This window comes from Physcomitrium patens, chromosome 26 (genome assembly GCF_059467195.1).
Source record: "Physcomitrium patens ecotype Gransden chromosome 26, ASM5946719v1, whole genome shotgun sequence".
Classification (NCBI taxonomy): Eukaryota; Viridiplantae; Streptophyta; class Bryopsida; order Funariales; family Funariaceae; genus Physcomitrium; species Physcomitrium patens.
The window spans coordinates 2239660-2381864 of record NC_143435.1 but is presented as its reverse complement, the minus strand read 5'-3'; the positions used below and the strand labels follow the sequence as shown (position 1 = coordinate 2381864).

Genomic DNA, 142205 nt, shown 5'->3' with positions numbered 1-142205 from the left:
TGCAACCTTCTAAGGAAGTCATGGAAAGGACTATCAATGATTGTAAGTCTTGCTACCAATTTTTAGTGGCGAGCAATTGAAAAAGAGAGTTGATCTTTTGGCAATGTGGGTAACATTGCAAGGAATCCCAAGAGCTAGTAACCAATTTGGCAAGGAAACAATGGCCTTGATATTATTAAGTCATTCTCTCATTTTTCATAATGTGAGCTGAGAAGAAGTATTTGCAAAGATTGTTCAAGCTTTGCTTGGCAACTACTACTAAGATTGCCATTGCACTTGATCTCTATTGAAAGCTTAGGTGAAATTTCTAATAAACTTGGAGGAATTATATGATGAATTTGCAATGTAGGCCAAGGAGTCATAACATCTTAGATTGGAATGTGAAAATGGAACCAATCAATATATTATAATGCATGGGATTAAGAAGAGTCAAATACAAAGTGTATTAGTTTATGCTAATTACATGTAAAGAACATTTGGAGACAAGAAACAAGAAACAAAAATGGGAATAGGAGATGAATTTAGAATGGGAGGTACTGAACATGGGAAGAGAATAGGAAATAGGAATAGAAAACTGAGACAATAACAATGAACATGGGACATGGAACAACGGAGGAGAACAAAGATAAGAGATTGGAAACAAGAGAAGGCGATGAAGAATGGACAAAATCAATCATGAAATAGAAAAGAAAGATATGACTTTAACAACATTAGAATATAGCTTTAACAACTCTCTATTTATATTATTAAGTATTTTTATATTAAAGACTATATATATATATATAATTAAGATATTTTTTTAATATTTATAGAAACCAATCATCCATCTTTCTCTCTTTATATATATATATATATATATATATATTAATAAGAAGATTATAATTATTTTAATATATATATATATATATATTTAAAAAATCTAATCATATAATTAATTTAATTTTTAGATATTTTAGATTCTTATTTGTTATATATTTATTTATTTGTTAATTTCTTTCTCTTGTCAATCTAAAATTCAATGGCTTCAATATAATTTTAATTCTTTTTGAAGTTACCATTAAGTTTTAAAATTTATTATGAATTGGTAATTTTTTCTTCCAAAATTATTATCCAAACAACATTCTTAGAAAATAGTCTATAAAATTGGTATCTAATTGTTATTTTTAATATAATCTTTAAGTTTAATATCCAAACAATATTCAGATATTATTTCTTGTAACCTTATATAACATAAGCTATTAATTTTCTAATAGTACTTGTTATTTCCTATAAAAATCAATACAATGATTTGAGATGTATTCAAATCCTTACAGTGATACATATTCAATTGCAAGCTTAGTCATAATTAGTAGTATTACAATATAATAATCATCTATTATAATTTTACAACTTCTTGAAATCATCTTATTATCATTAATTATTAAACAATACTTAAATTACTTGTGTTCATGTATAACCATCCTATCAATTTGTTATTATATAAAATTTCCTAGCAATAAAATTCTAACAAAAGTCAAACTATCTTGTAGTTTCCAAAATACTTCCATAGATGACTCATGCATGCAAAGAAGTAAATTCAACCATTCCATGACTTTGTTTTATTTTAATTTATTTTATAAATATATTAATTTATTTGTTTGATTTTTTTATTTTAATATCATCTAATATTATCCTAAAAGTCTCCAAATGTTCCTAGAGCCATTTTTATTGTATCACATCACACAATACAAGTTGTTAATTAATTATCATTGAATTATTGCATGGTTGTCAATGTAAGAAATACCTTTCTATTATAAATTAATATAAAATATCACCTATTTAAATGTCTTATCTTCCAATAGAAATCATATATTATAATTTTTTTTATTATTATTTTCTTTGATAGTTTAAAACCCTTTCTTTAAAAACTACTATATAAATCATTATAGAAGAAAAAATTGTATGCAATAAGATTCTTTATGCTTCATTATTTTAAAAATGATGAACTTTTAAAGAAACACAATCTTCTTAAATTTTATTGTAATACATAATATAACTCAAGCTATAAGCACATTCCAAATTGTCATACATACATCAATTATGTTTGTACATACACCCAATCTCTCTAATTGGTTGTTCTAGATTCCATCTTTTTTATTCCAATCTAGCTCTTAGACCTCCTCTCTCTCCTTTCTTTCTTTATTGTCCTAGTGCAGGTCTTAAACTTCCTTCTCAACTTCATAGTCTTACAATCAAGACAAGGAAGAAGATGAAGAAGATGTCCAAAATAGAGAAGAAGAGACTGGAACTTGCACTAGAATAAGGAAGAGATGGAAGAGGTCAAGGATCAATATTAAGACAAAAAAACAAGTGATGAAATCTAAGATCAACAATGAGGCAAGAGAGAGAGAAGGTCCATGACTTGCAATGGGACAAGAAAAAAGAGGTCTAGAGCAACCAATCAAAAGCCTTGGGTGTGTGTATAGCAATTTGAGGTGTGCTTGTAGCTTGAACCCATAATATTTGTAACTCACAATCAACTATGTGATGTTTGAACATCTATAAAATATTTATTTGTTATATACAAAATGTCAAAGTAAAAAGAAAAAGGTCCAACTAATTTCAATACATATCATAAATTAAAATATTAAAAAAATATTAATATAGTTTCTTTTTTAAAAAAATAAATGATGAATGCCAAGAAATTGGAGAAGAATGAGGACCCACCAAAGTTTACAAAACTGTAGATTAGGAAGAAGTGACAATCTTTTCCACTTCCACTAAATGTTTTTTTAAAAATGTTAAGAAATTCTTGTACAGTTGACCTACATTTGAGGCACATTCTCAAAGACTTTAAGACAATGAGGGAAATGGTGGACAATTCCAGCTTGTTTATCATTTCCCTTGAACCAACTGAGTCACAATAGTCTTCGCCTGACACAGTTCTACTGAGTCAGGTAGTGATCATGCATAATGACAATGCTCTTTGAAGTAACACGTTCTAGAATGGCAACATTCTTATAGATGGCCAAGTCAGCAATGAGGCAATGATACATTGCATCTGCAAGTTTGTTTCAAATGATCTATTTAATTATTAAAAGTATGTTCTGTTTGTGTGTGTGTATATATATATATATATACACCTATATACATTGCTGAAATTTTTCACTTGTATTCTTTTAGATGTTGTAAGCACACTTTTAGATAATATGCACAACAAACAGACATACAATTTGATTAAATCTTTGAATTTTGATAAAATTAAATATTATTTGTATGTTAACATGTAAGGAATGTAATAGTAGATAAGTTGATTACAATCTTTGTTCATTCTTTTATTTTAATTGTGTTTCTGTCTTCAGTTGCACCTTCAACCACAACAATGTCTGAAAACAACGTTATCATAGTTTTACTTTGTTTTATAACATAGTATTATAGTATGTTAAATGAAAAAAAAAAAAACAAAACAAAACAAAACAAAACAAAATCAGTCCCAGAAAATCATTCTGTTTCACCATAAATATAAAATTATGTATTTACAAAAATTTCAATAATTTCAAATTAAATTAAAAATTTCTGGATTTTTATTAATAACAATAATAATTGAACAGATATTACTCATTGACCGTTGAATGTAAAATGCAGCTTATAATTTTGCATTAGAAAAAATATATGCTGTTTAATTATTTGGTGAGTAAGGGTTTAGTTGTATGTGAAGTAATGAGTCCAACTTATCACATTCAATCCTATTTGAGACCTATTGCATCATTTTCATAAACATTATGAATTTTAATGTATTTATCATTAATAACCACATCCAGTGGAACATATACCCTAATACAAAACAAAAATTTGTTGGACGTGATCTAAATTTCATGACATATTATGCATTCAACTGATAAAATTGGAACTTAAAACAATAAACAACCCTGTTAAAACAAGTCTGTATAAATTATCATTTCAACTTTATTTGAACACAAGTGTTTGTATTAGATGTAACAAAGAATTTGATCATCCTGCAGCATTTTATTATTATTTACTTTATAAATAAAATATATTTTGTGGCATGACATGTAATGTTTCTTTTTCTAGAGAAAATACATTTTAATTCGTATTTTTATATACATATTATTATTATTATTATTATTATCAGCATCACATGTGTTGAGGTATCCTTATTAGCGTAGTGAACATATCAAGAACCATTTATTTAACACTTATTTATAAATGGGTATTCAGATACAAACTCTTCACATTAAATTATTCATGATATCAGTTCTTATCATTGGTACCCTATTAAAACATTAGTATAAAATTTCACCTGACATACATACATACAAACGTATACCAGTGCTACTGGTTTTTATTTATACTGATATATACGTATTTATTTTGGTAATATTTATACTGATTTTATGCTCACGTCCATTTTTTATTATTAAAAAATCGCATTAAACATTTTATCAAAACTTGTTTTGTAGCTGTATCACAGTGAATCGAAATTATTTTCTGATAAACTTGTAAATCTATTGATAGAGTTTGTGACTAAAACCCCATCACACCAATCCATACCAGTTCAGTTTTTTTTATAACACATACAATATTTTAATTATATATATATATATATATATATATATATATACGTGTGTGTGTGTGTGTATGTTTTTACACATACTATTAAATATGAACTTCTTGTTTAACTATTTTTGTAAATTTAATATTAGAAATAACAATGTTGTGTGGTACAGACATTTGACAAATTGTACCTAACTCAAGTTTGATGGAGTACCATATGGTCTTAATATAGGACACTAAAGTTTTCACTTGCCCTAAAAGTCAAAAGGTAGGTGAACACAAGTGGTATTAGGTGGCTGTTTAGCTATCAATATTGATGTGCTATATTAACAAATGTGTTTCACTAGACTATGAAATTTCACCACAAGGGTTAAAATCCAAGGTTTACTTTAAAGTCATGAAAACTTTTTTTTTTAAATCTCATTGACTTGATGGAGTATTTTTCAGCATTTACATAATCAAACTCCACATTCAGAAATATACTTTTTAAGGCTTGTTTATTTGATTGGTTTTTCAGTTTTTTTATTATGTATTTAGGTGTTGATATTGATTAATCAATTATGTTGATCATCCAACTTACTGAGCACTGTGACAAGTACTTAAAATATATGTTTGTATTTATTCATTTTTATTTTTATTTTCATTGGTTCGCTCGTTCGTTCCTCCGCTCGTTCGTCGACCATTCGTCCGTCCAACGCCCACAATTCAAGCCTGAGAGGTTTTATTTTTATTTTGTAAGCTTCAAGAGTAAAAATGTTGAATTGGAAAATACATGTGATTTATTTTTAAAAAAATTAAAATGTTATACAATATTATGTAGACTTTCATAATATATGCTTTGATTTTAAAAAAATCAAAATAAACGTTTTATTTCTCAAATGTTAAATAAATTTTAATTTAAATAAACAATCATTTGTAAACATGGATAGATAATAGAGATTTCTTTAAAAAATTTAAAGAAATAAATAAATGGAATTTTTTTTATACACCAAAATATATTCAATTGCATTGGACTGCTTAAAAAGTTAAATTTGAACCTATTTATGAGCTTCACATTGTGGAGGATAAAATATGAATTAAAAAGGTCTTAAGTGTCTTTGTACTGGTAAAAGTAGATTTAGAAGAACCTAAAAGATAGTCTTAAAGGAATTTCCATACTACTTAAGAAATTTTCCAAATTATTTTTAGAAAGATACAGAAAAATATTTTATATATACTTTTATAATAATTTTGAGATTGTTTAAACATCAAAGGGATGTAGACTGTAAGTTTGATAACAATAATACTATTATCTTTGAGAAAGCCAAAACAAAAACCATATTATATATAGTTAAAGAATATTATGGCAGTGCATTTGTGTATTCTAAGACAAATGTTGAGTTTCCCTATTACTATGTAAATTTGTTAATTTTTTGATATAAACTAAATAAATATAAAACAAAAGTACAAAGCTAGAATAAACTTTATTTAATATATTAGTGTTCTTTTTTTTTATAAGGTATTTTCATTAAAATTTAAAGATAAGAAATTAATGATTGAAGTGTCTAATAATTTTGTATGTTGTAGAAAAATATAGACAAGAAAAAAAAGGCACAAAAGAAAGCAACAATCAACTTTTAATTAAATATGTAGATTATAAATATAACTCTTTCCAATAACATCTTGTCAACAAAATTGTATTAGCTTGTGCTAAAGACACACATAAAATTTATTATATATATATACTTAAATTAGATCACTTTATGGAAAAATGCACCTAATAAGATGTTTATGTCTAATATTTAATTAATAAATAAATAAATACTAAAAATAAAAATAAATATAGATTATTTATTTTAGTACAAGTATAAGAATTATAGAATATGATACCAATAATAGTAATTATTATCCAAACAAGTATTGGAATAGTTTAAATCTATTTGGATTGCAACTATTTAGCTTAGAGCTAAAAGTTGGATGTCTTGTTATGTTGTTGCAAAATATTGCTCTATATCAAAGATTTTGCAATAGATCACACTTAATCAATTTGCAACTTACTAATCAAGTTATAGAAGCAAGGTGTTAATTTAGAGACTACAAGGGACATTTGGCTTTTCTTTGACGGATCACATTATGTCCATTATTTGCATAGATTCCATTCATGTTGCAATAAAAGATAGTTTCCAATAAAAGTGGTATTTGCAATGACCATTACCAAATCTTAAAAGACAATTATTGAAGAATCTAGAAGTATATCCATTGAATAAATACAGCCTTATCACAATGCACTCTCGAAATATGATCAAGATACCATATCCTAAAAATAAAAATAAAAAACAAAAATACCATCAACAATATTGTAATAAATAAGAATTATGTTTGCCAATTACAATGAAGAAACACAAATGGTTCTATTGTTATGTATGTATGTATGTATATATATATATATATATATATTATTTTTCTTGGTGAACATTTCTTTAGGAGTGGTCAATTTTTGACTTAGCAATCACAAATAAAACTTTTATTCCTTTTTTGTCACCAATGGCATGGTTTTTATTAATATTTAATAAACAAATAAATAAATATCTAAATTGATTCTGATTTATGATTCTTGTGAAAAAAATGAAAAAAAAATAGTCAAAAATAATAACACTAAGAGAAATTTTAAAAATATATATTTTAAAAAGTCTAAAAAAGACCAATCAAGTAAAATAGTAACATATACTCTTTCCATCAAAATAACACTACAAAACTTAGAATATTACATGTTTCTAAGAATACCAAGAAATAACACTGTTCACAACAAGAAACCACTTGGCTACAAAACGTCCAAAGAAAACCAGAGGGTTCAAACTAGGATGACATTTCTAAAACAACATCACTAAATTAACCAAAGAAGCCAAAAGTAGTAAAATATTCACATTAAAGCACAAAAATAAGAACCAACATTCACACTCAACAATGATTTATTGTAAATTTAATTAAACTCAAAAAATTAAAACCACAAACTCAAAAGAAATAAGAAGTGGTGGATGGCAATTATATATCAGCGGCGTATAATGACGTGTACACTGATGTTCAAAGGATGAAACACGAGCGGATGATACTCGGGTACAGAGGAATGAATCATAGATGAATGATATTCGGACATGGATGAATGCGTATGGATGGATGATTAGTTCGAGCGCCAAGGCTTGCAGCGATGGCGGCAGCGCGCATAGACGATGCTGTGCGAGGCGGCGATGGAATCATTGCAGGAGTAGGCGGGGGAGGAAGCATCGTGAGAGTTTGGAGATGGCAAGAGGGCGGAAAGCAGAGTTGCTCTCGGACGCACAATCTCGGAAAAAAATTAGGTCGAGTGCGAGCTCAACGACGCAGACGACCACCACCACCTTCACTGCCAACCCTTTCCTTCGCTCCTGGGCGTGGAAGCGCGAGCACAGGTGACAGGATTGTGAGCTTTGTTGATTGTGTGTGTTTGAATGTGGGTCGTGTTTGGATTGCTAAGAGTGTACTTGCTTCGGAGATGCAATGACGGATTGGTGTAAGTCTTTTCGATGGAGGAAATTGCATCCGGAGTGTGATTGCTTACAGCGGGGTTTTACCAATTGGATTCTGTGATGAAGAAACGAACGGGTGACTTTGGTTTGAGTTGCGTGTGGAGTTAAAGTGTCGTGGCATCCTTTGAAGAGGATAATCTCAGAATTGGAATGGGTGTTTTTCTTCGTTCATTGTCTCCGAGGGAATCACATTCTTCGTCAGGTGTTGGAAATTAGGATTTAAGTGGAGGTTCGTCATTTTTGACTAGTGCAGGGCTGCTGTATGCTTGCAATAGTGGTGTTTCTATTATTAGGGAATCTTACTCGTTCGGTTGCACAAAGTGAGACATAGAGCATCTGCTGTTTGAACTTATTGACGTTTCTTGTTTAGCGCTTTGGTTTGTCACTGTTGAAAATTGTGCTTTGCATGTGGTGCATCCTCATCTTGTCAATTATTGATCAATCATTTGCACGCAGTACAGTTGAGGAAGTCGAATGAAAACATGTACAGCTCTAGTTTTGTTCGTGAACGTTCTAGCCACGTTCCAATTTTGGTCAAATGCTGTGCTCTTGAGCAGACTTTCGTTGGTAGAGCCCGAGGGCTACAGTAAGTCTATGCTAATAAGGTCGTATAGATCTTTCGTGACTAATTTTAAGCAGCTCCTCATTTTTTTTGACTCGTAACACCTCTCGAAGTTTCTGTAGCATGCTTAACAGTGGTATTGCAATCTTCCGTTTCGATTTTTAAGTGAAGTTTCCAGATGCCATGGATAAACACATTGTGAACAGTCTGGACTTCAGAGTCCGTAGTGGTCTGTTTTTCCGTATGCCACCTAGAAAAGCATTACTAGGATCATGTGCTTTTTCGAAGTGAGAATAAGCTTAATCATATTCTGGAAAAAATGATATATGTTTTATATTTGATTCTACATCATTCACTTGGAACTTGCAATCCTCGTCTGTCTCAACCTTCCGATTCACGTCACATATCTTTATTTGTGGGGACAAGAGGGGATTTTCAAGCGGTTTGAGGGGGTATGCATAGGCATAAGGAGTTTGGACATTCACGAATAAAATAGTTTCGAGTGGTAATTTGGAAAACATGTGGTATCCCTTTCATGTTAAAGTGATGAGAATATGATTTCAGTTGAAAGGTTCTCTCGTATGAAAAATTACGTTCTTTTGACCTTCGTGCTTTTGATGCAGGCCAGACAAGGATCGCTTTAAAAATCCATATCATCACAATGTTTCAGTAGCTGGTGAGGCCCGCGTTCTTGTGCTTCACCAGGCCCCATTCTCTTCAAAGGGCTTTGCTTCAACAGGCAGGTATCCAATTCAATTTTAGATACCGGACGATGTTTTTTTTTTTTTTTTTTTTTTTTTTTTTTTTTTCCCACCGAGCTGCTGCATCCAGCATGAAAATTGTTCTTGGAACTAAGTGCATTTGTTTTTCTCTCTGTTTCTTTTTTTATTTAAATATTGAAACGGATGTGTTCCCTGAGGAAATATTAGAAGTGTCTATGTTTATGGATAATAGTCCGAGTTTATGATGAATTATGTCGCGATTATGATCAGGGGTTTGCTAACTGCGGCCTAAGAGCTTTTTGTATTGAGTCTCCTTTGTGGACATCAGAACTATGCACTGAGTTCGGGTGTTTTGTTTTCCAGTGTGGGATAGTGCAATTGTGTTAGCGAAATACTTAGAGAAGTGCCCAGAAACAGTGCTCGGAAAGAAATGTATCGAGTTGGGGGCAGGCTGCGGATTAGCAGGTATGTAATTTACCAGCTGCACCTCTGTTTTGGGACCATTTATTCTGTGGTCGTTGAAGCTCTACATTGATGCAGAAGCATCCGTAAAGAGGCAGTCTCTTGTGAAGACCGTCAACTACCTATGTATTATCTCTCAACTGGACTTTCTATTTCTCGAAGAGCAGATTAAACAGCTACATTTTTTTGCATAGAATGATTATCTTGTTTTCACTTTTCAGTTGTCATGATTTTTATGTTACACATTCCAAGCACGGCTTTGGTCTTGCACCACAGAGCATTTGGTTTTCAAATCAATCAAGCCTGCATGGTAAAACTACTGGCTCGTTAGAGGACAGTATAGACTAGGGGCGAGAGAAGTGGAAGAGGGGGATTCCCAATCATGTCGAGGTGCCGCAGAGCAGGTGTTTTTCTTCCAGCACTAATCACATCTCATCAACACAGGTATTTCAGCAGCTGTTTTAGGAGCCAAGAAAACGGTTCTCACCGATTTTCCAGAGAACCTCTCTTTACTGGAACGCAACATTGTTGCGAATAAGTTGACCGATGTCGCATCGACAGCTCCGCTAACGTGGGGCAACAAACTTGCCCTCGAAGAATCCGATTTTGATGTGGTACTAGCTACAGATCTAATGTACTATGATGATGCTGTTCAGCCATTAATATTGACTTTACAAGCTCTTTCAGGGAATCATACTAGGATATTCATGGCTTATGGGAGGAACCGGCAAGCTGAGGAGACCTTCATGAAGGCAATGGAGAAATCTAACCTGTTTATGAGAAAACTTAAGAATGTGGAACTTGACGATGTGTACCAGTGTGTGGATGTTGATGTTTATGAGCTCAACACACGAGGAAGCGAAAATGGCATTTCAATATGAAATCGTTGCTCTATTGCAGGAGTTCCATGGGAACTTTCATGGTCTGCTGTGCCACATATTATGCATTTTCCTAGACACATAGGTCTTATTGACGAGAGTGAGGTCGTAACGTTCTACCATGAAATTGTCATGCAGTCTTAACAGTTGAGCACCGTCACCTGAAGCTTTTACCTTAATGAGATTATGGACTCAGAATTCTCGGACGTCGATTTTTGCTATGATATTATTGAACAAGTTGAAATAGTGATCAAGGATCAGTACATGGAACTTTTGAACACCTGAAGGGTTGTAAAACAAAAAGAGGGACGGAGAGATATGATGAGAAGAGAGCAGTATACTTTTCAATGAATGGCACCTTATTCCATAACCAACTTCTTAAGTTGCCATTCATGAAATCTTTCAAAGAAAATGAAATAATTTTGGTTGCAATGTCTCATTTTCAGCCAGTCCTCTTCTTTTCTTATTACAGTGTACAATTCTAGAAATGTAACCCTCTACTGACGGCCAATAGCTAAATGATGTAAAAACGATTATAAATTACAGAGTCAAATAATACGTAATGTGCAATTTGGAAAAAAACTGCCTTTTTACAAGAAGAATGCATGCTCTATTGCAATAATTTGTGTAGGAACAAGTTGTCTTTCTTTCTTATTTAGGAAGATGGGTCAAGAAAAAAGCAGAAAAGTCCTTGAATTTGAATAAGAATTTAATAAGTAATTAAAATAATTAAATAAGAAAGAAATAAAAGAAAGAAAGAGAAAAGGTAAGAGAGAGAAATATACATACATATATATATATATATATATATATATATATTTTATATTTTTCTCCTCTTACGAAAATAATAATTACTAATTTTTTATAGTATTCATATTAAAATATAAATATGATTGAGTAAACCAGTTATAATTATTATTTTTTTGTGAAATTTGATTTGTTTCAATAACAAGATAAATGCACAAGCAGTGCATACTAGACTTGTAAAATGGAGAAAATCAGTAAACACATCCAAATCTTGTAAAATCTGGATGTCTGTATCAAACTTTGCATTTACAGCAATATTCAAGTTTAAACATTACATCTCCTAAGGGTTTGCACACACTAATTTTATCTACACTAATATTTGAACTAAAGTAGAATCTTTCAAATTCTATACTTAAGGATAACAAAATTCTCCTAAAAATCAACCATTGAAACTACATTGTTGAATATCATATTGTATTTTGCATCTCTCATGTACTAAGACATTTTTATTATTTTTATTCTTATACAATACAATAGAAGTTAAGAAGATCAAGAAATATATTGATGTCCATCAATAATTATGGTATGAATTTAGATGAATGAAGAATAGGAAGTATCAGTAACTAGAAAAATATAACTAAAAGAATGATGCAGATCAACAAAAATTAATGGCTAAACAGCTAAAATCATAACAGAAGATAATATACAAATTTGGGAAATAAAAGATGATAATGCAAGTTTTATTTATTTATTCATTTAGGCACTTATAGAAATAATTAAAGAATAAAAAAAAAATATTTGAACAAAATTCAAAAATATTGGTTTAGTTCTTATTAATTTTTTTTGGCATAAATAAATAAATAAATATATATAGACATAAATAAAATGTTTTATCTAAATTCTTCTTATTTTCATTAATATATGTATATATATATATGTATATATATATATATATATATATAGAGAGAGAGAGAGAGAGAGAGAGAGAGAGAGATTAACATGCTTATTAAAATTTTATGGTACATATTATTTCCAAATAATTGTGTTCATGTATACATTTAATTTTGTTGTTGCATATGTATAATAATTTTGATAGATTTATTACAATATATTCATTATTATGTATATTTTACAATCATTTTATTCTTGATCTGATTTTTTTATTACGTAATATTTTTTTGTTATTAAAGAACAATAAAATATGCCAAAGTATAGTTTTTATAATGATAAAAATACATGTAAGTTTGTTTTTATAATAAAAGAAATTTCTACAATTGCAATGATGTAATATTCTATATTTTCATAATTCTAGTTTTATGTATTTATAGTTATTTTATCATTAAAAAATATCTAAAAATTATTATAATCAGAAGAATCCTCATTCAAATGATGTAAACGAATTGTTTACATCATTCCAATTGTTAAAAAATGGAACTCATTTATTACTATGCTATAAAAAAAATGCAATGTATGTGTATCTAGATTATAGTGTATTATTTATTTATTTATTTTTTGTTACACTTGGACTTGTTAACAAACTGGGCTTTGAAATCATCTCTTAAACATTCTAATGCAATTTTTAATTTTTAATTTTATGAATATTAATACAAGATGTATATTAAACATGTATTGTCTAACTTAGCTATTTTGGAATGTTTTCAAAGACAAATTGATATATAAGATATTAAAACTATATTTTCTTTAAATAAGTATTGGTTATATGTAAAATATTTTTATTTATTATTCTAAAATATTAAATTAATAAAAATATGATTATCGTGAGATATTAAGAGAACAACTATGTTTCATAGATTAATTTTTCTTATATATTTATATTCATTTAGAATATTAAATGCACAATGTCTTCGTATGTGTATGTATATGTATATATATAAATTTACTTTATATATTTAGAATATATTAAAGCTTATAATCATTTAGCTTGTGGTACTTGTGAGTACCAAAAGTTGTTCTACATAAGAAATAAATAAATAAAAAAAAAAAAAAAAAAAGAATAAATTGATACTACTATAGGGATTTTTAGCATGTTCAAGAATCATAACAAATGATTAGTTGTGAAAAATTAATCTTAATGGTTCAATCATATAATATCAAGCCAATCTAGGAATACATTTGTCCATTTATAGTGTAAAAATAGTCCTTATATTGGTGCATGTTAGCATATTAGATGTGATTCATTGCAAGTATAATAACCATACAAATGCCAAAATCAAGTATAAAGAGAATAAATATAATGGAAAAGCCATATGAAAGGTAAAAATTAAAGAAAACAACAACAACAACAACAAAAAATTAACAATAAGGCCTAAAAATGTAGAATGTAACTAAAAATGTTTCAATTGGTAAGAGACTTAAATGGAAAATCTATGACGCATAGCTAATTCCATCACTTGACGCAAGGCTTGATAATAGAGATGTCATTTACAAAGATTTTATCAATGAGATGTGATTAATATATAATTAATTCTAACCCTTCATAATCTTCATTGATAATTAATTCTAATCCTTACTTGATTTTTCGTAAGATATATTTAAATGAGCAAAGACCAAGTCATTGATAGTTTTCTAATGACAAATGATTATAATAAAAATAAAATCAAATAAAAAAATGGTTAGTACACATTATTAATGCAGAAATAAGACATGAAGACACCAACCATTAAACCAAATGAAAAAAGTTGCATGAAGAAATATCATTTCTAATTGTAATAAACTTCAAATCAAGTAAAGATAATAAGAATAATTAAAACAACCATAGGATAGTTGCACCTTAAATACATGTAGTTTACAAGGATATTCGTAGATTTGGTAATAAAAATGAAAGAAAGTTCTTTGGATGTGAAGGTGTCCACAAGAATCAAAGCAATGAAAGAAACCAGCATAGAGACACATTGAGAGGATTAATATAATTTAAAACCTAAAAGTGTAGACTATTTCAGTTGTTGTATTTTGGTTTCTTAGTTTGATTTCTTTAATGGTAGATTTGATTCAAATATTTGGTTTAAGATTTTGGAATAGACTAGCTTTGAGGATGTTGAAGAAAAATCTCATTCTTTGTTTGAGACAAGTATTGTTTCTATTTCTATTGATGTTGAATCACTTGGTGTTTTTAATAATCTTGACATGGAACTGGAATTTTTAGTGAATGGATTTTGGAGATGTAAGTAAGCAAATAAACAAACAAACTAATAGAATGAAGTTCTAACAATTGAGAACTTCTTTTATCTTTGGATATGATATTTGCCAAAAAGAAATAATATATATATATATATATATTAGTAGTCAATTAATAGAGGTTATTATCACAATTCATTTGATTAGTGATATCTCTTCATCATTCTTTATAGCTTCTATTGTAAGAGAAAAATCAATATATATATATATATATATATATACACATATATATATATATATATATATACACATATATATATATATATATATATATACAAGGGAATATTAAATAGACCCACCTATTTAGACCATCATTCTACCTTCCCGTTTCCACCTCCCAATTTTCCAATTCCTAGCTCTATTCTCATTGCATGTCCCTAGTCTTGATCCCTCCAACTCCATCCTCTGTCCATATTCCTATCTCCCATCTCAGTCCTTTTCCTTTGTTTTAATCTCCATCCTTCATTCCAATCCCCCATCCCTAGTTTCAAATAATTTTTTGTAGATTATTTCTCAACTAAGAAGAGGTTTTATGAGAGCTTCAAAATAGATTTTAATTAAGTGTTGGAAACTATTCATTAAGTATTTACATGGTGGATGAGTCATACCAATTAGCAATTGTGGATGAGTCAATCAAGTTTATTTAAACCTCAATTGTGTATTTACATGGAGGGATGTTGAAAGGTGGAAGTTGGGAATTGGAAAGCCAAAGAAGAGCAAGCCATGAGGCAATGCAAGCAAATACTGATATTCACCATTGGGTGGCTATTGTGTATGTTTAGTACTTTCTTTGGAAGATTTCAATTAGGCAACCGACTATAGTCGGAGAAAATGTCTAAGATTCGGCAAATGATTTGCTACCATTTTGGAAAGGTTTTTCTCCAAAGGTTCAGTTCTTACTCGTTTGACTAAGTGCTGCAGAAGTACGAATTGATTCAAAAGCCTCACCTCAACCAACTGCTTGATCTTGCTAAGCTAAGTTGAATGGTGCAGCTGCCTTTTCAGTGTCATTGTTCACTTGTATTTTCCTATGTTGTAGGAAAATCAGTCAACTTATGCTTAACAGATTCAAGCTCAGTGAGTAGAGACGCCAAAACTAGAGAGAGGTGGGGGGGGGGGGATAATCTGCACAGGAAATGCAGACAGAGGAGCTGCATGAATGAGATCTTAGAAAGAAAGATGAGCCCTTACCTGAATCCACAACCATGGGGCACTCCTGTTGTACGCAGGATGCCTCGTGGCCAGCGTCTTATTGACGACGTCTGGAATGAATTGAAGGACATGCATTGGCCTACCAGTGCAGCTTACGACGCACTGTATGCAGTTCTGCAAAAGGATTTCACGCGGAAGAGTTTCCAGTGGCTTGATTTCAGTGTCGAAGTTGGTGATGTGGGGTGTGAGCTGGAGAGCATGCCTCTTGAGGAATTAGTGGAGGAGCTTGTGCAAGATATTGTCTCCATCGAATTAAAACCTGTGAAGGAAATCTGTCAAGCACTACCATTGTGTCCCTCCTCTCTGCTTCCAGTGCATCTCTCGCATCTTTCTTTGTAATATTCTTCCCATTTCAGTCAGCCTCCTTGTATCAGGGTTCAAAACTTCATTCAAGTTGACTCATTATCAACAACTAAAACCTTTCAGTTCTCAGTTAACTTACTATTCTTTCGTTGGACTCAAAGGAAGCTCGACAGGCGATGTTTTTCTATTTTTGATTGTGTACATCAATCCGTGTCTCAAATTGTCGCAACACTATCATTGAATGTGTTTCGTGTTTTGATCTGTCTGATGGTTATGTTCAACCTACCAATTGCTCGAGATGCAATTGATGTGTCGTAGTTTGTCAATCTTCTAAAACATCAGCTTTATTTTAGTTTATTCACGAGTAGGGTCTTCCTGCTCCTCTACCCAGCGTAGTTTGGTCCTTCCATAATAAGCGCCTCCATTCAAGTTTCTGTCCATCAAGGTTTCACTGTGGTTCAATGTCAGCGTCCACTGCAGTCCCACTGTGATCACAAGTTCATCGCATCATTGTTTTTGAGGACGAGTCCAGACCAGCAGATGCAAGGATCTGATCAGGAAGCGTGATACTGAGAAACAATCCACTAACGATTACTCAAGAATGGGAACTGGGGGTCGGAATGGGGGATGGAACTGGGACGGAAGTCGAGATGGGAGACGAGAACATGGACAAGGACATGGGGATAAGGGAGGAGGAACATGGACAAGGGACGAGACTGGGGACGAGCAATGAAAATGGAGCTAGGAATTGGAAGAACAGGAGCTGAGAATGGAGAGGTGCAATGATGGTCTAGATAGGTGGGTCTATTTAATATTTCTATATATATATATATATATATATATATAAGAAATCGTTAAATTGACTTACCCATCCTAACCATCATCAAAAAATTCTTCATTGTTGGATTTGCATTTGTCAAAAATTAATGAAAAATGGTTGGATCTTCAACCAATGATGATAGGTGGGTTGATTTAATAAATTCATAGATCAATTTAATTATATATATATATATATATATATATCATCATCATTAAATCCACATCTCACATTACCATCTCATAATCGATTTTGTCCATCTTCATTTCCACCCCTTGTTCCATGTCCCTTGTCCTCCATTCCCAATACATGTCCTCTATTTTCTATCCTTGTCCCTCATTCCATGTCTCCCAAAATTTAACAACTACTTATATATATATATATATATTTTTTTTTACTTCAATATAGTTTTTAAAATTATTATTAAATGCATGATCAAATCTAAAAATGTTTTTGGCACAAGAATGTGACTTCAGGTCCCTTGAAATTTCTATAAAATAAACTAGTCTAAGTTGCAAAATAAGTCAAATAAAATAATCACATAGACAATGGTTAATTGCAATAAGACTTCTTTAAAAATTCAGCAGTATCAATTTCAATGTTACTACAAATTCATTGTTGAATGTATAATTGTCTGTTTGGACTCTATGTGAGATAGACTTGGATTCTGGTTTGATTTTTTCACAAGGGTATGACAAAAGCAGCAAGATTACCTCAGAAAAGTATTCAGGTGACAATCTTGTGTCCAAAATTAGATTTAAAACCTTGAATGTTTGTTTAACTTAAGTATTACAGATAGTTGACAACAATTTTTAAAAATTTCATGTGATAATGACACATATTTCTATCAGAATACATTTATATATAAATATACACATACACATACATACTAGCAAATACTTGTGGTGTTGGGGATAGAGCCCCACAAAGCCAAGTATTCCTTCTGTTCTCACGTTCCCTTTTTCACAACCAATGAGAAAACTTCTTTGTCTCATATCCAAGTTGTTATATATATATATATATATATAAATAAAGAAGTTACTATATATATTATTATTATTAAAAAAATTGTTTTAAGAATCAAGAACCACAAGATTAATCGTAAAGTAAAATATAATAAAATAACATACACACTCTTGGAAAACAATCAAATCAACGAACCACACATCAATAATGCTTTTTTTCAAAGCAAATTTGTCTTCACAGTCATGTTAAGATTTCACCAGCACAACTATTATTCAACACCCAACCCAACAACAACAAAAAAAAAAAAGGTTATCAAAAAAAGAACCCAAATAACGAGAAGAAATTATAATAATAAGAAGAATAATCATCATCATCATCACATCCCGCCAGTTCTAAAATTGCTCTCCAACTGATCCATGTTCCCTTTTTTCACACTTTTCTACTTTAATTTTAATTTTGCTCTGTCTTATCTTTACTCCGTGGCCACCCCCATTCGAGACACCCCGTCTCAGACAAGGGACCGCAGACGAATGATAAACATCCACATAAAGATGAATGAATAAATGGATGAGAAGGGCGAGGCCGCCTCTCGCCACTCTTCTCTTTGCAGCGAAGCGAGCGCGCCCACGTCATCGCCGCCCTTCGACGGAGCGGAAAATCTACGAGCCCATGCGACGCCGCCACAGAATAATAAAGTGCCGGTCTAGATTCTACGCCGCGGGAATAAAAAGAACAGAAAGACCCGAATGATCAGATCGACCCATCGAACCGAATCGGACCGTTCAGTGAGGAAGGATTTGTGAAGAGGAGGGGAGGCGACGCTGAGAGGGAGGATTCAATCAATCGTAAGTTAGTAACTGCAGGTTATGGAGGCTTTTTCTTCGCCCCTGAGGCAGAGCCCTACGTAGCAGACGCTGTAGGCTTGGCCAGGGCGGATTTGGAAATTGGGTTGCCGGAATTGGAAAGGGGGATTTGGAGATTCCCTAAAAAGGGGCAGCGGAATGCGCTGCAGTTGTAGAGAGCGGACGAGATCTGAGGGGCTGGTACGTGGTGAGGAGGTTTGGTGGGTATATTCCCCAGCGCTGGTAGCGGCCGGGAGTATTTGGTGGGCCTGTCGTGGTGGTCTTCCGTGCACCAATTTTGAGTGAATGCTGTAGAGATTCGAAAGCAAGCGCAGCTGGAGGGGAAAGAATCTGTCCTGCGAGATTTCGTTGTTTGTAGCGTGAGGGGACGGGGATCCTAGTTCGGAATCCAGATGCTTGAGCGTCGTCGTCTTTTTTTCTACTCATTTTATTTAGTTTTGGTTTTCTTTCTGTTTCCCCTTTTTGTAAATATGGAAATTGAAGTTGGTGGAGGGCTTTTCCCTGTCGAGTGAAATAAAACCGTCTTGGACATTCGTGCCTGCATCAGGAAAGAGCAGGCGAGAGCGAGGCGGGTTTCGATTACAGGCCCCTTTGTGGGGGTGGTGGTGGTGGTGCACTTTTTGGGGGTTTTTGGAGCGGATCGCGTGTAGTGGGAGAAGCGGAAGCGTGTGGTGGTGAAGGATTCTGCAAGGTTTTAGGTTGTTGTCAGGATGGGGTCTGAAAATGGAGCTTGAGGTCGTTGCACCTGGAGATGACTCAGATGGCAGCGAGTTATTTGAGCTACAAGCCGGTCACTCGCGCCAGGAGCTTTGCGTTAAAACCTTCCGTGGAAGTGGAAAGGCTGGGATCCTTGTCGCGATATCGGGCATCAAATTTGGGTGCTCCTCTTTTTGTACGCAATGTTGGGAAGGGGCGATTGTACAGCCTCAGTCGCAGTATGCGGGCAGAGTGTTCAAGCGGTGTGAGAAAGACGCATGGCGGAGCCGCACGGGAACCTATCAGAACATTAATACTGGACAATTATGATAGTTACACCTACAATCTTTTTCAGCTTCTATCCGTCATCAACGGAGGTTAGTCTCACAATTCTCGCAGTTCTTGCCGTTTCAAAACTGCAATTGGGCAATAGACTTGCGGCGAAGGGCTCCCTTTTGGGTTTACTTGATCATTTTAATTTCCCTCTGTTTTAAGGATTCTAGGCAGATTTGAGCCTCGTCGCTCGTAAGAGTTCCTGCCCTTCGGTTCTTGGTATGACTGAGAGCCAATGATCACATAAGAGTAAACAATGCACTGGCACGTAGCGTTCTGTCCATGACAGTCGAGGCTTTAAGATTCTCGAGTTAGGGTTTAGAGTTACAACCAGCCGAGTTTCGAAACTCGGATTCTTTGAGGTTTTGTTACTTGGGGTGCACTCATCTTTGGTTCTGGAATTTAGTCAGTGCTCGTCATATTAAAATTTACGGATATGGTTGGAATCAAAGATTTGGTAGCTATTCACAGGACCATTCTACCGTGTTTAGGATAGCGAGTATTTTTTATTTTTTATTTTTTATTTTTTTGATGAAGTTAGAGGATGGGTCTACTGATCTTGACTAGAGTTATTTTTGTACACTAACTTCCTTCAGAAATAGTGTGTTATCCGAGCTTTGTCTACCACCTTTTATTTGTGCTGCGTTGGGAGCTGAATTATTGGTGGAAGTTATTATGAAAAAGAGAATGGAGTTCTTATACTAATACGACTTATCTGAACGTCAAACGAAAAACAGCTGCTCCCGTGGTGGTGAAGAATGATGAAATTACATTTGAGCAATTGCGTAAGCTGTTATACGAGGAGCGGGCATTTCATAATGTCGTTATTTCACCGGGTCCAGGATCTCCCACACGACCGGAAGACATTGGTACAAATCACTCTTTTAATTTCCGTTGAATCAACCACATCACTGAATGATTCGAGCGTCGACTAGTAGAGAGTCAAGGTTTTAGTGTGTCCATCTTTAACGAAGACTAGTGAATATGGTGCTGATCGGCTAGCATTTAGGCTTTTAGAATGGAGATCGGAATTGGCAGACCTGGAAATCTGCTCTAGCGTTAATTTTATTGATTTATGCTTTTTATACAGGAATAAGTATGCGGCTGCTTCAGGAGTGCTCGGATATACCGATATTAGGAGTTTGTTTGGGCCATCAGGTTTTAATTCCTTCCGCTAAATTTTAGAGTTCCTGGTGTGTTCGTTGTGAAGGTTGAGTTTGTGTCTATCTGGAAAGAAGATGCACCATTCAATACTCTAGTTTCATAGACTTTCTTTCAACCACCGGGTTGAGTTTTGCTTGAACAGCAAGTTAATGAAGTGCTGCAATCCTTCTGAAAGTGAATTCTTAACTTCTGACACACTGGTTGGTTCTACCGGAATTTAGGCTCTGGGAAGCTGTCATGGTGGTAAGGTTGTGCATGCTCCTGAACCTGTTCACGGTCGTTTAAGGTATAATTTCTCCACTAGTTTGATGATTATCCATGATAATCTGCTTTGCTCCTTCTTCTCCTTCTTCTTTTACTTTTCTGCATTCTTTTATTTTCTTTTCCTTTCACACTTTTTTCTTGCTATGTAAATATTTGGGAAGTGATCGATTAAGGCAAGTATGGTAATGTTAGTATTCTCCGGGAAACCATTACAGTCTGTTCAGATAATTGAAATCCTCTTTCACTTGCTGATATCTTCTGATTTGTTGGACATTGGCAGCGAAATTGAACACAATGGGCATCCACTTTTTAACCAGATTCCGTCTGGTTCTGGCTCTGGATTTAAGGTTGTGCTATACAACATCGCAATTTGGTCTTCTTGCTTGGTCTTATTGCATTGACACGCTTTTTTCCTGTCCCCTTTGTTCAATGAAAAGGGGGACCAATACAATCTGCACCTGCATATCAAAAAAAGTCCTTGAAGCTTCCTATCTCTAACTGATTTGAATGTTATTATTGTCAAAAATTGCAACCTGCATTCACATTCCAAGGGTATCCTGCAATTATATATATACTGAAGAAGCTGAGTCCTTCACATTTATCACATGAATGACAGCTTGTTACAGCATGCTAGACTTTCCCTTCTGCTGGTCGTCGTAGGTTCTGGTGTATCTACCGCAATGATGCCTGATGTTGATCTTGTAGTAGTTTAAACTTTCAGAGGAGTGGACTTCTAAAACGTTACCCCTCCCCATGCAGGTTGTGCGCTACCACTCACTGGTGATTGACCCAGCTTCGTTGCCGGAGGATCTGGTTCCAACAGCTTGGACAATGCTTGCAGATGCTCCTGGGGTTGATTGCTCAAACGGATCCTCGTCTGACCTTCCGGAGGGTGAATATTGGATGGCAGGGCGCCCAACTGTTGATGTTCGTAGAAGTCAAGAGATTGTGCTCATGGGTATGTCTCATAAGTATCGACCACATCACGGAGTCCAGGTGCCCTTTTACCTCACTTTTGGGAGGTTTTTAGTGCTGAGAATGTATTCAACTGTAGACATATTACAATGTAGCTCTCGTCTGGTACCTCTTATTGCTCCACGATGTGTTCAAGGATCTACATATGTACCCTACCTTTGTTCTTAATGTTTGGTGCGAATTTACGCTGCAGTTTCATCCAGAAAGTATTGCTACAGCTTACGGAAAGCAAATTCTGGAGAACTTTCGCACTATTACCCAGGAATATTGGCGAAATCAGATCTGGCAACCTACTAATACAGTAAATTTTCTTTCCCTGCATTTAATTCTGTGCTGTTTGATAGTAAACTTATCCTTGATTTGCTTTGATTATTAAATCTCCAGAATTCACCGTGGCTCTTAGTCCAAAAATTATCTGTTGGTCAGTTATCAATCTGACCTACGAAGCTTTTCGTGAAGTGGAGCTTGGGACTTGGCCATCATATTACGAGATGTGTATGTTTATGGATGACCATGTTTCTTTCTTGACAGAGCGCTCAAGCACCGTGGAGATCTGTGTTACCCACTAATCAAGTGGATCTTACGAAGTGCCTGCATGACTCACGAATTTCGGATTCAGCAGTACAGTCCAGTGACGATTCAAGCCATGTTCTGATGAGGGTCTGCTGGGAGAAGCTTCCAGGCAACGCTGGAATAGCTGGAGGATCTGAAAATATCTTTTGTGATTTATTTGGAAAGGAAGCCGCTCAAGATACATTCTGGCTTGACAGTTCTACAATGGACCAGGTTTGTCCATGATACTCGTGATACTCGTGATGCTCATGAGGTCTTTCGGACATGTCTGCAGTTACTAGTTGCTGTGAATGTTGCAACTATGGTGAAAAACAGTTTTACAGTCTTATCACCTCCTGATGGAAAAGAGTGAACTCCTTTTGTGAACCAGGGTGGAGCGCGGTTTTCTTACATGGGAGGTAGAGGAGGTGTTCTGTGGAGGCGCTTGACATACTCTTTGTAAGAATTCTACGATGAAAATATTGAAAGTTTTGATGGACCCGTCTGAGCCAACACACTTTTCCGGGCAGATGCAGCTTCTTCTTATACATTACTTTTGCAATTCAGCTTTGTCTCTTACACCCCAGGAAAATGCAACAGGTCGGGGGCAGGTGCAAGTGGAGTTGTTAAAATCGAAGATGCTTTTGGCAATAAAAAGGAGCATTTTCTTGAAGACGGAATTCTTAATTACTTAGATAAGGTACATGAGATATCGCTGGATCAAAGATTGATGTTGCAACGTTTGTCACGACTGGTTTTAATAGAAATACCTCTTCGATAACTATACAAATAATTGCTTCTGTTCATAATCATGGACGCGGGGTAACATGTTTTTGTTATGTCAGCAGCTTTCAAGATATTACTAATTATAATATCTGAGTAAAGTATCGAAAATGATGGGACGCAAATTTTAGTCACTAATTTCTAACTAAGGGGCATGCAGGAAATGGAGTTGCGTTCCTGCGCAGAGGCTGATTACGAGGGCCTGCCCTTCCACTTTTGTGGGGGCTTTGTTGGATATTTAGGGTGGGTTTTCTTTACATTCAAAGTCTGAAGATCTTTGGGAGGGTTAATGAGTCCTCGTATATTAGATCAATGTTATTTTTTCGGCGAACTCCTTTGCGTCTTTATTCATTTTTCTACTTGATTTTTAAATTGTCATCGAAAACAGAGGCACATGTTACCTTTTTCGTGACTAAATCATCCTCCACGTCTTCTCTCCTTAGTTTATGATGTGCTTCAGTGTTGAATCAACACCTTTGCTTTTACATATTCAGATTGGTTCAAAAAAAGTTTATGACTATTGAACTTGCATTCTTTGCAGATATGAGTTGAAAGTGGAATGCGGAGTTCGATCGAATCGACACAAGTCTAGATTACCGGATGCTGCGCTTTTCTTGGCCGACAGAGCAGTGGTGATTGATCACAGTAACAATGATGTTTATGTGTTGGCCTTGTTCCAGCGCAGGACATGCACATACAATGAAAGTGCTACTGCAGGCAACGGAAGCACCAGAAATAGTAATTCGTTTAATCACGGCCAGAACGGGCACCCTTCCCCGGTGGCGGAACCCAGCAATGGTTCAGCAACACATAGTGGTGTTTCCAAGTCGAATGGCTCTCTAAATGGCCACGGCAGTTCAGAAAAGATGGGAATGTGGTCTACTCCATTCGATCGTGAGAAAAATGCTGCAGAAGAGTGGGTTGCAACGACCGTAAAGCGAATCTCGAGCTTGGGAAAGAATGGTCTAGATCTAGCAACTGAGAGGAGGCAATCATCTCAATTCTTTTCTAGTATTAGTACTGGACAGGAGAAGTTTACTCCTCCTTTTACGTTGGAGAAATCTAGGAATACTTACATCAATGACGTTAACGAGTGTAAGCGTTATATCAAGGATGGAGAGAGCTACGAAGTTTGCTTAACGACACAGCTTCGGAGAGAAATGCGAGATCTTGACACTTTGGGGCTCTACCTTACTCTTCGTAAGACTAATCCTGCCCCATACGCGGCCTGGCTTCATTTTGGTGAACATGGTCCTCAAGTGTGCTGTTCTTCTCCTGAGCGTTTCTTGCGGCTTGATCGCGAGGGAACATTGGAAGCTAAACCCATTAAGGGAACTCTCCCTCGTGGAAGCTCACCAGCTGAAGATGAAAGACTCCGTTATGAGCTGCAACACAGGTATGATTACTTTGGTTGCATGGTTTCCACTTTGCTTTGTTCTCACGAGGCCTAATTCTTGCTCGTAGATAGCTGGCTTTAGTTTACCTGGGCTTGCTTGTTAATAAACTTATTGAAGGTCTGTTTTTGGTGTGATTCCAGTGAGAAGGACTTTGCAGAGAATCTGATGATTGTAGATCTTCTGAGGAATGACCTTGGACGAGTTTCGGAACCAGGTTCTGTGCATGTGCCCAGCCTCATGGCTGTAGAATCGTACACCACCGTGCATACTCTTGTGAGTACAGTGAGGGGCAAGAAGAGGGATGATGTGACTCCCATCCAATGTATCAAGGCTGCTTTTCCGGGAGGTTCAATGACTGGGGCACCGAAGTTGAGGACTATGGAAATTTTAGATGGAATAGAAAGTGGACCGAGAGGGATATACTCGGGCACGGTAGGTTTCCTTTCATTTAACTCTGCTTTTGATTTAAATATAGTTATTAGGACATTGGTCTTCTCTGAAGGAGAAATTTGCATTGGTGCTGGAGGAGCAGTCACTGCACTCTCGGACCCTGAAGCAGAGTACGAGGAAATGCTGTTGAAAACCAGAGCCCCTATTCGGGCCATTGCAAAATTTGAAGGTAATTACACCACCTCCAGCAGTCAAGGGAATAGGGGTGCACCTGCTGCCTTACCCAACTGACGTTGGTTGGTTCCAGACGAATTTAGTGTGGCTTTACCTTAGTCTCCTCTTGAGATTGTTGAGCAATTAACAAATTCTTTCGCACAAAACATTTCTTTCGGTGCCTTCACGTAGTTCCATCAGGGGATGCCCTCGCATCTGTCTTGTTCTGATCTATACATGTGGACTTATTTTACCAATTTTCTCAACTGGTTACAATTTTTTTTCGAAGGAGTCGTCCTTCGACAATAGAAAAGGTTGCTCTGTGAATCATCCTGCTTCGATTTTTAAGCTCTTGCCGGGATCAAGACAGGACAGATCCTGGTCATAAGCACTTCATCTCTTCCAACATCCGATTTCCAGGTCCTTTGTCGTCACCTAGGGCATCTGTCGGTCGAGGTAATTGCATGAGCGATCTTGACTGATCCATTTCTTAAGCACAATCCTTTCTTTGTTCCACATCTCTTAACAGTCATGTTATTCAGTTTCTGACAAGCGCCAGTATAAATCATTTTTTAATGGGCACTATTTTGATATTTTGATTTTGATATTTTGAAATTATATATTTAGCACTGCCCGTTTAAAGAGAATTAGATGCAGATAAGTGTGATGTAGCTTATTTCCTTACGTGGAAGCACAAATTAGCATTGATTTTAAGAAGCTATTTTAAACCAATGAATTTTCCCTTCAAACTGATATCATATTGTATCAAAAAATTTAAAAAATCCGTTTAAATCGAAGCCTTAAATAGCACATCATCTCTTTATTATAAAATTAAAAACACTGAAAAATATTGAAAATCCTATATTCTAAACATGAAAATTCTTTGATGTAAAAACAGAATTAGATTGCAAGAATGTATCTGAATGCTAAATTCATTCTGTAAGATAGAATTTTATTGATTAGAAGTTAGGAAAGAATATATCTGCAATGAGATAATTTAAAAAGAATCCAACTATAAGAGAATATACATTGAAATTACCACCCTCAACCATATTAAAATTTGAAAATATCATGAGTGTCAAACTGAAATCATCTAAGTTTTCTCCTAGAGTTGTATATAAATATACATATGATTCTAATAGCTAGTACACAAAATCATTAGTATAAATGTATTTCATTTCTTGCATAATAGTTAAACTACTCAAGTAGCAAGATGGTTCAGTTTTAACATTTTGATCTTGCACCATTGTATATTGTCCTTTGCATACTTTGGATGGTATGATGTGGTATTAGCCTCGTCAAATTCTTAAGTGTTTGTTGCTATGTACTAATCTCTATTAGTTGCCATGATTGAGATTATATTGTAAAGATAAAAAAATGATTGAGTTTAAGAAATTTGCCGCTTATAGAGACAAAATGTGGCTTAGAACTAGGAAATGGTGTTTGATATATTGAGGTTAGAAGAGATAGAAGTATGTACATGGTTGATTTTGACTTTTGAAATAGGGAAAGAAAACAAATGCAACAACTGAATGTTGTTTGATTATTGTTGTTTGAAGGTGGTGTAGATAGGAAGCAGTGCTTTTTTGGGATATAAGAGGAATAGAAATGATTATGGCTAGTGCAATTTATTTATTTATTTATTTAAATATAATAATATTTTGAATTCTAAGTATTATGAGGAAATTATCAAAGAAGTAATAAAACTTGAGTTTATTAATATTGACAATGGAGGCATATAAGTGAAGGTGTTTGACAACTATCTATAAGGCGTTTATTTGGTAGGACTTATTGGATGTGATATGGCTCAAATTATTGGAATTAAAACTTTTTGTTGTAAATAATTTCATAAGACATACTTACTTATAACATAGTAGTGTAGACCTTTAAGATGTTAGATTGGTATTAAGTATTAAGCCGTTTTTTTATCAAATAACTCTAATATATTAACTAAGATTGTATTAACCTTGGATTTTACAGTGATTAGATTTTATTTTGATTATTAAAAATATCAAAGTTATCAATGTATATTGCTAGAAAAAGAAGATAAATCTTAATGTTTAAAAGTCTTAAAAGTCCAAATTCTAATAATTTGGATGTAAGGCAGTCTAAAATCTTGTGAATTAGAAACTTTTCTTTAAACTTATCTTTGATTTGGAAAAAAAATATTGTTGTGTTAAATCAAAACTAAATAATAATTTTTCTTATTGTATATTTTTTGGCTTGTTTATATTTAAAAATGGATATTTTTTATATAATATTTTAGAAGTTGTAGACAAAATTCTTGTTAAGAATAGTTCTACACCTATTAGTAGTTAAATGGATAGTATTGTGTTATAACACAATTATTGAGTGAAAAAATTGATAAAGACCAATATTTATAATTAAACTTAATAGATTAAGGATAGTAAAATATTTAATGTATTAAATATATGTCACAACACACTTAGTTTAAGTTGTGACACTTAGATTCACAATTAAGAAGGAATAGTTTTAAGCAGCAAAGACTAAGATGTATATAAAAAAGAAGGAATATCTAAGAAGACAATAATTAATGGTTAATATTAAAAACAAGAAGGCTTGAAGACCACAAGATGAATTAACTTAAGATATGAGTTGATTAGATGAAGGATGACTTTAATCTTGTTTTTACTTATATTAATTGTAAGACCTAAAGCTTGGAATCTCATCTCTTATTATACAAGCTAGTAGATGACTTGTTGGTCAAGTCTCAAGAAATGTTAATAGTGAAATGTTATATTTTTAAATTCATTAACATTTCACTATTAGTCTTTTATTGAAGGAATAATGGATGTCATATAACAAAATAATAATAAAAAAATGAAATCAGGACTAAATTGATTATCTTATTATTTGAAAAAAACACTACTCAAATTGTAATATAATTGTAAATCAAATAAAATAATAAATTTGATTGTTAATACAACTTATAGATGATTTTAAATTTTGCTATTTCTTTTAATTCATCTTCTTAGTGTTGGAACCTCTAAATCTGTAAATTATTTGGAGTTGCCATCTTTTGCTCCCAATTTGTCATGGATTCCAATACAAATTCCTTATTAGCAAGTTCATTATAACATAGTGCTCTAAAAATACTGCATTGATGTGTAAAGATCCATTTGTGATGTTCAAACATCTGGAACCTATGTTGTAAAGTTATAATATCTAGATTGTAGAGCTATAATATCAAAGATACCATTGATATTAATTTTTGCGTAGGTTGGATGTATTATTATTCTTCAACGAGACTATCTTTGTTGGATGAAATTCTAAGGTTGTGTTATAATGTTGCCTCTTTGCATACATGTTATGATGGTGGTCTCTTTGGTGTAAGTGGTATGATTGCTGGAGTAATTGATAAAGATTGCTTTGCTTTATTTCTTTCTTTAGAAAATAGATTGTTGTCTAATCCAACTTAGATGGGAGAGTGATTTGCTGTGGATGGTGGTGGATTGGATAAATTGTAGCATGATGCAAGTATTTGAGAGTAGCATTCTTAGTTATTTTTTAAGTAAATCCAATTTTATTTGTATAAAATGAGTTTACTTGGACCGTTTAGAGCAAAACTAGCTTGGTTTGCATAAATTTGTTGGTAAAGGTTTGCACTTTGGCTTGAATTGCAAAGTCACATGTTTTGTTGAGTTTTTGGATAGTTATTGTACTAAGTGCACCTTCTCTTGTTATAAATTTCAAGAGTTTTATGAAGGCTTGATGTTTGTTATAAGAAATGTGAAAAACTCTCTTACATATTGCATTTATTAGATAATTCAAAATAAAAGAATATAGTCTATAAAGTTGGAAGAAAATAGGTTGAAGCTAAGTTTTATATACCTTTTGATAAGTATCATAAAAAATATTAATTTGACTATATATATATATATATATATATATATATATATAAAAATTATAAATATGAATTTATATTATTTTATATTTTTCTTTAAATCATACACAAATATTTTTTCTAATATATTCAATAAGATTTTTATTTATATAGATTAATAACAAAATAAGTGAAATTAATGCATTGTATTTATTTTGGAATTGAAGTATAAGATTTAAATATTTTGTAAAGAATACATCATAATCAAGATTATAGAACTATTTGTAAAATATTCATCAATAGTTTTGGATTTTTTAAATTGATTTCATGAAATAATTTGTTTATTTAAAAGCATTGGATTTTTGAAGATGTGTTTATGTGTTTTTTACTTATTAGTACTTTGTAGAAGAAATAATTGAAACATAAACATAAAAAGAGTTTAAATCAATAAAAAGATTAATAATTCTATTATGATTTCTCTTTTTATATTTTCTTAGTGTGAGTTGGAAATTACAAGAATGTGGTGATGAGTTACTATGATTAATACTATTAGGTCTGTTATTTGTAAATATTGTCGTCTAAATAAGTAAATGTAGCACATGTAATTTTTAAGTTTAAATCTGAAATTGAAGAATTTTTTAAGAATATAAATAAAATTGGATTTACTTAAAAAATTAGTCTCATTTATATTATTGGATAGAACCAAAAAGGTGGTGCAAAATAAAAGTAATTAATAATTATTCTTATTAGAATTTAAGACAAGAATTTATACTATATTTAATTAATATTAATATAAGATATAATTAACTAGGTATTATTTAAAACTGAAGACAATTTATTTTAATTGACTTCAAAACAACATATTAATTTTTATCTTGAAAAAAATAGATTATTCTTATTGTAAAAATTTGTATTTTATATTAGAAGTAGCAAATTACCCCTTAATTTGACAAGTGGACTTTTAGGATTGTATTTTCCAAATCTAGATTAATTTGAGTGGAAAAAAAATAAACTTTAGATATTTCATCTTAAGAACCTTAAAATAAATTTGCAACTATTACAAATCTTCACAATCTCTTCAATACTCTTTTTAATTCCTTTCAAGCATAATTCTATCTTTAACAATCTTGGCCATGATAATACTTCTACTAATCCTACAAAAGAAGTCAAGAATGAAATTCAATGTTTTCTTCAAAAAACATTGTTTTCAAAGTCTCATTTCTTTATTTTCATACATCTAAAATCTAATTTATAAAAATACCTGTACACAATTCTAATGTTAATTTTCAACTGAAATAGCTTCAATTATCATGTCACGATACTGGCTCATTTTGCATAGCCCACCTAGATAACCAACAGTTGCAAAATCACCTACACTATCAAGTGTTTGTGAAATGCAGATTACAAAATTTCTTCAATGTTTCTATAAGCATGAGTTCAACCGAACCGCAGCCCAGAGGTGCCCCTACTCATACTTTATCTCTAGATCCTTTCACATCTTTAATCTTCAAACAACCAAGAAGAGACACACGGGGCAATCGATTTTATACCTATCGCTAACGACATGACGGATAGAAAGAAGGATGTGTAATGTATCATAAGTAAAAGTCACCCTCCGCACCATTATATCAAATAACGCAGAAAAACCCCGAATGCCCATAATCTTCAAAATATTGGCACACACATTGCAGGGACGTAAAGGTTGGAAAAGCCACTTCAACCTCAAGTGTGATACATTACTACCGGAATCATTTTCATTCCGAGGGGTCACTTGGCGTATGCACTTCTCTCGGACTGCAAAGGTTGGGTGATGTCCGTGCCACCGTTGTACAACCAGATGTACCAGTTAAGCGAGGTCGCAACGGTTACCCTGCTCAGCATTACACATACTTAGTGGGTTAGTGTTAGCATTTCCAGTATTCGCAATGTAAGTTTCATATCAGCACCTCATTCACACATAATCTCATTACGAAAAATCGTGCGACACTTACTTCAGCTCCACACAAACACGAAAACCATGAACTTACCACAACAAATAGCATCTGTGAAATACTTTGCAGAAAAATGAACGGAATCATTCAAATCGTTTTTGAAAAATGAGAAGGACCTTGCATATGAGAAACTGAGGAAAACCACCCAAAGGGGTAACATTTTCCGTTGTCCAGGCAAAGGTTCCTAGCAGTTTCTTATCAAATAATGCTTTTGTGGTGGGTTTAACGGGATAAAAAGTATAATGTTGGAATACATACCAGGCAATGTAGGGGATCAACAAGTAGGCAGCGATGGGGTTGACCGGGTAAAAGAGAAATATCGTCACAGTGATAGCCAACCATAGTATCACTATCTCTACGAGTGCGTAACCCTGAAAAAGATAAATGACGAATGCACGGCAAAGGTCATTGATGCGAACTTGTAATCCTGGTTTCAAAGAGGACTCCATGTTCATTCATGTTTTTCCACACACATCATTATAATCACTGACGTCAAATGAAAAGATCAGATTAAAACGATAATATAGAAAATTGTAACAAAGCAGAGATTTTCTTTTGGTTAAGCTCGTGAGACTTACAGGACGGTGCATGCCGAAGAATATTGGAGTCCATAGAAAGTTAAGAGCCAGCTGCGTAGTCCAGCAGTATCCAAGTAAGTCCAGAGGTCGAACTCTTACTTTGTATGTACAGGGCGAGTTAAAATCATCATCTACACTGGCATTTGCTTAAGCGCAAGGACAAGTAAAACCTCTATTCCATCAGGAAAGCAAGAAGCATACCTGGAATATGTAGGCCCCAAGAGGGTACCCTTGTGCAGCAAAGCCTGCAAAAGCAGAGGTATCGTTATTTAACCTGAGAGGGATTAAGCAAGAGGCATGTCTTCGAAAGCAACGTAGAATACTCTATCTCAAAACTACTTTCTACCCGCTTCATCTGCAACTCCACCTCCAAGTAGAAAAAGTAGATCCAAGTTGAGGTAATCTCCTTACCTCCTTCTTTCCACACCAGCCACGAGGAAATCCCCATTAAAATGTAGAGAGTTGTCCACATAACGGGAAAGACCCAATCCTGCATGTCACCAACCACGGTCATATAACTTCAGAAGCATTGCAGACACATGATAATGTGGCAAACGTACGCAATGTCAAAAAAAATTCAATATCCAACAGAAAACTGGAAGAGCCTTCTACTTCATTGCAGCAGCACAACGGAAAAGAATCCTTGGAATACGTTTCAACTAATTTCAAAAAGATAACAGAAAGTTTGCACAAAACAGAGCCAGAGAAGTAGTAGTCAGTGATGATTCAAACAGCATACGGGAGGAGTCCATGACGGCTTGTTCAGCTCCTTGTACCACTCTGCACGGCGAAAATGTGACAATTCATAAGAATTCCTCTCCGACTGCCGAAAACTCCACATATTGACAAAATCCTGATCAACTAAAGGGAAGGTACTTTCGAAGGCTTCAGCACAAGGATGATGGGAAGAGCTAGAAAAGCGACCAGGCACATTGCAAGCGAACCAAACGCATCATACTAGATAGCTGTATGTGCAAACTTTAAGTTCGTACCCTCAAGCATTTACATCTCGCATGCAATGTGCGATACCATCTTCTTCCACACCACGTAACATGTAAAAGAATCGCTAAAGCCCAACTTACCAGTGTCTCCGCCCCCGCCAAAGGCAGTCCCGGAAAACCCAGCCGCCACTGGTACAAACACAGCCACGACCAAGCAGCCAATGCTCCACAGGCTCCACATCTGCGAGGAATCCAAACCCAAAGCCTAAAGCATGAGCCAAATCAACGACTGTCACCCAATTTCACTGCTGCCACTACACGCAACAGAAAATCGGCATGATATGTGACAAAACGAAGGAAAGAAGGCCCACTTTACAACAGCCCACCATCAATCAAGCATTTCGAACATGGACAATGTCACCGTGACCGGCCATAGCGAAACGAACACAAAGCTCAAACTCGTGCATGATTTTAAATTCGTTTTTTTTAAAAAAAACGAGCAATTGGGTCCGAAGTGAGGCAAACAGATTGCATACCTTTCTCGCTGGTCTGACCTCGCAATGCAATCGACGGAATCGGGGACGCAACAAGGCGGCGATGGAGGGAGGACCAGATAAGATGAGCAGTCGACTTGGATCAGCTCCACGCGCCGGACACTGACGGAGATTACGAGACGTGGCGACCTTTTTAGTCGGTCGATTAGTACGGCACCTCTCTAATTACTCGCGGGATTAGGGATGCCTTCCACAGGGGAAGCCCCCGCTGGCCCGGTCACAGGAGTGCCGTCGGGCAGAAGGGCATTGGTGGTGGAAACCGTGTTTTGCCAATACACTTCGAAAGCTATGCAGAATATTAATGATAGTCATGGTAATAACAAATGCATTAATTGATTGAACTTCCGTAGGGAAGGATTTTTACTATAGTGCATTATATTGTTCTTGATTGTTCCATGGCTTTAAATTATTCAGTTTTGTGTTTTATATATACATGTATATATTTATATTTACGAGAAAATATTAAAATAATCCACCCATTTATTAAATTGACCTACCTTATTGTAACCATCATTAGAAAAATGGATCATCTCCCAAAAACATAATTACAATTATGGCTCTCATTTCCATTTCCTCATTTTTATCTTCTCATTCCTACCTCCTTATTTCCACCTCCTCATTTCTACTTCTTTATTCTTAGCCTGTGTTCCCTCCATTCTCAACCTTCTTCATCCCAAACATTCCCATTGCCAACTTTTATCTCGATCCCTCTTGTCCCTCTAAATCTTCCCTTTGTTCTTACAATGTGTCTATTCACTACATAATTAAAGCAAACAACAAAACAAGAGAAGGTTTTGTTTGTATTGAAGGGACATGAATCTTATTTAGTAATTGCATAACAATAATGTATGCACTGTTTTCAATGGCCAAATTGTCCAAAGAATCTCTCCTTGATAGGATTGTAGTAATGCTTAACTACAAAGTAGAATATCAAATCATGCAACAATTGTACATCCATCAAAGATCTTTAAGCAAAGTATGAATCTTCTTTTATTTTGTTGATATACACAATAGAAAAAAATCCTATTATTACACCCAATTACAACGTTCTTGTATTAAGTCATTTTTTCACTAGAAGAAATGCAAGTTTTAAAGCATGAAAGATGGATGTTCTAAGGTTTGAATGTAAGGCTATAGATTTAAGGAGAAGTATGACAATTCAATAATAATGATGTTTAGTTGCTCTCTTGTCTTGTCTATCTATCACATGACACTTCATAAAGCTTCCTAGTAGCCTTACCATAGAATATGTATAACTTATGAGCCTTTATATGCCATCAACAATAGTATGAGCCTTAAACTTTGATCAACTTCCACTACAAGTAATGCTATTCTTTTATTTAGTTATAGTTTAATGTAGGGAACCTCTAATGTTCTCCTTTTCACTTCATTACTTTTTGCAATTGGCCACTTGCAATTTGAGCTCTTAATATACTAGATTGTATTCTTTATAACTAATTTTATAGGTCTAGTTATAATTGTAGCAATCTAATATATCAAGACTTGATACTCTCAAATTGGTCTAATTGAAAACATATAATAAATAAATAAAAAAATTAAAATTTAAAAAATTTAAAATCAAAGAATAAAAATCTAAGATATAATATAATATCTACTTGTACAAAAAAAAAATTAATTGACACCAATGTAACAAAAGATGTATAATTATTTTAAAGCAATACATACAATATGTATATAAACTTGTACATATATAATTATAATTAGTAGAAGATCTTGTATCTTAAAATATCCCATTTTTTATTTTATTATTTGATTTTTTGATTTTTTTATTGCTTAGCTTTTGGGATTAAATTTTGTTTTGAAAATTGGACAAATACAATTGCACAACTAGGCTTATTTTTTGTAGCATCAAGTAACACTAATGTGAGAATGGAATTATTTGTATGCAAGAGGTTGTGGCAGTAATCCATCTCTCTAACAACTCAAATTTTAAGCTCATACTTACTTATATTATGATATTTGTCAACTTGAAGTGATATAAAGTAATTTGCCTAAGATAATAGCCTTTTGATGAAGAATGTAAAAACTTATTGCCATCTTCACTTAACTTCTTCAGTAACATGTATAGAATCAAATGATATAATTCAAAGTACCATTTCTTTGCATCCATTGATTTTTTCACAATATACTTCTATTTATGAAGTTCAAAGCAATCACCATAATGAACATATATGTTGTAGTTTTGTGTTAAAGAGTCAATCAGTACATAACCATATTTTTTCATGCAATTGAATTAGTTGTGATCAAGTACAAGATGTTGGTTGGTTGAAGGCCTTTGTTGCTTCTTACAAAATATGGAAGATGCATACAAATTTTTATGCATAAGGATAGATTTTGAATTATGGCAAGGCTTTGGGTGAAAAAAAATAATAATATTTATACAAATCTAAATTAATGTTCTACTTTATAGTATAAGAACTTTAATAAAGACAATAATTTATGAGACTTTTAAATCTAGATTAGGAAGAGGGCTTCATTCCTCTCTCTCTCTCTCTCTCTCTCGGAGTTATGTGATGATGTTCTATAGAACATCTAATATGTGTTGACTTTACACGACATATGCCTTAGCTTACAAGGAAGTTTTTTACGTGTGGGCTATATAGTTAGCTTGTTCTTCAAGCTACCAACATGCGTAGCACATGGCCAACTTACTGAGCACGTTTTTAACCTAAAAAGTTAATTATAGACACCTATAAAATAAAAGTAGCATCTATAGAGCTTCTTGAAAGCTTGAATAGAAGATATTATGGAATTAACCTACTTTTACCTATTTTTACCTAATCATATAGATAATTATTGGTTTATATGTGTATGTCTATGACAGATGCTTTATTAGAAGTTGTTGGATTACAATTGAAAATGTCAATACCAATCTCAAAACTCAACTTAGATTTTTTATTCTTGCTTGATCACAATGCATCTCTATATTGTAAATTAGGCAATTCATATTATCTTGAGCTTTGCAATTGCCCATATTTACAAATGAATATTGGAACAATCAAAAGTTAATAAATTTGAATGAAAGTGAAGATAAGAAAAAAAAAAAAAAAAAAAAAATGATAAAATCGTATTCACTAAATGGACTGATTTTTATCCATGGTTGTGCAAGCTACAAAATGATATTGCTTACTTGGATAAAAACGTATGGATAATATGCAAGACCTTCTTAACACTAGCACATTACCAAATCTTCACATATTTATATGCATATCTATAACAATTTTTTTTTTGTGCTTTGATTGCTTGCTTCTTTAACCTACCACCATATTTATGGCAATTCTAATGCAACATCTTGAGTTGCATTTCTTTGCCATTTGTTGTTATGTAACTATTAAATAGGATTCTTGTTCCTTCACTACAAATAAAGCCTTCTCTTATATTATTATTTTTTTTCTTTGATCACATAGTTAACAGACGAGTTTTAGCCTTGTGTAGGACAATCAATTGACATATAACTATACTTTCTCACGTCCTTCCCTTTCAAGAACAAAAAAAAAGAAATTTACATGAGGAGACAAGGGGGATTAAAATAAGAGTTGAAAATAGAGGGTTTGGAATGAAAAAGGCTAAGAACTACAAAAATAGAGGTTATGAATGAGGATGTGGGAATGATAGTCATGATTGTAATTATGGTTTTTGGAGATAATCCATTTTTCTAATGATAGTTACAATAAGATGGGTTGATTTAATAAATAGGTTAATCACTTTAATATTTTTCTATTTACATAGTATAATAGAATTGTGTCTATTCAATAAAATCAATAAAATATAAGTATTTATAATGTAAAAATATATGTTTTCTTGTTATGTATTGTTTTAAATATAATTAAGATTTTTTTTATTTTTTTATTTTTTTTTAATCTTTATAATAATGAAGCCAAAAACATCACAATAAATATAATATTTCTTAATTTTTTTTCAAGCTAAGTGCTTTAGTTGTCAAGGTGGCTGGAATTCCTTTAAAAAATATTTAGTAAAAAAAATACAAAAAAAATTTTACTCTTTTGTTGGTTCACTGGATGAATATATTAATCAATAAGTATATATATATATTTATATTTTATTGTACCTATTTTTATTTTGAATTGATGATGATGATGATGATGACGATTTTTATGTAGATGTGAAGACTTAATACAATTCTATCAACATCAAAGCATTTTTAAACATTTAGAAAATATATTTTTATAATGGATGGTTACATAATTGCATTTTTTATTTTTTATTTTTTAATAAAATGATATCTTGTTTCTAATAATTATTTGACTATAATCTACCAATAAAACCATTATTGTAAAAATACTTTAAAAACAAGGTGTTGAAAATTTTGAAGTTTTAAATAAATAGACATGATAATGGAAGACAAGATTTTGTAAGTTTAGAAATTTCATAAATATAATAGATCATTCTAATAAGTTCAAATCTGAAGTCATAAACTTCAAACACAACAATCACACAAAAATCAGATTGAAGCTTTTGAAATAAAAAATAGAAATAAGATTAGGGTAGAGAAAAAAACGTATATATTTGAAGTCATATTCACTTAAAACTATTTCTTCAAATTTCATAGTTGGATAAACAAAAAAAGCTTTTGAATTTTCCCAAGGAATAAACTTGTAAAGAATGGGTTTAAATTTTGGATTTATTGGCTAGTCATATTCCAAGAGTGAATTAGGGTTTCACGTGACGTAGCCTTGAATTCTGATCTTGTCAATTAGTGGCACTGACTAAGATTTTCCAATTATTTACAAAATCGTCTACATTCGTCGGCGGGAGAAGAAAGCACGAGTCAATTTGAAACCCAACGGTAAAAGGGGTGGGTAGCGCGGGAATGGATAACCGCGGAGGAGGCCAATTGCCGGGCCCTCTTCACCGACAACCCCCTCTCCTTCGAGTGGGCTCTCAACCGCTGCGTGGAAATCTGCAATCGGGATTTCGACGCGGTTGTTGCACAGGATCTCTTCTCGATCTGTTTTTGGGACGCGCTATGATCGGTTTCAACGTGTGGAGTGGTGCAAATAATTCGACGGAGACTTGTTGCTGCAATTTTTGTGGGTTTGGATGGCGGGGCTGAAACTGAGCTTCGTCTCAATTGTTTTCGTTGTCGATTGGGGTTGTGGTATTTCAAGAGGAGTGTTGAGCTTTTTTTGATTGATTACGTGGGTAATCGATGGATTTCGCCGTTGTGATGAGCCATGAGCTTTAGCATTTAGCTTGGTGCTTCCTATAACGCTTTTCAAAGTCGAGAGAATGAACTGCGAGTTTTCGCCTTCGCTGTGTGCAGTGCTGGTTTGAAGAACCCTTTGGCTAGAATCGATGATCAGGGGTTTCTCGCTTGTGCGAATTTAGCAAGAGGAGCTGTTGGGCGGTGATGACAACTGAAATTCAGGTATGGTGAAGCTTTTGCACGTTTAGGCGCATGGCTCCTGGTGCGGGGGATGGAACTCTCACCGCAGAAGAATTTAAGATAGCCGCTTTGTACCTTGTAATGAAATGGAAGCACTGCTGCCCCGATTTGCCTGAGTGGACTTGGCAGCCGATCGAAAAGACATTGCTATCAACAACTCCTGGATATGTAAGTCTCGGCATTTTACAAAAATATGTGGACAGTTGAATTCGTTCAGCAGTGAAAGCAGAGAATCTACTTTGCTCAATGTGGTTCAAATCTCTCAGGCATTAGTATGTCAACGATCTGCAAAATCGATTTAAATTAGCAACTCCATGTTGACACATACCATGTCGAGACCTTCTAGTTGTGAGAGTGGTTTGATATTTCCTTTTGTCGGAAAGCCTCAGTAACTATAACTATGGTGGGTGCAGGCTTGTGGATATCTAGTTCTAGAAAACGTTTATGTGGGTTCTGATCAAAAGGTATTGAAGCTTCCCATCATTGGAACCCAGCTCTGAGTCATGCTGGATAGGAGTTGGGATTTATTTTCATTCTCATTTTGAAACATTAGTCTTAGTTCTCGAAGGCGGTTATGTTTAACTGTTCGTGCAGGATGATGCGGAAAATCTTGACGAGCCTGATGAGGAAGATTATGGTGATGCAGAGGACCAAGCAACCATGGTAATACATGCTTTTCTGAAGTTCTTACGCACGTTGTAAATTTCGTCTCCGCAACTTCATATAAAGCATTTTCATTTTGTGGGCGGTCTCCCTTTGTTTTCTTCTGTTTTGGATTTGAATTCTTAAGGCCTGGAGATTCTTCTCACGAGATCACACAGTGTAACTAAGCGTATTGCAATTGCGTCATTTGAGAGTTTTCTTTAGAACTAAGAAAGACTGATATCATGTTGATGGAGTTGCAGCATGGAGATTCAATGGGAGTTTTCAATCAACACTTGTACACATATCACGTGGTTTACAACGAATCCTACAGAGTACCGATGCTCTTTCTTCAGGGTCGTCTGCAAGGTCCGTGTCTAGATAGCACTATTAACAAGATTGCCAGTACTTCAGTCTTCTGCATGCATACTACGATTGGATAAGAGGAAGGTATAGTTAGCAGTTTTGATGTATTCTGATTAATGTCGTGTGTTTAATAATGCTTGCATGTGTCCATCTTGTAAACACTTTGCACTAGCTTTTGACCATAGTGTGGAAGCCTTGAAGCAAAAAGCATAATTTGTAGAAAGTGCGAAACTTTAAGGGATCTGGTAGCGGTGACACCCTAATCGTAAAAAGGATTCGGAATTGACGTAGATGGAAGACCGCTACGATGGGACAGCGTCCTTCGAGACCTGCCTGTTGGGTCACAGCTTGTCAGCAACCAGAGTCGATGGACGTTTTTGACACAAGAGGTATAAATGCCTAAATAAAATGCTAAATTCGATTATGGGGGATGTTGAACAATACCGCTGAAATATCTTTCCAATAAATTACTTTCTTTAAATAAAAAGAAAACGTTCTGGAAAGCGCAGAGGTAAACATTCAAGTTTTTTTTAATCCCATTTTAGAGCACTAGATTGGAAGGAGGTATTCATTTGTTACATGTTAAGTTTTCTTACAGGATTTTTTGATTGATAAATTTTTTAGGAGTATTAGAAATATAACCAAGCCATGCTTCTTACTGAATCTAGCTGCTGATTGCTGTGGCAGGATCACCCTCTTATACACCGGCCATGGTTTGCATTACATCCTTGTGGAACAAGTGAAATCATGCGATTAGTCCTCTCCGACTTCAGCCAGCACCAGGAAAAAGATAGTGTTCCCATTTCTAAAGTACTTGAAAAGTCGGGTGATATGTCTGGAGTACCTGAGAAGAAAGATAGCCACAAATCCTCACCTGGAAGGACAGAGTTCGGTGCTGCTGAGAGAAGCGATAGGCGGATAAACTCAGAAGGTCAAGTCTCATCCTGGATCGAAAAGTACATCTTGACATGGATGTCCTTTGCTTTCCCAACAGTAGGCCTTGCAATTCCATCATATGTCTTTGTTGACAGCAAGTGATCAGAATCGACATTTGGGGACTAAAGGCATCCTCTGGTGAGTTACGCTTCCTGCAGAGCACTTTATGACGATGCATGGATTGTATGTAGCTAGATTCTGGAATACCTCTACGCAGAGGTTCAGAAAGGAACTGCACACATCTCTCGTATTGGCAAATGAAGAAATTGCTACAGAATGAAGTCTTCAGTGTTGAATCTTCAGACCGCATGGCCTTTCGTTTTAGGAATTTTGAAGCTTTTAAGAAAATCTTGTCAAGGTTGGCTTATGCTCTACCTTTGTTTGGGTCAGGTGCAGACGAGCACGACTGTGTTGGCTGTATATTGTAGGCTGTGTATGATTGTAATAGGGTGCGGCAACTTGAAAGACTTCTTTAGATGCGCTTTTTAACCTCTTTCAGTCTCTGTTAGCTCAAGTTCGTCTGACGACTTTGTTGGAATGGTCGAGAATTTTTTATGGGGTTATCGTTGTGACAAGATACTTCATCCTTAAAATATCAAATGTTCTCTTATCAAGCCAATGCATAATCTTCAGTTTTGTCATGACCTTGCATCCATGGTTTTAATTGTACGTTCCAATATCGGTCTTGTCATACCGAAGTAGTTTGATTGTGATTGTGATTTTGTGTTATCCGTAGGGCATCTCAGAACAATAGCATTGTTTGTAGTGAGAAAGGCTTCATGTTTTAGGCGAAGTTGTAATGATCAACGGCATTTAAGACAAGGTTGTTGCATCAACCTACTTCTGCCTGTTCGTTAACATGTAGTATCGGAACGTACTCTGTTGAGAGGGTGCATGTCATGCCTTATTTCTGTGTTTTCATTTACCTCTAACGTAAATGAACTAATTGCAATGCAGGCACTTTCCTATGCGCAAGCTAGTCCTAACCACTTGAAGGGATATCCATTATACTTGGAATATCATCATCAAATTTCCTCTCTTAACTCTCATTCAACGTCAGAGACCGTCTTTTCTTCCTTTTCTGTTTAGAAGCATCACATTCTTTTCGTATCACAACTACGGGTTTGAATCTTTTCTCGACAATGTGTATACTTGACTAATCCGACACACCATACAATCAGGTTTGAACGTTCTCCTGTGCAAACTATAGGATTGTGTTCAGAAAAATGCTTCTGATGCCTCATCACTTCGCATTTTGATTAACTATCAAAGAATATGCAAACACTACGTCATGCCAACTCTCAAAATTATGTGAACAAATGATTGATGCTTTCCAATTTCACAAGCGGCCATTGAAACCATGAAACGCATGAGCTGACTCACTTCGCTATCTATGTGCATTGGAAGGTGTGCTGCAAAACAGTGACCCACTTGGGCGAAGTTAAAGATCAGAATAGAGCATTCTCCTCCGACCGTCCGTAAAAAGACACCCTACAATTTCCACCCATTTGAGAGCTTGGTCTCGAATCCCATTCAAGGATTTATTGAACATAGCGTCAGCGTGATAAGCCACTTGCTTTAATTACAACGGTGAAGGCCCCAATCAGCTGTAGCGAAGCGTTTCGAAACAGTCGACGTCCCCCCTGTTTGCAGAACGTATATGGTGTTCCGACAGGATCAGCGTTGGCTTGGCGTCTCCTCCTGGGAACCGGCTGCAAAGCCGAAATCCTCCAAGGTGCACACGGCAGTTGAGCGGATTTTCTTCACATTTTTTTGGGGGAGGTGTTTGGGGAGGAATCAATCTGGATTAGAAACGTGACCGGACGGATAGGCTCCTCCAGGGCATCTCAAGAGCTGTGACCAAGACGTGGATGCTGCGGTTTCTGCAACGACTCCATACGTAAAACCTGACACCAGGTCTGGAGCACCAAGATCATCACCAACCAGCAACATGAATCACAAGTAAGACTATGCAGCATGCAAAACACAGTCAGGACTGCTCACCGGAGACACGGTGTGCATTGATCCGCCGAGACTCCACCGCTCCACTTTCCTCGAGACCAGTGCAGTCTCTGCATGAATCATGCAAAGCAGTGGAAAAGCATGTGATGTGGAAGCATGAGCGGCGATCTTGACTCGGAATATTGGTAGTGGAGCCGTGTGATCGGTGAGGTCTGAGGTCAGATTCTGCTTGCAACTGTGAACCAGTAGCTGCTGGGAAGGGAAAAAAAAAAAAAAAAAAAAAAAAAAAAAAAACGATGCGCGGGATCAGCCTTGGAATTCGAAGGGGGGAGGGGAGTTTTGAATGGTCTAAAACAATGGGAGCTGCACGCGAGATGGATGGTGAGGAGAATAACAGCTTCCCATATCCTGCAAAATGTGAAGGTGGCTCCACGTAGATAATCCTCGGAGGATGTGGTTTCGGTCTTTATAGAGGTGGTGTATCAAGAGAGTTGGCTGGGCACTCAACATATTGTTAGCCACTGTTGCTTACCAAAATCACGAGGGATTAACGTCCTCCTCTTCTTCATGAAGTAAGGATTCTTCCAAAAAATAAACACATCTATATATATATATATATAATTATTTATTCATTTGCAACTTTCTTTTAAATTTAGATGGTAAGAAAATTGTTGTCTTTGACTCACTTTCATTCTTGCAACTTTTTAGAGTCTTTGAGGTTGTTGGTTATGAGCATCAACACTTGGAAAATATATATAACATTGGTGAAAAATAATAGAAGACAACAATAGAAAGAATAATAAAGGCCTCAAACTTACATCCATATATATTATCTTACTAATGAATTATATAGAGTCATTCTATAAATCATCTAGTATGTATTCAACATATAAAACACATGATTAATTTGCAAGGCAAGTTGCCAACATTTGCAATATGTAGCCAATTCACAAAACAATTAGTTGACACGTATCCAATCTATTAGCAAAGTTTTTAATATACCAATTATCTACAAATACTTTTAAAGTTAAATTTGTATTTATGAATCTTTTTAAATTTTTTTCACAAAGATATTATCGAATTAACATACTTTAATGTACTTCTTTGTAACTTCTTTTATCCTCTTAATTACTAATGTTAATATTGATATATATGATATTATTCCCTTTTCTAAAGACAAATTTTATAACAAGGAATAATTACATGTTGGAGAAGTTTAAAATACACCAAATAGTATGTAGTTAATAGTTCTTTTAAACCATCAATATTTGAAGGTAGTTAATAGTTCTTTTAAACCATCAATAATATCTTATATTAAAAAGAAAATACCACCTTATTATTTGATTGTTGTTAAGACCTTCATAACTTCTTTCAAATAAAATATTAAAAATTCCAGTGGAAGACTTTTAATATTTGGTGATATAACCTTTCTAAAAAACTTTGTATTGAAGTTGTAGATGTCCATTGTCATGGCAAACATAGCGATGTTCCAAAATGTTGTCTACTTCATATTCTTATTGGTCATCAACTACAACTGGCGGTAGTGGTAGTTGGTATCAATCTGGAAAGTGCTTTGACTCGGTAAGAAATTCCTTCAATTGTGAAACATGGAAGATTTGAGGGACCTAATTATAAGGGAGAAGCTTGAGGTACTATGCGACATCAAAAATCAATGCAAAAATGCAAAAAAATCCAAGCTACCGAAGTGCTAGTTTATGGATTTGGATTGATGTAGCAAGTGGCAAGTTGGCATTGGAGAATAACACCTGATCTCCCTCTTGAAAGGTCTTAGATTGCCCGTGGTCATTCATATATTCCTTCTATCAATTTTGTGCAATAAAGAGGCAGTATCGTGCCTCTTATAAGATCATTGTAAGTCATTGTATAAACTCATCCATTATTGAGTTGTTAGAGTCAATGGGACAATGGAGAGTTGTTGGCATAATCAGATATTGACCAGTATTAAGGAAAAATGGTGAATGATTGGTACTTGCTTAAATACTATCATTGTAAGTAAACTCTAAAGGCATCAAATATTCATCTTAGTCATTATGGTGAACTACCACAAATGCATGTAGTACATCTTTCAAGGTCTAATTTGCATGTTTTGTTTGTCCATTTATTTGAGGATAAAAGGTTGTAGATATGACAAGCCGTGTGCCTAATATCTTAAATAAGGCTTGTCATAAACTTCTCGTGAAGCATGGATTTCAATTTTAAAAGATTATAAGAAATAATCTATGGTGATGCAAGATAATGTCAAAAAAGACTTGTGCAAGCATTGCGGTATCAATATCCAAGTACATCACAACCAAGTGAAGTTGCTTTGAGAGTTGATCCACAAAGATGGAAATTTGCAGTGTGATTATGAGGTATTTGCGATAAACATATAATGAGATCCATAGTCACTTGCTCCCAATATGCCATAAGTAATAGAATTAGCTATAATAATCTAGGAGATGTTGCGTTGTGTACTTTATTATGTTAACATGACTCACAAGAGTACACAAAAGCTCAAATATCATAATTCAAACCTATCCAAAACTATATCCTTGAGATCAAAGTACTTTGAGATAACAAGTTCGATATTAAAAGCTGTATCCTTGAAATCAAAGTGCTAAAACTATATCCTTGATATCAAGAGCAAATTGGATATCAAAAAGCTACAATTGTTCTTTTCAACAATGATATCGTGATTTCATATTTTTTAAATGCAAATCATATAGCAAAAGATCGATGGTCAGTCCAAACAACCACTGGCTTCTCTAACAAATAGTTGTACCATATTTTTGTGGCATATACAATTGCTAATTGCTCTCGATCACATGCAGAGTAATTGTGTTGTGCCCTTTTGAGCTTGCATGATTCATACACCACAAGTTGAAGGCCCCTATCAAAGTCTTGTTGAAGGACCGCTCCAATATTAAAGTTAGAAGCATCAATGTCAAGTGTACTAAAAATGTTGGGATCATATGGTTGCAATAACGAAGTAGTAATGAGTACCTCCTTCAACTTATCAAAGGCGCTTTGCTCCTCCAGTTTTCATTCAAATGTGACACCCTTCTCCAATATGTTTGTTAATGAGGCAACAATGTGTGTAAATTGCTGAATAAAATAGTGATAATATTCAACAAGGCCTAAAAATGAGCGGACTTCAAAAGCATCTTTGGCAATTGGTCAATCCTCCAATGCTTTCACGTTATCTTCTTCCATGTGCATGCCTTTGTAGGACACCACATGCCTCAAAAAGATGTCTTTCAACTCTCAAAGTTCACATTTTGATTGTTTGTAATAGAAGCAACTATCTTGTAGCTGGTACAATACTTCTCATAGGTGTTGCTCATGCTCTTCAGAGATTTTACTATATATGAAGATATCATTAATAAAAGAAATTACATACTTGTCCAAAAGGTCCCAAAACAATCTATTTATGTGATCCATGAATAAAGCTAGAGCATTGATGAAGCCAAAAGATAAAAAAAAAGCCATTCGAAATGTCCACAGCACATACAAAATGCCATCTTTCTACATCCTCTCTTAAGATAAATATTGGCTAATAGCGACTCCAAATATCAAATTTGCTAAAAATGGTTGTATCTTGAAGTTGATAAAAAAGGTCATCTATGTGTGGAAGTGAGTATGTATTCTTAATAGTTTGCTTATTGAGGCCTTGATAGATGATGCAAAGCCAAAGTCTACCATCCTTTATGGGTACAAAGAGTACAGATGCTTTCCATGGTGATGTGTTTTTTTAAATGAGGCCCTTCTCTAAGAATTTGTCTAATATCTTTTGCAGTTCTTTAAATTCATTTGGTATTAGGCAATAAATTGGCCAACTTGTTGATTTGGCTCTAGACAATAATTCTATTTGAAAGAGGGCACTTCGATCAAGAGACACACTACTAGGTAGGTTAATTGAAAATACATCTTGATATTTCCATATGAATTTCTTTGTCTGTTCTCTTCCTTTGATTTTCTTTTCCACCACTATTTCAAGATTTGGAACCACTACATATATCGATTGCTTAAGTTATATTTGTTTCTTCATAAAAGTCATCCCTATCAGTAAGTCTTTAGTTGTAGATTATTTTTCTATCTTCACTTCATGCACAAGTACAAAAAATCACCTTACATTTACCTTGTTTGAAAGAGATTGTCTTTACTAATCAATGAATTTGCTTATTTTCTACCTCTAGCTATGACATACTAAGGATAACATTATATCTTAGCTTTGTTATCTTAAATCTCTCTCTTAAGACATAGGTATTAGTCAACTTGAAGGTTTCTTCTATACATATTTCACTCAATACATTCTCTTAGTCATCTATAAGGTATATACTTCCTCCCTTAATTACCTTAGTTTTAATCCCAAGTTGGTTGACAATTTTAGTTGAGATGCAATTTTTTACAAAGCCACAATCCACAAGGACTTGACATGACTATCTTCTTATTAGTCCCATTAGATGTACCAATCGACTTTTTTATTTTTATAGTTATTCAAGGCCATGCCATTTGTCTCTGAGAGATAATAGGTATCCCCAATATTAGCCCTTGATGCCTTTATTAGAGAGCCTTGTTTCCTTACTCTCTCTTATTATTGACTTAGTAAGTCTTGAGACTCTGAACCCACTTTAATTTGTTGGTGCTAGAATTTTGATATTTTGGACAACCTTCGATCTAATGGCCTAATTCTCGACAATAGAAATACAATCTCTTTTGTACCAATATTTGTCATTTTTGTAGTATCAATAATCTTTATATGACATCAATCTCCATTGGTGTTGGTTGTTGTGCCATAGCATTAGATAGTGGCATAAGACTTCATGCTATAGGTCATGCTCTACGATTTATGAAATCTATAGCATCGACCCTCTCTATAATCTTAATTGCCTCTTCAAATGTTTGTAGATCCCTTGGTTCTACTTCTCGTTAGACCCCAGATTTCAAACCTTGTAGAAATTAATCCATCATCTTTGCCTCTTAAATATTGTCAATTTCGAGATATAAGGACTTGAATTAGGAGACATAATCTTATACCAACTTAGATTGTATAAGATTTGCCAACTGATTATGTGTTATATTTTCTGCATTGATGGTCCAAAATTGATTCCTAAACTCGATCTCAAATTCCTTTCAATCACAAAATCCACCTTGAATTCCATAGCTTTGAACTTGATGTCGCCACCAAATTGCTGCCGCATCTTTCAAATAGCTAGCTGTATATATAAGTGTCAAGGACAAGAACTCGATGAAAGGTAAAGAGTAAGTGAGACTTTTCTCAAAAAGAAATAGGACAAAATAGAAATATGTATATTAAGAAAGAAACTGGAATGGCTATTGCCAAAATACAAGAAAACTAGAGACCCTTGAAACTAGACTAGAAGCAAGAAAGGAGTTGACAAGAGTGAAGAGGGCTTCACTCTTGCCTCTATATATACTATCTAACTAGAAGCCACGTGGCGATGTTCTATAAGACCTCCAATATATGTTGACTTTCTAGGCCACATGCCTTTGCTTGCAAGGCAAGTTTTCTATGGATGGACCACGTAGTTAGCTTGTTCTTTAAGCTTCCAACATGTGTGGCACATGGCTAACTTGTTGACCAAGTTTCTAACCTAAAAGTCAACTATAGACTCCTATAAAGTCAAAGCAGCGTCTATGAAGCTTCTAAGAAGCTTCTCTAGAAGATATTACACAATTAACCTAATTTTTCCAACTTTTACATACTTTTATCTATTCATATAGGTAATTATATGTATGTCCGTGACATTACCCCCTCTTCTAGGGACGAGTTCCACGAGGAGCGGTGATTATATATTGAGAAAATCTAATATGCGGCGAATTGTATTTGCTACATACTCTGATCTTTGTTCTCTTCGAAGATAGTTGATGGGTCCTCTTAGCCATCGATAGTGTCCCATTCCAGGGCGAGAAGACCACCCTGTTATTTGATCACTGTTGAGGCCTTCATAACTTCTTTCAAATAATACATTTGAAACACCATCAGGAGTCGTTCCTATCTCCAATAATATCACCAAACATCGAGAATCTCTTCCAAGGTCGTGATACCAAACGCATTGTATCTCACCATCTATTCGAGGAAGAACATGTCGTTCTTGAGGGTCTTCATCTCGGTTGCGTCGTCTTGAAGGTTGTGACAATCGCAATGTCTCATCCGGTAAGTCAGCAAACGAAGGTTCTTGAGTTGAATCCGCTGGTTGTTGGCTCTCCATCTAATTAGCGTCATAAAATGCAAAGAAGTTACAAACAAGGATAGGAAATTGAATGTTATCTTGCCTCAATCTTGTCTCTTTTATAAGAGAGGTTTTCATCTTGGTTTTGATGGATGTCGTTGATGAAAAAATTTGACTTTAGCTGATGCATTTGCTAGATTCCTGGATGGCTCCCATGTGCGCTCACTAATATCATATCCGCACCAATGAACAAGATATTCTAGCTTATTTCGGCGCCGCCTTGAGTCTAATATCTCTTCCACATCAAATTCTTCATTATTATCTACTTCTATAGGAGGCGGTGGCATTTGTCTTCTTCCTTGTATATCCACTGTCTTATATGGTTCAAGAAGAGACACGTGGAATACAGGATGGATCTTCATTGACTCCGGTAGATGTAACCGATATGCAACTGAGTTGATCTGTTCAGAAACATAAAAGGGGCCAAGCCTACGATAGTCCAATTTGTCACAAGGTCGAGTGGTCTTGATATTGCGACGAAGTAGCCATACCTTATCACCCACGTTGAGTTGTGGTTGCTCTTTACGATATACATCTGCATTTATCTTTTGTCGTTCTTGAGCTTTCTTCAACTGCGCCTTCATTATTGCATGTAACTCTGACAACCGATTTGCTATATCTTCTGCTGCAGGATTATCAACTTTTGAAAAATCAAAAGTATCAAGTCGTGGATGATAGCCATAATTGGCAAAGAAAGGTGTTTGTTGCGTGGAGGAATGTACCGTATTATTATAAGCAAACTCTGCCAATGGCAGAAGGTTTGTCCAATCATCTTGTTGGTAGTTGATGGTACACCTTAAATACTGTTCCAAGACTTGATTTACGCGCTCTGTTTGTCCATCAGTTTGAGGATGGAAAGCTGAAGATAGCTTTATGTCCACTTTTAAAATCTTGAAAAGAGTCCTCCAGAATCTCGACACAAATTGAGTTCCCCTATCCGATATGATATCTTTAGGTAATCCATGATAGCGATAGATATTATCAATGAAAAGCTTAGCTGTTTCTTCACTTGTGATAGATTTTGTACATGGCATAAAATGTGCCATCTTGGTGAAACGATCTACTATCACAAATATAGAATCATAAGATCTTGAGTTTGGAAGATCTGTGATGAAATCCATAGAAACAGAAGACCATGGTTGTTCTGGTATAGGTAATGGCTCAAGAAGTCCGTAAGGTCGATGTCGAGGAATTTTTGATCTTGAACAAATATCACATGATTGTACAAAGTCTTTGACTGACTTCCACATTTGTGGCCACCAAAAATCTCTTGATATGAGTTTCAGAGTCTTATTATATCCAAAGTGCCCTGCTGCTGGAAAGTCATGACGTGCTTGAAGAACACGCAAACGTGCTTTTCCTTCTGGAACATATAGGCGTCCTTCAAAATATAATAGATTATTCTTGAACTCGAACTTAGAAGAATCATGAGACTTGGAAGAATTATTCTCGATATCATGAACAAGAGGGTCTGAGGACATACTGGACTGGATTTGCTTGAGAAAAGTTGAATCAACAGTCAATGTTGATTTCACTACTCGGAGATGAAATTGCTCCGGTTTCAAGAGGACCGTTCTTTGTTGCTCAAAAGCTGCATCTCCTTCTTTTGGTGCAAAATAAGAACGTCTAGACAGGGCATCGGACAAACCTTGTTGTTTTCCTGGCCGATAAGTGATAATGAAGTCGAATCTTGACAAAGACATACTCCAACGAGCTTGACGACGATTCAACACGCGTGCTGACATGAAATACTTGAGGTTCTTGTAATCTGTATACACAGTGACTGGACTAGAAGCACCTTCTAAATAATGACGCCATTCTTGAAAGGAATCCACGATTGCAAGAAGTTCTTTATCGTGGATCTCATAATTGATCTCGGCTGCTGAGAATTTTCTTGAATGAAAAGCTATCGGATGAAGTTTGTCATCTGTTTCCATTTGTGATAAAACTGCACCCAAGACAAAATCCGATGCGTCTGTTTCCATAAAAAATACCTTGGAAAAGTCAACACGATATAAGACTACTGCAGAGACAAACGATGTCTTCAAGGCTTCAAATGCTGCTTCCGCTTCTTGATTCCATTGGAATTTATCTTTACTAGTCAAGCGTGTAAGTGGAGCTGCAACTCGTGAGAAATCTTTGATGAAGATCCGATAGTAATTGGCAAATCCCAAGAAACATTGGACATCTCTTACAGTCTTTGGAATCTTCCAATCCATGATTGTTTGGACTTTCTTAGAATCCATCATAAGACCATCATTTGAAATGATGTATCCTAAAAAGTCAACTTGAGTAGTGTGAAATACACACTTTTCTATCTTGGCGTACAATCCTGCATCTCTAAGTTTTTGTAATACTTGACGAACATGTATTTCATGTTCTTCAACATTCTTAGAATAAATCAGGATATCGTCTAGGTAGCAGACGACAAAATTGTCTAAGAATTCACGAAATACATCATTCATGAGATGTTGAAAAGCAGCTGGTGCATTCGTGAGTCCAAAAGGCATGACATTATATTCAAAATGCCTGTACCTGGTTCGAAACGCAGTCTTCCATTCATCTCCTTCTTTGATCCGTACTAGATTATATGCTCCTCTTAGATCTATTTTTGTATAGATCTTAGCTTGATTTAACTGGTCAAGGAGTCCTGATATCAAAGGTAATGGATACCTGTTCTTGATTGTGATCTTGTTGAGTCCTCGATAGTCAACACACATTCGTAAAGATCCATCTTTTTTCTTTACGAATAAAATTGGAGCTCCTGCTGGAGATTTTGAATGGCGTATGAAATTCTTTGCTAAATTCTCGTCAATATATGTCTTGAGTTCAGCCAACTCATCTTGCGATAAACTGTAAATTGGTCCAAATGGTGGCAGAGTTCCTTCCTTGAGATCGATTGAACAATCGTATGGGCGATGCTCAGGAAGAATATCTGCATTCTTTTTCTCAAAAACGTCTTGATAATCCTGATATTGACTTGGAATGCCACTTGAAGTCTTTACGCTTTCAGAAATAGGTGCAGCATAAATAGCAAAAGTTGATCCTTCTTTTGTTGCGTGTATAAATGCTTTTGCACCTATAAGTGCGGGTTTTACTATACTAGACTCATGGTTTTTTACTTGATTAATAGAACTGTTACTAATGCTCTGAGGAAAATCAAGTTTACGAGAAATCCAATCTATTCGAGGATTATACTTTTCTAACCATGATAAGCCTAAAATAACTGGATTAGAGGGAGATCTAATTATATTAAAAATTACGCAACTACTATGACCATTTATTACTACATCTACAGGAAGTGTTTCGTGAGTTACATCTCCAGAAGACAACGGACGACCATCTATGACTTCTACGTGTACAGGTTTAGTTTTTTGTATTAATGATATTCTATGACATCTAGCAAATTCTTCATCTAAAAAACAAGATGAGGCTCCTGAATCTACCAAGGCAGAGGCTTTGTAATTATTAGGTCCTAAACGCACATCTATTATAAAACAAGGAGATGGTTCTGAGGAGAGGATAGGACCTTCATTAGAAGTTGTACAAGATTCCAGCCGCATGGTCCCTATTGTAGCTGGACGTACTCGTTTTCCGACATACTGTCTTCTTTGACAACCGTACTCCTCATTTTGTAGTTGCGTCGCTTCTTTGGACAATGTTGAGCAGTGTGCTTAGGTTCTCCACAATATAAGCACAATCCTTCTTGTCGACGACGAGACTTTTCTTGCTCAGTAAGAGGTTTGAAACGTACCGCATCAATTTGCATATCCTCTACTTCTGAAGGTATGTGTTGAGGAGACGTCGGTGTTGCCATTGAATTGTAGTAACGTTGAGGCCCACTTGTGCGACTCTCGGATCGAAATTCAAAAAGTCGATTGTCGCACTTCACAGCAAAGTCAATTGCTTGACTCAATGTTTGAGGATCAGGTAAATTAAGCATCAATTTCTTTACCTCATATTGTAATCCGTAGAGAAATTGACTCACAAGTGCGGCATCATCCCACTTGATATCAGTTGCAAGTTGTCGAAATTGCGAAGCATATAATGTTACTGATCGATTGCCTTGTCGCAAAATACGGATCTTGTTGGTTGCAACACGAATTGCATCATGTTCTCCAAACATGGATCGAAACTCCGCCAAAAAAGCCTCCAGATTATCCAATATTGGATCTCGTCGTTCAAGAAAAGATGAAAACCATGACAATGCTGAACCTGAAAGAAGTGTACCAATGAATCTAACTTGTGACCCTGGAGTTGGATAGCTCTGGGGTTGAAGTTCAATCACTAGTTGGACCTGATTGATGAATCCTCGAAACTTGGATCTGGTACCATCAAACTTCTCGGGCAAGGCAACTCTCGGTTCTCTAACACTCGAAGGGTGTTCCATTCTGGGAGAAGGGACATGGTTTGGTGCAGATGTTGAAGCAGCCCCAATCATCTCTATATCTTCACTTCCTACCATTCTTGTTGCTCCTTGTGGTGGTAAATTGAGTTGATGCATCGCAAGCATTAACTCCCTCAATTGTTCTTGCATCTGTGCCATTGCACTCTTCATTTCAACAAGCTCTGCCATAATAGCACTTAGAAAAGAGAAGATGTCTAATAACGCTCAAAATAGAAGAGAGGAATTGATAACAAAGAAAATACTAAGAACAATATCAGTTTAAAAGAGGATAATCCGCAACTTCTAATGCGCTTATGTCTTATCAAGAAAAAGGGGTAATCCACTCTTAATCAAGAAAAGACAAAGCTCTGATATTGTAAGTGTACTCTTGTCAATCTGTCAAGGACAAGAACTCGATGAAAGCTAAAGAGTAAGTGAGACTTTTCTCAAAAAGAAATAGGACAAAATAGAAATATGTATATTAAGAAAGAAACTGGAATGGCTATTGCCAAAATACAAGAAAACTAGAGACCCTTGAAACTAGACTAGAAGCAAGAAAGGAGTTGACAAGAGTGAAGAGGGCTTCACTCTTGCCTCTATATATACTATCTAACTAGAAGCCACGTGGCGATGTTCTATAAGACCTCCAATATATGTTGACTTTCTAGGCCACATGCCTTTGCTTGCAAGGCAAGTTTTCTATGGATGGACCACGTAGTTAGCTTGTTCTTTAAGCTTCCAACATGTGTGGCACATGGCTAACTTGTTGACCAAGTTTCTAACCTAAAAGTCAACTATAGACTCCTATAAAGTCAAAGCAGCGTCTATGAAGCTTCTAAAAAGCTTCTCTAGAAGATATTACACAATTAACCTACTTTTATCTACTTTTACATACTTTTATCTATTCATATAGGTAATTATATGTATGTCCGTGACAATAAGTCCTTTAGTGGTATTTTCCCTAGATAGTTAGAGGTATTGTCGCATGTTGAAGAGCCATTGACATACATCTTCTTACCTTGAAGTCCTAGAGTATGTACTAAGCTTACTCAATTTCAACCTAGTAGATGTCGACTTCTTTATCTTAAAGGCTTTTATTTGTTGTTGCAAAATAGCTATCTGACTTAAGAAGTGCTGTATTTGAGCCTCCATCTGGTATTGCTCTACCATATCTCCTATGTTGTAATTTTCCACTAGACTCTACTATTATAATGCCTTCTCATCTTTCGATTGAATTTTTAAGAGTAACTCATGGTATCTTCAACATAGTAGCTAGTGTGACCACAACAATTAATGTCTAAGTAGATAATGACTATTGACATACTACCAAAGAATATTCTAATATTTGCTCTGATACCAATGAAACAAAACTAGTCTATCCCGAGAGTCTAAAATCTTTCTAATCCACAGCAACATAAAACCTCATTACAAAGTAGGACTAAATGGACTAGAAAAAAATTGAAATAAAGTAAACAGAATAGGACACAAAGACAAAAAGTGAGTAAATAGAAATAAAACAAAACAAAATTAGATATGAAGATGCAAAATCAAATTTTACTAAGACAAAAGGTTCAAAGCCATACTTGATTAGATGCCTCAAAAGGCCTTGGCCAATCCTATTTATATTTTATCCTACTGCCCTAGACTTTCTAGAATGTTCTTAATTAATAGATTCTACTTAAATAAATGTCTTAAGCTCTTTCTAGAATGTTCCATGGTAGATTCTACATAGTCTACTAATTTATCCCTAATTCTAGAAACTTCCATAACTTCTCAAAGATGGTTCCATCTATCTATCCCTATTTGTCAACAATACATATATCTTATTTATATCTTGTTATACTTCATCTCTATTATATTGTCTTGATAGTTGTAACAACCTTAAAAATTTCTTTTGTAACTCAACAAATGCTATCATTTAAAATAAATCTGTTAATTGTTAATCTTCTATTATAAATACAAAAAAACCACAAACAAGGATGAAAGATAGAATAAATTCTTTATTGAACTTGTTTTATTTTAAAACAAAGAAATTTTTAATTCTTTATTTTGATTTTAATGGATGTCATTGATATAAAACATCAATCTTTTATATTGCATTTACAAGAGTTTTAGATGGCTCTTATATACATTCACAAATATCATATTTAGACCAATATATAAGATGTTTTGTTCTATTTCAATGCTACCTTAAATTTAAGTCTTCTTCTACTTCTACTTCTTGATTGTTATTCATTTCTATAAAAAGAGGTGGCAAATATCTTCTTATCAATATATCTTCTATCTTGTATTGTTTAAAAAGAAAGATATAAAAAATTAAATAAATCTTCATAAATTCTAATAGGTGTATTAATATGCAATTAAATTGGTTTATTCACAAATAAAAAATGGTTCAATTTTATTATAATCTAGCTTGTTACAAAGACATATAGTCTTAATATTACAACATAGTAACTATACCTTATTACTAACATAGAATTGAGGTTTTTTTGTGATAAACATGTCCATTAATCTTTTGTTGTTTTTAGGTTTTTTTTAATTGTGCCTTCATTATTGTAAGTAGATTTAACAATCAGTTTTTTAAATCTATTATTTTAGAATTATAAAATTTTAAAAAATAAATAGTATCAAATTATAAATAATAACCACAATTAGCATAAAAAGATAATTAATATGTAAAAAAATATATTATATTACTATAGAAAAAAAATTCTAATGACAAAAGAATTATCAAATCATCTCATTAATAGTTGATGTTATATTGTAAATAATATTCTAATACTTAAGTTATCTAATTTTTTTTCTATTAGCTAGAAGATAGAAGATCAAAGATAGTTTTATGTCAATTTTTAATATTTTGAGAAGTATTCTTTAAAACTTAGATACAAATTGAATCCTTCTATTTTATATAATATCTATTGGCATTCTATGATAGAAATAGATGTTGTCAAAAAAACATCTAGGTGTTTCTTTACTTGTGAAAGTATTTGTACATAATAAAATATGTATTACTTTAATAAAAAAATCTACTATCACAAATATAGAATCATAAGAATTTAAGATTAGAAGATCAATAATAAAACCTATAGAAACAAAAATCATGGTTTTTTTTAGCATAAATAATGGTTAAAGAAGTCCATAAGGTCAATGATAAGGAATTTTTTATTTTAAATATATATTGCACAATTATAAAAATTCTTCAACTATCCTACACATTTAAAACTACCAAAAATTCTTTGAAATTAATTTTAATATCTTATTACATCAAAAATACTTTACAATTAAAAAATCTTAACAAGCTTGAAGAATATGTAAACATACTTCATCTTTTGAAACATATAGGTATTTTTTAAATAAAAAATATTATATTTGAATTCAAATTTAAAAGTAACATGAGCTTTAAAAGAATTATATTTAATATCATACATAAGAAGATTTAAAGATATATTTGAATAAATTTAATTATAAAAATTTGAATTTATAATTAATATTAATTTTATTAAATAAATATGAAATTTTTCTAATTTCAAAAGAAGTTTTTATTGTTGATTGTAAATTACAAATCTTTCTTTTCGTATAAGATAAGAGTATTTCCACTAGACATTCAACAAATCTTTTTTTTTTTGGCTAATAAGTAATATTAAATAAAATCTTAGCAACAAGAAGGTCCAATGAACTTTACAAAAATTCAAAACAAATGTTAACAAAAAATACTCAAGATATTTTTTATCTATATAAATAATTACTAGACTTAAAATATTGTCATATTTTGTAAAATTTGTTTGAAATTGCACAAGGCACTTAACTATGGAAGGTAAAATGGAAATTGCAACTACAAGATCCTAAAAATTCTAACAAAATCTTAAATAAAATCCAGTTAAATTTTTAAAATTCTATTAAAATTTTGATTAAATTTATTTTTTTAAAAAAAATTACAAAAAAATCATAATAAAATCATAAATTAATCTTTAAAAATATGTAAAATAAAAAATCTAAAAAATAATAAAATAGAAATCTTAAATGAATCTCAATAAAATTTTAATATAATCTTAAATAAATCCTAATAAGATCCTAAATTAACCTTAATATAATCTTAAATAAATCCTATTAAATCTTATTCAAATCCTACTCAAATTCTAATCAAATCCTAATCAAATCTTCAATCTTAAATCCTAAATCCTAAATCCTAATCAAATTTCAAATCCTAAATCATAAATCAAATATTAAGCAAATCCTAAATCAAATCTTATTCAAATTCTAATCAAATTCTAAACCAAATTTTAATCAAATCTTAATCAAATCTTAAATCTTAAATAAAATCATAATCAAATTTTAATTCCTAAATCGAACCTAAATAAAATTTTAATTAAGTTTTAAATCTTAAACAAACTCGTAACTAATTCAATAACAAATTAAAACATCAAAAATCAATAATCAATTTAATAATCCAAAATCCAAAATCCAAAATCACCTCTAAAACAATATTGATTCTGCAAAGTCTTTACAAAGTCATTACAAACTCAAATCACTTGAAATTAATACTCAAAGAATCTATCACAAGTCTACTTTCAAATCTTTTTTTTTCAATCAATTAGAGAATCTTAGAATTGCCGTAGGTGTGTGATTTTGTGCTTCATGGTCTGATATCAATTCAAGTTCATAATCAATCCACTTTGGATATTAATTTTTAGTTTCTTAAGATAATTTTTGGTAAAAAGTATTCTCAAATCTTTTCTAAATATGTCTATATTAATTATTTTTCTATATATTTTAATTTTTCTCATTTATGGCCCTTCAAAGTAGATAGAAGTCTATGTTATTAAAATGTAATATGAGCACTTATTAATTTTTATTACCTCTTTATTTATTATCTATATTTACAAGATAATTTGATATAATATTTTCATTTAAGCTCTTCTATAATATAATCTTCTTTTTAATCTTTCATCTAATAGTTGTGTAACAAAAGACATCCCTCCTCTTCTTCCCTCCACCTAAAATTTAAAAAGTTAATTGTTACACTTTACAACAAAATCAATTGTTTGACTCAACATTTAAGGATCAAGTAAGTTGGCATCAATTTCTTTACTTCATATTGCAATCTATATAGAAATTAATTGTTAAATATAACATTATCCTACTTGATATTAATTACAAATTATTATAATTATTAAGCATATAATTACATAGAACAATTGTCTTGACTCAAAATACAAATCTTATTGATTGCAATACACACTGCATCATGTTTTTTTTTTTATAAATAAAATATAATTTTGTTAAAAAAACCTCTAAATTACTTAATATTGAAAGATATTTTTCAAAAAAAGATAAAAACTATGATAAAGAAAACTTTAAAAAAATGTTCCAATAATCTTAACTTGTGATTTGAAAATTACATGACTTTAAGGTTGAAGTTCAATAAGTAGTTATACTTGATTGATAAATCCTTAATGCTTTGATCTTGAATCATCAAATTTTTAGAGCAATACAATATTTGGTTCTCTAATATTTGTGGTGGTGCTTGGAAGATATTATTCTATAAGAAAAAAAGTAATATGACTTGCTATAGATATTGAGGTAATTCCAACTATTTTCAAATCTTTACTTTTCACCAATCTTATTGGTCTTTATGGTGGTGAATTGACTTGATGCATTGCAAGTATTAACTCCCTCATTTAATCTTATACATATGCTATTACATCTTTTGTTTCAAAAAGATTTGTTATAATAATACAATAAAAGAAGAAGATGGCTAATATTTACTTGATACAAGTAATAGATAAGGATCAAGAATGAAGGAAAATCTATAATCAATATTAGTTTAGAAGTGGATAATCCACAACTTCTAATATACTTGTATCTTATAAAAAAATAAAATAAATAATCTACTTTTAATAAAGAAAGACAAAAATTTGATATTATAAGCATATTCTTATTAATTTATTTTTTATAAAAAATAAATCAAATAAGTATGTTATACAATATACAATAAATCAAAATTTATAAAATTATATATACATATTTTTATTTTTTAAACTATATATTTAAGCAATGCAAATTTTAAAATGTTTTTCAAAGATGTATGTGCAACACTCAATTTTCACATTAATAGATGCAATATATGGGTTAAAATATAAATTTTATAAGGTGTGACTTGCAAATGCTTATATGAGAGAATTTTAATTGGGAAAAACAAAACAGAAAACACAATTTTAAATGCATAAAATGGTTCTAGACAAAGAAAATCTTCTTTTTCTTGTATAGGTTTATAAGTTAATTCAGTATATGTTCTATCAACATGTTTAATCTGTGACCTATAAATAATTTTTTAAAAATAAAAACAATATATATATATATATATATATATATATATGGTTAAAAAGCCATTTCAGTAATTTTGTTTGTACTATAGAGCAAAAATATCATAATTCTTTTTTCTAATAACACAGCACTTCTAAAAGCATAATTAATTGTGTTTACACTACTAATTTGAAGTATTATTTTTGTGCAACAACAAACACCATACAACCCACAAGAAAGACAAACCAAAATTTGTTCTTTATTATTAAACTTGTTAATAATTATTTCGTAGTTATTGATGCAATCCTAAAGTTTATTAAATGTAGTTTAAAAAATAATCAAAATAATTTATCATTAAAAACTATCCATCTAATATATTATGAGTAAATATAATTTTGTTGTCGTTGGAAAAATGCTTCAAAAACAAGTTCAACCAAGTATCTTTGCAAATCAAAACACATCTTCATCTAATCCAATGCAAGCTAACAGATCAATATCACTTAAAAAAGGACAAAAGGAGAAAATCTGTAGCAATAGAATTTCTGTAGAGAATGAAAGTACTAAGCCAAACTCCAGTGCAACTTTCTGTAGGGACACAAAAATATCTTCACTGACATCCTATTAGAGAACTCGCCTTCTGAAAGTCTCAAATACTCGCGTTAGCACCAACGTTGAACTACTCAAAATCCAACACAAACCCCAAAATTTCCGTTACCACAGAAGGATCACTTTGTGTTTGGAAAACAACGAGGAGAACATAATAGACGAACTTCAATGCAAAAACTCTTGGTTGCGTGGGATGTCACGATGTTGGGTTCCTCAACCTCGTAGGCGGAGATTGAAGTTCCACTCTCAACGACGGAATAGCACTCAAAAAAACACCAATGGTTGGAGTTTTAGGGTTTTCTTTTTTGTTGCATTAGCGATAATCCCGAATTATGGGTGGGTTAATGCAGATGGGCGGTGTGGGTGGAATGGCAACCAGGCCGAGCATCCAGCTCGGGAAGCGAACGGCACCTGGGCGATGCTTGGGTAGGAGAATAACGAAGATCGAGGCACATTCACCCACCATGCTGTAAAAACATTTCCATCTGGCTCGCATACCGAGCTTCAGTGAACAGATTCCACCGCTGCAACTGGTATTTAGTAACAAGTATTTTCGTGCATGCGATGCATTTGTTGTCCATTTTATAATGCGCCATGCATGGCAGAATGTTATGAGGTTTCGCAAAAAACAAGGAGTATATCATGCAACTTGTAAACCCCCTGCCCCCTCCCCCATGCTTTATGAATTTTCTACTTCATCGTCGTCTCCGAGACCCAATGTCTTCACCCATTCAGTCCGCTGTTGAAAACTTGTTACCGTCGCCAAAGATAGATGACAATTGTTGGAACTCTTGTCGGAGATGTGTGCTCGATGTGCCCCTGATAAAACGAAGATAAAACCAAATAGCACAAGATACTCTCGTTGATTTCTTTTATTTTGTTTGTTTTCTTATTCTGCAATATTGTTTTCCTCCTCAGTTTTCAGTAACAGAATCATGTGGCCGAGTAGCAGGAGGTAACTTATGTCAAGAATTACGACGGGGGTTGAATGTTCCAAGTCACAAGGGCCGTCGTTAGCCATGAAAAATGGAGCCAATCTCTGACATAGATGAGAATAGATAGTTGGAGTGGAAGACGACACAGGGGCCAGAATTGGAAGGAGCGAGAGGGAGTGTAGAAGAATTGCGACACCGATGAAACAGCGATAGAGAATGGGTTTGAAGGAAGGAAGGAAGGAAGGGCTATGGTGGACGGAAGAAGATGACGAGGGAGGGAGGGAGGGAGGGAGGAAAGAGAGACGAGAGACCCTAGGATCATTCTCCACCCTTCGAGTGTCCTCGTCGTCTGTTGCCATGGGGAGCAGCGCCAGGGCCCTCTTGAGAAAGGCGACGAAGAAGAAGCAGCAGAAGAACTGATGGCCCTCCATTTCTCCACCACGCTGCTTGCCTGTCCGCCATGCCACTTGGAATTATTATTCCACTGACCCCACCGGGACAACTCCGGTTTCCTCTCCCAACCTCCCACTCGCACATCACACGACTTCCAGCACGGAACAAATCACACTCATTCACACTTGAATTGCCTGCTGCTGCTGCTGCTGCTGCGTCCCCTCTGCAAGTGCAGCCATCCTTCTCTTTCAGTCAGTGAACTACTCAGCACTGATTTCGTGCGACGGTATCCCACACAATTTGTCACTGCCAGCACTGCGCTGGCTTTTGCTCATCGATTGCTTCTTTTTGAAGCGGTGTGTGTGTGTGTGAGAGAGAGAGAGAGAGAGAGAGAGAGAGAGAGATCAAGAGAGGAAGATACTCAATCTGAAGAGCTGGAGGTGGGTTTAAGCTGAACATAGGATTGTAGTTTTAGCTTCGGAGTGAAGGTAGGATACATGGGAGCTGATCAGGATCTGCTCATGGATCTATACCTCGGGAGTTTTCAGGTACTTTGTGAAGCTAGTTGGAGGAGGAGGAAGAGGAGGAGAGGTGGGAAGGGGAGGAGAAGGGATGGATTCTTCTGCATGTTTTGGATCCTTCTTGGTTAGTTGTAATCGTGGGTTCTTGTGTGTGGTTTTCATGCGGTGGGCTCGTGGTTGTAGGCCAACGTTGTGTTGTGAGCAATGTGTGATTTTAACGTGAATGTATTGCTGGGGCTGTTCTTGTTCTTTCCTTCGCGTAGATCGGTTGAGCTTACTCTGTTTTGAGAGAGGTGTATCGTTTTACGAGCTTGATGATGAGGTGCTGGTTTCTTCGAGTTGTGGAATTGTGCTCCACGAGTGCTCGAGTTTTTGTGGCCCACAGCAAGAATGACGTTTCTAAGTAATGCATGAACTTCTTGTTGAACATGTAGGCGAGAAGATGAGCTAACGGTGGATGGTGTATGCTCATCTGTGCGCAATTTCGAAGCGGATTGAATGTTTTCCTTCGAAACGGGAGGAAGAAGTAGTCCTTGTTATGTAGATTAAGCTTTCTGTGGAAGGTCGGCGGTGGTTGGGTATCCAATTTCGGAGTTTGTGATGCGACGAATTCCAGAGCAATACTTCAATTTCTGCTGTAGTTTAAGATCCGTCATGGCTATGTTTTTGGAAAGGATGGAATTCAAGGTGGTTTTGCTGGCGATGCTTCTGCCCTGCCTCTGGACTTCCGTCATGGTTAGCTTTTACTCCCTTCACCTACGATTTCGATTTTCGAACCTCTAAAAAATCTGGAAATGATCAGAGGATGTTTTCATGCAATTAAGGATTATCTAAGATTGATTTGTGAACTATTATTTGGTTTTTTCAAGTTTCCCGAGTGCCTCAATAGATTTACTTTCAGCATGCATTGAAATGTGGAACAACGTCGTTTTCCTTGAAATTATTTTGTAGGCTGGATCTACCTCAAACCACAGCTTCGTCATTGAAAACGATTTGTTTTTGAAAGATGGGATTCCGTTCCGAATTCTTGGTGGCGAGTTGCACTACTTCCGTGTGCACCCACAGGCAAGTTCCTAACGGCCCTCGTTGTGGTTGGATGGGGCAACTCATGGTATCAATTTTGATGAGTCAAAATATAATCTTCTTCTGAGGTTAAACTCATGTTTCTTAATGTCCGCGGTTTTTGTGTTTTGGTCGATAGCTCTGGGAGGATAGACTACTTCGAGTAAAATCATTGGGCTTGAACACAATACAAACCTACGTCCCTTGGAATCTTCATGAACCGCGACCTGGTCACCTCAACTTTAACGGCTCCGCAGACCTATTGTCATTTTTGAAGCTGGCCCATCGCTTGGATTTGTTGGTTATGCTTCGCATCGGACCTTACATGTGCGGAGGTATGGGAGTCCGTGTGAGTACGCATGATCCAGAGTTCGGGTTTTTAATTCGCTTCTGTATGTTCAAGGTCTATCGAGTCTTCAGTATTCAGTGATTTCCTCTTATGGTATGAATGAAGTTCTCATTGAGATCAATATTGGATTGCAGAGTGGGACCTGGGAGGCCTTCCTGCCTGGCTACTCGAGTTGAAACCTTCAGTGAGACTGCGATCATCCGATGCACAGTATCTCGCCCGAGTGAGTAGTTTACTTTTATTCTGGTCCTCTCCCCCTTGCGCACAGTGTGACTGACGATCTCATCAAGTATTGAATATGAATTGTTAAAATACATATAAGCCTATGAAGCATAAAATGTCAGAGCAGATAGGCATCAAACCTCGGTGGCCCGATTCGCAGTTACAAATTGTGTGCCTGATGGACAATAGCTCCTTTTCTTTGATTTCTCACTACAGTATTGAAAGCTTGGAACCTTTGGTGGGTGGGCAGGTGGATAATTGGTGGAAGGAACTTCTTCCAATGGTAGCGCCGGAACTATTCTTAGCAGGCGGCCCAGTGATTATGGTGCAGGTGACTCTACATACTCTTCCCTCAGTATGTCTTTGCTGATTACCGCGTCATATTTGCACCGTTGTTCTAGCGGTTCTTTAATATTTATTTTGAGACAATCAATGCCGTAATAGTCAGCGGTCAACTTGTGAATTTAATTGTGTTTTAATTGTGTTCACTTCTTTGAATATCAGATCGAAAATGAATACGGAACATATGGGAGTGACAAGTTGTACCTTAAATTCCTCCAAAGTCAAGCTAGACTGCATCTTGGTGACGATATAATCATGTGAGAATAATGTGTTCCGCTTGGTCCCTTAATCTTAGTACAAGGACTGGCCTTGTATATAATTTACGAATTACTGCAGGCGTTTTCTTCAACTTGTAGATGTCGTGGACTTCAACATTGGTCTATTCCGTACAGATATACAACTGATGGTGCAGTCGAAGAGAATATACGCGATGGCTCTCTACCAGAAGCTGGTGTGTTGGCAGGTAATTTGGATTATGTAAACAACTCCACCTGACTCTTAGGAGAGTATCTTGACCGTGGACCATTCCGGTTATTCTTTAGGGGATTTTCCACATGCCTATTCTTAATGTAATGGATTTTCAAATTCGTGATCGACTCGCACTTTCTTATTTCCGTAATTTGCTTGGTTCCATTCTCAGCCTCTTGTCGTGGTTAAAAGCGTGAAGGCCATATACATGCTTTCAATTGTTCAGTTACTGAATGGGATAATATGGAATCAAGGATCTCATGAAGTTTTTGTTCTCTGTCATGATCACCAGCCATAAATTTTCAAACAGGCTCCGATCCGGCTTCTGCATTTGCTCTTCAAAAACGTCACAATCCCCCTGGAATGTCACCACCACTTGCTACGTAAGCGCCACATTGGTTTTATTTTAATTTTTGCTAAAAATGTTATTGTTGCGTACGAAAGAGCCTCTATTTCTGTGAAGTTTCTCGTCAAGTTCATGAGCAAGATGATGTTGATATCTTGCGTGAATTATGAGCCGTGCTGCATTTTTATTTCTCAGGGAGTTCTATACGGGCTGGCTGAGCCATTGGGGAGAGAAACTGGCCAAAACCGATGCAAAGTCTACTGCAGAAGCCCTGGATAATATATTAAGGCTCAATGCTTCTGTTGTACTTTATGTGAGTTAAAAAACCGTATGTCATATTTTTACTCCCATAGCATGCAAGAGAACTTCTCGGGAAATGTTTTTACGGTATGTGATAAAACGTTGATCGTATTTGGATGGTTAAGCTTTTATGACTTCAAGTATCACATGAAAAATGGCCATCATAGACTCTCCACTCAGCATGAAATATTCTGCTTGTTTGCCTTGGTTGCAGATGGTCCACGGAGGAACGAATTTTGGGTTCTTTAGTGGGGCCAACACAGGGACAGGACCTTCTGATTTCCAACCAGATATTACATCCTATGATTATGTAAGCACTTATGTGACTACCTGTTGGCACTGTAAAAGTGTGATGCTCACATTAAGTGGCAAAGGGTTAGATTAATTTTCAATTTTAGACACATGCCACTCAAATATTTTTCATAGTTAAATCTATTAATCTTCGTTTACTGTCTTCAGGATGCTCCGATTGGGGAGGCTGGAGATGTTGGCGGTGTCAAATATCAAGGTAGGGATCTTATCTTGCAGTTTGTGGTATTTGTTCCAACATGATCAAATGTAATGAATTCTTGGTTTTAATTTTGTAATCGTGTAGCTCAAACATGATGTCCTGACTTTTTTCATGTATGGTAGTCGTCGAAACCAGTGGCGAAAGCAGAAAGCACAAGCTCGACGATTTCTTTTTCTTTTTCTTATCACAAATCTATTTTTGATTTTATTTGTCTATTCATCATTTCGGTTATTCCCCGCTTGTGCACATTCTTTACTCCACCTTACTTGGACTTTAAATTGAGGTGCAGAAATAAGGAACGTGCTTAGCAAGTACGCTGCTGGAAGACTGCCTGACCCCCCTCCCCTTCCTCAACGAACCGCGTATGGAGAAGTGACGATGAAAGCAATGGGCTCGCTTTTTGATGTTTTGAAGGTTGTCAGTACTCCTCCTGGCGGTATGAAGTTGGAGTGGCCCATGCCAATGGAACAACTCAGACAAGTAATTGTTATCTATCTTGAGCTACTATTTCTGTTTGCATCAACCGTGAAGAAAGTTCATAGAGTTCGAAGTTCAACAAATGCATTTGCATCAGAGGGAAATTATGTTGATAGATCTTGTATTGTCTCGTGCTGAAATTGATAACTTCTGTATCAATCACTCAACCTCTACTTCTTGAACGTCCAACAGGGCTCTGGGTTTATTTTGTACCGTTCATATCTTCCTGCCTACGCACGACCAGGAAGTAGGCTTTCTGTAGTGGAGGTATGATTTATTCATTTAGTATTATGTTTATTCATCGCATGGAAAATTTTCTCCCACGCTCAAGTGATTTAATTGAAGCATATGGATTTAGAGTACTAGACATGATATTAAGTTGTGTAAAATTTATAATTCGTTGGGGCGGTTGTTGGGAGCAGGTGTATGATAGAGCACAAGTATTCGTTGGAAGTGCCACTAACAACCGGATTTTCTTGGGCACATTGGAACGGTGGTCCAGAAATACATTAACTTTGCCAGCTTCAGCTTCTGTATCGGGTTTACAGCTTGACATTCTGGTGCGTCCACAGATCACCCAAGGGATTGTGACCTAAGAGTTTCTATGTACGATGTGTAATGCTTGTGAGTGAGTTTTTTGCAGTAGCTGAAGTAGAGGATTTTACGCTGGTGGAAACCGGTATGATATATTTTTAAGTGGTCGGCTTCTGAGATAACAAAATTAGCGTAGTGGTTCTCTTCCAGAATGTAATGATATTTTTGTATGATCCGACAGGTTGAGAACATGGGGCGTGTAAATTATGGACTCTTCATCGGTGAAAACAAAGTACTACCTCTGCTTTCTTCTTTTCAAGTTTGTCATTAAAGAGAAGTCCATAGATTGTCGTATCGTAACCTGGCTATGTCGGTTTAAAGACATCCAATACTGGCTCTACGTGGGTGCAGTAAAGTTTATCTTGAAAAGGATTTTCAAACTTCAAAGAAAATTGGTCGTGATTAAAAATTTTTGATGTTTGGTAACAACAGGGAATCACCGAGGCTGTATTGCTAGATGATTATCCGATACTTGGCTGGAGTGTACACACAATCGGACTTGACAGTGTCGGAGGCCTTAAGCCATCTGCTTTTCAGAAGACTATCCCTCCACATTTCGAACTGGATGAGATAATCACAACCAAAATAAAGCGAACTCCGCAACTCGTACGTCCGTTTGGTAAGCACTCCTGACTGCATTCCTAGCTGGATGCCGAGGACCTAGCATCACAATCAGATTAATTGAATATTTTATTGCCCATATTTGAAACTTTTTTGTAAAATTATGATTAAGGAACCTTCAGCTTTGAAACTTTCACGACTTTTTCCATCAGCAGCATAACTCGACCATTCTCTCAGCTGAATCAAATTAAGGCAGAGATCTGTCAGACCTTTGTCCTTACTTCGTTCGGTTTAATCAACTTAATCAATGTTGCAGATTATGAAACGGTAATTATAAAGCATTGCGAGTGAATAAATCAACCTATTGTTGGCTGTTGGCAGTGGATCTTGTAAATGGCCCTGTTTTCTATGAGGGAACTCTCAACGTCACGCAGCCCAGTGATACATTCATGTCTTTAAGAGGCTGGAACAAAGGGGTCGCATTCATAAATGGATTCAACCTGGGGAGATTTTGGCCGGTACTTTTTATATATGTGTGAATTTCTAAAATTATCATTAAAATTCATTATTTCTTAGATTCATCTACAATTGTCTTTGTTTTATTCAATTGAGTTTCTATTAAAAATGGGTTGTTCGCATTATTTTCTACGAATTACGAAAAGTTTCTTCAAGGGTTCAGAACCATTTGTAGTTCTAGAATTCATTTAATCCTTGTTCTCCTCAACTGCAGAGTATGGGCCCGCAGTGTACACTATACATTCCCGGCCCGCTACTTCAACCAGGGCAAAATAAACTGGTACGGAATATTTCAGCATAACTAAATTTAATCACAGCAATTCTGTTGAATGACCTTGACATATGAATAACATGCATTAACTAACAGCTCCATTTATCGTGATTGTTTGTGTATGTAACAGATACTTTTAGAACTAGAGAGCTCAAGCCCGGTGCAGACCATCGACTTCACTCATACAGCTGACTTCACTTGCGGGATACAGATGAGAGCATAAAATTTTGTAGCTAATCACACACTTTTCCAAAGATACGAAACTTTAATCACATAAAGGGGCCTCTATGTGTACTCCCCAGACCCTGTACAGTAAAAGCACCAAGCTACAGCTTGCCTCTGCGGTTTCTTCAGCTCACAATGAGGCGGTTCAGTTAGGATCAAATACAGATAGAAATCTATGAGGAGCTGATTTTGTTCAAAGCTTACTTAGTGCTCATATGTTGTTTCAGCTACAATATATAAGAGCAAGGAAAATTCCATTTTCGAAGCAATTGTGGTCAAGAGTTTTCCGCTGGCTGGCTAATCTCAACCTAGTTTCTCCTAGTTCACAACACTGATAAGCTAGCAAGTTGAGGGTGTTGCAATCCTCGGATTCTCCAAGGAACACTTTCATCGTTACGGAACAAGTGGTTGGGCGACGCTCTGACATGATCCACTAACTCATTGGTTCATGCTGTTTTTCTTCGACGACCAAAACGTCACTTCCCATGGTTCTGTAAACTTGCTCCGCAAACTGTTGCACAAATTCCAGACAGGTGTGGAAGAGTCTGATGCCTCAGACTTAGTCCACTTGAGATCGAGCTGGGGAGAAGTGCCATGCGTTGGAGCTTTGCTGTTCGCAGGCTCATAGCTGTAGGCTACTCACCCATCGTCCGGCTCTCTGGAGCTTCGTCTCCAATTGTAACTTAGTACAACTGCCTCCACTGCACTTCTAATCCCCTGGTTTCTGCGTCGTGAAGATCGAGTTGCCAGATGAAATACCAATCACGCTCTCTCTGCCGCGTGATCAGAATTCACCTTGTCCAGCTCAACCCAGACACAGCAACTCCAGGTGAATTCTTCACAGAAGTTACGACCTCAATCTTAAACCCAATTTGATGCTTTGTTTTTCTTCGATCGAGTCTGCCCATGGAGGTGCACGCTGAGGGTGCTGCGAAACTATGCTACGTTCTTTGTCATAGAGAATCCATGTTGCTCGAAGTACGGAGTTCTATTTTCAGCTTTATCATCAACAGCAGCTGGACGAACAACAATCCAACTTGGCTACTTTTCTCATTTATTTGTATATGACTATCTTGAGCCCTGGACTTGTCCGAAGTATTAATATCCTTCAGAGGAAGGTACAGTTTTTTAGGTCATTGATGGTTATATTCATTGCCCCAGTCCAGAAGAATAGGAAGTTTAATCTTTCGACAAAAACAATAAAAATCCCTCACTACTTGCATTCGTACTCACCCCAGACATCAGCTTGTTGGGGTTAAACGCTAGTGAATCTCTTTGGGGTCACATGTTTAAGAACTCATGGGGCTGTGATTATGATACACATTGGGTTGAAGACTGATGAGATAATTGGTGATCAAGCTGCCTTTCAATCTTGTCAACTAATTTCTCATTTAGTGAACTTCTCAAATAGATTCTTAGAATTTATGATATGTCAGATAATAATGATACTCTCTACTACACAATAAAAACTACTTCATATATATATATATATGGGACTTGTTAAAGCCACACCCCAAGTTTGTTGAAGCCACACTCCCTTCCCACTAAATGATTGATTTTGTACAAGTTCTACGTCCCCAATCCCGTTCCCATCCCAACTCCACCCCAACCCCACCCCCTTGTCCTGACCCTGCCACCCCGTCCCAACCCCCCCCCCCTCTCCATCCTTGATCCACACAAAGCATTTTTAATTTTTAAATTTGAATAAGTCATTATTTTTTATTTTTTTCATGCATATTATTTATTTATTTATTCAATGATCAATATTAATTTCATAAGATATATTTCAAAAAATTAAATTGATCAATGAAATAATTATATAATAAAAATTTTAAAATAATTTATTTAAAAAGTTTGCTTATATTGTTTGATTTAGTCTTTAAGAAATAATTTTCTTTATGTATTTGGTTTATATAATGTGTCTTACATTTTTAAAATACTATTCATGTATTAGAATTATAAAATCCAGCTTCTTAGAAATAATAAAATATTTTAAGTAAAAAAAATGTATACAAATATAAAAAATAGAGAATAAATAATAATAATAATAATAATTTTTTGTTAATTTATCATATTTACAATGTTTGAGCTTTTAGTATACATACTAAACCTATGCACAAACTATAATTAATTGTTTTCTTGGATATATCATATCAACTTAAGTACTATTTTTTTAAATGCTTTTTAAGTAATAATTTCTAAAGTATCTAAGATATATTTTTTTATTATTTTTTTCTTTCTTCATCTTCAACCCTTATCTTTTTTATTTTTTTCATAATCAATCTATTATTATATAATTAAGATTTAAGAAATTGAAGGGAAAAAAAAATGATATTTAAACAAATTATAATGCTTGATTTTGGAATATCAACAAGGTGGCTAAGTTGGGACAAGGCAACCCAAGATATAGTAGTGGGATTGGAACAAAGGGGGTAGGGATGGCATGATAGGGCCAAAACATAGGGAGTGGGGTTGGGGTGGGGAGGTTGGAATGATGGATGGAAATGGAAGAATGTGAAATAGAAACAGAATTGGGGACATGGAACTTCTACAAAATCAATCATTTAGTAGGAAGAGAGGTGTGGCTTTAATAAGTCCTTATATATATATATATATATATATATATAATTTTTTCTTCATAGAAATTTCTAAAATTCTATTTGAAAGATAGATTAATTAGTGGAAGATATTAGATATTAAAGCAGAGAGAGGTTTTGCATAGTGACTTTTGACTTTTCTTCTCTCTTTCAACACACAATTTCTCTCCACTTCTAAACTTGCTTACTTCATCAACTCTTTCTTCTCATTCTTCTTTATTTCTCTCAACCATTTCTCATTTCTCCCAACATACTTTGTTTGATCAACAATATTCACAAGTCAAGTTTTTAGTAATGTTATACCTTTTTACAAGAAATTTAACCAACAAGTAATAACTATAAAAATGTGAGCATAAACAACTCCATTCTAAAATTTAACAAAAGACTTGGCCAAATGGACAAAACAACAATTTAGTTTGTTTAAAGTTGAATCTCAAGGTACTATTAAAAACATTCTAAAGAGAAGCAAATATGAGAATATGAAATATATTAGAAAAAAAATCTGCACATTTACTTTTTTTGAAATGGACATAGTTCTTACAAACTAAATGCTTCAATGCCAAGCTTATCTAGCAGCTTTATTAAGTGATTATGAAAATAAAAATAAAAATAAAAATAAAAAATTGGCATTCAATTAGGTGTTGACGAGGTCCATGAATTTTCCAATTATTTGCTATCCAAGTTCCTAAGTCATCACAATTTCAAAAAGTGACGTTGCTTAGCAAAAATGGTTTTGTTCACAATGCAACCATTGAACTAGAGTCGTTTGCACTACCAAAAAAGATAGCATTGTATGAACCATGAAAAACATATTATATGGACAAAAATGAACTCTTTTATTATATAACATTTAATAATACATGCCTAATGCCAAATTGAGATCCCAAAAAGAATAAAAATGAAATCTTAACTAGTTTTTATCACCATTGCATATGATTTTGATTAAAAAAAATATTTTTTTTATTTATTAGATATGCTCCAAAATTACAAACGTTTAATTAACAAAGCATTGAACAACTCAATTCTTATTCACAAATCATTCAAAAAGCTTAAATGATAAGAAAGGTTTTTTAAAAATTAATTACACAATTTTGAAGATATAACAAAAATGGCTTGAAAAAAATATTGCTTCTATTGGACAAAGCCTTATAAAAACCAAAGGGAATTTGGAGCTAACAAACATTCATTTATTGATGCTCTTAACACATGAACCATCGAAAATCTAATTCAAGGATGCTACAATTATTAGACAATTTAAAAGAAGATACCCATCATATCAACTTCAAGATGCAATCAATAAGCATAAACACCAAAAAATAGACATTAATAAAGTTGACAAGTTAATTGCCATGAAATTGACCAAAAGCAAGAATTAACATTTCTTAAGAAACAATTGCAAATTACTTATTCAACACAAAATTATACGAATTTACAAACTAATACAAAAATTTGGAGTTCAAAAAAAAGATTCAAGAAGATCAACTTCAATAAGAGCCTTGAGAAGCAAATAACAAGCTCCTGTAAGGCCAAAAGATGTCGATTTGATCACTCCAATGCAGGAAACACAAATTCCACAGAAAGAGACCTAAGACGAGGATTTTCTTGAACTTGCCTGTGTATAAAATGCTGAAAATGAACTAATCATTCATAATACCAAATCAAAAAAAGTCTTCATGGCTAAAGAAAACAAAATGGATTGCTTGCAAAGTATCATCCAAATGCTTGCTACGGCAAAAGTTTTTGAGCTTTGTAACTTTTCATAACTTAACATATTACAAAAAAAATAAAAAAATAAAACACACCTAACTCGATTCATACGCAACCTAACCACAACTCCAATTAATCCAAACTCCTCTTTTCGATTTCAATCTTCAATTAGAAAACTCTGTTCTCCTCATCAACTAAAATGATAACAAGAAAGAAAAACATATTTCAATCAACAATTTAACAAAAAGGTCCTCAAAAGACTAAACTCCCTTGAGAAACAACTTACTCAGCTACCACTTTATAATCCTTTCACTGTTTAAAAATTACAAATCACACAATGTTCATTTTCTACTCCAAAAAGCCCAAAGAAAATATCATGAGGTACAATGTAGCTTATCCTTGTGTTGCATTCATAGTATTACCTCCACAATATTTGTTGGATAAATCTCCAAAAGTGCTTCTCGAAAAAAACTAAAAAACCAACATGAAAAAGCGTCAAAAACACAACCAGATTCTACCTATATTTGACCCTTCAATCATTGCTACCATCAAGGCATGACTATACATATTTGGACTTGTAATACCAAATTCATATCGTCCATTCTCTCATCCATATCACAAAACCAATCCCCACAACCACCACAACAACAACATCAATGTTCCGCCGTGGACCGAAATCGCACAACGCTGCAACTCAAACCCCCTCCATCACAACTGCCACACAGCTTCTCAACACTATACTCGTCACAAGCTCAGCGTCACGTCCCAACCCCGTCACATACTCCACACAATACGACTCCCAATACCTACTCAAATGTGCCACCTCGGTGCACTATCATTCATTCATCATCACTTTCTTCTCGCACTCACCCACGTCTCCCCTTCGTCCATCAACTTCCAAATGACCATTACCGCACCCTTCATCTCGTCTTCGTCTTGCATTCATAACAGCCAACTGAAACCACACACTCCTCAATACCATCACATCATTCATCCCCCCCCCACCTCCTTCCACACTTCCGCTCTACCCTGCCCACCATCACTGCGTCCCTACTCTCACAGATTGCTCCCATATTGCCCCCCCACCCCCGCGCGACCTCCACTCCAACATGCACCGTCTCCGCGTTCTCACATACAACATCTCCAAAGCCCCGCCATTATGCTCTCATCCAAATCTTCCACTCCACGCTCTCATCTTCAACCTTCGCGTTTCCGCAATGCTTCTCTGCCCTCACCACATATCGGACGGAAATCCCACACACCCTCGTCCCGCTTCTGGGAACTTCTGTAACTGTCAACCTCCGTCCCTCGATTTACACTCCCACCACTTCTACCCTGCTGCTGCTTCTGCGACCACGTCATCGGGGCCGTCCAAGTCTCCTCGCTACAAGCCCTCCACCGGTTCCACCACGCGCTAACCGACCTCTCCGCCCACTTCCCACATTCCTTCCCACTCAGCCCTGTACCCATCTTAACTGTGCGTCCGCTGCCTCACTACCACACCGCCCCTCCCGGGTCCGCTTCTACTCTCTGCAGCCACCATTCTGCTGCACATGAACTCTACTCCAAACAAACCCTGACAGCTCACACAATGAAGCTTCGTCCAATGCGCACCTCACAACCCCGGCCCTATCCATCCATTTCACCTCTGCCCCTCCTCTCCCACAAACCTCACCACACACAACCCTCTAAATGTACACTGCCTCTCATTCGCCCAAACTGCGCACACGCCTGCCACGCATTCACAGTCTCCTACTCTTCCTATGTACGACGTCAACCTCGACACACGCTGTTCACAACGTCAAGCCACGCCACAACCAACCCCATGTTGCACTCACCCAACACCCATGTCAGACTGCTGGCTTCACGTCTTCCTCTTTCTCGGTCCGCTTGTACTCTGGCTTCAGCTCATACGTCCCTTGATTCGCGCCTCTTTTGTTGTAGATGCACAGGTCATTCAGTATTTCTTTCAGAAACGCCTGCACACACCACAACCACCACCAACTCATCTTGCATGCTTCTCTGTGTCACCCACTTCCCACCCATACCAACAAATCATCCACCTCCTTTCCCCACCGCTGCACGTCTGCACCTCTGCACATCGCTGCGCAACGGATCGCCCACCCGTCTTCCAGCGATCCGTCAACCATGTCATCGCCCACGCCGGATCTCGCTTCACTGCCCACGCACAACATCAACGCTTCTAAACCCCCCACTTACCACAGGCTGGTCCGTTTCCTCCACCAGATGCTTCAGCGCCCAGTTAGGTCGCTGCTCGAAAAGCTTGAACACGATCGCTTCCAGCTCCACTCTATCCCTCCGGATTCTTTTCCCTTCCGGAGCCTTCACGGCGCTGCTTATCGGTGCCTTCTTCTTGCTGTCCTGCAACCACATGGCCTTCATGTCAAACATCTCCCCATCCTACTCCCTCACCATGTCTCCGCAACGCTCCACTTCCACATCATACGTCAACTCGTTCCAAAAAACCCACGCCAACTCATATCCCCTGCAAACTACCACTTTCATCACCTACCCCAACAGCACTACAAACCAGCCCACACCCTTGTCATCACACCACCTCAAACTCGCATCTCATCTCATGCAACCACCAACCACACCCAATCTCATTCCTCAATCTCGCATGTCCACCCTCCGCCTCGCCTCTATCCCTTCTAAACCGCACCTCAAACCGTGTCACACCTACTCTCGCCTCCACTCCACTCCATTCTACTCCACTACAACCCTGCTCTTATACCCCACTCCACCACACCCGCCACGGGGACGCGCACCTTTCCAGTGAACGTCGATGTCGGCCAAGCATCGATGGGAGGCGGCCTCATAAACCCTCCGCGATCGTTCGATAGCACCTGAACACGCACACGCCATCCCGCTCAAAACGTCATCCACTCACCACCACGCACATGTCCGCATACAACCCCACCATCCCACTACGTCTCACTGCATCGGGACCGCACCAACCACACCTGTGTCGTCCTCGTTTTCACCATCGACTTGTTCAGCCGATCCCTGCACAGCTTACGATACTCATCATTGTTCCCGATGTTCGACGGCTTCATGTCGAATTTGTGCTCCACCTTGCCCTCCACCTTCAGTTTCCCTGCGACATATTGCAATGTGGATCACCAATGACCTGCATCAACCATTTAACCTTGACCACTTCAATGGACCTGCCCCCACAACTCCATCCTCGCTTGCCCGCACACACAACCACCGCCCCTCCCACCCATACATCCACATGCCTGCGTCTGTTTCCACACATCCGCCTTTCCAATCCTCACACCACCACATGCTGCTTCCTCATCCTCTGTTCATGCCAAATCGTCAACATTCCATGCCCCACCTTGCAAAACTATTGTGTCCTTACCTTGAGTCGTCTCAGAAAATATATGCATGGGCACTAGATCCTTCGTCACGTTCAGATTGTAGGACTTGTGCGGAGCCACCAGGTCTTTCTCCGGCAGGGTCATCATGAACTGCGCACACCAGCGTACCAACCCCTAATCACCACCCTGCCTCCCCCACCTCACCCACCGCACGTCGCGGCGACACAAATCCCCCGTCGCATCACTCCTCCAACCACCAAACACACAAAACACCGACAATTCATGCCGTCCCACCCGGACCAACCCCTACCGACCCTCGCAAAACCATCAACCACCGGCTCACTAAAACCTCATTGCCCATGCAACCCATTGCTCCAAAAACCCTCGCTGTCCCACTGCTCAAGCCCCCACAACCTCGCACTCCCAAACCACGCCAAATTCCTGCCCACACGTACCTCCACGCTGTCCGAGTTAGGGTTCAGAGGATCCATGGACATGGTCACCTTCGCCAGGACGGGTGCGCCATCCTGCTGCTTCAACCACTGGTGCCCGACCAGGGGAGGCACTTTCAGCAGCCATACAGACTTGTCGGCGCCGGTCGTGTCCAGCAGGTGCAAACCTCCAGGCCCTCCAAACACGCCCCCCTCACCGTCGTCCTTTCCAGTCCCCGCCATCGCTCCAACCCCAAACAGCTCGATCGACGCAGAATCACCAGGCCCGCCCCCGAAACCCAACCCCAGGGACCACGCCCAACCAACTCCCACCGCCACCACCTCTACACCACCAGACACAAATCAAGCGCACTCATGCGTAAATTTGGCCGATTCCAAACTCGAAACACATACACACACACAGTATGATGCATATCGCACAGTCCAAGTGCGCCGGGAGAACCGACGGGTATCTTCCGCATGGCCGAATGCGGGGCGGGCGATTGAGTCTGTTGTGTTTGAGTGGTCTTTAAGTTCTAAATATTTGATTTCCCATAATTTTCCTCTGTTTTTGTGTTTAGTCCTTGATCAATATTGCATATATCCGACATAAGATTCGGACTGCAGATTTGAAGTAAAATTGGCAAAACTACCGGTGCAATTACAGTTGTCGAATTCAGACAGAACAGTAAATAAATTAAACATAGAAACATACTTAAACCATTCTTGTAATATAAGTTTAGTAATTTATCTTTCTTTATTTGATTATCAAAATAAAATCAATTTCACACCATTATTAATAATAGAGTTTAAATGTATAGAAAAGACGGAAACAAAAACAGCCTCACTGAATATACTACATTTAAGAATCTTCCAAAATTCACTTTTTGAAAGTGTTATGTTTTTATTTTAGATGAAATATTATGAAACGTAAGGTTTTGTAGAAATTGAATTGTTTTTTAAAATTCTTCTTGAGAGGTCTGTGATTATCTGCACCAATTTCAAAGCGGTGCTAATTTATTTGGTAGCATAATAAATAAAGATCATGTTGTTGAAGAAAATATCAGATACTGCGATTTAACATGTAGTTTTATTTACTTTTTATTGGAATTGAAATTATACCTTTAGTTCCAGTCATTGTTGAAATTAGAAGATAATTAGTAAAATAGCAGAGAATTTAAGAAAGATATGTGTAGTTTCAGTATAAACACCAAGGACATACGCTATCATGGGGGATTTAGAGATTCGTTTTTATTATTTTCTTTACATGTTTTTGTGTGGATTTAAATTCCCTTATTCCTAATTATTTTCTATGCTTGTGTCTCTTACATGTCATGTGTAAAACTAGTTATAATAGATACTTTGACATTTCGCAATGGTAATAAATTTCTAGTGCCAAGACCAATCTCCAAGTCAAAAATTAATTAGTTGTAGCAAGCAGAACTACTTTCTCTTGAGAACGTAATGTTTAAGGAAGTTATGCAACGAATCGCTGTTCACTTCATGCGTGTGGAAGTGGATAAATGGATAGTCGTCGTTAAACATGGCAATATGGCTCAGTTGGATGTTTTGAATGGGAGACTCGAAGAGAAAAGGTGAGCAGGTTCCAGTTCCAAGGAAGAGAAATAAAAAATTTAGATCTTTATTCGTTGAGTGCGTATCATTCTTGCGCAGAGGCCATGTTGAATTACCCCACATCGTTCCTGTATTATCAGATGTCTGCGAAGAGATTATTGTGAGGGATTCTACGACTGAATATGCCTTTGCATATTCTGTCCGCCATCTTTCATGGGCTTCATGCCCCGCTCCCCCTGCACACATCTCATCGTCGTGTGCTGAAACCCTCCTCGCTCCACAAACTCGCACACCAAATTCAGACACTTGCTAATCTTCAAGGAACGCTCCATCGTGCCCCTCTTCGCCCATCCAAAATCACAGACATGGGCACCAACGCAAGCATTCTCACAGCTGTGCCAACGCTGGCTCTCTCTCACTTTGTTTGAGGTCTTCTGCATGCCCTTGCCAATGCGCTGGCTACTTCAACACACGCTGCATCAATTGCGCACCCACTACGAGGTGAAGGTGAACCTGGCTGTCATGCTGGCGTAGCAATCCGAAGGCAGCATCAAGACTCGGTCCATGAAGAAGTCGCCTATTGGCGCAAGACGACCCACCCCAACCAACCGGCAATTTCCGTCCGCATCCAGCCGGCTTCCCGCCCCCCCTCGGAACTCACCGTACGTGGTCTCTGTCGTCAACACCGTATCCACCACCAGAGGCGGTGGCTCGTAAAATCGCGTAGCCGAGAAGTAGAACCTCGACTGGAATCTCAGCTCTATCTGTTCAGCCATGTCACGACGGTGGGATTGGAATTAGATCTCACCCTGTCCCTCATGCACGGATCCTACAGACCAAATGGTCGATCTTCCAATACCCGTTCCGAAGCATCCAGTTACATGAACTGAGACAGGCAGGTGGAGGCAAGACTTGAACAAGTTCGAGATGCGCAGCACGTAGTTCGTCAATACCAGTGAGTCGGCCACCTCTCCTTGCTATGCCAACCTCGATCCTCGCGAAAAGATTGAATCAAACGAAAACATTCACGGGTGGGAGAGAAAAGTGCCTGCTCTGATCAGTTGGCCGCTCTGGCCACATTCCCCACCCGCCAAAGGGGCCGAACCGTGGCGTCGAGGTCCAACCGAAGTCACAAAAAGTGAGACCTGGAAGCAAACAGATGCTCACCTTGCCGATGTCGCGATCCACGGTGCCTTCTAAAGAGTCTGTGACGATTTCGATCCTGATAGGTGGGGGGATGGGAACACCCAGGAGAGTGGCCGTGCGGAAGCTAACATCCGGGATGTGGAGCTCCGCTGCATCGAAATGCACGCGCCAACGGCCGTCCGACAACTTCACGGCCTTGCCACTACCGCCACCCCCCTCTGCGTCGTAGACAAAGTCCGGGTATCGGGACACTCCGAGCCCGCATCCTTTGGTCGTGCGCAACTCCACGCTGCATTCTCTGCACGATCCACATCCACGGAGGTCATCCACGAATGGGGTTTTGAAAGGGGTTATGAAAGGAGCGCATTGCCGTAAAAAAAATCACAATCACGGAAACCGAAAAGTCAACAGAGTATCAGAAGTACGACGACACCACCGACAGCGGCAGCACAATCCGATTAGACTCTCGAGTGTGCGGGCATGGGCAAACAGTTGGGAAGGCGAAAGGGATTATGCTCACGTGCAATCCTCTGCTGCGATGGGCGATGATGCAACCGAGGGAACTCGCGGCGCCACCAGTCCTGCCCACCTTTTGGCGCTCGTCGCACCTGGGAATCTAGCTCTCTGTCTTACGCACTCCCCATAGCTCACTCTCCGATGCCGATCAGCTAGGTGAGCGTTTTTGGAAGCGAGGTTCGACATGCCAGATCCCCGAGCGACAAAATCGGTGGGTAGTTTGAAAACCGAGGCCATGGCAACTAAGATAAAACTTGTTGCTGCCGATTGGGGATGCTTGTAAGATGGGCGCCAGTTTGCGTCGGTCGTTCAATGGAGCTGCCGCGCGACTGATAACATCTGAAAACGCATATATCTCGTTCTTCCTTGTGCTCCTATATTCTGACCCAATTGCAACCAGGCGTGAACAATACGTATCCTCTGCTCTCGTGTTGAGGAACAGGCACGCAGGCAAGCACCCGAGTGCCGATCTCAACACACCCACAGCCTCCAAATTCTCCGAGAAGAAACACTGCGTCAACGCGGTTCGGTTATAGGAACCGTGCCAGTCACCACCTGCTCCACAACTTCGCGATTCCGACGTTGATGTCAGGTGCGACCAAGCACCTGTCACCGAAACTTTCTGCCAGTGACTGCAGACCTCTCGAGCACATCAGAGAGGCGCAGCTATCGCACCTAAAATGTACTAACGACTTCGCATCACAGCGACGAATGCGGAAGCAGGGACCCAGAAGGAGGGGAGACCTGGACATTCCAAGTTGTGGGCAGGATTTCGCCGATCACGCTACCGGGCCCTCGCCACATTCGCTGACGATGATGCGGTAGTGCCACTTGGGCCTGCAACATCATCCCTGCTTTGGTTCTGCGATATATTCCCCTTCAAGCCTTTAAAAACGCGCGGAAGTCCACTGTAGGCACTCATATAGGATCCACTACAATCTTTCGTATATCTGCTAGTTTTATATAGGTAACTTTCGCCTAGTGAGGGATCCGACCCCCTGGATCCCTTCCCTGGTTCCGAGCTGTGCACGTCGAGGGACAGTGAGATGCTTCGAAGAGAGGCAGAAAGTTCTCATTGGAGGGAGAGAGGTAGGGGGCACCAGTCGAGAGAGATGCTTCTAGACTGAAGGGAAAGGTCGTCAGCTCATCGGGAGCTGCGAAGTCCTCGATCAACCAATCCCCCGGTTTCTCCCCGAGTCCCTCCTGCCACATATCAGCCTTGATTTGTGTCTGGTGGTGTAGAGGTGGTGGCGGTGGGAGTTGGTTGGGCGTGGTCCCTGGGGTTGGGTTTCGGGGGCGGGCCTGGTGATTCTGCGTCGATCGAGCTGTTTGGGGTTGGAGCGATGGCGGGGACTGGAAAGGACGACGGTGAGGGGGGCGTGTTTGGAGGGCCTGGAGGTTTGCACCTGCTGGACACGACCGGCGCCGACAAGTCTGTATGGCTGCTGAAAGTGCCTCCCCTGGTCGGGCACCAGTGGTTGAAGCAGCAGGATGGCGCACCCGTCCTGGCGAAGGTGACCATGTCCATGGATCCTCTGAACCCTAACTCGGACAGCGTGGAGGTACGTGTGGGCAGGAATTTGGCGTGGTTTGGGAGTGCGAGGTTGTGGGGGCTTGAGCAGTGGGACAGCGAGGGTTTTTGGAGCAATGGGTTGCATGGGCAATGAGGTTTTAGTGAGCCGGTGGTTGATGGTTTTGCGAGGGTCGGTAGGGGTTGGTCCGGGTGGGACGGCATGAATTGTCGGTGTTTTGTGTGTTTGGTGGTTGGAGGAGTGATGCGACGGGGGATTTGTGTCGCCGCGACGTGCGGTGGGTGAGGTGGGGGAGGCAGGGTGGTGATTAGGGGTTGGTACGCTGGTGTGCGCAGTTCATGATGACCCTGCCGGAGAAAGACCTGGTGGCTCCGCACAAGTCCTACAATCTGAACGTGACGAAGGATCTAGTGCCCATGCATATATTTTCTGAGACGACTCAAGGTAAGGACACAATAGTTTTGCAAGGTGGGGCATGGAATGTTGACGATTTGGCATGAACAGAGGATGAGGAAGCAGCATGTGGTGGTGTGAGGATTGGAAAGGCGGATGTGTGGAAACAGACGCAGGCATGTGGATGTATGGGTGGGAGGGGCGGTGGTTGTGTGTGCGGGCAAGCGAGGATGGAGTTGTGGGGGCAGGTCCATTGAAGTGGTCAAGGTTAAATGGTTGATGCAGGTCATTGGTGATCCACATTGCAATATGTCGCAGGGAAACTGAAGGTGGAGGGCAAGGTGGAGCACAAATTCGACATGAAGCCGTCGAACATCGGGAACAATGATGAGTATCGTAAGCTGTGCAGGGATCGGCTGAACAAGTCGATGGTGAAAACGAGGACGACACAGGTGTGGTTGGTGCGGTCCCGATGCAGTGAGACGTAGTGGGATGGTGGGGTTGTATGCGGACATGTGCGTGGTGGTGAGTGGATGACGTTTTGAGCGGGATGGCGTGTGCGTGTTCAGGTGCTATCGAACGATCGCGGAGGGTTTATGAGGCCGCCTCCCATCGATGCTTGGCCGACATCGACGTTCACTGGAAAGGTGCGCGTCCCCGTGGCGGGTGTGGTGGAGTGGGGTATAAGAGCAGGGTTGTAGTGGAGTAGAATGGAGTGGAGTGGAGGCGAGAGTAGGTGTGACACGGTTTGAGGTGCGGTTTAGAAGGGATAGAGGCGAGGCGGAGGGTGGACATGCGAGATTGAGGAATGAGATTGGGTGTGGTTGGTGGTTGCATGAGATGAGATGCGAGTTTGAGGTGGTGTGATGACAAGGGTGTGGGCTGGTTTGTAGTGCTGTTGGGGTAGGTGATGAAAGTGGTAGTTTGCAGGGGATATGAGTTGGCGTGGGTTTTTTGGAACGAGTTGACGTATGATGTGGAAGTGGAGCGTTGCGGAGACATGGTGAGGGAGTAGGATGGGGAGATGTTTGACATGAAGGCCATGTGGTTGCAGGACAGCAAGAAGAAGGCACCGATAAGCAGCGCCGTGAAGGCTCCGGAAGGGAAAAGAATCCGGAGGGATAGAGTGGAGCTGGAAGCGATCGTGTTCAAGCTTTTCGAGCAGCGACCTAACTGGGCGCTGAAGCATCTGGTGGAGGAAACGGACCAGCCTGTGGTAAGTGGGGGGTTTAGAAGCGTTGATGTTGTGCGTGGGCAGTGAAGCGAGATCCGGCGTGGGCGATGACATGGTTGACGGATCGCTGGAAGACGGGTGGGCGATCCGTTGCGCAGCGATGTGCAGAGGTGCAGACGTGCAGCGGTGGGGAAAGGAGGTGGATGATTTGTTGGTATGGGTGGGAAGTGGGTGACACAGAGAAGCATGCAAGATGAGTTGGTGGTGGTTGTGGTGTGTGCAGGCGTTTCTGAAAGAAATACTGAATGACCTGTGCATCTACAACAAAAGAGGCGCGAATCAAGGGACGTATGAGCTGAAGCCAGAGTACAAGCGGACCGAGAAAGAGGAAGACGTGAAGCCAGCAGTCTGACATGGGTGTTGGGTGAGTGCAACATGGGGTTGGTTGTGGCGTGGCTTGACGTTGTGAACAGCGTGTGTCGAGGTTGACGTCGTACATAGGAAGAGTAGGAGACTGTGAATGCGTGGCAGGCGTGTGCGCAGTTTGGGCGAATGAGAGGCAGTGTACATTTAGAGGGTTGTGTGTGGTGAGGTTTGTGGGAGAGGAGGGGCAGAGGTGAAATGGATGGATAGGGCCGGGGTTGTGAGGTGCGCATTGGACGAAGCTTCATTGTGTGAGCTGTCAGGGTTTGTTTGGAGTAGAGTTCATGTGCAGCAGAATGGTGGCTGCAGAGAGTAGAAGCGGACCCGGGAGGGGCGGTGTGGTAGTGAGGCAGCGGACGCACAGTTAAGATGGGTACAGGGCTGAGTGGGAAGGAATGTGGGAAGTGGGCGGAGAGGTCGGTTAGCGCGTGGTGGAACCGGTGGAGGGCTTGTAGCGAGGAGACTTGGACGGCCCCGATGACGTGGTCGCAGAAGCAGCAGCAGGGTAGAAGTGGTGGGAGTGTAAATCGAGGGACGGAGGTTGACAGTTACAGAAGTTCCCAGAAGCGGGACGAGGGTGTGTGGGATTTCCGTCCGATATGTGGTGAGGGCAGAGAAGCATTGCGGAAACGCGAAGGTTGAAGATGAGAGCGTGGAGTGGAAGATTTGGATGAGAGCATAATGGCGGGGCTTTGGAGATGTTGTATGTGAGAACGCGGAGACGGTGCATGTTGGAGTGGAGGTCGCGCGGGGGTGGGGGGGCAATATGGGAGCAATCTGTGAGAGTAGGGACGCAGTGATGGTGGGCAGGGTAGAGCGGAAGTGTGGAAGGAGGTGGGGGGGGGATGAATGATGTGATGGTATTGAGGAGTGTGTGGTTTCAGTTGGCTGTTATGAATGCAAGACGAAGACGAGATGAAGGGTGCGGTAATGGTCATTTGGAAGTTGATGGACGAAGGGGAGACGTGGGTGAGTGCGAGAAGAAAGTGATGATGAATGAATGATAGTGCACCGAGGTGGCACATTTGAGTAGGTATTGGGAGTCGTATTGTGTGGAGTATGTGACGGGGTTGGGACGTGACGCTGAGCTTGTGACGAGTATAGTGTTGAGAAGCTGTGTGGCAGTTGTGATGGAGGGGGTTTGAGTTGCAGCGTTGTGCGATTTCGGTCCACGGCGGAACATTGATGTTGTTGTTGTGGTGGTTGTGGGGATTGGTTTTGTGATATGGATGAGAGAATGGACGATATGAATTTGGTATTACAAGTCCAAATATGTATAGTCATGCCTTGATGGTAGCAATGATTGAAGGGTCAAATATAGGTAGAATCTGGTTGTGTTTTTGACGCTTTTTCATGTTGGTTTTTTAGTTTTTTTCGAGAAGCACTTTTGGAGATTTATCCAACAAATATTGTGGAGGTAATACTATGAATGCAACACAAGGATAAGCTACATTGTACCTCATGATATTTTCTTTGGGCTTTTTGGAGTAGAAAATGAACATTGTGTGATTTGTAATTTTTAAACAGTGAAAGGATTATAAAGTGGTAGCTGAGTAAGTTGTTTCTCAAGGGAGTTTAGTCTTTTGAGGACCTTTTTGTTAAATTGTTGATTGAAATATGTTTTTCTTTCTTGTTATCATTACAGTTGATATAGAATATCTAAAATTTTTAAATATAGAATAAGTTTGATTAGATAAGGTTGAATTTTTCGAGACTTGGTTAGTTTTAGTGTTGAATATGTTAGTTTTGATTTTGGTTTGATAGTTTTTGTAGTTTTTTCTTATATTGAAATGAATAATTTAGTGGAGTTTATTTTTATTTGTAACTGAAGTGATAAGGCACGTTAAGATATATTTATTGAATGTGATTATATTATTTGATGGTTATAAAGTTGAATACATTTCTTTTAGCATGAATTTAAGATATAGATGATAGTTTTTCATAGGTCTACCAAAGATTTGTTTTGCAGTGTTAAGTGGTTTTTCCTTTTTCTTTGTTTTCTTTGTTTTCTTTGTTTTCTTTGTTCTTTTGTTCTTTTTTGAAAGTTTCTCCACCTCAGCAAGAGATTTGGGCTTAAAAATTTATGAGTAATTGTGATTGTTACGATAGATTTGAATTTGCATCAATAACATTGGATGTCAATTATTGTGTAGTCATGTTTGTATTTTCTTGTTTAATATTTAAGAAGCTTAATTTTTCTATGATTGAGAATTTAGCTGAAGTATTTGTTTGGATCATCTCAGAAATTATTTGGTAGCACATTATGATAGTCTTATGGACATTATTTGAAGTAATTAATTGAGAACCACTAATATGTTTATTAGGCATCAAATGAATATTTTCATATAAATGGAGTAATATTCTTAATACATGGTTGGTAAAATGTTGAGCTTTTAAGTTAAGGTTCACTTCAGGTATTTTATATTTAAAAATGAATTAATGAAAAATTAAATATCTATCTAAATAAGATAAAGTCTTGGTATAAATGTGATCAAATTTTAAATTAGTAAACTTAACAAGCACAAACTTTAGATAACTTCTATGTTTTGATAAGAAAACAAAGTATGTTTATAAATGATATATATATATATATATATATATATATATATCTTTAATTTAATTTTACTTTTCTATTGTAACATTGCTTTGTTTTTTAGAAAATAGAAATGATCAAGATAATAAACATTGTTTTTGTGCAAAAAATAACTTTTTGTAGAAAAGGACTATGAGTAAATTATGGTACATTAAATGGTCAAAAAATTGTTGAGATAGAAGGTCAACATCAAGGATATTAAAAGCCAAATGATCTCTCAAATGTTTTAGGTAGTTATAAAAAGAGGAGGTATTAGAATGACAAATTAAAGATTCTTTATTTTTATTTTTTTTTGTCATGTGTGCCTAATTAATTATAAGGAGGTATTTTATAATATTTATGGAAAGTTTGTATAAAATAAGGCAACATTAGATGCATAAGATAAGATTGCATGCTAATAATAGTACTGTATAAAGTAAGATAAATTTCTTTTTATGACACAAAATATGAGATTGTATACATAATATGAAAATACATACTAAAGATGGAGTTGTTTAAATTAACATTCGATCTAATTTAACATAAACATATTAATCAAGGTTTTTAATATTAAAAACTCCTCTAGAAGATTTACTACTATTATGTTATGTAGTGTGTATTAGTTGGCACAAAACATTGAAGAAGATTTTGCAACCAATTTGAGTGTAGTTTTCATATAGTGGAACTTCCTCTAGTCTAGGGACTCAAAAGCTTTACCTCAGTTGTTTATGGGTTTGAATCACAAAGATCAAAAAGAAGTCAGGCATTTAATATTGCGTTTGATTCTTGTATATCCCTAGTGTGATTCATCCATGTGCACTTTATTGAAATGTGGGTCTGAGAAGCCTGTAAAGAGTGCGCAGCGAATGCATATTCAGACTTGAATCCCTGTCGTTGGTGTGTGACATGTTTCAAAACCTGCCTGACTGTTTTTTCAGGTACTTCATAGGCTCACGGATAGTACTGAACCTTCCGAGTAGATGATTGCTTCTGTGAAGAAGCTTTATGATGTTGAATTTCAGCTAAATCCAGTGTGAGAAACATAGAATGAAAGCATTATCAATTTTTATTTTTATTTTTTATATTTTTTTCACACTGGATTGAATGCACGAGTTTTCCAGGCTTGTTCCCTCTTAGTTCAATGAAATTATGATTTTGATGCTTGTTACTATCACGTTTACCCAGATCATGAGGCACAAAGTGAATTGGGTTTGTTTTGTGAACTGGCACAGAATGCAACCAACCTACGTTCTACTCGTGCTTTACATGCTGTAACATCGCTCTGCTGCATGCAAGTAACATGAGAGCGGAGAGCTCCTGGTAGATGTATTTCGTTTTTGCTTATGCACTGGTGATGAGAATAACCAGATGTTGTTGTTGTTTTTGTATTTATTTTTGTTGGTTTTTACTTAGCTGAGATGGTCTTGGTTAACTGTGCTTGGCAGTCACCTGGTTCAAACCAATTGGGGTGGGAGATTTTAAGTATTTATTTATATATTTATTTTTCTGTTATGGTTGGGTAGATTATGTTGGTCTTGGGTGATGTGAAAAATAAAGGTTAAATCAATTATGTTGTGCTTGAAGATATATTCCACTCTAACAAAGGTGGAGTATTAATTGTGACAATATCAAATTAAAAGGTGGTAAAGCAGTGTCCCGTGAATATTCATAAAGTAGATATTAAAAAACTTAAGTAAGATGTAAGTTTAAAGTTTTTTTATTATTCCTACTTATAGGAACAATGATAAGTTGTCTAAAGAATTTTTAAAATTTTAAAGGAAGAAGAGATTTGAGTGAAATTATTATAGTGATTACAAGCTTTGAGGTAGCTGAACCACAAGCTTTGATGAGTTGAAACTTTGGTAAAGAATAAGTTTTTTGACATATGTTTGTTTTTTTTGTTTTTTGGGTTTTTTGGGTTTTTTGGGTTTTTTTTTTTTTTTTTTTTTGATGTATAACATGTTGGTACATTGAAAGAAAGATTAATATAAGTATAGATTCATGTCAAGATTGATTTCATAATTAAATATGCAAGCATTATTTTAGATATGTTAAATCATCAATAAATGATAAAAATAGACAAATATGGACTAATAGAAATACATGATTAATGTCAAGATATGAATTTTTGAATTTTTGAAAAAAAATGAATGAAAAGGCATTCAAATTTAAAACATGAAGTAGTGCCAATCTATAGATTCACAAGGGAATAAAATATTTTTAATTTAAATTAAAATTACATGTGCAGTATTAATATTGATAACAAAAATAAATAATTAAAGTTAAAAATTTGATTATGGAATATTTTAATATCCATTGGAATTTGATTTGTACTTTTTATGTTATAACAAGAGGTAATTTAGTATTTTTATAATTTTTTACTACTTAAAATAATTAAATACTAAAAATCCTAACTGATTTTATTTCTTTTTTAATTTTATAAAGAAATAAAATAAATTATATATTACATAAAATCAACATAATATTTTTATAAGTTTTCTAAAAATAAAATAAAAATGTTTTAATTTAGAATAATTAAAAAATTAAAAATACATGTATATTTGATTAAATAATTTGATAAGTTAAATTTTACTTTTAAAGAATGTATTTTATATAATTTAAAACATCAAAAATTAAAGGAGTTACAAAAAATAAAGATTTTTAGATCACAATTAAAGAATTAATAGTAATTAAAATATTATATATATATATATATATATTAATTTTTTTAAAAATAAATATAATAATAATATATACTAAAAATAATTCTTAAAAAATATATTTTAAAATTATGTTGATTTAAAAATTACCATAAGAAAATAAATAGAATATCTTTGATCTTTAAAAAGAACAATTTGAAACTTTTAATATTTTTGATAAGCTTGCTAAATAAACTAGCTAACCTTTTATATTTGAAAGAACTTGATATTTTATTTTTTTTAAGCTTGATAAGCTTTCCAATTAAATAGGTTAAAATTTCTTATTTGAATAAAATATACTTTTTAGAATTTTTAAACTTATTAAGTTTTTCAAATAAGTTGAAAAATCTTTTTTTAGATTAAATTAATTTTTTAATTTATTAAATTTACCAAATAAGTTGATAAATCTTTTTTGGATTAAATTAATTTTTTAATTTATTAAATTTATATAATATTATTAGAAAATTTAAAAATTATTTCTTAATTTTAGAAAGTCAATCTTTAAATTTTATAGACTTAATAAGATTGCCAAATGATTTATAAGATCTTTGGTATTTTTTTTAAAATAATTTATAAATCTACATTTGAAATGGTTCTTATGGCCAACAAGCTTATTAATTGATATTATAAATAAATATATTTAAAAATAATTTATTTATCAAGTTGCTCAAATTTGATAAGCTTGCTATATAATATAATAAATTCTTCTTCTTTAGAATCATTTTATTTGTCAAGTTCTTCAAGTTTATCAAATTAGTCAAATATACTTAGTATATATGCAAACATATTGGATTTGAAGTTAATGGAAGAAGTTGGTGGATTAGACCTTGTATGCTCTAATTTAGAATCCATAATTTATTTTCTAATGCTCCCTACTATTATAGATACAACCAACTCAAAGAAACACAATGTGGGCCTTATAGTGAATTTTTTAAATCATTAATGCTAACCTCAAAGGCATATATGAGCATTCTATAACAAATCAAAAATTGAAATCTTGAACAAGAAAGAAAGAAAGAACAAGCACAAATTTGAAGAGAAGACTCAAAACATAAATGATTAGTAGATCTAGAAGAAATGAGGATTTTAAGAGAAGCTCACCAAGTTGCAAAGGCAAAAGAATAGGCCTACAAGGCTTTTGAGCAAAGAGTTGTTATAAAAGAGCATACCTGCAAGGTACTTAAGCGAGACACTTTGGCAAAAGAATGTGCCTTCAAGGTGCTTGAGTGAAAAGCCTCACAATTAGTTGTGCACAAAGCAATTGCATGTACAAAGGAGATACAATATTAAAATTTGTAGACACAACAAGAGTCATTGTGCCTAGCTCATCTAGTCTTGTAAGCCAAGTCTTTTGCTTTGCAACTTATGGGAGGGTGATGAAGATCATTGGAGCAATCTGGCATCAAAATTCATGTATGGAGTATAAGAGAATTTTGGCCCAAGTTAATACTATAAGGAGATTTGAGGTTGCAATTTAGCACTGCAGGGGTATTGTTGGCCCTACTAACATTGCAAAGCGGTCCTATGAGGGGATTGTTGGTGCTGAGATTCCAACATGGAGTGCAAAGAGGCAATATAATTTGGAGCCTCCTAATCAATACACATGGATGTTAGAATTGCAACTTGTGAGCAACCTTTATTTTTTGTTTGGAGGTTTGTTTTAGAACTATGTTAATCCTATACAATCTATGTTGCAATTGTAGCAATCGCCCATCCACAAAAACCTCACAAATATGCAATATATTTTGATACCTTACTTATGTCTTATACAACTTTATGGTGGAAAGAAATTTTAAAAAAGTTGTTAGAAGTAGATTAAAAGATGTGTGAAATATTGGTTGGAGATGAGCGGAAACAAGGAAGAATAGTGGCAAAAATTCAACTCAAACATGATGGATTACTTATGACTATATGTTTGCATTTTTGTGGCATTATCCACACATTTATATTTGTAGGTAGTACAAAATTAGATGAAGTTTGGTAACATTATTAGGTGCCACACAACACAATTTTATAAAAGTTGGATTCTTGGTTTTGTAATCTACCACCAGTTGGAATTAGATTGGCCTAAATGTTGGAAATGGATCCAAGAGAATCTTTAGCAAAATCATTTATATAAATTCTATTTTTGGATCAATTTTTTTGAAAACACTTAAAATCCTCTTGATTTCAATTTTCCTACATGGAGTTTTTTTTTTTTTTTTTTTTTTTTTCCATTTTTACACCTATTGGATATATGCTGAAATGCTTAAGTTATTGGAAATGGGTTGTCTACTGTACATGCACACAGAGCATTTAATAATAAAACATGAAAATAAAACTTGTAACTCAACTTCTGATAGAGGAGTTGGCATAGGCAAGGGGAGCAGTGGTGGAAATAGGCCTTGTGGGCACTGTGGAGTGAGTCATCCAGACCTGAACAATTGAGCAACGCCGACAAAAGAGTGAGAGAGAGAAAAAGGAAAAGAGGCAAAAAATAACCACTTCTGAGAGGCGCCGACAACAAACAACAGGAAAGGAACGAAGGAAGGATGGCCTTCGTAGCGCGCGACGAGCCTCGTTGGTCTTCCACCCACGACGCGACGCGAGTTGTGGTTGCTGGCTCGATGGCCGTGCCTTGTTCCTTCCTTCAACGCCGCTATATCGCTCAATCTGCGCTCCCGCTGCGGCGCAGCACCTCCATCGCATGCCCGCTCGATCGAACGTGCACTCCCCTCCCCCCCTCTAGCAACGAGCCCTCCATCCCTCTCATCAGCCTTTGTTGAATTCCGACGTCTAACCCCCCCCCCCCCCCCCACCCCCCCCCCCCCCCGCCCAATATTCAAGCTCCTTTGCGGCCCATTTGGTGGTGGTCACTGGAACTCGTCCTCCATGTTGCCTGCACTGTTGCGGCGGATCACATCACTGCTAGCAACTCCCCTCCCCCCCATGGGACCACAGCCTATGGACTTCTCGGACTAGTAGACCCATAGAGCTTAAAAGTGAGAGTAGGATGCGGTTTTGGTTGCAGGATCTGAGCAATTTGTCTCGGTTTGCGGGCTACGCATTTGCACCTGGGTGTCTCTTCACTCGTCGAGTATCGTAATTAAGATGGTTAGTTTTCTGGGACGGATAAACCTGGGTTTCTCCTTCAAAGTGAGCCTAGCATGAGGTAGCTTGAGTTTATATATGAGCAGTGGCTGCTTGAACTGCGACCGAATTCGAATGTCGATGCAAGACTTTTAGAGAGGACATTGGCAATTACGCGTTTGATTGGCTGCAGTTTGAGCTTTCGATTACTTGGGTTTGTGGTGGCAGAGGGAAATAGAGTGTGAGGCTGTTAGGGAACCAACCCTGGACGTCGAGCGTGGTGAGGGCTTCGTTCGTTTCGATGTTTGTGAAAGTATTGTTGGTTTGAGTTCGTTTTGGAATTTTAAGCATAGGTCGTGGCGAGGAGAAGATGTTGGCATCAATCAATGTGTGGTGTTCGTTGTTTTGTTGTTCACAGTGTGTGGTGTTCATTGTTTAGTTGTTGACAGTGAGAGCATCCAATTTCCAAGTGAACGGGGTGGTTTGCTTGCGCGATTGGGAAGATTGTTGTGTAGTTTCGCAATAACCAAGGCAGGGGGGGGAATGACGAGTATGGCTTCGAGGGAAGAGAAAGGAATTACGAAGAGGAGGCAGGGGGGGAATGACGAGTATGGCTTCGAGGGAAGAGAAAGGAATTACGAAGAGGAGGCAGGGGGGGGGATGACGAGTATGGCTTCGAGGGAAGAGAAAGGAATTACGAAGAGGAGGCAGGCGGGCCAAGGGGTGCATTTCAGAGGCGTGAGGAAACGACTCTGGGGTCGGTTTGCAGCTGAGATCCGGGACCCATGGAAGAAGACGCGCGTGTGGCTGGGAACCTTTGATACCGCGGAGGAAGCCGCAAGAGCGTATGATAGCGGTAGGCATCTTCCTCGTTTGCATCCTGTCATCATAATCCACACGCTTCTTTGACGCCCAATTCACGTTCATTTTGTTGGGTTTTGTGTTATCTGAGAGCATTTGGAAACTTCGCCTGCAGCTGCGAGAGCATTGCGAGGCTCCAAAGCGAAGACTAACTTTGCCTGCGCGCCTTCCAGCGATGACCAGAGCACGAATCTGAACTTTACCCTGAAGTCGTGGTCCACGCCTCCGAAAAACCACAAACTACGCCACCTTCATCATCAACACCCAAAAATCCTGAATGATAATCCCAATTGTGGATCCACTGCTGTCTCCGACACAACCTCATGGCACTTCTGCGTGGACCTCAACCTCTCGGCCAGAGCGATGCCACACGATCACCATCTCCAGGCTCACAAGATGGCTCAGGATCTGAACCAAAACACCAATGCTGATTTCTACGGCGTCTCGCCTGGTGATGTTGCTGAGGTCGTGAAATCCAGCAAGCGTCCCCCGTCAACACCAATCCAAACACTCTTCCAACAATCTTCCAGCAGAGTGGAGAAGTCCCTGACTCTTTCAGTGCCAGCCCTCAAAGTCTCGTCCACCCAATGGTCGCCGGGTAATCGCAAAGTTCATCACCACGGTTTCATAGCCATAGAACCTGCCGTCATGCCGGAGACGACCAGCTCCACTAGTGACTGCGATTCCTCGTCCTCCGTGTTTCTGAACTCCGACAACCCTGAGACGAAGCCTCGCGCACTGCAAGAAGCCTCCCCCTTTTTGATAGACTTGAACTTTCCCCCTTGCCTCGACAAGCAACCACCTATAACCGACGTCGCCAAATTTGGTTTGCCTCAGCCACGGATTGCAGCTCTTTTTTGAGTTCTGTTGCCGCTTCTGGAAGAATTCTTAGGGATTATCCTCATAACCTAGCTCCTGCTGCGGCACACACTACAATTCAGGATCGATCGGTCATTTAGGATTACTCGTTACAGGCTTCGAAAATTGATGAACAATTTGCGCCATTAATAATCACACGTGAAGATCCATGGCTTGTGATGCTGTCGCCCTTGCCAAGTCCCTGTCTCTTTTGTATGTCGCGAGATTGAGCTCTCGTTTTTTTTTCTTTCTTCTGGTGCTCAACAATTGGCAATACTATGTTGTCTACACTGTATGCAGGAATTTCCATCTTCTAGTGAAAGGCGTGACGTATTGAATGCTCTCATCCATTGAAATGGACGCTGTAATTGCGTTACCAGTTGTCATTGGTGATTCTCAGCATACTCTCTACTCTCTTGTGTTGGTGATAAGTTCTATGCAGACTGTGGCGATTGCTTTCCAATCTTCCTAGCCATGGCAGGAACGTCTCTTGTACGGTTGTTGTCCACAAACCTTTTGACCAACATTAGAGTGGATCTCGGAGACGTTGGATTCAACGTATGCAGGGTCTCCTCGTCTTTGGTCGCAAGTGTGGAGCATTGGGTGCAATTCGTCTAGAAATTAAAACCTACATTCTTAATGAGTCTCTACGCTTCTCTCGGCCAAAAGTGCAGATTGCATCGCGAAGCTCTGCACTTATATTTTATGTCACAGCGGGAATGTCGAATATGTTCACAAGATTTATCTCATCTTTAAGCGAGTTCCAGAGAGACGAACAATCAAAACTGCAGCAAACGACAGTTGCGCATTCGCGTCTCCTGGTTCAGAATCTATGGTTGCAGGTTTGATACGTTGCCAGCAACAATTCATGTAAGTTAGTGTGTTGATGGGCGTTACGTTGTTGTTCCGTTGTGTTGGTGGTCATATTCTCAGGCAGAGTCTGTGGGCTCAAGCAGGGCGAGTATTGAAGAGCGCGTGACAAATGTGGCTCCTCCAGAAGGGCACTCTCTCGCTTGATTTCCCATCAAGCAATTGTGCACGGCGGGGCATGAACACCGATGAGCAGCATTTGTGTGCTTTCGGTTGTCAGAGTGCAGTACCGCATTGCGCATACAGCAGCCCATTCAATGAATTGATGATCCGCAGCGAAACCGAAACTGGCACAGCTTGACAGACTTTTCCATGTGAAGAAGTGCTGAGCCATTTGCTTTTGCAAAACTCTCCCACTTTGTACTATTTCTAATCCCAAGCCTACACTCATTTTCGAAAACTGGATTGAGCTGAGAGAGCTTCAAATCTATGCACAACAAAACAAAGTCATTCTAAGACCCAGCTCATTCAGTGAGTGATTCATGCATGGCGTTAGTTTTGAGAATGAAAGAGTTGGGGCCTGATTAAGAGTGTTTGTTTGATAGCGTCTTTATTTTTGTTTTAGTTTTTTTAGTTTTTATCTATTTTTTGTTTGTAATCATGAAAGGAAGCTGATTTGATGATAAGTATTTAGAGCATCTTTACCAGGCCATGCTACAGGATCTGATTCTAGAACTGGGGCATGCTTTACATGAGAATATTGTCTCACAAATGGCCCACCTGGTTACAAATTTGGTAAAATGGGTTTGTGAGATGTTTGCTAAATTTGATCTTTCAATCATCACTCTTACCTTGCAATTAATACTTATTAAGCAAAGTGGGTCTGTACATTAGTATTTGATATTATTTTTGAGAACTCGTGATATATGTTTGCATTCAAGAGAATATTAATCTTTTCAGAAGTTATTTGATAGCATTGAAAAGTCTTTTTTGGTGCACAGATAACAATTTGTACAAAATTAATAAGTATTTTCATATAACTTATCAATGTTACTATTATTCATTTTATATTAAAATTCACGATATCATAATTTAATGAAATTATTCTTCTAAAATATATTAAAATAATATATTAAAATAAAAATTGTGTTTTTCTATTATTTTTAGCATTAATAAAACTATGTGTTAAAAATAGTTTTAAATACATGAATATCCATGCAAGAAATCTCTTAGTGCTTACATGATTTAAATGCTTCAATTGAAGGACTATTGGAGCTATATTTTTACAAGTATAGTTGTTGGTATTTTAAGCTCTTTCAAATTACCATTGATGTATTTGCATCCATCCTCTTGAAGTTCTAACCTAATTACTTTTGAATGTTTTAAAATAAAATAACTTTGTATAACTAACTTATAATTCTTAAAAAAATTAAATTGAAGAGTAGATTTTAAAGTGATTTCTAAATGCTTATGTATATCTTCATTATGTTTTTTCTTTGCATGATTCAGAATATAATTGGCCAAGATTTTACATCACTATTATTAACTTTTTCAAAAGTGATTTATGATTCACTTAGAAACTATAAAATAAAAAAATTAAACAAACTAACTGTCTTTTTAAGAAATATTTGAAAAAAAAGAAAGTTTTTTTATTTTATTTTAAAATTAGCACTGATAATAAATTTATGTAAATATCATTTGATAATTAAATATTTTTTTTCACTAATAGTGTACTCAACTAAATAGTTTTTTTGACTCTTAGATTGGCTAAAAAAAATACTAAATTAAATATAAAAAAATATCCAATGCAATGATTAAGAATTTATATTTATATTAAAAAGTAAATAAAGAATTAAACTTGCTAATTGTTAATTAGATGTTAATTACAAAAATAAGAAAAAAAAGAAAAACATATATAATTTAAGTAATTATATATTAGAATATTAACTTTGTCTTCTTAATGATGTTTAGACCAGTTTTTTTAAATCACTAATAAAAAAATGAGTAAAAATATTCAAATTAAAAAATTAAAAGAAAAAGAGAATTAGAAGTTCTTACACTTGAATATAAAAGTATATTCTAATTAATGGTAACAACCCACATTACAACTTCTTTTTAAACACTTTTGCAATATATATATATATATATATATATATATATAATTTTATAAAAATAAAAATTATTTTAAAGTGCAATATCAATAATAATAAAAATTTAAAGAATAATTAGAAGATTAATATATTTTTCAATTTTTTTATTTTTCTTTTCTGAAATGTATGTTTAATTATTTTTAAGTTACCAAATGACTATAGCCAGTGTTTGTATGTATTTTTTTAGGTGTTTGTAATACATAAACAAGCATGAGCTAATGCAAAATTTAAAAAGTTGTCACTTTTGAGTTAAAAACAGTTCTTGTTAGGATAATTATACCAATACAAATAGCATTGATTTACAACTAAGAATAAAGAATATAATCACTTTCACTTAGACCTCTATGTTTATATATATATATATATATATAATTTGTATCTTTCAAAACATGAGTTTTCAAATGTAGTTATGAATGACGGATTTTTTGGTAGAAACCTTTACCATGAGTACAGAATGATGCCATTTGGCTAGTAGTAAAATCAAAATAAGAAAAGAACTAATAAGTATTTTTATTCAACTTAGAACTGATCAAATGATCTCTACATTTCTATTTTTATTCAGCGCATTCATGCTCTCAATAATTTCAAAACAAAACAATACAATATAAAAAAAGGAAATCCACATCAAAATGATTTGTAAAAATGATTTGTATCTCAAAATGATTTTTAAAAAAGGACTATCTAGCAATAAAAGAAGAAACTATACTGCATGAGGTCCAGACACAAAGAAAAAGCACACGATTTCCACTTAAAATGGAGCTTGTGCCCTGCATGGACGCTCCGCCGCAGCGCTGCTTTGCAAAGGTCCTAGTTCCAGGGCTTCTCGCTGTTGCTGCCGCAAATTGAAGTTTCAAGGAGCCGCTTCCTGTGCATGAATGAGCCAAGCTGGAATAGTATCTTTGACACAAGCTCTGAGAGCTCATCTGTGGGACCCCAAAGTTCTCCGACTCGGTGAGAGCTTGATTGGAGTATCCATGCTGAGAAGCTCATATCTTGCTTCGTCAGCCACATTGGAATGGGCATTATTAGAAGACCAAGATCTTCACGAGCAGGAGTGGGCCACTAGATCGCGCAATAAAATAAACTTTCTTTCGGGAAGCCCAAATCGCTAAGAATAGTCGCTAGCGAATTTTCGTAGCCCGAGATCGATGTCATGCAGAGGGAAAGAGACTTACGCACGTCGATTTCGAGGGCCGATTTTCGAGGTTTCCAGTTCAGAAATCCTCTTGTGTAGCTCCAACAACTGTCTGGAATCTGGCTTTGACGATCGTGATTGAACTAGTTGTGCTGTGATGATTCCCCCATGCTTGTCACCACCGCGGCCACTGAGATGACATCAGAACATGCAGAGATTCTTCCACTTCTCCGACCATAGATAATGTTACAATCGCTCCAGAGATACTCGAATTTTCTACCCGAACCTTGTCTACAATATCGATGTGTTTATCGTGAAGCGAACATCGGAGGTCAGGTGCACAAGAGTCCCCTTTCGAGAAAACAGCAAACAAAGCACAACACACAATTGCCCTGATATGCCCGAAGAGATGCTGAGTTCTCTTGCATCCACAAAGAGCAAACTGAATTTTATTGTGAGATTTGGCATGGTCACCAAAATTCAAGCAGTCAAGGTAAATAGGTTAATTTCTCACAAGTTGTGAAGACAATAATCTCAACCTCTTCATCCTGAAACCATACCCAGGTCTTCCTACACTAAATCTTGTGTGCACTACTGTCGACGATTAAATGAAGAGCTACATGAGAGAATTGTTTCCACATTAAACTACTCTTCAGCATCGGTCAAAAGAAGGGAAGTTTCGCAAACTCTTGGAACCTTTTGGGGCCTCCATCTGTCCCTCTACTGCGATACGAAGCGAAGCGTGAGGTTACTCGGTGATGCCCAGGAAAGTTTCACCATGTTGACAACCTGTCAAGTGCACTTCGATAGAATCTGTGCTCCAGTCCTTCACTTGGCAGCACGATCTTCGGGGCGCCTGTTTGGACAAGAGCCCACGCAAAGCTTTAGTACCCAAATGAAAGCTAAGTGAAAAAAATTATACTTCGACCTGGAAAATGTTTCTCTTTCATGTGGTCAAAACATAATTTATTAAATGCGAGTAGCGAAGTGCTTGTGCCTACTTAAAATCATGTAGTGTACCCATTTAATAAGGTTATACTACTGATGGAACTGTGCCGAGAAGTTGATTACCTCAAACCACGAGTCCTTCGTTGGCTCCTTCAAGACCCGGATCCTGTGGACCGAGGTCAGAGGTCGCAATTTCTCGGCACACTTTCCTTGTCTTTTCAAATCGTTCGTCTTCCTATATATGCTTTCAATCAAGCCATCAATTCTTGCACTGGAGCCATTGACCGACTGCATGTAGTACAGCGAGGGTCGCATGCACAACCCCTGGGGAACCGGGCGAGTGTTGAACGAAAAGTCGACGTCGGCGTTCTTCCGGCGGATCGTGTTGAATGTCCGCAAGGGTGTCTCCAGGTCTTTTGGGGTCAGAAAGCCTTTGTAGACTTGCACCACGTAACCCCATGAGATGGATATTGACCAATTCCCATGATCTGCGTAACAGATTGATTGTTGCAGAAGGCTGTAGGGTTCAACCTCCGCAGCTTTGAGTAAATGATCCATGGCTTCTAGTCTTGTGCGGTTGGGGAAGATGGGGTAGAAAAGGTCCATGTGGTGTATGCTCACTAGAGGAGTCTGAGGATGCGTCGCTAGTAACCCCGTGGGATCTCCTTGGATGTCCATCTGTAGGCCGATCTCTTCGATCAGCTCGAGCTTGACTCGTAACAAACGCATGCAATTTACATGAATTTGTGAGAACCCTCGTGAATATCAGGATCATTGAGAAATCAGCCGCACCTGGTGAAAGCCGCTCTCTTTGGTGAGGGACACTCCGAGCTCTGACATGCACGCGAACACGCGGTCATCGCTACCATACAAATGCGGGTATCTGTCGTATCCCACTCCACGGGTGATTGTTAGAAACTGCCAAATTATATGTTTATGAGCAGAGAACATACTCCACTATCAGTATCCCTGTTTTCAATACGAACAGAACTAGCAAAACTTGCAAAAAAACCCAAGTTGGGAGTGTAAAAGAAGAAAGCTTAAAAAGCTCATTCTCTGTGAAAGATTAACGTCCAAATGAAGTTTTTTGAGCCAACAGATTGATTGGATCCCTTGCCTCAGTAGGCAGGAGTCTTGCATGGGGGCGAGCTCCATGGCCAATCCGTAACTGATGGCAAATCCTCCGCCACCAAATGCCTGTTTGAAGGAGAAGAAGACGTTCTGCGAGTGGGTCTCGGAGTTGCTTCCGATGTAATACATCTTCCTGTGGTCGTATTTGGAGAGCACTTTCACCAGATTCATGGGGAAGAAAAACGTGTCGTCGTCGCCCATCACGAACCAGTCCACGTCCGGCAGCTCTAACCTGAAAGTTTCAGAAACAATTCTCGCAAGTCGAACCGCGGATCTCCTCCCTCCCTTGAAAGTGTATGAAAATCTCGAAGTATCACCCGAAACTTTGAAAGGAGGAGCGTCCGGCTCCCACGTCTCATTCACCTGCTTGTCAAGCCATATAATTGCTCGTACGCCTTCAGCTGAGTTATACCACTTCTTGACATATTCCTTCCTTTTAGGCCAATTCTTCGCAGCCCCTGCAATCGCAAACACCACTCGAGAAAGAGCTGCTCCCTCCTTTGGTTGAGCCTGGGTACGTTTCACAGTCTCCATCTGGGTCCGATTCAGATCTTTGGTAGAGGAAGCGAACAACGACTGCTCAACCGTGAAAATATTGGTATCGCATTGGGTGACCGAAGATGAAAAGTTGTGCACGGTTGAGAACTTGTGCCTACTCAGTACCACGGAATGCAACAAATATACACAGGAACATCCGCAGCTGAGGATTATGACGAAGCTGATCCAGGAGAAGCTCGATTCGAAGGAGATGAATCTCCCGGACATTGACCGCCTCATTGAATTCGACTTGTTGATCGTGGCCATCATGGCGACTAATTTTTCACCTCTCCTTTGGGTGCTTTACGACGTCCAATTCCAGTTCAGCATAAATCTGGATCTGCGTCTGTAAGCACTAGCAACTTCAATAACTCGTGTCTGTCCTGCATTTAGAATTCTTCACCCCAATCAAATCTCAGATTTGCACTGTGACATGAGCTCGCTTGAAGCATCAACTTACATCATCGCCAGAGAATCACTCTTCGACCACGATGCAGCCAAGGTTAGTGGAGGAGAGCAAGAGCTCATTTTCACCGCGACCGAAAAACCTCGTACTCGCTATTCCCGAATTCCCTACGAACACAATCACGAGCTCGGAGTGAAGAAAAGGGTTATGTCAAAGTGTCATCACTGCTAAGTTCTACTCCTGTTGCGGTGGATTCAGGCGGAGGGAGAAAGAATGCAAGAAGGTTTTGGTTACTTGGGTGATCGAGATTTTAGAAAATGATGGGATTTACTTGTTCGCTGCAGATAATCATCATGCGGCATGAAAGTGAACCAATTACAAAAGATGAGTGGGGAGAAAACAGAACAGCTCAGTAATCTCAAAAAGATTACACCTCTCTGACAACGAATGTAGGAACTGATCGTATGAAGTAGCCTTTTTCGGGAGGTGATTGCGGAACCTTTACAAGCTTTCAAATTGATCCACGGAGCTCGTCGACTGTCATTCATCATCTAGTGCAGCACGTCCAGCTGAGGAACCCTCGGAAAACAAACGAAACGCGGCCAACATTCTTTCCAGAATGCGGAGAAACCTCAAACCCGTTAGACTTAGCTACTGAAAAGTGCTAAAAAATTACAAAAGTTCAGCAACTGAAACTCCATCACCGAGACCAACTTCACGCAAGAGCTGCGACCGCGGATATCGAGCCCTTTCGATTCGCTTCGCACCCTAAAGCAAGTCAACAAAGCCTTCGAAGCAACACCATATAGCAAGCATGCAACAACATCGAAGATGGGATGAAAAGATGCAACGCTCATCGCATCGGACCGGCCACAAACGATATCTCCCGAACGATGGCGACGGCAATCAGCACTGACAGTCGCGGTGCACCGGGCTTACATTAGTGTAGACTTTATCATTCTGCCATTGTGAATGTGCGCGCGCCTATAGATGCAGTCAGTTACGACAATTGCAAGTTCTACGAGGCCTGCATCAATGTTTGTTTTATACCCACATTCCACTCGTGACGTGAAAGGGTCGGATTGAAACATCAGCTTTCAGGCAGGAGACCTTCGTCACGGGAAAACGAGGAATCTCACGTCAAGGACCGAGTTTGAATTGTTGGTTGCGGCCTAACGAGGAACATTAAAATAAACAACACCCGCATGCTAGCAATTTGTGGCGCGCGTATCTCTCGTTTCTGACTTGCGATTTTGAGATCACCACCACCGATGGCCGACATGCACCGATCGCCCAATCTTGGCACTGCATCCATCAACGACATGCAGTTTGATTGAATGCCAAGCTCCAGTGTTTCGAACGCAGCAGCAGCAGCAGCAAAGATTTATTCTAGGCACAAAAACCTGAGTTTTATTATATTAGAGTAACATGGTTACGATGATTTGGGGGTTCTTTATTTGCCATACAGTGTCTAAGAAGCTGAAATACAAGGAGTTTTTACAAGTTCAAGTACTGAAAGTTGATTAGTGGAGAGTTTTGAGACTTAGGGCTTATCAAAACATTTTAGGTTTGGTTCTAAATCTTACGTTTCTGAAGGTGTGTGTGTGTGTTATTTATTTATTTATTTATTTTGGTTCGGTTGTGGTTTATTGATCGTTTAGAGAATGAAAATAGAATAATAGTTTGCGGTATATTGTTGGTGGACAAGAACTCACTGGTTAAAATATTGTTAATTAGTTACTGGCCATTAGAATGCACCGTCGTACCCAAAATAGCAACTAACTCTGGTGAGAAGGAATCTAGAAGTCAATGGGAATTGTGAAATCCACCAAGATTTTTGGCTCATAATCGATACAGTCTCAATTATTTGTACTGGGTCCCCAACTGTTTGTACTTGTCCTAATTAATACCTCAAGGGTGACAGATATTGTTGCCTGTTTTAGCGTACATTATTTTCTTTTTTATTGATTTTTCGTGACTTCTAATAACTTAAAATAATGCCTTGAGATTCAGTTCGCATGAAAGGTTTTATTAAATATTGAAACAGTCTTGTATTGTTCCACACCAATCACCAGTGATTTAGAGTCATTTCAAGCGCGACCAATACTCACGGCAATCTTTTTATATTTGGCGGCATCTTTTAACGGTTCTAACCTATGGTCGCTTATGATTGGAACCTATGGCATTGGGGAGAACATAAATATAAGATCATTGTTCCTCCATGTGAAGAACTTGGGTAAGTCCAAAAAAATTTCAAGCTACCTCCCTGATTTGATAGCTTTGAATCTTTGAGTTACTTAGTTGATTTTATAGCCTTGAGTTTAAGGGTGATGACAATTGGCTAAACATATATAATTGTACTGATAATACACTATCGCAATACACATGACCAAATTGAGTTAAAAAAACAAATGGTGCAAGTATGTCATCAATAAGTTTCAAATCAAAGGAGTAGGAACTAAGAAGTATAAACTTGCGCAGGATTAGAGTCGCAAAACCTGGTTTCATTTTACAACCCACGTTGAACAGTGCAAACAGAGATTGTTCAGCACGCTATGAATCAGACTTCAAATAAACCTTGAAATATAATCCAAATATCTGTTTGAATCAGACTCCAAGTAAACCTTGATGTATAATCCAAATATCTGTTTAAAGGACTTGAAACAAACCTTGAACTAGTGCACTAGATTCACTACCGATTGGCATGCAAATCATCTATCATGTTCTCTGTGTCATCAAGTTATTTCCACTTTATTACCTCTGCAATAATCTGTATCCTTTGTTAACAGATACGAAGATCTGAATATATTACTCGCTTCATCAGTATAGGTCTCTACTAGAGTTCCTAATCCAACTGCTTGGTTGTTCGAATACAGCTGGAGAAATGTGCTGTTTAGAATTGCATCAAGCTTGTTCCAGAGATCGCACATGGTGTGCGCAGACTGATGAACGCCCCAAAATGTTTTGATCGGAACTGAAAGCTTTGCACGCAACCATTGTTAGAATTGTGACGCACTGTTGGTCCATTGAGGTTGCTTCTGAAGTCCCTAAAGTGCACGACGCAACAAAAACGAAGCATCAGCTCCTCACATCATGTAGGATCGTCAAAGCGCGAAAAAGTCCAAAGTCCACTCAACTCACTGTCCGAAACCGTGTTTCACCCCTCCAAGTATCCCGTAGACACTGTACTCTCCCTGTCCACTAGACCTTTCAGGGAGTAGCTACTTCAAAGGCCCTTACGTTAACCAAAAACGATCGAATTTTCGAAACAAAATTTCCTGCGTCTCTAACCGCTTCCACACAACAGTTTCAACATTAAAACATCTTACAAACTGCAGCTGAAAGCCTCAGAAGACGATGGAAAAGCCATTGGCAGCGGGAAAACCACATTAGCCACAGTAATTGGACACTACTAAACGTAGACCACAGCTGCTGCATTTGTGGCTGCAGATGGGTGACAAAGGGAAATGAAAAGTTAGTGCTCGTGTTGAAAAAAAGGAAGCTGGCAACGACAACAAGTAGCAGGTTGGGTAGAGTTAGGACTAAAATTCGCACGCCCGACCCAATGCACCAATATGGGCCATGATGGCTGATATACATTTAGCAGCAAGTCAATAAGACGATGGCGTTGAAGAGAACTTCCAGACTGTAATAGAAGGATTAGTACAGGTCATGTTTTCCCCCTAAACCTACTAGTGAAATTCTGATACAACAATTGTTGTGAAGCCTTTTGACAACATCAAGACGCGGTGCAAGACGTAGATGCAGATTTTTTCTGTAGGTGGAGAGAGCAATCGACATGCTGTCAACATACACATAGAATTGGCCATTTTTACCAAGAATTCACTCCATGCTTAGGCAAGAAACCCTACCTGCATTGCAGAGCAGGACCACCGTCTCAGGATCCTCGTATTTAGTAGAGAGGTGTTCAAGGCACAGATGCCTCAGTAGATTGCTCAAATTTAAATACAATAATAGCGAACTGCAACAAGACCTAACAGATGTCAAACACCAACTTATGTGCTTGTAAATTTGTGATGAAATGAACAAGTATGCGTACCAAAATTTGAGCTAGTGACCATCATACCCCGTATAACTGGTAATTGCTTGCTGTGTTGTCTGATACTGATTCCACACAAACTAGAAGAATAACACACTGATTGTGTACAGGTTGAATCAACTACCAACAATATTGGGTGCTCAAAGCTACCACTGTCACGGAAGTCCCATGTATCTGTGAACCAAGCAAGCCACACCCTTAGGAATGCCTGATATACTGAATGAGTGGTACCAGCGGGTTTTTTTATGGTATCACTCAAACTGCATTGAATTTGTGAGCCAACCCAAACCTGGATTGCTCTTACGGATTGCTTGGATACTCGTGACCTGTTGTCTCCCAAGCATTGATCCTGCAATAGTTACTCTCTCGTCTTTGCTGCCTCCAGGATGAATATCCTTGGATCTAGAACCTGGTGAACCTATGATTGCCAAAGCCCCAAGTACGCTATCTACAACACTCAATACGTTGTTTTTTTTTAACCTACCATGTGGCTCACTGAGAATATCATTCCTAACGAAATTCATGGTCCCTTCTGAAGTACTACATTCACCAAGTGATGAACGTGTATCACTAGAGGTCCTTGGACTTGATAGTTCTGGTTCCGAAAGGGATAAGGACGTATCCCCGGAGCATACAGAAGAATCTACAAAGCTTTGGTCATTCTCGTCTTCATCTATGTCTCCTGCCAAACTTGTGGCAGCTTCTGCACATTTCAAAATCCAGAAAGTTGAGATGAATGAATGAATGAGTTCAAAACCAGAGACTCATCTTTAAATGCAGCAGTAGACGAGTCTACATGTTGGACACTAATATACTTGTAGATTTTCGTACACGACACATACAACGGCGATGTCGCAACATATCTTAATTGACAATAGAGCGAGCAAGGGCCAGAATTTGCTACAGCGAAAAACCGAAAATCTAGTGCTGCGAGAGAATACCAAATTCAGAAAAATAAAGACAAACCCTGCTCTCTCCGTTAACTAAACCTTGAATGTTGCGAGAAGCTTAGCATTGAGAAAAACGTTCATATAGCCAACACCTGCTAAACCGACATCAGCTTCAATGCAAATTTATTGTCAATTTAGGGATGAGAATCATCAGAAGCTGATACCGAAGCTAGAGAACCACTGGATACAGCATACCAATAGACCACCTCAAGTTGATGTGAGCTTACCACTGCTGCAGCTGCAAGACTGTGGAAGGCCGCAACTATGCGAGTTTTCACTAAAAACGAGACTCCTACTTGATCCATGGCAAAATGTGTCAACCTGAGAAAATGGCGGTAGGTTTCGATTCCATTAGTGAAGGTCAGAGATTTAATCGAATCACGTCTATTGCAAATTCCCAACACTATTTTGAAATTCGATATCACACACTGCCAAGTGCAATGGCCTAATTAACATTTAAAGATATTTAAGGACAAAAAAAGAGGGTGGGAGGAAATTCTACATGTAACATACCCAAGAGATCTACTTAACACACCAACCAGTGTTTGCTCACAAAACGAATTAGCAGCTTTACCTCTTGAACTTCTTGGTTTGTAGGCGCTTCACTCTTGAAGGTTGACGAAACATCTTCTAGAAGCAAGCGTGGACTTTCTCCAGGCAAAAGTGGATCCTCGGTTCCGCTGTACATTCTATGTCTCTTAATATTGTCGACTTGTCTTTGGAAAGCCATGCCTGCTGCGAAAAACGCAGCTGCCACAACGTCCGGTCTAGTCGGAATCTTACGCGTATATTGTTCTGACGTCAACAAGGAGAAACTTCACAAATTCAGTAACTCTGAAAAACCACTGATGGCAGAATGTTGACAACTAGGTGTTCTAAAAGAAGTAAGCCACAGTTTCTCTAGTCATTTGCCGCTGTCACTTACAATGGTTACAATAGTTAACCTTATTATTTTAAGCAATAACTATATCACCATCATGAATGAAGCACACAACCAACACACCAGGTGCATATCCCTCCAAGCTTTGTGCTGCTACATATTTGTTTAACTTCGAATTTAGTTCAATGAGGTCACCTTCCATTTCCTTCAGCATTTCAATCTGTTCATCAAAAAAGATAATATCAGATGGTAGAAAGGAGGCGATTCAAGTAATTTAGTGGACTTCTTTACTGAAAGATTAGCCAACAAAGTCAAACCGTTTCGACTTGCCTCACCTCTCTATCAACTTTATCAAGGCACAGATTTGATGGTGTGACCTGCAAGCATACCAGAATACAAGCTTCGATTGGTTATTGCTATGTCACAGGAAATTGATAGAGTGAATAATTTTTTTAGTTTCATCACTGCTCTCCGCGCTGGGTTACCTTTGAAACATAAACTCCTAATATGTAAGATATAAGATATTTAAGAATTAAAGTCAATCCATCAACCTTCTTCAGATCTAATCTTCAACAGGTAGGCTGGTTCAGAACTCCTAACTGAGGTGGAAAATTTCCTCATTTCCAGCCGTATGCTCACCTGTTTGAGAACGCTCCCGGGTAGCATTGATAGAGCCTCCTGGCCGCTTTCAGGGTTCAACTGATCTGGTGGGTACCAAAGATCCTCTAAGGATGGCCTAATTTTACTGCAATACAATTTGAAACGCTTTTAGAACTAATCACACCTCATACTACTTCAATGGTATAATTCTGAAACACAGCTGAGACATCTGGCAATCTCAGACTTCGTGAGACGATGGTACCGAAGAACACTGGTTGAATGCAATGATTCATATATACACGTTCAAGAGTTCCTACATTTGACTAGAGAAAGTCCAGAGTTTCGAATGTCCAAGATTGCAAAAGAGAAACGTTCAATCGAATCGTAATCATTTACCTTAAATCCTCGAAGTTCATATATTCTTGGTTAAGATGAAGTTGATTTGAAAACAAAGCGGACTTGGTTGAGCAGGCACATAAGACCGACATCTGTAATAATCAGAAAATTAACAAATCAAAACTCGTTCGACTCAATGTAGTCATCCATCCGAGTTCTAATATGCAATGCATTCTCTAAATATAATGTTCACATGTTGCGGATTCCAAATCAAATCTGCACTTTAATAATAGTCCTCAACGGCTAAGATGTACTGTATGTCTGATCATTGCTACAAAAGAAAATGAGAAACTGATAGAGTGAATAAACATGTTACAATTAAAGATATCCATTTTCTTACCTCCAACTTAGCTGGACTTCGAACATGTGACGGTCCACTTGAAAATAGAGGGTATTCAAGACAGATTTCAGCATCAAGGTCCTCAAAAAACTGAAGTAACACAAGAAAATACGTGAGTAACAGTAAAAGAACGATATGACAGTAGACTAGCTTAACAATAAGTAAGAAGTTAAGTCATCAAAAACCAGATGGAAGGTGAGGTCTAATATCTAGGCACTGTCTCATGAAATTGTTCAATTCTAAACAAAATTGGGACCTTCTAAAACCTTACTCATTGTGATCATTCAGTTTGACCGTGACTAAGATGGCGCCGCGTTTTAAAATCATCGTGTGATCAAGTACACGTGTAACCTTGTGTGGGAATTCTTACAGAAACTAATACTTCTGAGATGAACGAGGTAGAGAGGCACACCTCCTTAAAATCCACGGTAATATGTCCAGACAAACCAGCACTCCAATTCTGCGTGGGGAAGGCTAGGTTTGTCAAAATTGTGTTAAATGCTTTTGGCATTTTCTCACTTCCATGCAAGGAAAAGTAGATAACTCAACATCCAAAGTGTTTGGTATGATTAAGAAAATGTACCTGGTCTATAGCAGGACACATCCATCAATTGCCATTCCAGATACATGCCAGAAGCAGAGTCAGTAGCAATACATTATTGAAACCAGAAATTGCAACCTCCTGATGAGAATTCGATCAATTGAACATTAAGTGCGAAAAAAAAGGTTCGCTAAGACTTCCCATCGATGCATATAAACACAAGATTCGGTTATCCATCCGAATCCAGTTGACTCCACTTTACATTTACTTGTCACCGAACTCAAAGCATAGTTAATAGATATAAGCTCATTTCATATATCCATTCTGCTCAAAACATACTCGATAAAAAAAACATCTTAAGAACAAGGGATCCAAGCATACCTATGTACACGTGAAGCTTATCAGGCCTAGCATACGCAATTTGGCACGAGATCTGGTGATTGATGATGCATTCGTCGCCAACTACTTCAAACTCTCCAATTATCTGTTGTTCAGTTCCGTGTAGAAGAGTGATCTTCAGAAAATATGTCTGTCGAATCTTTGAAGAGCTCCCTGTGAAGTCTCCAGAATGTGGCGGGATAGGAAGACGTATCCCAGATATCCTTAAAAACTTGATACAAAAGTCAAATAGATGAGCTTTACGCGACGAAGATCTTTGCGAATCTTCACCCGATGCCATCTTCACAGGACATTGTCCTACTTGAGTGTCAAGTGTAAATAATCCACAACCTCGCATTGCCACAAGTCATAATGAATCGAGGTTGTAGTCGTCCACATTAACCTGACTTGAAGTGCCTGCCATCGCAGAATAATGTGAGAAGCATGAAGGACAAGGAGATCAAGATGCTCAGATGTGAAACTATGTCAAGAAGAACCACTGTAGCAGGTTTGCAGTGAAAAAAAATCAGATTATGCTAATCACTGCCGTCCGCAGCGTATTAAAGTCGACGACAATTTCAAAACGCCCTTAAGGAGGCTGGAGGACGTACAAGTAGAACCAGACAAAATCCCTCCCTTTCCGTAACCAAACAGTAGCATACTGCTTCGTCTCAGTTATTTCCTCAGATTTCACCTTATATGTTACATTTCTACATTTGGTTTTGGGTTTAGCCTATGGATTCTAAATTAGTAATTTGAGCATTTAGCTCGGATGATGTTCTTGTCGTCCACTGATGTACGTCACATTTGCTGAGCTCTCTCGAGCGCTTTCGGGTTAAATTGATCAAGTTTACACATGCTTGCAAGCAGACATGCAATCACTTCGTTAATTCAATGATACAGAGTGACGAAGAGACATAAAGAATGGGAACTGCTCGCGTGAAGTTCTGTAAGGCTCAACAGCTCTTATAAGACCAGTGCGAATCCCAACACACTCCACAATTTTCTTGCTCCGCGAAACCACCGAATAAAATAATATAAAATACTGCGCAGGTTCTTAGTTTTGAGAACAGGGGAGCATGATCACTTCAATAAGGATCAGATCAGAGAAGCCGTACGATCATATTATCTCTAAATAAAACTGCATATGAATGTAGGAGATGATCAAGGCACCACTGAGCTCCTTGCATCAGTTTCACGCAAGGCATTTATCTGTAACTACCTTGTACATCAGATGAGAATGAATGAAAAGATTCGTATAAACTATTTACTTTCAAAAATAAAATCACCAGACTTCGAAACTAGACTATCAGAAATCATTCAAGTCTGAAAATGAATAGTCGCCCAAGGTGGTTTAGACGTTGATAAAATCCCAGTTACTTTATTAAGTCTTTAACATGAGCGTCGTATCAATCGAGCAGCGGTAAAACTATCCAGCAGCTATCATAAGAGCCACTACATGAGATCAGAGAAGATAATAACTCTTCAGAATTCAGAAAACCTCGAGCCTGAAAACGATATTCGTTACTTGCAAAATTTACCAACAATTTGTAACCTGAGAAACACTGTGTAAAGAACAATAAATGAGAGAGGAGGCAAAAAATCTAGCTAAATTAGAAATCGAAAATATAAAATCATTTTTATTCATATTATTATAATTTTAATTAATCCCATTTTATGTGGCTCTTAAATGCAAGAATTAAAGACTGAGCACTAACATTTGAATGCCCGTACAATCGAAGCAATTTTATTAAAGTGTTCTAAAAATCTTCAAGACCACGAGTCCGAACCACACTCCACCTTACATATTCATGTTTAGCAGCTAAGAGACTAGAACCGGAAAAAACTACCTAATTCATCCAAGGAACGACGCAACGCTCATGATCAAACCGCTCAAGAATGCTTACCGTGCAATTTTCCTTAACCCTCGCCTACTCCACTCACTCCAAACTCACAAGAGTCGTTTGCTCTTCGAAAACATTTAGGATTACGGTCCACCTTCTATAACCTGAAGATTTTGAAGAATAACTGCAGAAAAAATTGGAAATACACGGAGAAGATCCAGGGGAACGCGTTAAACGTACTCGAATTTCCTCAACTGTCTCGCTGGATCTTTCTCATGCGCAATGTTCCCCCTGACGGTCCCTTCGCGCCTCCGTCATTCAACACAACAATTCAGCAAACCTCGCCGAAAACACAATCTCTCGCAACGACACACGAATTCGGAACAAGAATCATCCAGCTTGTTGCACAGATGAGTTCGCAGTTCCCGAAAGACTTCCTGTAACCTTCCCAGACAAGAATTGTTGAACCTGTCCACGTTCGAGGATGTGGAGCAGCTCTACCCTGGCGCAGATAGACGCGCTCAACATGCCCGGGAATTCATTCCCACGGGTCGCTGGTGAGGCGCCGTGAACCCTCCGATTCCACACGGTCAAATGGAGCGACAATTGCACCAACGGCATCGATGCGACGTCTCTGACGACCGGGCCCGTGCGTCCGCGTCCGTTCGATGTCGGACGGCCGCCGGCGAGGATGTGGATTAGACGGCGCAGAGAGCATGAGAAAGCGTTAACAGCGCTGCTCTTGTCTTCGGCAAAGTCGATTTCGCTTCCCCGGAATCAACTCTGTGCGCATTTTTCGGAATATCTTTTGCCTGGAACTGCAAGTGTCCTCACTGACAGAATCACGGAAACTCCCCCTCGAAGTCGGATGACTTCGTGGGATGATACCAACTACGAACATTCATCCTCCCACTTCCTTGCTTCCAGAAACTGCTCTGGATGGATGGATGGATGGGAAAAGGATGAACGGATAGAGTCTATGTGGCTGGGTTTTGGAACTGGAATCTTGGATGAGCTTTTGCTGTGTGGTGACTCCATGTGAGTGTGGTCTTGGATGCAACACCAAACATGTTTTCATACAAACAATGTGGTTGTTGTGGTGCTGGTGGGAGAGGTTATTTGCTGACTGGGTTGGGCATCTCACATGATCAGCAAGTCAAGTCAAACCCACTCTCTCACACACACACACACTCATACATTCCATGCCCAACATGTGAATGAATAAATGGGCGGGTATGTATTTTGATGTACATAAAAAAAAATAATAATAATAATAAAAACTTACAAAACCATTGGCAGTGTTGTGCTTGATATTAGGGTTGGGCTTATGCACATGCTCATATTGGTGAGTGCTCTATGCAAAAATTGAAGTTGACACAAAGGAAATGCTCATTTCAATAACTCTGTGTAGATCTGTATCTTGGCCTAATACTACTCTTTCATCATTTGTTTTAGTACTGTTGATAATGCTGTGGGTGTTGTTTTGTTTTGAGGATTTATGTGTAAAATAAATAGATTTTTTTTTTTTTATTACTTTCACATGATAAGGGTCTGGAAAATAAAATAAATTAAATTAAATTAAATATGAAATCAACCAATATCATTGCAGTTTATGACAAACCTGTATATGTATATATATATATATATATATATATATATTTAAAAATAAAGCATATACTAAATTTACAAGTATAAGTAAGATTGATAATGTATTTTATTCACTTATGTTTCAATAATTGTATTTTTGTCACACTTATGCTTCTTTTTTAAAATATTTTATACTCAGCACTTTCCATCAAAAACTTGATGAAAATTATTTATTTATTTTATGATCTACTAAAAGTCCAATGAATCCTCACACCAATGATGCATCCAATTTGGTAACTTTAGGAAAAACATCAAATCAGATAAAATCAAATCAAAGAAACTGGTAAAAATGATCTCAAAACTTCCCCCAAATTTTGTTATTCTGTTGATTGTATTGTCCATGTTATCATGCTACAAGTCAATCTTGCAAAGTTTATGATTAGTACAAGATGTAAAGGAAATTGTTTTTCTTTTTCTGTTTCTTTTTTCAAACTAGAAAAAAATGAACGTGGAACTAAGTGCTGGTTACAAAGCCTTGGAACTTCACAACATGGCTCAGATGATGGCACATCTCCCAAAAAGATTCCAACCATTCCTCAAGAACCAATTTTGCATTAAAATACACTCTTCAATGAAAGCCTTAGTGGAGAATTTGAGGAGATTGTTTCATTTTCTTTTACTCCACTTTCCTACCTCATTCTCCACTTTTGCATGAGTCCCCATGAATTGAAACCAATCAATGTGATGTTTTTATGCATCCCTTCAATTCTATCCCAGATAATTTTGTTTAGCTTTTTATCTGTGAAATTTAACTACTCTAAAAAAACAAAGAAATCTCATCCCAACTAAGAAACCACAACTCATACAATCTTGCATCTAATTCTAATCAATGGACATTTTCTTCACTTCTATTTCTTCTCAAAATATTCCAACAGTTACCATGATTATGTAAATACAATCATAAATTAATAAACATACAAAACCTCCTAATCTAACCAAAGGTTAGCATCTTGCACCCCCCCCCCCCCAAACAATCCAACCCATCAACTCATTCACACTTTCACATAAACAAAACTTTAATGTCTCTTCTCTTCTTTTACTCTCTTCCTTCAATTTTCTCATTTCAACAGGAACCCAGAGAATTATACTCTGCATCGTCAATTGTGACGGGGCGACCACACACCACAAATTTGTTTGCATGACACACCACAAGTGGAAGGGCTGGAATGGAATACGAGTTTGAGACACCATGTGAAGTTCACTTGTTGATGCAGGCTGAGGCACAAAGACAAAGTGCGGCGATGCTTCGGTTACCGTGCGTTGCAGCACTATCTTCGGATGTATCGGTAATGACATTGATTAGGTTACTATTCCTAGAGGAGTTGGCTGCTGTCTTTTCGCGACTACAGGGTCAAACTTCACACCGTCAGAAAAACCACACGTACACCGTTTGATATTTAATTCAAGGAATCTTAGTGAATCCCTTTATTTAGTGGTTTCGTTTTGTCTTCAGAGTTGTTTCCTCTTCAGCTCGGTGAGGGAGGTGCGAGAGTGAGGACAACTTGGCCGAGGTTCTCAGGATGGAGATGCATCTCAATCTCACACTTGAGAATTATCTTCAGGACTTGGGGTCCGACACATCGAGCTCAGCGCACGGTGTGGGTTGTGGGCCATTGCAGCAGTACCCCTGTGAATTCAAGCGTCCTGACTGCGAGATCATGTCCAACTTGCAGGAGGGGAAACTTGAGAAGTTGGAGATGAAATTGTTTTTCTTACCAAACCAAGGTAACGAAAAAGCACGGCACTGAACAGGGGGCAGCTTTATGTCAGAATGGGTCCCATGCTGCAGCAAGCAGAATGTGGACAAAAGACAAAGGCATTCAACAAGTTCCAAATATTAAAAGCTACGCTGCGAATCTCACGTACATATGGCACACCGCGGTTTGACAAATTGCAGTTGTCATTATCTTATTAATCTTCGACATCACGTCGTACACTATCTACTCATTTTTAATTATCATATATCACTGAGGCAAAATCCTCAATTTTCCATCACGTTGTTTCACACATCTCAATGATGGAGTGTGCGTCGATTTCGGAACATGTGGCGTACCAGCAAGAGTCTTGGCAACACATGGGGATTCGCCACGCCAGCGGCAGCTCTATTTTAGACGCATCAAGGCTCCAGTTCATCTACTGAAGCAGGACTTCGACATCCTCAAACAAAGCGCAATGTAAAGCCCAATACATATTTTAGACTCATGTCAAAACACTCCGGCTAACAGCGACTCGCAAGTATCCATTTCATTTTCCCATGCTGAGCGCGATAGTAGTATATATTCGGAAGAGAATTTTATGAAATGACGGAAAGAAAGGGGGGTTTGGGGGAGGAAGCAGAAACTTTTCTCTCCACATCGCACTCACATACACTATGCTGCCCATTGTTCGATGTGCACCGAGTTCATCAAAAACATTGTACACGCAGCAGCACATATTTGGAACCTAGCGTTTTCTTTTTGTGTATTTTCGTAATTCATTTACACCAGTAGATGGATGGAGTGGTGATGGCGTTTAGCGGATCAAGCAAGGTCTTCATTCTTCCCTCCGTTGCGGGTTGTGTGTTTGCTGCGCTGGACTTGAAACAAGTTTCAGAAAGTTGATCCACTCCATTTTATAGAGGAAATTCGAGTACCTGCAATATTCAAGCTCAAGTGGACGTTGAGCCCAGGAGAGTACCAGTACTACAGGTATAATGTCTCAGATGGGGTGAATCATATCGACGATGCTTGTCTATTATATCAGGACAAAAAGCTGGTAGGGCTTTACTTCTTGCTGTCGCTGGCTGAGGATCTCGGCGGGGAGCCTTTTTGGGAAACCCTCACCTCTAAAATGTTTTTCTTACAGTGTTAACACAGCAGGTGCAAAGGCTAGAAACACCATGGAGAGCACAAGCATTGCCTGGATTGTTCTCCAAGCTATCCGAAGCTGGGAAGACGAGGAAGGTACACATTACGTCATCTGATTGCGAAGGAATTTAGGAGTTTATATTAGAAGAAACCGAAAACCGTTAGTATTCTATCATCCTAAGTTAGCAATGAATATAACACGGCCAGCATCTGCCACTAGCATTCTTTCTTCGCCTTACCAGCCCGCACCGATTTCATCACTGAAGAGTCACAGACAACGTGTCAGGAGTTATTTACCTGCAAGGAAATATTTTGGAGAAGGAGAAGGCATTTCTACATTTTCTTGCTGGGAGATATCTTGCTCCCATCTCCACATCAGGTGCTTTTGAAGGCATCCCTAAAGAGAACGGATTCGACTGCTGAGTACGATTTCTATGTCGGCAGGTATGCCTTCAAGCTTGAGGCCATTGAAATTCGCGTGAAGAGTCCTTGTTGCCTGGATTTCTTCGCACGTCTTACTTGCGGTTATGAGTTTTAAGGAATTTTGATATTCAAAGAGTAGCGGTTCTGAAGTGGCTGTTTTGTCAGTCTCTGAAATTTGTTACCGAACAAATCCTTGTTCATTAATGGCTTTCAGCCATTGTGAGGATGACCTCAGTATTGTTCAACATTCACCTTGGTTTCCAGCTTGGGAAGAAGATTGAGCTCTTCGAAATTTTCTACTATGCATTGTCGCTATGCTTATGGAGTAGAGCCTGAACTTCTCGTGTTTCCAGAGCTTTGAGATGTGATGTAGTTGCTGATGAGAGCTTATCTTGGCTTCTTGAGCAGCATGAAAAAGAATCACCTTCTCCTTATAGACTTGAGGCTATTTCGTGAAGTGGCCTAGAAGTTTCCTAAGAAAAGGGACACCTCTGGGTCCCTCCGTGGTTGTGTTTCTACTTGGTAAGGATCCACTCTCTTAATACCTCTGAACTGAAAGAAATTTCCTCTCTTTAACTAGTATAGGTTGGGGGGAGACATCGTTCCCCTCAAGTTTGAGAAGTCATTACAGGACCAACATATTTTCCATTTCCAAATTCACCATGTAATCCCAATTCATCATGAAGGGTGCTTCGGAGGGTGACTTCAAGGGGTCGCTGTTTTCATGAGAAATATTTCTGGTTATGCCCTCCATCTAAGGCTTTACAGCTATTGCGAATCACCTCTGATACTGTGAAGGATTAACAATTAGAGATACCCCTTCAGGAAGATTCGCCTCAATCTTCTAGGACGTTCGGTGAGCATGAAATGAGTTCCAAATTTGCATCTTGGATAAAAAGATCCCCGTCGTGGTGCTTGACGCTAAAATCCTGTTCTATACCCTGGAAATCTTAGGTGAATAGCACAAAAAGCACCTATTAGCCTAGACGAGTGCCATCTTTAGGAGATGTAGATAACCTAATAAAGAACACTAAAAGTTTGGTTCAAACAACTTACAATTTTACGCATATTTAACACTGTTGACCTCCATTCGGCTTATTGAGGTCATCAGGTGTTTCTCACTCGTCCTTTCCATTACATTGATGTATGCTTCCACAAACTGCGTCTATCCACCCTCAAGAATGCCGACGCTACAATAATTCACAGGAGATTTTGAGAGAGAGATACTTGCATAGAGAGAGGTCGATACACGTAACCCATCTTGGAGTCATGCACAACTGTAACAACGTAGGCAGTAGATTATCAGCTGTCAATGCTAAATCATCACTAACCTACAGATTATGTCCTTTATTACTGCATGTATTATCTATATTTGTTGGCATAACCTCTCATAGGAATGGACGAAAGGTCACATTCATTCATCTATTACAACAGTAACCCCAGTACTTTGCTGTTTATAAAGGTAGACCTGTTTTAGGTCAAGTTAAGTTGGATATATCTTGCGTTATTTTGTTCCCACATGGTATCAGAGCATGCTAGGTCTAGAACTCTTAGTCTCTATGTACTAATTGCACATTAGTAGTTCCTCAAGTGATATTGTAGTAAATATTATAGAATATCTTTGATCTGATATTGCATACTATTATTCTATTTGCACAACTCTAGTCTACCTTATACTTCTATCTCTTCTTTCAAATAGGTACTATGAATATTGTTGTTTCTAAAGAAGTAATGTTGTTGTTTTCAAAGTCAATACTATGTAATATTTTCCTTTGCAAAGACTTTTGGAATATAATTGGAGAAGCATTGCCATCATCTCCACTAATCCAATCATCTCGACTAATCCAAGGGGATACAACATCCAAGACTACATGCTCGTCCACTCTTCCACTCAAGGTTTTGACTCCTTTGATACTAATGAACCCTCTACTCCATAGTCAACTTCAATCAATAGGCCCACACAAGACTATGCATGACTTTGGCTAAAACAATAGCAAACATCTTCCATCATTAAGCTCTCTTTGCAATCCATATTGCACGTTTTTGTAGAAGACATCATGGATCTGAGCATCTCTTAGAATAAATTAGCAAGCACATATTGTACCAATACCATTGCTAAGACAATGGTGGTGTTAAATAAATGAAAAGATCTTTGCATGTCCAAAAACATGGATGTCATGACGTTTACAACTTGGATATATAGCATTCAATGCGAGCTAATCAACATTGGCCATCTACAAAATAATGTTGTTATTATCTACAAAATCTTTAATTGATTGCTTCATTACTTTAGTTTACTTGCTTGCTAGATTTATAATAAGTAGCATATTCTTTCTCTCAAAGAACTTAATATACAACTTCAAATAGAAGAGCATCACTTGTCACTACAACAAATTGAGTTTGAAAATGCCCTCATTATACAACTTGAAAATCTTGTTAACAAGTGATACTTGGTGCCACACTAACAAAGGCCATACAATTTTTTGTCTCATAGTTAGATTAGTCCCAACACTTTTCTCTATACTTGCTAAAGGAATTGGAGACACACATCTAGATATTTTTCAACATCAAGTCCTTTATATACTAAACCACCATCATGTTTTTAATCAATATTACAACTATTCACTTCCTGTGTTCAATCAAATATTAATATGGTGGAACAATCAAATTCTTTGATAAATTCCATTATGAAGAACTTTTAGAGGCAACTCTTGATACTCTTACATTACAAGAGATGGAATCTGAGTGGATCTTTGATTTGGATGCTTTGGCCTATTTTTTAAGAGACAAAAATGCTTTTTAGTATCTAGTTCCATCTAATTCACTATCCATGACATTCTTTAAAGAAAATGCTCATAGAATCTAAAGACAAGAAACAACACATGTTTGTCTTCTTTTGAAAGAACTAAAAACTATCAAAGATGTCAAATCATTCCTAGGCTTCATTGCAATATTTTATCTATTAAAAAACTCATAGATGAAGGACATATTATTGTATTCAATTAATCTTCTTGTATTATCTTAACTTGAATAAAACCATATACTTCCCTTGCCTTAAGACGACAAAATAATAGAATAGTGCTATATAAACTTTTTATGTTTATTGATGGATATAAAATCAAAATTTACTCATTCTCATAAAGATTGAAATTTTGTTGGACTATTTGAACTATTGCATAATTAACTTTGTATGACTTGTCTCAAAGGCAAGTAAACTTGCAAAGAATTTCTAAAATGTACAATTCATTAGATAACTACATTACTTGCCTTCATCCACACCAATTTATGTAATTCTTATCTAGTTCCTTCATTAGATAAGTTACACTATTTTTTTCTCTTGACTAATGATTGTAGCTCAAAATCTTGGATTTACTTTCTAAACTTAAAAATAAATAATCTTGATAAATTTAAAGACTTTTATATTATGATTGAATAACAAAGTGGTTGCAAGTTGCTATGGCTGTGCTTTGATAGAGGCGGGGAATTTACCAACAATAAATTCACCACATATCTCAACCACCATGGAATATTATGGGACCTTTTTACTATTTATACTTTCTAATAAAATAAGGTTGGTGATCAAAAAAATAGGACAATAATAAATAAAATCTGCTCCATATTGATTGTTGGATGGCTATTCATATTTCTATGGATTGAGACAATACAAATGGCAGTCCAATTAATAAATTCTACATTGACTACAAATTAGTATGATATGCCAGAAGAGGTTTTTACTGGCATCAAATCAAATTCAGAGCACCTTTGTGTTTTTAGATGTATTGCCCAAATACACCATATTGGGGCCGGCAAATCATCTTTATGATCCATTATAAGTAAATATCTTAGCAATGAGTTGGAATCAAAGGCTTATTGAGTGTGAATTTCTACCTTGCAATAAATTCTCATTACTTGTCATATAATTTTTGATGAACATTATTTTTTGAATGCCTTAAAATAAACTCTATATTCTCTGATGTCAAGACTTCAATACAATCTTCTCTTGATTTTGAATTGCCTAGTCTCTTCGATATTTTATTGCCACCATAAATGTACTCTCTGCACCTTTCACCTCATCAACAAGAACACATTTACCAAACAAGCAGTCTGTACATGCAAATATCTCTATATTAAATCTTCCAATTACTTTGTTTAGTACTAGCATTGAACCATTATGCAATTGCTCAAACACACAAAATATTTTCTAAATCCCACTTGTTATCAATATTCTATTAATAATATGGATTCATGGCCTTCTTCCATTTTCTTTGATAATCAAATGTCACCTCTAGAAGATATAGAGCTCCACAATAAAACCAATAGTTCATTAACAGTACAAAAAATTATGAATCAAAGTAGACAATCACAACATTTCTTTGCATAACTTAAGTAATATTTTGTTGGATTGTGTGAGCTATCAATAGAATTGAAATTTTTTTAACAAGCAATCATATAATCCAATTAGACTCAAGCCATATAAGAAGAAATATCATCAATCCATAAAAACGATATATAGACTCTCATTGAATTACCTCATAGAAAATCACCTATTAGCACCAGATGGATTTTAAAGAAAAAACTTAAGAATGATGGAATCTTATAAAAATACAAAGCTAAATTAGTAGCTAGAGATTTTGAGCAATGAATAAAAATAGATTATAAAAATAATTTTACATCCATTGTTAAATGAAAAACTATTTGATTATTATTAGGCCTTACTGCACAAAGAAATTGGCCATTATATCATATGGATGTCAAAATAAAATTCTTATATGGAAATCTAGAAAAAAAAATATTTATTATACAACTTGAAGGGTTTGAAATTAAAGGCAAAGACCATTTGATATATTGTCTACACAAAGAATTATATGGACTTTAATAAGTACCAAAACAATGGTATAAGAAAATAGATACTTTCTTCTAAGAACAAGGATTTACAAAAAGATAAGATGATTATAACCTATATAAAATTGAATACAAAAAAAATATTGCTTCTTGTTCTATACGTTGATGATCTCTTCTTTACAAGAAATTACTTAAATTAGATCTAATGGTTCAAACAATAACTCAAATCTTGTATTGAAATGTCAAAACTAGGTGCAAGAGATATGACCTTATTTTTTAAAATAAAATATATACAAGTCCCAAAAAGAAATTTTTTCACTTGAAGAGCTTATCTTATTTAAACACTAAAACTATTTGATATGACATATTATCAACTTGCCAACCACTACATACCATTTTGTGATCTAAAACTATATCGATCACTTGTTGGAAAATTAATTCAATTTCAACACACTTGTTTTGACATATCCTACACCATAGGGATCTATAATAGATTTATAGCAAGACCTCAAATTCTTCATCTTCAAGGTGTTAAATGATTATTGATATTAAAAGATATTAAAAGATTTTAAATTTATTATTAATGCTAGATGCTCATCTTTACATCCTAGGTTATGTAAATGCTTACTTGGTAGGAGATCTTGAAGACAAAACATCAACAACAGATTTTGTTTATAGTCTTGGCCAAACACTTATAACTTGGATGTCAAAGAAACAACAAATAGTTGCCTTCAGCTCTAATAAGGTTGAATACATGGCTCTTTCTATAGCAACAAGAAAAGCAACTTGGCTAAAAAAATTAACGAATGATCTTGATCTTGAAATAAATCAACCAATTACCATTTGTTGTGATAATAAAGCCAATATGACAATGGCAACCAATCCACATATAAATCAACATACAAAACATATTACAACACATTACCATTTCATTTGTAAAAGGATCAGAAGTGGAGATATATACCTTCAATTTGTTCTATCTATAGAACAAAATGCAGATTTCTTCATCAATCCCTTAAGAAACTCTTTATTTCAAAAATTCAAATAAAGAATCTAATTATGCAACTATCATGATATTGCTACTCCAACCACAGTACATTAAAACTAACTATCTAGCTTGATACAGACATCAGTGAAGAGTGGCTTTCACCCTCCACATATCTACATTGCAAATAGCAGCCAATTGTTCAACATAACCCTTTTGATTACAAAGCCACTGCTCTTGTTCCGACATGAAGTTTTTCCACAAACAACACACTTTCCTCAAATTATATTGCAATTTGTACAGATCATCTGAACGATTTAGATCTTCAATCAACCAAGGAACAATCACATTGGTTAGCTTCTCCTTCGACACGGAACACAAATCGAGAGCTCCCTTCTCGATTTCTTCCAAAGCGCTTTTAAGAACATCTTTTTCTGTGACGAAACTACTCACCTCCTTTTCAATTTTTGCATTCAATTTTTGCTTCTAAATTTCTCTAACCATATCAACTCTAAAATCAATCGTCTTCTGGATCCTAGGATCAACACTCTGATCAAACGCACTGGAGCTTAGGCACACACTCTATGCAACCTCATTCACAGGATGTGAAGATACCAAACAGTTCAAAACACAATCACTAGATGCTTTCTATGTTTGTCCCGCTCAACACTCAGGATAAGGGAACACACCTTCTCTTCCGCAAAACCAAAACAAGGAAATCAAATTCCACAATCCAACACCAACGCTACTCAAGTATTATCGTAATCATCACCGACCTCTCAATCATTAATAGTAATGACATAAGTATAACTACAAACCAGTGAATCTCCATAGCTTAGTCTACCGCTCATATTAGAATAGTCACAATGTTGATACAATTTTTTGTAGTCCTTTGCGTTCTCTATAGTTCCAGAGTAAGGGGGCATGTTGGCATAACCTCTCATAGGAATGGACAAAAGGTCACATTCATTCATCTATGACAACAGTAATACTGATACTTTGCCATACATAAGTGCAGACCTATTCTAGGTGAAGTTAAGTTGAATATATCTTACGTTATTCTGTTCCCACAATATTAATATGTGTTATAATTTTAATTTTTAAATCTCTTTTAACAAACATAATGTTTTACAATTATTAGCTGATAGATTTTAAAGTTGTAACACAGTTTTCAAAAGTAAATTACATATAATTTTTAAAAAATCAGATAAAATTATTCATTATATTATAATATGTGGTTGGAATTTTTTGAATAATTTAATAAAAAGCCAAAGATTTACAAATAAACAAACCAATAACACAGCCATAAAATTAAAAAAATATAATAAACTTAAAATGTATGATAAGGATTGAAAGTTGAGCTATTGAGTACAATTTAATGCAAATTCGTTACTTATGAAATGAAAAGCTATTAACCGCTGATTTCATTACTAAATCTTGAATTCTAAAACCGTATGTGAAAAATGCGGTTAAAAAATGCTCTCAAATAATCATGATTCAAATTATACATTGATACGTTATCAGGTTAAAGTTATTCACTTCTTTATTTTCTTAACTGCAGAGTTTTTAATTTGATTTGAACATTTATTCTGCAACAATCTATATTTCCAATTCACAGATAATGTGTATTCAAAACCCTCAGTTTGTTGAATCCAAATATAACTTGCATAGTTTCAGAATGACAGAATTGCCACATAATCATAAAACTTCTGAAGGGGAAAACTAATATTTATCACACAAACTTTACAGTGACTTCTTTTCTGTTTTCTAATCTCTCAGAAATGGGACTACTTATCAAAGTCTGAGTGTTACTGAGCTGCTCTTTGTGGGCCACTTAGGTTGTTGAGGGTTGTTCGAGTTGGGTTTGAGGAAAGAAGACAGTGTGCGAATGGTCATTTGACTATACGAATCACAAGTATTTCAACTCGAGCTTTTCTAGTATACATCCTACACCTCCATTTTAATTTACCACCTTTCTTAGGCTTAGAATATTGATGAGAATTTATCCTTCGGCGTCATTGCACTTGATCGTTACAGGACAATGTGTCAGGATTGAAGGTCTGGATAGAAGCTGTCAAATTCACTCTCAGCCTCAAGGAACGCATTCACGCCTCATTTTCCTCCGTCGGTGTATCAACTGGCCACGTTGGAGGAGAACGTCAGGTAATTCTGTAGTTATTGTTATCACTTGCATTATTTGATTCTATCTACAAGAGAACATTTGTTGTCCAGTTTTCTGAAGTTTCTAAAGTTGATTCATTTCTTCTCTACTTGTCTGAAGATTGAGGTTGATGGAATCTAACGTGTTTAATTACGTCTCTTAAGTTTGTGATTGGTTTGAGGATGCGTGCAATCCCAGTTTATGACATTCTACTCCGTATATTAAGAATCTAAAACTCTCGTGGAGGAGCTAGCTTGCTCATGAGGATATTATGATGTGGGTGTCAATCGGATCCTTACACCTAGGAGTGATTTATGGTCCTTGGACAAAAACTAAATGAAACTCTTCAGCTGAGTTGGGACGTGCCCTTCTCACCCTTTCTGTGCATGTCGTGAGATAGTCCATTCCATTCATTGGTTGGTGTAAGTATTAGCTGAAGGGTCCAGTTTTATTGTTGCAATTTTACTGGGACAAATGTTTTGCTATGACTTATGAATACCTCTGTATAAAAATGAATACCAAGTAGCCTTAGATGTGGTGATGTTATTCAATTTAAGTATGATCCAAGCTTTTGTTAACTCTGATCCAAAAAGAAGTTTAGGTTTTGAATGTTTGCTATATTCAACGTCTTTTCAATATTTACATTTTATTGCAAATTTAAAGCGTCTTAAAATCAAAACTAGCTTCATAAACGATTGTATTCATTCGTTTTCCTTAAGATGGGTTTGTATTCCTTGAGCTTTCTACGTAGGTTTTGATTATGATTATGGCATTTTCATCGAATATTGAGGAAATTACAGTTACGATCCTTTCCTTGAGGATTGGCAGAATACTTCATATAGGCGATTGTAGCAGTATCGATCACACAGATTTGCACCAGAATAGGAGTACCTACTCCACAAATATTGGATGCATTCAAAAACGCCACCTTTTAACTTCAGTTTTACAACACTTGTCTGTTTCAAAACGAGGGTTTCAGAGCGCGGGTCTTCAAAGGTAGACAGCATTCAATGTCCCCGAGCCTAATAATGAGTGAAGAGTGTCAGCGATTGAAGTTGCAATCTATTTGAAGTCGGTATTTCATGCAATGAAAACAGCCAAGTCCTGTCTCTGAAGCAAGTGATAGTGGACAAAATGATGTCCTGAAGTTTCAAATTATCAATATGGGGTTTCAGCCTGGTTCAAAAGCAAATACTACTCTTCACTCGCACGAATACGACAGGACCGAGGCTTGCTTTTATAGGTGACCTTTGGGAAAGGGAGACTGTGGCAATAAGCAGCTATTCTAGTGTCGATGGGCACTGCATTTGGTTAGGGCGACGGCTTTATTAGCATGAAAGCACTATTGGCCACTCATGACGTATGGGTGAGCTCAACTGTGGTGAAGCATCAATTAGTAAGCCATGCTGCACCTCTTGGCACAAACCAAGTCCAAGGAGGGGTTGACGTTGCCCGAAACACTCTTCATGATCTTTTGGATTTCCTTCTCAGACAATCCGGTGGTGGCGCGGATGGCACTGAGTGGCAGCCTGAAGAATGTGGAGGCTGTTGTTTGGGTTCCTGGGTCTCGGTTGGGGAAGGAAGCAATGAACTGTGCCTGTTTGCACCCCAAGTTCTGAGCGAAATGGATCACACCTGGCAGCACAAATGGGTGGGTCCACCGGCAGACAACACAACACAACACAAGCCTAATTAGTAGCTGCAAGATGCAAGTCCGGGCCACATGCAAAATCAAGCAATTGAAAGGAGGGATTGATGATCCTGCACAATATCAAAGACGGGTTGATTCCTCATCAGTTTGAGCCAATTCACCTTGTGGAACAATGACGGTTTGACCCTTTGTAGCATTTCCTCCAATGAAGGGCCGTCCCCCATTCTCTTCCGCAAACCCGAACAACAGTTCACCTGGTTCATTCATCACGCTTGTGGAGATCAGTGATGGCTTTCTTCTGCAGCCGATTCTCCACAGCTGATAGTCATTGCAACATTTAAGATTTGCAGCCTGAAGCTCTCTTGGAAATAACATTGAGCTTGTGTGAGCAGGGACGCCTTTCAACTACATGCGCACATCGATGGGAAGGATGAGCACATACCCTCGGTGATGTGAGAGATTTCAGTCGCGCGAGGATGATTGTGTGGCTGGTTGATCGCGCAAGGTCCAACCTTAACCAAATTCTGGGCTGCTCCTTCACCCGGAAGCGTGGCCAAAGAAGGGTTGACGTTCACGAACATAGTCCTGAGATCTCCCCATACCGTCTTCTCGGTTACCGTCTCAAACTTGTATATGAAGCCAGCGGCTGTGAACAACGACCTTTGCCTCACCTCCGGAATGAAGTCCAGGTCGTTCATGTCAAGCGTAGTTTGAGCACTGCAGAGAGATATGGACAGAGCAGCTAGTAACAAGCTGAAAGCTTTCATGGTGGTCATCTTCCTTCCTCTCTTATCTGAGCTGCAAAGAGACGGCTATCAAAGAGTGCAGATCTCTAGCACACAACGAAGAGGCAGTATCAACCGTAACACAATTCTCTGCTCCAAGTGACAAGATAGTGAACTGATTGTTACATGGTTGAATGACCCTCAGAAGAGATGCCTTATATACATACAGCATTGCCACGGTTTGAACATATTGTTGGAGTCCAGGAACGTGCTGAGTTGTCGAGAAGTTTTATTTATCTGCTCTAGTTGAGATGATCATTACCGCCAAGACCAAGCCATACAACCCAAGTACTGACGCGAATTTCTTGCACTTCTGTCAGCTTTTGAATACGAACAATAGGATGACCTAAGCGTCGCCGTTCGATCTTTGCACCTCGAAACATGGAGACAGGTTCCAAATAATCAACGAACAGCGTATTTTAACATGTTTTCGATGTAAAATATGTAGAAGACGCCTCGCGTGTTCGCATCGTAAGACGCATCAAACAGCACAATGACCTAAGGTCGTTCTGCAATCTCTGCGTAGGTCAATTTTTCAACGAGCATCCGATGAAGTATACAGCATGACAAATATGGGTCTTCGACATAAAAAAAAACACATTTAATACATTCCCAGCTACTCTATTGCGGTACCTAGAATATCTCTCAGCCCGTTTACCACATCTGAAATAATGAAAAGTTGAAGGATCCGGCGACGATGAAATGTCCCGTATGATGAGTTTGATCCGAATATCAGCAAACTCGTTTGGCTTGTGGCATCTCCAAGTAGCCAGGCACCAGCACGAACTTGTGGTTTTTATTTAGTAATTTGAGATGGACAAGAATCCTGTTTGCATATTACTCCAATTGATGCATACAAAAGGGCACATGAAAACCCAGCGGGCTGGTTTCTAGAAGACCATCAGCTGTAATGTGCGTATCTAAAACCCCTTGGTTGAACTACTAGTCTTCTACTAGAATTGCAATGAAATGACCCATTTGAAACTGTTGAGATCATTAAATGTAGCCAGTGCTCTCCATAATATTTATTGTAGACTATAGTAAATACTATAACTATAGTATTTAGAGTTTGGTGGAGAAGTATTGTATATCCTCTTCCCTTTTCTCTTCTTATATACGAGACACAACCAAATCAATAGATTTTTTATGTGTGAAGCTCTCTCTCCTTAGAAACCCTCTTGTCTGTATGACTTACTACTACTCTTGTGTGTCTTTCTAAACATTCTCAACACATTATCAGTACGACTCTCTTCTCTTCTATACACTATCACAATTTTTTTTTTTGCTCTAATCTTGACTCTTCAAACTTGTTGCTACTCTGGCTCAATGTTTGCCTCATGATCTTGTTCCTCTTCTTGCTGGCCCTTCACACATTAGCTACTTGCTTAGAGCACTTGTTCCACTCTCTGTCGTGCTTGCTTAGAATACTTGTTTAGAATACTTGATCTAACCCAACTCCACTCCAGCTTGCTCCTTGCTCCCTGCTAATCCCCGTGCCTGCCACCAAACTGCCACCAAATAGCCACCGAGCTGCCGCCAAACCCGCCAATGCCGCCGTAGCTGCCGCCTTAACACCGCTGTCATTGCTGTTGCTATTGCTACTACCGCCACCGTCATTGCTGCCGCCGTTGTCTGTTGCTCCCTGCTGCTGCCCAACGTTGCCACCCTACTGTTGCCTGCTGCCGCCATCTTATTGTTGTTCTGCTGCCTTAATCCACAACCTCTTTTTTAAAAAAAATAAAAAACATTATATATATATATTTTTTCAAGTTCAAATTTATCATTTTATTTGACTTTATATTTTAAGGTACGTTTTATTCAACTTTTCTACTTATTCTTGTATTTTCTTTGCAGATTTATTTATAATGAGTGCTTCAACATCTTCAACTACTTCTACTATAGTTTCAACTATTATTAGAGCATTTCAATACTTTCAAGCTCTTTTATTTCTACCATTGACTGTGGATGGAAACAATTATCTATTATGGGCAAAAATGACAAAAGTAAATTTATTTGTAGAATAACTCTCAAATGCCATTATATTTGAAGAATTTCTTACAATAAGTATTTTTATACCTCCTGCTATTTGTTGGAAAGCACTTCTTCTGCTTTGTCGTCATCTTGTACCTGCATTACAACATCAATATTTAAAAATTGAAGATCTTGTAGAACTTTGGAAGAATCTTAAATCCAGGTTTGATCATCAAAAGACCATTTTTCTTCCACATGCACATCATAATTGGACACATTTATGTGTCTTGGATTTTCCAAATTTAAATGCTTTCAATAGTGAAATGTATAGTATTGTCTCACAATTACGATTATATGGACAAAGCATTTCTGAAGAAGAAATGATTGAGAAAACTCTCTCTTCATTTCCTCCTGTATCTACTGTGCTTGCACAACAATACATGAACATGAAATTTCAGAGTCATTCTGATGTCATGTCCTATCTACTTCTTTTGGAGAAGCAAAATGAGCTACTCTTGTGCAATGCGGAAGCTTGTCCTATTGGAACTACAATTTCAGAATTTCATGCACTTAATATTTCAAAGTCTAAGAAGAAATTATATAAACATGGGAAACATGCTCATAAGTATCATGGTAGTCATAGTCATGACCATTTCTATCCACATGGAAAGAATAAACGTTCTACTATTAATTATAGTAGAAAACAAAAATCAGAGATGCGTTCTTGCCATAAGTGTGGAATGATTGGACATTTAGTATATGCGTACCGTACTTCAAAATATTTTATTAAAATACTCCAAAAAAATAAGAAAGTGCGAGTTGAGGCTCGTGAAGTTCATACCATGGATGCATCCATGGATTCAATTGGTATTGATGACTTAGAGGCTTATATGAATGATAGAACCTCTAATGATGAATCGAATGATGCGTTCATTGATTCTGCAACAACACATACTATCTTGCGAGATAGACGATTTTTTATTGAAAAATCTTCAACTTGGCAAACTAAAAATATGATGACCATAGCTGGAGCAAATGCGTTTTATTTCCAAGAGGGCACAACAATGGTAAAATTACCTACGGGTTCTACCATAAAATATAAACATGCGATATTTGCACCCTTAGCATCTTGGAGTGTGATCAACTACTGAGATATGCATATTAATGGTTATCACCTCTCGACTGCCACTTTAAATAGAAAAGAGGTTTTGGTTCTTGCGAAGAACGATAAAGTTGTTGAAAAAGCTTTTGCTACAAAAAATGGTTTATACCGAATTGTGATTCTGCCTCCCATTATATTTAATTTTGCATCATCTATCACAAAGAGTCGTGTTTCTCTCTAGCATGGATGACTGGGACATCCAGGATCCACATTATTTACAAAAATCATTCCATGTATAATTGGGCACAATTTAAAGCCTGCGGATGTAGATTCTATGGAATTATGTTGTGCATGCATGCAAGAAGGAGTATCCAATCAACAAAGAAATAAACTACTCATATTTGAAGTACTAGAAATATTTACAATGAATCCCAATCTTAGGATATTTTTGGCAGAAACTGAAGTTGCTAAGATTTTGCATCTAAAACGGATCGTGGATGAATCACCTGATGATTTCATTGATGTACCTAGAATTACAAGAGTTCCTATTAATGAGACTTAGAATGCATCTGTTCAGATTGTAGTGCCATTGACTACAATATCTCAAGTTATAACAACAATAACTAAAAGAACTCGTGGACCAGATAAGCAACCACATAAGAAGAAAGCTATAAAATTGACTAATCTTAATATTATTTCTCAAGAAATTGCCACTCATCTTACAAGACTACCAATTCATGATGATATATCCATGCATAATGTATCTTCAATTCCTATGAAAAACAATCTTGGAATTGGAAGGAATAAGAACAAGTTGAGTAAAGAATTATCTATTCTGTATTGTGCTACACATGATATTTGGAACATACCATCTATTACGATAGATGAATCATTTGCATATATGATTATAGAAGTCCTTTCTTGTGAGGAAGACAAACTTGAACCTCAAACCATCGAGGAGACGATGCGTTGCTCAGATTGGTCAAAATAAAAAATTGCTATTAAGGAGGAGTATCCTTCTTTGCATAAGAGGAAAGTCTTTGGTCTAATTGTAGACACTCTTACATCTCGCCATGTGGGATATAAAATGGTATTAATATGTAAGCAAGATGCTCAAGGCCAAATAATCCGCTATGAAGCTCGTCTTGTTGCTCAAAGATTTATTCAATGATTTGGCATTGATTATGAATCCACATATTCTTCAATCATGGATTCAATTATATTTTGATATATTATTAGAATGACAGTTCATGTCACTCTTGAGATGTATCTGATGGATGTAATAAGTGCATATCTATATGGTTCTCTTGATGCAAATATTTATATAAAAGTTCCACTTGGCTTAGAAATAGGAACTTCAAATCGACCCGCTTTAGGACAATATCGTGGTATTAAATTATGTAAGGCCTTATATGATTTAAAACAATCCAAACACAAGTGGTATCAATGACTTTGAGATTATTTAATTACAAATAATTTTATAAGTGATCCACTAATCCCTTATTTGTTTATCAAACGAGATAAAATTGGTTTTGTGATCATCGCTGTATATATTGATGATCTTAACCTAGTGGACACTACATCTGCATGTGTTACAGCTACTAATCTACTAATATGTGAATTTGAGATGAAAATTCTAGGAAAAATAACTTTTTACATTGGTCTTTAGATTATGCATCTAACAGATAGTAGCATTTTTTTTCTACCAACTAACGTATATTAGACGAATCTTGCAAAGATTTAATATGAATGATGCTTATCCATTGTCTACACCAATGGCTAGACGTGGTCATAATGGTCATGATCCATACCGTCCATATAAGGAAGAAGAAGAAATATTGAGAGATCAATATCCATACCTCGTAGCGGTTGGAGCACTTTTGTATTTAGCTACATCTTCAAGACTAGATATTACATTTGCAGTTAGTGTTCTTGCAAGACATAGTGCATGTCCAAGACTACGACATTGGAATAGCATCAAATATTTATTACGTTATTTAAAAGGTACTGAAGACTTAGGAATATACTACACATAATCTGCAGATCCAAAATTGGTTGGATATTGTGATGCAAGATATAAATCTGATACTGCAACAACTAAATCTCAAACACGATATGTATTTTTAAGACATGGAGCTGCAATATTATGGAAATCAGTGAAATAAACAATAACTATAACTTCATCCAACTATGCAAAAATTATTGCCTTATATGAAGCATCTCAAGAATGTATTTCGTTGCAATCAATTGATAAATTTATTCAAACAACCTGTGGATTTTCATATGATGATTCTCCAACTATCTTGTATAAAGATAATAGTGCTTGTATTGCATAGATGCAAGTTGGTTTCATTAAAGGTGACAAGACAAAGCATATTGATCCAAAGTATTTTAGTTATACCCATGATTTGATTACTGATCAAGCACTTATAATTAAGAAAATTGAATCTACAAATAACCTTGCTGATTTCTTCACCAAAGCTCTCCCATTAAGCAACCATCATTGACTTATTTATGGCATTGGTATGCGGCGACTTACTTTTCTTGAATAAGAAAATTAATGAGCTCTTTAAATAATTAAAGAAAATGATGTTGTACTCTTTTTCCTTCATCTATGGTTTTGTCCTTAAATAAAATAAGGTTTTCTTAGATAAGGTTTTAATGAGGCAATAATTGTTGGTCTTGCAAGATCACAGAAAAATATAGATCTTAATTCTATACAAATTTTATATTATGTAAATATTATGATGAATGAAGAGGAGTGTTGAAATCATTAAATATAGCCGGCGCTCTCCATATTATTTACTATAGACTACAATAAATATTATAGCTATAGTATTTAGAGTCTAGTGGAGAAGTATTGTTTATCCTCTCCCCTTTTCTCTTCTTGTATATGAGACACAATCATATCAATAGATTTTTATGTATGAAGCTTTCTCTCCTTAGAAACCCTCTTGTGTGTATGACTTACTACTACTCTTGTGTGTGTGTATGACTTACTACTACTCTTGTGTGTATGTATGACTTACTATTACTCTTGTGTCTTTCTAAACATTCTCAACAGAAATAGTAGCAATGGATCCAACACAATAAGAAGAGTCACCGAAGGAGTCAGCTTGGCAGAAAGTGACCGACCTAGTTTTGTGATTGAAGTCACCACCACTGTGCACCACAGAAAGCACATGAATTTTCCTGAGATTATTATTTTTTATTTTTTATATTTTTTTGTGGCATGTATTTGGATATAAATTTATTGTACAAAATGAATTTTTTAGGAAATAACACCTAGTTTTGAGCCTTCATATTCTATTTTAAAAAGTAGATTTCAGATAATTAAGGTAGCTGATCCCATTTCCAATAACTTAAGCATTTTAGCATATCAGCTATAAGTTTATGAAAAAATAAAAAAAAAATCTAATATAGGAAAATAGAAATCAGAAAGGTTATAGGTATTTTCACATAATTTTGTCCAAAAACAGAATTTATATTAATTTTTTAGATGATGATTCTTTTAGATCCAAATCCAACATTTTAGCCAACCTAATTCTAACCAGTGGTTGGTTATAAAATTGAAAATGCTTGATTTCTTGAGAAATTTTATGAATTAGCATGATATTCTTAATTTCTTATTCAATGTCGCCATGGATTGTAATTTCTTATCCATTGGTGCCATGGAATTGAGGCAAAATGTTAATTAAGTAATGAAAAACCATAAGGTATCAGAATTGATTAATATTATCATGTCAAGTTGATAAAAAATACACCACCCTATAGGTTGGAAATGGAAAGGAAGAGGTGGTCGAGAATGGCTTAACTACCTTATATTAGTGAATATTATATAATTCAAATATTTCATTGATTTCTATGGAATATATGTATACTTTTGTTGCTTTGCAGAACTATATTCTGTCTTTTTAACAGTGTTTTCATTTCTTTTTTCCAATACATTCCTTGCCATTCATACAAAAAATAAGGTTACTTATACATTCCTTGCCATTCATATAAGTGATACTAAATCTTTTAAATTTTACTAAAAGGTTTATTATAAATAAAGCTTGTTTCTACAAGAATGTTATATGTGACTTCTTCTTTTGTAGACTAGATGTTAGTTTGTTAAAATGTGTTGTAACATATATATATATATATATATATATATATTATTTTATTTAAAAATATTTCTAAGATCCGTGCATTATTAGTTTAATTTTTTAGAGTAGATAAAGAAAATATTGATTTGATATGCTATTTTTATTTATTTAATTAATTTATTAATTATTTCTCTTTTATGCTAAATCAAGTGTAATAATATTAAGTAATCAAGAGCTCTTATTTTAAGCCATGTATTCTCTCAATCAAATTTAAAGTTTGATTCTACAACACTATCTTATTTAAAGTTGTTAAGTTGTAGGGCTGATATAAATACACTAAAAATCTTCTAGTTTTATTTTTTTATTTATTATTTATCACTTTTTATTTAAGCTGCTATTTATAAGGTAAGAAATCAAATTATAAGTATGCCATTGGTCCATGGTTTACCATGGACCAAATTATCAAATTATAAGCATTTTTTTCATCTTTGGTACTAATACAAGCAACTTATATTATCCAAAAAAAAAACTTTTAAAATTAGATGTGTCATCTCATTTGCAGTAGGTTGCTAATTCTTAAGTTTCTTAACTTTCCTCTTTGCTGTAATACAATACCTATGATTAAACTCCTACATAAATTATATCATCATTATATTGTATTGGCATTTGTAATATCTAATTCTTTAGATTACTAGTGAAAAATCTAGAAATTAGAATACAATAAACAAGAGTATGTCCTCTGTTGAGTTGTATAATCTAATCCAATGGTTTTGGTAGAAAAATTCTTTTATATAGTGTATTAATCCAACTAGTACGACAAAAAGAGATTAAATAACTCCATTTCTTTTTTATTTTTTTTATTTTCTTATGGGGTTAGAATACATTTTATGCTTCATTCTTCAAAAGTCACAAATAATTATTCATGTTTATGAAAAAAATTATAATTAGTCCCAAAGTGTTAATAAGCATACATGTAACTCCACAAGAGATTTCTTCAATATATGTATCAAGCCAATAGCTACCTGTTGTACAGTATATGTTAACATGTGGGTATCCTTGGCTATTGAGGAATGAACACTTTTTTTTTTTTTTTTCTCTTTCACAAAATCAAACTATTAAAATAAGAAAGATTCCTTAATCAAGTATAGTTAATCACTAAAGCTCAACAATACAATTGTTATGCATCTTTATTGTAGTTATTATTATATACAAAAACATGGATTGTATTTTTACTTTTTTTTTTCTTTGTTTTTTTATTTTTTATATTTAATGTTGGAAAATATTTTTTTCTCAAAAAAATTTAGAATTTTAAATTGTAAATTCTGCAAATTTTAAAATTCCCACTGAAGAAACTTGGTGCTGGGTGAGTTCCAATGAATGGAATTTACAATGTTTTACCAAATCATACCATTTTCTTATACTTAATTAATATTTTTAACATATTAAAATCTACACTATATATTAAAATATTAAAATATGTTATAAATAAGAAACGTCACCTGAAGATACAATACTTAGCTACACATGATACATAAAGTAGGTATCAGATATCTCAAAGTGAAAATATTAGCAACTACATAAAGTGTGTTTTTGGTAAGTTGAAATTGATTATCATATCATTTGGGATAATACTTTTAATAAGAATGATCTATGTAATAACAAAAATAACAAGAAATTTTCATACTTAATCTTACATTAAAACCTAATTTTCTTTGTATTTATTTCTTATAATGTGTGACTTACATTTCAAATTAGAAAGAATAAAAATCAAAAAAGAAAACACCTAAAACATATCATGTATGCATGTATGTGTATATATATATATATATATATATATATACAGAAGAGGGAGGAAGCAAACTGATTGACAAAGTTCTTCATGCTATGGATGTGATGATATGAACAAGCCAAAAGTTTGAAAAGCTTTTTACAGAAACCAACAGAGAAAAGGTCTTGAATCCAGAGAGGACCCCATTCAAAAGCAAATTTAATTAATTAATTTATTTTTTGCTGATCCAGAAAGATTTAAATTCTAATACTGGTGAAAGCTGGGAAATTTATCATTATTATTACACATAGGACTAGTTACCACAAAGCCTATTACATTTTATTTTAGATGAAGGTCATGGCTTTAAGATAATATATATATTTCTTTCTAGGTAAAATAATATTATAAATTTGGTATTTTGATTGTTTCAATTCATATAGTATATTTTTAGATGTAAACCTATTTACATGAGAAAAATAGCATTAATTTAATCATGAATTCTAATTTCTTTTTACTGTATTAGATATTTTTGATATTTTCTTTTCTTGATACAGAACAAAATATCTAAAAGATCTAATACAGTAAATTGGTATAGACTTTCATGGTTTTTGGTTTGAAGAATAATCTTTCTATGTATAAACAAGTGGTCAACCCATTATAATTCTTCACATAATTTTAATGTATGTAGTGGCACAAATTCAGCTTTTTAATAATAGTGCATAAATTTTGGTCGAAGTCTCTGTCTAGAAAAGTGTACCCTCATTATAAATACAAAATTAATTTAAAGCTTTTCAAAGATGATAAACTGTCCAACTTTGGGACAAAACAAGATGTAGTAGGTATGTCCACAAATTAAATTATTCGAAGCATTCAAGTCTTTGATAGCATTCTCCGATTTTTTCAATGCTACATCAAAAACCATGCTATCATAATGGCTCCTATTATCTACCTAACACATGAAAATATTGAATTTATCTGGAAAAAATCTTCAAATTATTATCTAATATTACTAAAATACACCTATTCCAATATGATAAAGTAAATACTAGATGATTGTATCAACATAGATACACTTAACAATACTTTAGGTGTCATTTTGGAGCAAAATCTCATGAAAAGGATGAATAATTATTCTATTGTGTTTTTAAATTTTTATTTTATGTTAATTAATACTGTAAAAACTTTTTTAATCATAAATATCTTATAAATGTATATAATATAAATGATTAAATATATTTGTATAAAATTATTAAAAATAAATTTATATAGATCTTTACTTACTAAAATAACAAAAAAGATATGGGTATTTTATTTCATTATTTTATTATTTATTTGATTTAAATTATTTGAAATTATTTAATGATTAATGGATAAATTCAAAAATATAAAAAAAATTATGAATAATTACAGAATTCCTTTAATAAATCTAATCCTCAATTATTGTCAATTATTTAATTCAATAAATTGACAATATTATCTTCTATAAAATTTAATCAGATTCTCCCTTATGTATCACAAAAAAGTTAGTCATATGTAATTAATCAACATGAAGTGCAATTACTTTGGATATTGATTTTTTAAGAATTTTAATAAAAAACATAGATTATATATATATATATATATATATATACATATATATGTCATATTTGATAAGAATAAATTATCAATATATTATGAATTAAATAAATCAATATTTCAATGAAATTTTTTTGATTCAAATGTTTCATACTATGTTTATAATTTTTGATTTTGAAATAAAAGATGAAAAGATAAAAAAAAAGAATGTCTTTAATTTTTCCAAAGCTCCAATATGTTCATTTCAATACTATCGATTAGTCTTCTAGAATATTTAAGAGTTCTAATGAAGGTTTTAAAATAAATCTTAATAAAATCATTCATAACTAGTTATTTTAATCTTTTCTATTATTTCTAAATCAATTTTTTTAATATACATAATAATTCTAGTGACATATATTAATAATAATTGGCTAAATCCATGTCATTGTCATAGAAAGTCTAACTTCAAAGAAGCATTTTTTTTGTAGATATTTTTGTGAGCCAAAAAATATTTTATATATATATATATATATATATATTTTTTAAAAAGAAATAAAACATACAATAGAATTTTCAAGCTACAAAGGAGCTACTCAAGCTTCGAATGTGATTCTCATTGAGAGAATTTGCATGGCATTGAAATTCATTGTTTTAGTGAAAGCTAGCTTGTATATAATTGTTAGCAATTGCTACTATCTGTTCCTTCTATATGTTCCACTTAAGTACAAAAAGAACATCTTTCAGGCGTACAGAGACACCAAGCACAACAAATGTGACAAACTAATTGTGGAGTTAAAGACTCTCTTATGCACAGAGCTTATGTTTGCCTCTTTTTTTAGCCTTTCTATTATTGAGATTTGGCACATCATTCAAGTGAAGTTTTTTGACTCCATATTCGATTTCTTTTTTTATTATTAGTTCCTTTTTATAGATAGTTATTACACTTTTTATCTTTGATAAGTCTATCTATATTTTAAATATATTACATACAAAATTTTATTCCATCTCCATTGTCGCTCTCTATTTTGCAGTGAATATCGCGATCTACTTGTTTGCCATTGTTGTATGGTGTGATTTACAATCTAGGAATATATGGGATATCTAGCTATAGAAAGTTTAGTTTTAACTTATTGGGTAAGTTCCAATAAGTGATTTATTCCACCTTTAACTTATATACAAAGTCTTCGCTTCCAAAACCTCTTCACTTTATATAAAATATCCAAATTGTAGCAAAACCCCTCAAAACATATTTTTTTTCGCAAAAGATTTCTTCTTCTTGAACTTTAGAGATTCATATCTTTTGATCCAACTATTCAATTTCTCTCAAATTTCTAGATAGTATAACACTTACTCTTAAGCCTTACCACACAAAAAATGAATAGTAAATTCACTACCAATTGTCACGAACATATATATTTACCTCAATAGTTACTTATATGATTAAGTAGAAGTAGATAAATATAGAATAATTTCATAAAGTCTTCTAGAGAAGCTTTTTAGAAGCTTCATAGATGCAGTTTTGACTTTAGATGTATTTGTAGGTTAGAAACTTGGTCAAAAAGCTAACCATGTATTGGTAGCTTGTGGAACAAGTTATCTCCATGTTGTAGCTTATAGAATAAGCCAACTACGTGGTGCATACATAGATAACTTGCCTTACAAGATAAGACATGTGGCTAGCAAAGTCAATACATGTTGGAGGTCCTATAGGACATCACTACATAGCTCTTAGTTAGATAGTATATATGGAGGCAAGAGTGAAGCCTTCTTTACTCTTTTCAATGCCTTTCTAGTCTTAGACTTGTTTCAAGTCTTTCTAGTCTTCTTGTTTTTGGCAATAGCTATTCTAGTTAATATTACATCACCTTTTGAGTGACTTTCTAATTCTCTTCAGTGGTAGAAGAGTGTATTGAGGATTCTATTTCTTCGAGATTCATGTCCTTGATAGTTTGATAAGAGTGCTAACATATTATTTTTATCTTATTTTAAAAGTGAGTGGATTACTTCACTTCTATTGTTGTGTTTTGAAGGTTGCGGGCTACCCACCTTTAAACAAAAAATCTTCTTTTCTAATATTGATCTTTTCTTTATAGAGAGTAGATTATTTCTCTTTGTGGGATTTATTTTTAGAGGTTGCAGATTACCTTCCTCTAATTTAACTTTTAAATTTGTTTGAGTTGTGTGTGGAAGGAAAGATTATAGATGCTACTCTGAATGGAAGTGAAAATACATTTGCAACTATGGTAAATCTTCATGAACTTGTCAATACTCTAAGAGTGGAAATCTCACGTATTTCCAACGTGAATCAAGGAAGTACTATGCCTACGCCTATGGAAAAAGTTCAGAGTCTGTGACAAGAAGTTGTGCAATTGAAAAAAGCAAGTAGATCAATGTCACAACCAAATCCAGGGAGTTTTGCTTCTACAAGTATGATAGGGACAAGGATTAGTATGCCTAAGAAGTTTGATGGAACAAGATCAAAATTTTGAAGATTTTTGCAACAAGTCAAGCTCTATCTAAGGTTGCACCTTTTTCAATATCCTAATGGATTTATCTAAGTCGGATTTATAGGCGCACTACTATGAAGAAGTGCTCTCTCTTGATTTGCACCTTTAATGGAAAAAAATTCATGACTCTTTTATGATTTGAATTCATCCCTAGAAGTATTTATGGCTACATTCGAAGAAAGTGATTGAGAATGAGTAGCAGAGACCAAACTTTTATTCTTACGAGAAGGATCATGATCACCTACTACATATGCTGTCAAATTCTAAAATCTTATTTGTGACGTGGATTGAAATGTCAAAGCACTTATTAACCAATTTTGATATGGATTGAAGGATAGCATCAAAGATTTGTTATTAACAATACTGAAAGTAGAATCTTTGCAATAATTTATTACTCAAGCCATTGTATGTAACAATCATTTATTTGAAAGGCATTAAGAACAAAGATTTGGTTGGAAAAAAATAAGTCAAGTAATGGCGGCAATTGTCAAGGACATACTCATGTAAGCTAGTAATTACATATACAAATAGGTGGAAGTAAGTGAAAGTAAGTAAAAATAAATTAATTCTATAGTATTTAATATGGAAGCTTCCTAAAAGCTTCATAGATGCTGCTTTGACTTCATAGGTATCTTTAATTGACTTTTTGGATTAGAAACGTGGTCAACAAGTTGGCCATGTGCCACACATGTTGTTAGCTTGAAGATCAAGCTAATTATGTGGCCCACACGTAGAAAGACTTGCCTTGTAAGTCAAGGCATGTGTCTTAGAAAGTCAATACATATAAGAGGTCCTATAGAATGTCGCCATATAGCTCCTAGTTAGATAGTATACATAGAGAGAAGAGTGAAGCCTTCTTCATTCTTGTCAACTCCTTTCTTGCTTCTAGTCTAGTTTCAAGGGTCTCTAGTTTTCTTGTCTTTTGGCAATAGCCATTTCAGTTTCTCTTTCAATATACATACTTATTTATTTATATTTTGTTACCTTTCTTTGAGTGAAGGCTCACTTGTCTAAATTACTTTTTCATCAAGTTCTTGTCCTTGACAGATTGACAAGAGTACACCTACAATATCAGAGCTTTGTCTAATCTTGATTAAGAGTGGATTATCTCTTTTTTTTGATAAGATATAAGCATATTAGAAGTTATGGATTATCTTCTTCTAAACTGGTATTGTCCTTAGTATTTTCTTTGTTCTCAAGTCCTCTCTTCTATTTGTCTTGAGCGATATTAGACATCTTCTCTTTTCTAAGTGTTATCATGGCAAAACTTATTGAAATGAAGAGTGCAATGGCACAAATGTAAGAGCAATTGGAGGAGTTAATGCTTGCGATGCATCAACTCAATTTACCACCACAAGGAGCAACAAGATTGGCAGGAAGTGAAGATATAGAAATGGTTGGAGCTGCTTCAACATCTGCACCAAATCATATCCTTTCTCCTATGGTGGAACGCCCTTCCAATGTTAGAGAACCAAGAATTGCCCTACCCAAGAAGTTTGATGGCACTAGATCCAAGTTTCGAGGATTTATCAATCAAGTGCAACTTGTGATTGAACTTCAACACCAAAGCTATCCAACTCTAGAATCACAAGTTAGATTCATTGGTACGCTTCTTTCAGGTTTAGCACTATTGTGATTTTCATCTTTTTTTGAATGACGAGATCCAATATTGGATAATCTAGAAACTTTTCTGGTGGAGTTTCGATCCATATATAGAAAACATGATGCAATTCGTATTATAACCAATAAGATCCATATTTTACGACAAGACAATCGATCAGTATCATTGTACGCTTCATAATTTTGATAACTTGCAACTGATATCAAGTGGAATGATGTTGCACTTATTAATCAATTTTTCTATGGATTATAATATGAGGTAAAAAAATTAATGCTCAACTTACCTGATCCTCAAACATTGAGTCAAGCAATTGACTTTGCTGTGAAGTGCGACAATCACCTTTTTGAATTTCGATCTGAGAACCGTACAAGTGGACCTCAACGTTACTATAATTCAATGGCAACACCAACACCTCTTCAACACATACATTCGAAAGTAGAGGATATGTAAATTAATGCAATATGTTTCAAACTTCTTACTGAGCAAGAAAAGACTCTTCATCGTCAAGAAGGATTATGTTTATACTATGGAGAAACAAAGCACACTGCTCAACATTGTCCAAAGAAACGATGCAATCACAAAATGAGGAGTATGGATGTGAAAGAAGACAATATGTTGAAAAACGAGTTTGTTCAGTTACAATAGGAATCGTGCGGCTGGAACCTTGTACAACATCTAGTAAAGGTCCTATTATCTCCTCAAAGCCCTCTCCTTGTTTTACATTAAATGTTATTTTAGGACCTAAATATTACAAAGCCTTTGCCTTATTAGATTCAAGAGCCTTGGCATGTTTCTTAGATGAAGAATTTACTAAAAAACATAGCATATATTTAGTAAAGAAAACTAAACCTATTCATGTAGAAGTCATAGATGGTCGTCAATTGTCTTCTGGAGATATTATTCATAAAATCCTTCCTATAGAAGTAATAATCAATGTTCATAATAACTTTGTAGTATTTAATATCATTAGATCTTCCTCTAATCCAGTCATTTTAGGTTTATTGTGGTTAGAAAAATACAACCCTCAAATAGATTGGATTTCTCGAACTCTTACTTTTTCTAAAAGTATAACTAACAATGTAGCTAATCAAGTAGAGAGTCATAAGTCCAGTTCAATTAAACCCGTATTTATAGGTACAAAAGCTTTCTTGCATGCTGCTATGAAAGAATCACCATATATTATTTATGCTACACCTATTTCTATTGGTGGAAAGACTTCAAGTGGCATTCCAAGCCAATATCAAGAATTTCAAGATGTATTCAAAAAAAAGAATGCGGATACACTCCCATAACATCGTCCCTATGATTGCTCAATTGACCTTCAAGAAGGAGCATAACCGCCATTTGGACCAATCTACAATTTATCACAAAATGAGTTGACTGAACTCAAGGAGTATATTGAAGAAAATCTAGCCAAGAATTTCATACGCCATTTTAAATCTCCGATAGAAGCTCCAATTCTATTTGTGAAGAAAAAAGATGGATCATTGCGAATGTGTGTTGATTATTGAGGACTCAACAAGATTACCATCAAGAACAAGTATTCACTACCTTTAATATCTAGACTTCTTGATCAGCTAAATCAAGCTAAGATCTATACAAAAATAGATCTCCGGAGAACATACAATCTAGTACGCATCAAAGAAGGAGATGAATGGAAGACTGCGTTTCGAACTAGGTATGGACATTTTGAATACAATGTCATACCTTTTGGACTTACAAATGTACCAGCAGCTTTTCAACATCTAATGAATGATGTTTTTTGAGAGTTTT

General features: G+C 36.4%; 12 protein-coding genes and 1 long non-coding RNA gene across 33 annotated transcripts; 7 read left to right on the top strand and 6 right to left on the bottom strand.

Annotated features, from left to right (window-relative positions):
- The first annotated feature begins 7802 nt into the window (after positions 1 to 7802).
- LOC112277710 (uncharacterized) lies at positions 7803 to 11152 on the top strand. Its single transcript, XM_024510342.3, has 4 exons — positions 7803 to 7979; positions 9282 to 9397; positions 9744 to 9845; positions 10287 to 11152. The coding sequence occupies exons 1-4, from the start codon at positions 7831 to 7833 to the stop codon at positions 10721 to 10723; spliced, it is 804 nt and encodes a 267-aa protein (XP_024366110.1). The 5' UTR covers positions 7803 to 7830; the 3' UTR covers positions 10724 to 11152.
- Positions 11153 to 19104: 7952 nt separating this feature from the next.
- On the top strand, positions 19105 to 25903 carry LOC112278136 (aminodeoxychorismate synthase, chloroplastic). The gene is made up of 13 exons (XM_024511259.3): positions 19105 to 19896; positions 20590 to 20721; positions 20943 to 21010; positions 21238 to 21302; positions 21561 to 21627; positions 22040 to 22276; positions 22449 to 22556; positions 22787 to 23041; positions 23199 to 23266; positions 23408 to 23507; positions 23751 to 23833; positions 24132 to 24986; positions 25128 to 25903. The coding sequence occupies exons 1-13, from the start codon at positions 19575 to 19577 to the stop codon at positions 25666 to 25668; spliced, it is 2901 nt and encodes a 966-aa protein (XP_024367027.1). The 5' UTR covers positions 19105 to 19574; the 3' UTR covers positions 25669 to 25903.
- Positions 25904 to 30713: 4810 nt separating this feature from the next.
- Positions 30714 to 33592, bottom strand: LOC112277655 (uncharacterized). The gene is given in 9 exon segments (XM_024510225.3): positions 30714 to 31260; positions 31262 to 31304; positions 31684 to 31796; positions 32004 to 32054; positions 32205 to 32248; positions 32415 to 32493; positions 32743 to 32783; positions 33086 to 33185; positions 33481 to 33592. Coding segments are annotated over 8 exon segments (543 nt in total). The 5' UTR covers positions 33481 to 33592; the 3' UTR covers positions 30714 to 31188.
- Positions 33593 to 38412: 4820 nt separating this feature from the next.
- LOC112278085 (ubiquitin-like-conjugating enzyme ATG10) lies at positions 38413 to 43464 on the top strand. Of its 5 annotated transcripts, XR_002968583.3 has the most exons (9): positions 38413 to 38570; positions 38804 to 39094; positions 39340 to 39390; positions 39521 to 39589; positions 39832 to 39937; positions 40226 to 40323; positions 40622 to 41008; positions 41828 to 42051; positions 42278 to 43464. XR_002968583.3 is itself a non-coding variant. In XM_090247999.1 (8 exons), the coding sequence occupies exons 2-7, from the start codon at positions 38939 to 38941 to the stop codon at positions 40970 to 40972; spliced, it is 831 nt and encodes a 276-aa protein (XP_090104125.1). In that variant the 5' UTR covers positions 38431 to 38570; positions 38804 to 38938; the 3' UTR covers positions 40973 to 41008; positions 41261 to 41489. The 5 variants fall into 5 exon arrangements, 3 of the variants coding, with proteins under 3 accessions (XP_090104124.1, XP_090104125.1, XP_024366919.1); XM_090247999.1 differs by lacking the exons at positions 41828 to 42051; positions 42278 to 43464 and adding an exon at positions 41261 to 41489 and having other exon boundaries at positions 38431 to 38570; XR_002968582.3 differs by having other exon boundaries at positions 38436 to 39094.
- Positions 43465 to 61837: 18373 nt separating this feature from the next.
- LOC112277962 (beta-galactosidase 8) lies at positions 61838 to 68744 on the top strand. 4 transcript variants are annotated; one of them, XM_090248006.1, is made up of 20 exons: positions 61838 to 61996; positions 62666 to 62966; positions 63183 to 63296; positions 63433 to 63628; positions 63777 to 63865; positions 64115 to 64195; positions 64369 to 64463; positions 64599 to 64669; positions 64967 to 65057; positions 65216 to 65333; positions 65535 to 65630; positions 65780 to 65828; positions 66121 to 66311; positions 66501 to 66575; positions 66731 to 66868; positions 67084 to 67134; positions 67335 to 67521; positions 67845 to 67981; positions 68194 to 68259; positions 68381 to 68744. In XM_090248006.1, the coding sequence occupies exons 2-20, from the start codon at positions 62832 to 62834 to the stop codon at positions 68471 to 68473; spliced, it is 2073 nt and encodes a 690-aa protein (XP_090104132.1). In that variant the 5' UTR covers positions 61838 to 61996; positions 62666 to 62831; the 3' UTR covers positions 68474 to 68744. The 4 variants fall into 4 exon arrangements, with proteins under 4 accessions (XP_090104132.1, XP_024366648.1, XP_090104131.1 ...); XM_024510880.3 differs by having other exon boundaries at positions 61897 to 62258; XM_090248005.1 differs by having other exon boundaries at positions 61902 to 62355.
- Positions 68745 to 73049: 4305 nt separating this feature from the next.
- On the bottom strand, positions 73050 to 77026 carry LOC112277652 (uncharacterized). Of its 3 annotated transcripts, none has more exons than XM_073531587.2 (7): positions 76579 to 77026; positions 76165 to 76273; positions 75764 to 75897; positions 75569 to 75646; positions 75000 to 75161; positions 74618 to 74758; positions 73050 to 73250 (listed from the first exon to the last, which is right to left on the bottom strand). In XM_073531587.2, the coding sequence occupies exons 1-6, from the start codon at positions 76795 to 76797 to the stop codon at positions 74630 to 74632; spliced, it is 831 nt and encodes a 276-aa protein (XP_073387688.1). In that variant the 5' UTR covers positions 76798 to 77026; the 3' UTR covers positions 73050 to 73250; positions 74618 to 74629. The 3 variants fall into 3 exon arrangements, with proteins under 3 accessions (XP_073387688.1, XP_073387686.1, XP_090104173.1); XM_073531585.2 differs by having other exon boundaries at positions 73157 to 74309; positions 76579 to 77025; XM_090248047.1 differs by having other exon boundaries at positions 73157 to 74758; positions 76579 to 77024.
- A 1154-nt stretch (positions 77027 to 78180) lies between these two features.
- On the bottom strand, positions 78181 to 80243 carry LOC112277980 (uncharacterized). Its single transcript, XM_024510922.3, has 3 exons — positions 79796 to 80243; positions 79297 to 79573; positions 78181 to 78893 (listed from the first exon to the last, which is right to left on the bottom strand). Exons 1-3 carry the CDS (start codon positions 80026 to 80028, stop codon positions 78624 to 78626), a joined length of 780 nt encoding a protein of 259 aa, XP_024366690.1. The 5' UTR covers positions 80029 to 80243; the 3' UTR covers positions 78181 to 78623.
- A 513-nt stretch (positions 80244 to 80756) lies between these two features.
- Positions 80757 to 84882, top strand: LOC112277978 (uncharacterized). 3 transcript variants are annotated; one of them, XM_090247982.1, is made up of 7 exons: positions 80757 to 81353; positions 81659 to 81767; positions 82035 to 82168; positions 82286 to 82363; positions 82771 to 82932; positions 83174 to 83314; positions 84682 to 84882. In XM_090247982.1, the coding sequence occupies exons 1-6, from the start codon at positions 81135 to 81137 to the stop codon at positions 83300 to 83302; spliced, it is 831 nt and encodes a 276-aa protein (XP_090104108.1). In that variant the 5' UTR covers positions 80757 to 81134; the 3' UTR covers positions 83303 to 83314; positions 84682 to 84882. The 3 variants fall into 3 exon arrangements, with proteins under 3 accessions (XP_090104108.1, XP_090104106.1, XP_090104107.1); XM_090247981.1 differs by lacking the exon at positions 84682 to 84882 and adding an exon at positions 83623 to 83763 and having other exon boundaries at positions 81004 to 81353; XM_090247980.1 differs by having other exon boundaries at positions 80800 to 81353; positions 83174 to 84775.
- Positions 84883 to 91397: 6515 nt separating this feature from the next.
- Positions 91398 to 93540, top strand: LOC112277758 (uncharacterized). 2 transcript variants are annotated; one of them, XM_024510455.3, is made up of 3 exons: positions 91398 to 91677; positions 92093 to 92509; positions 92630 to 93540. In XM_024510455.3, exons 2-3 carry the CDS (start codon positions 92197 to 92199, stop codon positions 93373 to 93375), a joined length of 1059 nt encoding a protein of 352 aa, XP_024366223.1. In that variant the 5' UTR covers positions 91398 to 91677; positions 92093 to 92196; the 3' UTR covers positions 93376 to 93540. The 2 variants fall into 2 exon arrangements, with proteins under 2 accessions (XP_024366223.1, XP_024366222.1); XM_024510454.3 differs by having other exon boundaries at positions 91398 to 91933.
- Positions 93541 to 98086: 4546 nt separating this feature from the next.
- Positions 98087 to 100673, bottom strand: LOC112277824 (uncharacterized). Of its 2 annotated transcripts, XM_073531564.2 has the most exons (5): positions 100544 to 100673; positions 99533 to 100429; positions 99208 to 99298; positions 98539 to 99093; positions 98087 to 98323 (listed from the first exon to the last, which is right to left on the bottom strand). In XM_073531564.2, the coding sequence occupies exons 2-5, from the start codon at positions 100351 to 100353 to the stop codon at positions 98216 to 98218; spliced, it is 1575 nt and encodes a 524-aa protein (XP_073387665.1). In that variant the 5' UTR covers positions 100354 to 100429; positions 100544 to 100673; the 3' UTR covers positions 98087 to 98215. The 2 variants fall into 2 exon arrangements, with proteins under 2 accessions (XP_073387665.1, XP_090104294.1); XM_090248168.1 differs by lacking the exon at positions 100544 to 100673 and having other exon boundaries at positions 99533 to 100477.
- Positions 100674 to 104489: 3816 nt separating this feature from the next.
- On the bottom strand, positions 104490 to 110952 carry LOC112277946 (uncharacterized). Of its 4 annotated transcripts, none has more exons than XM_024510826.3 (12): positions 110719 to 110952; positions 108638 to 109051; positions 108299 to 108303; positions 108086 to 108175; positions 107716 to 107805; positions 107376 to 107467; positions 107019 to 107124; positions 106715 to 106756; positions 106503 to 106599; positions 106074 to 106294; positions 105727 to 105820; positions 104490 to 105252 (listed from the first exon to the last, which is right to left on the bottom strand). In XM_024510826.3, exons 2-12 carry the CDS (start codon positions 108990 to 108992, stop codon positions 104801 to 104803), a joined length of 1644 nt encoding a protein of 547 aa, XP_024366594.1. In that variant the 5' UTR covers positions 108993 to 109051; positions 110719 to 110952; the 3' UTR covers positions 104490 to 104800. The 4 variants fall into 4 exon arrangements, with proteins under 4 accessions (XP_024366594.1, XP_024366597.1, XP_024366596.1 ...); XM_024510829.3 differs by having other exon boundaries at positions 106575 to 106599; XM_024510828.3 differs by having other exon boundaries at positions 108128 to 108175.
- Positions 110953 to 114332: 3380 nt separating this feature from the next.
- Positions 114333 to 116445, top strand: LOC149986177 (uncharacterized). Of its 5 annotated transcripts, none has more exons than XR_016501192.1 (4): positions 114346 to 114812; positions 114970 to 115067; positions 115258 to 115415; positions 115803 to 116445. It is a non-coding gene; the product is annotated as an uncharacterized LOC149986177 (long non-coding RNA). The 5 variants fall into 5 exon arrangements; XR_016501194.1 differs by having other exon boundaries at positions 114444 to 114812; positions 114984 to 115067; XR_016501193.1 differs by lacking the exon at positions 115803 to 116445 and having other exon boundaries at positions 114333 to 114812; positions 114981 to 115067; positions 115258 to 115693.
- Positions 116446 to 124518: 8073 nt separating this feature from the next.
- On the bottom strand, positions 124519 to 126479 carry LOC112278102 (uncharacterized). Its single transcript, XM_024511199.3, has 3 exons — positions 125476 to 126479; positions 125195 to 125287; positions 124519 to 125017 (listed from the first exon to the last, which is right to left on the bottom strand). Exons 1-3 carry the CDS (start codon positions 125807 to 125809, stop codon positions 124776 to 124778), a joined length of 669 nt encoding a protein of 222 aa, XP_024366967.1. The 5' UTR covers positions 125810 to 126479; the 3' UTR covers positions 124519 to 124775.
- Positions 126480 to 142205: the final 15726 nt, after the last annotated feature.

Coding starts and splice junctions, on each gene's coding strand:
- LOC112277710 (XM_024510342.3), top strand. CDS start 7,831: ATGGCAAGAGGGCGGAAAGCAGAGTTGCTCTCGGACGCACAATCTCGG. Junction 7,980..9,281: donor GCGTGGAAGCGCGAGCACAG/GTGACAGGATTG, acceptor CTTTTGATGCAG/GCCAGACAAGGATCGCTTTA. Junction 9,846..10,286: donor GGCAGGCTGCGGATTAGCAG/GTATGTAATTTA, acceptor TCATCAACACAG/GTATTTCAGCAGCTGTTTTA.
- LOC112278136 (XM_024511259.3), top strand. CDS start 19,575: ATGACTCAGATGGCAGCGAGTTATTTGAGCTACAAGCCGGTCACTCGC. Junction 20,722..20,942: donor CACACGACCGGAAGACATTG/GTACAAATCACT, acceptor CTTTTTATACAG/GAATAAGTATGCGGCTGCTT. Junction 24,987..25,127: donor CGTTATGAGCTGCAACACAG/GTATGATTACTT, acceptor GTGTGATTCCAG/TGAGAAGGACTTTGCAGAGA.
- LOC112278085 (XM_090247998.1), top strand. CDS start 38,939: ATGGCTCCTGGTGCGGGGGATGGAACTCTCACCGCAGAAGAATTTAAG. Junction 39,095..39,339: donor TATCAACAACTCCTGGATAT/GTAAGTCTCGGC, acceptor TGGTGGGTGCAG/GCTTGTGGATATCTAGTTCT. Junction 39,938..40,225: donor TCTTCAGGGTCGTCTGCAAG/GTCCGTGTCTAG, acceptor GAATTGACGTAG/ATGGAAGACCGCTACGATGG.
- LOC112277962 (XM_090248006.1), top strand. CDS start 62,832: ATGCGACGAATTCCAGAGCAATACTTCAATTTCTGCTGTAGTTTAAGA. Junction 66,312..66,500: donor CAATGGAACAACTCAGACAA/GTAATTGTTATC, acceptor AACGTCCAACAG/GGCTCTGGGTTTATTTTGTA. Junction 67,522..67,844: donor GCAACTCGTACGTCCGTTTG/GTAAGCACTCCT, acceptor GGCTGTTGGCAG/TGGATCTTGTAAATGGCCCT.
- LOC112277652 (XM_073531587.2), bottom strand. CDS start 76,797: ATGGCGGGGACTGGAAAGGACGACGGTGAGGGGGGCGTGTTTGGAGGG. Junction 75,898..76,164: donor ATTTTCTGAGACGACTCAAG/GTAAGGACACAA, acceptor AATATGTCGCAG/GGAAACTGAAGGTGGAGGGC. Junction 75,162..75,568: donor CATCGACGTTCACTGGAAAG/GTGCGCGTCCCC, acceptor ATGTGGTTGCAG/GACAGCAAGAAGAAGGCACC.
- LOC112277980 (XM_024510922.3), bottom strand. CDS start 80,028: ATGGCCTCGGTTTTCAAACTACCCACCGATTTTGTCGCTCGGGGATCT. Junction 79,574..79,795: donor ATCGCAGCAGAGGATTGCAC/GTGAGCATAATC, acceptor TGGATCGTGCAG/AGAATGCAGCGTGGAGTTGC. Junction 78,894..79,296: donor TGGATCGCGACATCGGCAAG/GTGAGCATCTGT, acceptor ATGGCTGAACAG/ATAGAGCTGAGATTCCAGTC.
- LOC112277978 (XM_090247982.1), top strand. CDS start 81,135: ATGGCGGGGACTGGAAAGGACGACGGTGAGGGGGGCGTGTTTGGAGGG. Junction 81,768..82,034: donor ATTTTCTGAGACGACTCAAG/GTAAGGACACAA, acceptor AATATGTCGCAG/GGAAACTGAAGGTGGAGGGC. Junction 82,364..82,770: donor CATCGACGTTCACTGGAAAG/GTGCGCGTCCCC, acceptor ATGTGGTTGCAG/GACAGCAAGAAGAAGGCACC.
- LOC112277758 (XM_024510455.3), top strand. CDS start 92,197: ATGACGAGTATGGCTTCGAGGGAAGAGAAAGGAATTACGAAGAGGAGG. Junction 92,510..92,629: donor CGCAAGAGCGTATGATAGCG/GTAGGCATCTTC, acceptor CTTCGCCTGCAG/CTGCGAGAGCATTGCGAGGC.
- LOC112277824 (XM_073531564.2), bottom strand. CDS start 100,353: ATGATGGCCACGATCAACAAGTCGAATTCAATGAGGCGGTCAATGTCC. Junction 99,094..99,207: donor AAGAGAGCGGCTTTCACCAG/GTGCGGCTGATT, acceptor ATCGGCCTACAG/ATGGACATCCAAGGAGATCC. Junction 98,324..98,538: donor CGAAGGACTCGTGGTTTGAG/GTAATCAACTTC, acceptor TTGTCCAAACAG/GCGCCCCGAAGATCGTGCTG.
- LOC112277946 (XM_024510826.3), bottom strand. CDS start 108,992: ATGCGAGGTTGTGGATTATTTACACTTGACACTCAAGTAGGACAATGT. Junction 107,806..108,085: donor TCTCAGAAGTATTAGTTTCT/GTAAGAATTCCC, acceptor GTGTTACTTCAG/TTTTTTGAGGACCTTGATGC. Junction 105,821..106,073: donor CAAACCAAGAAGTTCAAGAG/GTAAAGCTGCTA, acceptor CCATTTTCTCAG/GTTGACACATTTTGCCATGG.
- LOC112278102 (XM_024511199.3), bottom strand. CDS start 125,809: ATGACCACCATGAAAGCTTTCAGCTTGTTACTAGCTGCTCTGTCCATA. Junction 125,288..125,475: donor AATCTCTCACATCACCGAGG/GTATGTGCTCAT, acceptor TGAATGAACCAG/GTGAACTGTTGTTCGGGTTT. Junction 125,018..125,194: donor AACCGTCATTGTTCCACAAG/GTGAATTGGCTC, acceptor TTGTGCTGCCAG/GTGTGATCCATTTCGCTCAG.